Here is a 133100-nt window from a genome sequence, read left to right as displayed (position 1 = left end):
TACGAACATTTGATATACAAACTCGTGATGAAACGAACCCCATTCGTATGTAACTAACTCTTGATGTAACGATCTCCGGATACAGCGAATTCCAAGAATTCCATATGCACATTATGTCCGATATTTTGTACATTACCAATAATAATAATTACCATTCCAGGTCAATGTTAATATATGTGCAATAAATGACTGCAAAACAATTGTGTGATGTTGTATTCCATTATAATGGTTCCGAAATGAAAAAAATCCCGTCTGAACATGTTTGATAGTGTTTTTAAGATGTTTAAAGGTGGCCACAGCGGTGCGATCCACGCCGATCGGCATTAAGGCGATAAAACATGTTCTGATGGTCTCCCAGTTACTATACTGTGGACCACTGTGTCTGGTAGGATTCATGGTGCTCGGCATTAAGGGGTAAAACATGTTCTGATGGTCTCCGAGACACTATACTGTGTCTGGTAGGATTCATGGCGCTCTGCATTAAGGGGTAAAACAAGTTCTGATGGTCTCCGAGACACTATACTGTGTCTGGTAGGATTCATGGCGCTCTGCATTAAGGGGTAAAACATGTTCTGATGGTCCCGAGACACTATACTGTGTCTGGTAGGATTCATGGCGCTCTGCATTAAGGGGTAAAACATGTTCTGATGGTCTCCGAGACACTATACTGTGTCTGGTACGATCGATGGCGCTCTGCGTTAAAGGGGATAAAATATGTTCTGATGGTCTCCGAGACACTATACTGTGTCTGGTAGGATTCATGGCGCTCTGCATTAAGGGGTAAAACATGTTCTGATGGTCTCCGAGACACTATACTGTGTCTGGTAGGATTCATGGCGCTCTGCATTAAGGGGTAAAACATGTTCTGATGGTCTCCGAGACACTATACTGTGTCTGGTACGATCGATGGCGCTCTGCATTAAGGGGATAAAATATGTTCTGATGGTCTCTGAGACACTATACTGTGTCTGGTAGGATTCATGGCGCTCTGCATTAAGGGGTAAAACATGTTCTGATGGTCTCCGAGACACTATACTGTGTCTGGTAGGATTCATAGTGCTCGGCATTAAGGGGTAAAACATGTTCTGATGGTCTCCGAGACACTATACTGTGTTTGGTAGGATTCATGGCGCTCTGCATTAAGGGTAAAACATGTTCTGATGGTCTCCGAGACACTATACTGTGTCTGGTAGGATTCATGGCGCTCGGCATTAAGGGTAAAACATGTTCTGATGGTCTCCCGAGACACTATACTGTGTCTGGTAGGATTCATGGCGCTCTGTATCAAGGGGTAAAACATGTTCTGATGGTCTCCGAGACACTATACTGTGTCTGGTAGGATTCATGGCGCTCGGCATTAAGGGTAAAACATGTTCTGATGGTCTCGAGACACTATACTGTGTCTTGTAGGATTCATGGCGCTCTGCATTAAGGGGTAAAACATGTTCTGATGGTCTCCGAGACACTATACTGTGTCTGGTAGGATTCATGGCGCTCTGCATTAAGGGGTAAAACATGTTCTGATGGTCTCCGAGACACTATACTGTGTCTGGTAGGATTCATGGTGTTCGGCATTAAGGGGTAAAACATGTTCTGATGGTCTCCGAGACACTATACTGTGTCTGGTAGGATTCATGGCGCTCTGCATTAAGGGGTAAAACATGTTCTGATGGTCTCCGAGACACTATACTGTGTCTGGTACGATCGATGGCGCTCTGCGTTAAAGGGGATAAAATATGTTCTGATGGTCTCTGAGACACTATACTGTGTCTGGTAGGATTCATGGCGCTCTGCATTAAGGGGTAAAACATGTTCTGATGGTCTCCGAGACACTATACTGTGTCTGGTAGGATTCATAGTGCTCGGCATTAAGGGGTAAAACATGTTCTGATGGTCTCCGAGACACTATACTGTGTTTGGTAGGATTCATGGCGCTCTGCATTAAGGGGTAAAACATGTTCTGATGGTCTCCGAGACACTATACTGTGTCTGGTAGGATTCATGGCGCTCGGCATTAAGGGGGTAAAACATGTTCTGATGGTCTCCCCGAGACACTATACTGTGTCTGGTAGGATTCATGGCGCTCTGTATCAAGGGGTAAAACATGTTCTGATGGTCTCCGAGACACTATACTGTGTCTGGTAGGATTCATGGCGCTCGGCATTAAGGGGTAAAACATGTTCTGATGGTCTCCGAGACACTATACTGTGTCTTGTAGGATTCATGGCGCTCTGCATTAAGGGGTAAAACATGTTCTGATGGTCTCCCGAGACACTATACTGTGTCTGGTAGGATTCATGGCGCTCTGCATTAAGGGGTAAAACATGTTCTGATGGTCTCGGAGACACTATACTGTGTCTGGTAGGATTCATGGTGTTCGGCATTAAGGGGGTAAAACATGTTCTGATGGTCTCCGAGACACTATACTGTGTCTGGTAGGATTCATGGCGCTCTGCATTAAGGGGTAAAACATGTTCTGATGGTCTCCGAGACACTATACTGTGTCTGGTACGATCGATGGCGCTCTGCGTTAAAGGGGATAAAATATGTTCTGATCGTCTCCGAGACACTATACTGTGTCTGGTAGGATTCATGGCGCTCTGCATTAAGGGGTAAAACATGTCCTGATGGTCTCCGAGACACTATACTGTGTCTGGTAGGATTGATGGTGCTCGGCATTAAGGGGATAAAATATGTTCTGATGGTCTCCGAGACACTATACTGTGTCTGGTAGGATTCATGGCGCTCTGCATTAAGGGGTAAAACATGTTCTGATGGTCTTCCAGTTACTATACTGTGGACCACTGTGTCTGGTAGGATTCATGGCGCTCTGCATTAAGGGGTAAAACATGTTCTGATGGTCTTCCAGTTACTATACTGTGGACCACTGTGTCTGGTAGGATTCATGGCGCTCTGCATCAAGGGGTAAAACAAGTTCTGATGGTCTCCGAGACACTATACTGTGTCTGGTAGGATTCATGGCGCTCTGCATTAAGGGGTAAAACATGTTCTGATGGTCTTCCAGTTACTATACTGTGGACCACTGTGTCTGGTAGGATTCATGGCGCTCTGCATCAAGGGGTAAAACAAGTTCTGATGGTCTCCGAGACACTATACTGTGTCTGGTAGGATTCATGGCGCTCTGCATTAAGGGGTAAAACAAGTTCTGATGGTCTCCGAGACACTATACTGTGTCTGGTAGGATTCATGGCGCTCTGCATTAAGGGGTAAAACATGTTCTGATGGTCTCCGAGACACTATACTGTGTCTGGTAGGATTCATGGCGCTCTGCATTAAGGGGTAAAACAAGTTCTGATGGTCTCCGAGACACTATACTGTGTCTGGTAGGATTCATGGTGCTCGGCATTAAGGGGTAAAACATGTTCTGATGATCTCCGAGACACTATACTGTGTCTGGTAGGATTCATGGCGCTCTGCATTAAGGGGTAAAACATGTTCTGATGGTCTCCGAGACACTATACTGTGTCTGGTAGGATTCATGGCGCTCTGCATTAAGGGGTAAAACATGTTCTGATGGTCTCTGAGACACTATACTGTGTCTGGTAGGATTCATGGCGCTCTGCATTAAGGGGTAAAACATGTTCTGATGGTCTCCGAGGCACTATACTGTGTCTGGTAGGATTCATGGCGCTCTGCATTAAGGGGTAAAACATGTTCTGATGGTCTCCGAGACACTATACTGTGTCTGGTAGGATTCATGGTGCTCTGCGTTAAAGGGGTAAAACATGTTCTGATGGTCTCCGAGACACTATACTGTGTCTGGTAGGATTCATGGCGCTCTGCATTAAGGGGTAAAACATGTTCTGATGGTCTCCGAGACACTATACTGTGTCTGGTACGATCGATGGCGCTCTGCGTTAAAGGGGATAAAATATGTTCTGATGGTCTCCCAGTTACTATACTGTGTCTGGTAGGATTCATGGCGCTCTGCATTAAGGGGTAAAACATGTTCTGATGGTCTCCGAGACACTATACTGTGTCTGGTAGGATTCATGGCGCTCTACATTAAGGGGTAAAACATGTTCTGATGGTCTCCGAGACACTATACTGTGTCTGGTAGGATTCATGGCGCTCTGCATTAAGGGGTAAAACATGTTCTGATGGTCTTCCAGTTACTATACTGTGGACCACTGTGTCTGGTAGGATTCATGGCGCTCTGCATTAAGGGGTAAAACAAGTTCTGATGGTCTCCGAGACACTATACTGTGTCTGGTAGGATTCATGGTGCTCGGCATTAAGGGGTAAAACATGTTCTGATGGTCTCCGAGACACTATACTGTGTCTGGTAGGATTCATGGCGCTCTGCATTAAGGGTTAAGACATGTTCGGATGGTCTCCGAGACACTATACTGTGTCTGGTAGGATTCATGGCGCTCTGCATTAAGGGGTAAAACATGTTCTGATGGTCTCCGAGACACTATACTGTGTCTTGTAGGATTCATGGCGCTCTGCATTAAGGGGTAAAACATGTTCTGATGGTCTCCGAGACACTATACTGTGTCTGGTAGGATTCATGGCGCTCTGCATTAAGGGGTAAAACAAGTTCTGATGGTCTCCGAGACACTATACTGTGTCTGGTAGGATTCATGGTGCTCGGCATTAAGGGGTAAAACATGTTCTGATGGTCTCCGAGACACTATACTGTGTCTGGTAGGATTCATGGCGCTCTGCATTAAGGAGTAAAACATGTTCTGATGGTCTCCGAGACACTATACTGTGTCTGGTGCGATCGATGGCGCTCTGCGTTAAAGGGATAAAATATGTTCTGATGGTCTCCGGACACTATACTGTGTCTGGTAGGATTCATGGCGCTCTGCATTAAGGGGTAAAACATGTTCTGATGGTCTCCGAGACACTATACTGTGTCTGGTAGGATTCATGGCGCTCTGCATTAAGGGGTAAAACATGTTCTGATGGTCTCCCGAGACACTATACTGTGTCTGGTTGGATTCATGGCGCTCTGCATTAAGGGTAAAACATGTTCTGATGGTCTCCGAGACACTATACTGTGTCTGGTAGGATTCATGGCGCTCTGCATTAAGGGTAAAAACATGTTCTGATGGTCTCCGAGACACTATACTGTGTCTGGTACGATCGATGGCGCTCTGCGTTAAAGGGGATAAAATATGTTCTGATGGTCTCCGAGACATTATACTGTGTCTTGTAGGATTCATGGCGCTCTGCATTAAGGGTAAAACATGTTCTGATGGTCTCCCGAGACACTATACTGTGTCTGGTAGGATTCATGGCGCTCTGCATTAAGGGGTAAAACAAGTTCTGATGGTCTCCGAGACACTATACTGTGTCTGGTAGGATTCATGGCGCTCTGCATTAAGGGTAAAACATGTTCTGATGGTCTCCGAGACACTATACTGTGTCTGGTACGATCGATGGCGCTCTGCGTTAAAGGGGATAAAATATGTTCTGATGGTCTCCGAGACACTATACTGTGTCTGGTAGGATTCATGGTGCTCGGCATTAAGGGGTAAAACGTGTTCTGATGATCTCCGAGACACTATACTGTGTCTGGTAGGATTCATGGCGCTCTGCATCAAGGGGTAAAACATGTTCTGATGGTCTCCGAGACACTATACTGTGTCTGGTAGGATTCATGGCGCTCTGCATTAAGGGGTAAAACATGTTCTGATGGTCTCCGAGACACTATACTGTGTCTGGTAGGATTCATGGCGCTCTGCATTAAGGGGTAAAACAAGTTCTGATGGTCTCCGAGACACTATACTGTGTCTGGTAGGATTCATGGCGCTCTGCATTAAGGGTAAAACATGTTCTGATGGTCTCCGAGACACTATACTGTGTCTGGTAGGATTCATGGCGCTCTGCATTAAGGGGTAAAACATGTTCTGATGGTCTCCGAGACACTATACTGTGTCTGGTACGATCGATGGCGCTCTGCGTTAAAGGGGATAAAATATGTTCTGATGGTCTCCCAGTTACTATACTGTGTCTGGTAGGATTCATGGCGCTCTGCATTAAGGGTAAAACATGTTCTGATGGTCTCGAGACACTATACTGTGTCTGGTAGGATTCATGGCGCTCTGCATTAAGGGGTAAAACATGTTCTGATGGTCTCCGAGACACTATACTGTGTCTGGTAGGATTCATGGCGCTCTGCATTAAGGGGGTAAAACATGTTCTGATGGTCTTCCAGTTACTATACTGTGGACCACTGTGTCTGGTAGGATTCATGGCGCTCTGCATTAAGGGGTAAAACAAGTTCTGATGGTCTCCGAGACACTATACTGTGTCTGGTAGGATTCATGGTGCTCGGCATTAAGGGGAAAAACATGTTCTGATGGTCTCCGAGACACTATACTGTGTCTGGTAGGATTCATGGCGCTCTGCGTTAAAGGGGATAAAATATGTTCTGATGGTCTCCGAGACACTATACTGTGTCTGGTAGGATTCATGGTGCTCGGCATTAAGGGGTAAAACATGTTCTGATGATCTCCGAGACACTATACTGTGTCTGGTACGATCGATGGCGCTCTGCGTTAAAGGGGATAAAACATGTTCTGATGGTCTCCGAGACACTATACCGTGTCTGGTAGGATTCATGGCGCTCGGCATTAAGGGTAAAACATGTTCTGATGGTCTCGAGACACTATACTGTGTCTGGTTGGATTCATGGCGCTCTGCATTAAGGGGTAAAACATGTTCTGATGGTCTCCGAGACACTATACTGTGTCTGGTAGGATTCATGGCGCTCTGCATTAAGGGGTAAAACATGTTCTGATGGTCTCCGAGACACTATACTGTGTCTGGTACGATCGATGGCGCTCTGCGTTGAAGGGGATAAAATATGTTCTGATGGTCTCCGAGACACTATACTGTGTCTGGTAGGATTCATGGCGCTCTGCATTAAGGGGTAAAACATGTTCTGATGGTCTCCGAGACACTATACTGTGTCTGGTAGGATTCATGGCGCTCTGCATTAAGGGGTAAAACATGTTCTGATGGTCTCCCGAGACACTATACTGTGTCTGGTAGGATTCATGGCGCTCTGCATTAAGGGTAAAACATGTTCTGATGGTCTCCGAGACACTATACTGTGTCTGGTTGGATTCATGGCGCTCTGCATTAAGGGTAAAACATGTTCTGATGGTCTCCGAGACACTATACTGTGTCTGGTAGGATTCATGGCGCTCTGCATTAAGGGGTAAAACATGTTCTGATGGTCTCCGAGACACTATACTGTGTCTGGTAAGATTCATGGCGCTCTGCATTAAGGGGTAAAACATGTTCTGATGGTCTCCGAGACACTATACTGTGTCTGGTAGGATTTATGGCGCTCTGCATTAAGGGTAAAACAAGTTCTGATGGTCTCCGAGACACTATACCGTGTCTGGTAGGATTCATGGCGCTCTGCATTAAGGGGTAAAACATGTTCTGATGGTCTCCGAGACACTATACCGTGTCTGGTAGGATTTATGGCGCTCTGCATTAAGGGGTAAAACAAGTTCTGATGGTCTCCGAGACACTATACTGTGTCTGGTAGGATTCATGGCGCTCTGCATTAAGGGGGTAAAACATGTTCTGATGGTCTCCCGAGACACTATACTGTGTCTGGTACGATCGATGGCGCTCTGCGTTAAAGGGGATAAAATATGTTCTGATGGTCTCCGAGACACTATACTGTGTCTGGTAGGATTCATGGCGCTCTGCATTAAGGGGTAAAACATGTTCTGATGGTCTCCGAGACACTATACTGTGTCTGGTACGATCGATGGCGCTCTGCGTTAAAGGGGATAAAACATGTTCTGATGGTCTCCGAGACACTATACTGTGTCTGGTAGGATTCATGGCGCTCTGCATTAAGGGGTAAAACATGTTCTGATGGTCTCCGAGACACTATACTGTGTCTGGTAGGATTCATGGCGCTCTGCATTAAGGGTAAAACATGTTCTGATGGTCTCCGGAGACACTATACTGTGTCTGGTAGGATTCATGGCGCTCTGCATTAAGGGGTAAAACAAGTTCTGATGGTCTCCGAGACACTATACTGTGTCTGGTAGGATTCATGGCGCTCTGCATTAAGGGGTAAAACATGTTCTGATGGTCTCCGAGACACTATACTGTGTCTGGTAGGATTCATAGTGCTCGGCATTAAGGGGTAAACATGTTCTGATGGTCTCCGAGACACTATACCGTGTCTGGTAGGATTCATGGCGCTCTGCATTAAGGGTAAAACATGTTCTGATGGTCTCCGAGACACTATACTGTGTCTGGTACGATCGATGGCGCTCTGCGTTAAAGGGGATAAAATATGTTCTGATGGTCTCCGAGACACTATACTGTGTCTGGTAGGATTCATGGCGCTCTGCATTAAGGGGTAAAACATGTTCTGATGGTCTCCGAGACACTATACTGTGTCTGGTAGGATTCATGGCGCTCTGCATTAAGGGTAAAACATGTTCTGATGGTCTCCCCGAGACACTATACTGTGTCTGGTAGGATTCATGGCGCTCTGCATTAAGGGGTAAAACATGTTCTGATGGTCTCCGAGACACTATACTGTGTCTGGTAGGATTCATGGCGCTCTGCATTAAGGGTAAAACAAGTTCTGATGGTCTCCGAGACACTATACTGTGTCTGGTACGATCGATGGCGCTCTGCGTTAAAGGGGATAAAATATGTTCTGATGGTCTCCGAGACACTATACTGTGTCTGGTAGGATTCATGGCGCTCTGCATTAAGGGTAAAACATGTTCTGATGGTCTCCGAGACACTATACTGTGTCTGGTAGGATTCATGGCGCTCTGCATTAAGGGGTAAAACATGTTCTGATGGTCTCCGAGACACTATACTGTGTCTGGTACGATCGATGGCTTCTGCGTTAAAGGGGATAAAACATGTTCTGATGGTCTCCGAGACACTATACTGTGTCTGGTTGGATTCATGGCTCTGCATTAAGGGGTAAAACATGTTCTGATGGTCTCCGAGACACTATACCGTGTCTGGTACGATCGATGGCGCTCTGCGTTAAAGGGGATAAAACATGTTCTGATGGTCTCCGAGACACTATACTGTGTCTGGTAGGATTCATGGCGCTCTGCATTAAGGGGTAAAACATGTTCTGATGGTCTCCCGAGACACTATACTGTGTCTGGTAGGATTCATGGCGCTCTGCATTAAGGGTAAAACATGTTCTGATGGTCTCCGAGACACTATACTGTGTCTGGTAGGATTCATAGTGCTCGGCATTAAGGGGTAAAACATGTTCTGATGGTCTCCGAGACACTATACTGTGTCTGGTAGGATTCATGGCGCTCTGCATTAAGGGGTAAAACATGTTCTGATGGTCTCCGAGACACTATACTGTGTCTGGTACGATCGATGGCGCTCTGCGTTAAAGGGGATAAAATATGTTCTGATGGTCTCCGGAGACACTATACTGTGTCTGGTAGGATTCATGGCGCTCTGCATTAAGGGGTAAAACATGTTCTGATGGTCTCCCGAGACACTATACTGTGTCTGGTACGATCGATGGCGCTCTGCGTTAAAGGGGATAAAACATGTTCTGATGGTCTCCGAGACACTATACTGTGTCTGGTAGGATTCATGGCGCTCTGCATTAAGGGGTAAAACATGTTCTGATGGTCTCCGAGACACTATACTGTGTCTGGTAGGATTCATGGCGCTCTGCATTAAGGGTAAAACATGTTCTGATGGTCTCCGAGACACTATACTGTGTCTGGTAGGATTCATGGCGCTCTGCATTAAGGGGTAAAACAAGTTCTGATGGTCTCCGAGACACTATACTGTGTCTGGTACGATCGATGGCGCTCTGCGTTAAAGGGGATAAAATATGTTCTGATGGTCTCCGAGACACTATACTGTGTCTGGTAGGATTCATGGCGCTCTGCATTAAGGGGTAAAACATGTTCTGATGGTCTCCGAGACACTATACTGTGTCTGGTAGGATTCATGGCGCTCTGCATTAAGGGGTAAAACATGTTCTGATGGTCTCCGAGACACTATACTGTGTCTGGTAGGATTCATGGCGCTCTGCATTAAGGGGTAAAACATGTTCTGATGGTCTCCGAGACACTATACTGTGTCTGGTAGGATTCATGGCGCTCTGCATTAAGGGGTAAAACAAGTTCTGATGGTCTCCGAGACACTATACTGTGTCTGGTACGATCGATGGCGCTCTGCGTTAAAGGGGATAAAATATGTTCTGATGGTCTCCGAGACACTATACTGTGTCTGGTAGGATTCATGGCGCTCTGCATTAAGGGGTAAAACATGTTCTGATGGTCTCCGAGACACTATACTGTGTCTGGTAGGATTCATGGCGCTCTGCATTAAGGGGTAAAACATGTTCTGATGGTCTCCGAGACACTATACTGTGTCTGGTACGATCGATGGCGCTCTGCGTTAAAGGGGATAAAATATGTTCTGATGGTCTCCGAGACACTATACTGTGTCTGGTACGATCGATGGCGCTCTGCATTAAGGGGTAAAACATGTTCTGATGGTCTCCGAGTCACTGTTCTGTGTCTGTATGATCGATAGCGCTCTGCATTAAGTGGATAAAATATGTATAAGGGGATAAAAGCACAAAAGTGGGTCATCATTTTTAGGATCATTTCTGAAATAAGTTCAGATATCGAGGCACATATTTTTATGTCCGTGGGCGCATGTGCAGTACTGTTTTCAATGTTCCTCCTACATAGCCAGCATAGGCAATAACTACAAACCATTAATTTCACAATTAGTTGTTTAAAGGTACAGGAAAAGAAGAGATATAGTTCATTTCCGTTAAATATAAAAATCCCCAAACTATAAATGCTCCTTCCATCCAAAATGGCAAGTAGCAGACAACTTTTCGAATATGGAGCTCCATGACAAAAGATAAGTATGGTATGGTTTCATCTGATCAATACTGCCTGAAAATGTCCGTACTATGTGGCAAAAGAACTCCAGGACAATAATTACTAAGTTAAAGTTTTTTGGCTATTTTAACAATAAAATCTTTAAGCTTTTAGACTCAAAGGCAAGTGTGGCAAGTGTGCCGCTGTTACAGGTCATTGGCTCCCTCCCTCTGCAATCAGTCTGCGTTCTGCTGTTTATTTTGTTGACAGTTACATAGACAGATTCTTTAATACAAATGCATAAAATCGGTGATTTACAATGTGATTAGGTTGTCTGACAAAACATCCACTTGCACAGTTTGAGATCGATTGGGTCAGTGGATGAAGAGATATTTACAAAAAAAACGGGTCCACATGCATTTCATGCCAAACTATAAGTTTATGTTCATAAAATATTTTATTAGAATTTGAAAACTCATGGTGACACATTAACCGTCCTTGCTTCCAGGCCCTGTGTCAGTTATACTACAAACGACAAGTTACGATATTGAATTTGGACTTCATGCTCAAGGCCATTATGAAACATATCCAGGAGCATTAATGTTTGCAATGACCCACTTTTTTAAGATGAGCTGGAGACACATATTTGTGCATGTGTTTTGAAACCCAAAATTACACGGTTGAAATGGTAACTGTAGCACATTTCAACAAAAACAAAACTGATATTGAAACATGGCAACACATGACTGCAATCTCAGAAGAATACAAAAACGTGAACATCAACAGTGCTGGAAAGTATGGTCACCATGACTACCCCAGAAATCGTAGTTTCTAGACAATGGTGGTTCTGATTGTATGAATCACCACAGGCGACCACGCCAGTATCCTGTGTAGTCATACGGACTTATAACATCTGCCAGTCTCCTCCTCATACTGCCAATCATGCATTGTATTATTAGCATCTGATCCCTCTGCCATTCCCGATACAGTGTATGCCCCAATTCGTTCATTTGAAAAGGATAAGGTCCAGCTCGAACATGGCATCTAAAAGATGTTCAATGAGGTTTATATCGGGGCTCTTTGCGGGCCACGGTAATGTTTCTATGGAATTGCTCTCTAACAAGGGCTATGACGGCACGAGGCGGCCTAGCGTTGTCATCCATAAATATCTGACGATTGGTACAGTTAACAAAATGTGGCCCCATGGCCGTATCCAGTACTTCCTGTCGAAAACGTTGACCCTTGTGCTTCCCGGGTACTATAATGAGATCCAACTGGCCACACGAAACACAATCCCACACCATCACTGATAGGTTCAGCTGCATAGATCATCTCCTGATGATACGAAGTGTGTAAAATGACAACGACCGTGGGCAACGTGTAGAAGAAAACGACGTTCATGAGATCAATGAACCCTACGCCATTTTCTAAAGTTGCAGTTCTTGGAGTTTGCACCACACCAGACGTTTCGTCTGTTCCTATCTGTGAGGAAGGGACGTGTGATTGGACGACGTACCCTCAGACGTCACAGCCTCCTTTTGATGGTAATGGTGGATCGTGTGAGAGACACCCACTCCTCATGCAGTTCTTCGGCAAGGTTTACCATACTGATGTCTTGACAGAAGAATTTACACCCGTTCATAATGGTCATTGGTGGTCATCAGTCTGCCAGGATGTGGACGACCCTTTACTTCACCAGTGCCCACGCAGCTCCTCGTAGGCGGACTAACAGCCTTGTGGTTAAAGCACCAATGTTACGACAGGTAACCTCTGCATCATGCACGTCAATAGCTTGCCATCATGTATTTTCAGAACGTCTGCGTCTTGCCTTGTCAAGTACTGCCGTCTTTTAAATCATTTCAGGAAATTGTAGCGCACATACTGCAATTTTTAAATGTATACACCACTTTGCTTGGGACCATCGCATCATGGGAAAATGGGACCCAGAGGAAAAGAGCAGTTTGAGACCTTTACAAAGGAAAGTTTGAGGACAGAACAAAGCCGGGTAACAGTATGTGTCTTGTACCTATTTTCTTAACTTTGATTGATTAAAAATGCCATGAAAGGGATAAAGAAGAGCTGGAAACAATGAAGAGTGACGTAGAACTCTTATCAGAGTGTACTTTAGGCGACAGTCACGTGGGGAAATCTAGATGGTTTCGATCAGCATGAAAAGCAGACACCATCCCTATCAGAAAATGGATGTTGCACTGGTACAAAACGTGACCTGTGGGCCCATATAGACGCATATGTTACAGCAATATCAGAAGAGCCAACTGTCACTGTTCAAAAGTTGAAAGCTGGAACTGTCAAAACATTTGATGAATATGTCTTCACTTCTCCTTTGCAGTCATCAAGAAACCGCTTTTCACATCATACTTCATGTTAATCATGCTGCAAAACAGGGCCATGAAAAGATTATGTTACGAACAGTAGCTGCAGATGTTGTAGTCCTTGCAGTAACGCTCAAAACATGCAATCTCACCAACGTATGCAGCTCTTGTACAGCATGCAAAAAGCAGCTTACCAGGCAGGATATAAGTCACTTCTTCAACATCCTTAACTCAGGATACAGCAGGAAAGTGGTAAATATGTTCCCCAATGGACGTGTCCACGTCACCGCGCATTAACGTCTTGTCAGGGTCTCTTGTGGCAGAAAGGGATGTAAGAACACCCTGTTTTACACCACATCCTGTTTTACACCTACACCCTGTTTTACACCCACATCCTGTTTTACACCTACACCTTGTTTTACACCTACACCTTGTTTTACACCAACGCCCTGTTTTACACCAACGCCCTGTTTTACACCAACGCCCTGTTTTACACCCACATCCTGTTTTACACCTACACCTTGTTTTACACCTACATCCTGTTTTACACCAACGCCCTGTTTTACACCCACATCCTGTTTTACACCTACACCTTGTTTTACACCCACATCCTGTTTTACACCTACACCTTGTTTTACACCCACATCCTGTTTTACACCTACACCTTGTTTTACACCTACACCCTGTTTTACACCTACACCTTGTTTTACACCTACACCTTGTTTTACACCTACACCTTGTTTTACACCCACACCTTGTTTTACACCTACACCTTGTTTTACACCAACGCCCTGTTTTACACCTACACCCTGTTTTACACCCACATCCTGTTTTACACCTACACCTTGTTTTACACCCACATCCTGTTTTACACCTACACCTTGTTTTACACCTACACCCTGTTTTACACATACAGTAGTTCTGATTCTTTAACTTCCGTGAAGTGATCTGAACACAAGTAAGATATCGTTTCAGGCTTCCACAACGCTCGCTTCGCACTCATTTTGCACGAACTGCGGGGTCCTGTGGAAATCTGTGCATGGCGACACCATCGCCCAACCTCTAGGAGCAATTGACGACAACGCAACGATTTGGCATGTCTTCGTTGATGTCGAGAAATCATCAAAATGAAGAGCTTGCTACACACGTTCTATACAACTTACTGAAAATCCTTCCTCATATGACGTCACTGCAGTGCTCTTGCGACAGAGTTACGTAACCTGTCTGTGGTTTCGTTGGTGGGCGACAGTGAAGCAGGCGACCTTTTGGCAACTTTTAATCGCTCGGTACTAATTAACCACAAGTTTTTAAAGAATGAATTTGGTGTTCCCCATAAGACTGACCTCAAATCTTTCATATGTAATACTTAAAAGAGTAAAAAAAAACAAAGTTTATTTGTTCTTTAAAATTTAAGGTCTCTTTTTTGGTAAATCAAAATTTACTGGCTTCCCTTTCCAAGACATTTTGTATGTGTATCTTAAAGCATTGACCAAAGAATTGTACTCTCTCTCCTAATTCTAAATGCTTTTGTTTCTAAATTTTTATGAGACTGCTGATTATGTAACTAAAAATAATAGGACAGAATGTAATTTAAATACTTGAAGATGTTCAATTATTGACTTAATTTCAAAGTATGTATCAATATATGCAATTAGTAAAGCTTAATGAGTCCTAAATCAAACGAAACAAGGCAGAATAGTATATAAATCATTGAATTAATTTCAAAGTATGTATCATTATATCCATATCTTAATACTAAATAAGTAATAAATCAAATTAAAGAGATTATATTATTTAACAATTTAAGCCCAAGCTTAGCTCATTAATTTTGACAAGAATCTAAACATGACATGATAAGTCACGTCTGGGCGCTTGCTCGTCACACCCAAGACCTGTGTTCGATTCCCCACATGTACAATGTGTGAAGCCCATTTCTGGTGTTCCGCCACGGTGATATTGTTGGAATATTGCTAAAAGCGGCGTAAAACTCATTATCACTCACTATTAGCGATGGCAACGATGTCATATTATTGCTTCACGTGCTTAGATTTATATTATGTCTTAAGATAGTACTAGCCCGAGACATCCACGAAAATTAATCGAAGTCGAAATGTCGAAGCAACGAGAAATCATTCTGAATTTCTGCATTTCAAGTTGTTAAAAGTAACTTCAAGTAACGAGAAAATACTTGACCAATTAATTAAAGCCCTGTTTTAAACCAACGTCCTGTTTTACACCCACATCCTGTTTTACACCTACACCTTGTTTTACACCCACATCCTGTTTTACACCAACGCCCTGTTCTACACCAACGCCCTGTTTTACAACCACATCTTGTTTTTACACCGCCCTGTTTTACACACCTTGTTTTACACCCACATCCTGTTTTTACACCTACACCATGTTTTACACATACACCTACACCTTGTTTTACACCTACATCCTGTTTTACATCAACGCCCTGTTTTACACCCACATCCTGTTTTACACCTACACCTTGATTTACACCTACACCCTGTTTTACACCTACACCTTGTTTTACACCTACACCTTGTTTTACACCTACACCCTGTTTTACACATACACCTTGTTTTACACCTACACCCTGTTTTACACCCACATCCTGTTTTACACCTACACCTTGTTTTACACCCACATCCTGTTTTACACCTACACGTTGTTTAGCACCAACGCCCTGTTTTACACCTACACCCTGTTTTACACCCACATCCTGTTTTACACCCACATCCTGTTTTACACCTACACCTTGTTTTACACCTACACCCTGTTTTACACATACAGTAGTTCTGATTCTTTAACTTCCGTGAAGTGATCTGAACACAAGTAAGATATCGTTTCAGGCTTCCACAACGCTCGCTTCGCACTCATTTTGCACGAACTGCGGGGTCCTGTGGAAATCTGTGCATGGCGACACCATCGCCCAACCTCTAGGAGCAATTGACGACAACGCAACGATTTGGCATGTCTTCGTTGATGTCGAGAAATCATCAAAATGAAGAGCTTGCTACACACGTTCTATACAACTTACTGAAAATCCTTCCTCATATGACGTCACTGCAGTGCTCTTGCGACAGAGTTACGTAACCTGTCTGTGGTTTCGTTGGTGGGCGACAGTGAAGCAGGCGACCTTTTGGCAACTTTTAATCGCTCGGTACTAATTAACCACAAGTTTTTAAAGAATGAATTTGGTGTTCCCCATAAGACTGACCTCAAATCTTTCATATGTAATACTTAAAAGAGTAAAAAAAAACAAAGTTTATTTGTTCTTTAAAATTTAAGGTCTCTTTTTTGGTAAATCAAAATTTACTGGCTTCCCTTTCCAAGACATTTTGTATGTGTATCTTAAAGCATTGACCAAAGAATTGTACTCTCTCTCCTAATTCTAAATGCTTTTGTTTCTAAATTTTTATGAGACTGCTGATTATGTAACTAAAAATAATAGGACAGAATGTAATTTAAATACTTGAAGATGTTCAATTATTGACTTAATTTCAAAGTATGTATCAATATATGCAATTAGTAAAGCTTAATGAGTCCTAAATCAAACGAAACAAGGCAGAATAGTATATAAATCATTGAATTAATTTCAAAGTATGTATCATTATATCCATATCTTAATACTAAATAAGTAATAAATCAAATTAAAGAGATTATATTATTTAACAATTTAAGCCCAAGCTTAGCTCATTAATTTTGACAAGAATCTAAACATGACATGATAAGTCACGTCTGGGCGCTTGCTCGTCACACCTAAGACCCGTGTTCGATTCCCCACATGTACAATGTGTGAAGCCCATTTCTGGTGTTCCGCCGCCACGGTGATATTGCTGGAATATTGCTAAAAGCGGCGTAAAACTCATTATCACTCACTATTAGCGATGGCAACGATGTCATATTATTGCTTCACGTGCTTAGATTTATATTATGTCTTAAGATAGTACTAGCCCGAGACATCCACGAAAATTAATCGAAGTCGAAATGTCGAAGCAACGAGAAATCATTCTGAATTTCTGCATTTCAAGTTGTTAAAAGTAACTTCAAGTAACGAGAAAATACTTGACCAATTAATTAAAGCCCTGTTTTAAACCAACGTCCTGTTTTACACCCACATCCTGTTTTACACCTACACCTTGTTTTACACCCACATCCTGTTTTACACCAACGCCCTGTTCTACACCAACGCCCTGTTTTACAACCACATCTTGTTTTACACCCACACCTTGTTTTACACCCACATCCTGTTTTACACCTACACCATGTTTTACACCTACACCTTGTTTTACACCTACATCCTGTTTTACATCAACGCCCTGTTTTACACCCACATCCTGTTTTACACCTACACCTTGATTTACACCTACACCCTGTTTTACACCTACACCTTGTTTTACACCTACACCTTGTTTTACACCTACACCCTGTTTTACACATACACCTTGTTTTACACCTACACCCTGTTTTACACCCACATCCTGTTTTACACCTACACCTTGTTTTACACCCACATCCTGTTTTACACCTACACGCTGTTTAGCACCAACGCCCTGTTTTACACCTACACCCTGTTTTACACCCACATCCTGTTTTACACCCACATCCTGTTTTACACCTACACCTTGTTTTACACCTACACCCTGTTTTACACATACAGTAGTTCTGATTCTTTAACTTCCGTGAAGTGATCTGAACACAAGTAAGATATCGCTTTCAGGCTTCCACAACGCTCTCGCCAAGACTCATTTTGCACGAACTGCGGGGTCCTGTGGAAATCTGTGCATGGCGCACACCATCGCCTAACCCTCTAGGAGCAATTGACGACAACGCAACGATTTGGCATGTCTTCGCTTTGATGTCGAGAAATCATCAAAATGAAGAGCTTGCTACACACGTTCTATACAACTTACTGAAAATCCTTCCTCATATGACGTCACTGCAGTGCTCTGGCGACAGAGTTACGTAACCTGTCTGTGGTTTCGTTGGTGGGCGACAGTGAAGCAGGCGACCTTTTTGGCAACTTTTAATCGCTCGGTACTAATTAACCACAAGTTTTTAAAGAATGAATTTGGTGTTCCCCATAAGACTGACCTCAAATCTTTCATATGTAATACTTAAAAGAGTAAAAAAAAAAATAAAGTTTATTTGTTCTTTAAAATTTAAGGTCTCTTTTTGGTAAATCAAAATTTACTGGCTTCCCTTTCCAAGACATTTTGTATGTGTATCTTAAAGCATTGACCAAAGAATTGTACTCTCTCCTAATTCTAAATGCTTTGTTTCTAAATTTTATGAGACTGCTGATTATGTAACTAAAAATAATAGGACAGAATGTAATTTAAATACTTGAAGATGTTCAATTATTGACTTAATTTCAAAGTATGTATCAATATATGCAATTAGTAAAGCTTAATGAGTCCTAAATCAAACGAAACAAGGCAGAATAGTATATAAATCATTGAATTAATTTCAAAGTATGTATCATTATATCCATATCTTAATACTAAATAAGTAATAAATCAAATTAAAGAGATTATATTATTTAACAATTTAAGCCCAAGCTTAGCTCATTAATTTTGACAAGAATCTAAACATGACATGATAAGTCACGTCTGGGCGTTTGCTCGTCACACCCAAGACCCGTGTTCGATTCCCCACATGTACAATGTGTGAAGCCCATTTCTGGTGTTCCGCCACGGTGATATTGCTGGAATATTGCTAAAAGCGGCGTAAAACTCATTATCACTCACTATTAGCGATGGCAACGATGTCATATTATTGCTTCACGTGCTTAGATTTATATTATGTCTTAAGATAGTACTAGCCCGAGACATCCACGAAAATTAATCGAAGTCGAAATGTCGAAGCAACGAGAAATCATTCTGAATTTCTGCATTTCAAGTTGTTAAAAGTAACTTCAAGTAACGAGAAAATACTTGACCAATTAATTAAAGCCCTGTTTTAAACCAACGTCCTGTTTTACACCCACATCCTGTTTTACACCTACACCTTGTTTTACACCCACATCCTGTTTTACACCAACGCCCTGTTCTACACCAACGCCCTGTTTTACAACCACATCCTGTTTTACACCCACATCTTGTTTTACACCCACACCTTGTTTTACACCCACATCCTGTTTTACACCTACACCATGTTTTACACCTACACCTTGTTTTACACCTACATCCTGTTTTACATCAACGCCCTGTTTTACACCCACATCCTGTTTTACACCTACACCTTGATTTACACCTACACCCTGTTTTACACCTACACCTTGTTTTACACCTACACCTTGTTTTACACCTACACCCTGTTTTACACATACACCTTGTTTTACACCTACACCCTGTTTTACACCCACATCCTGTTTTACACCTACACCTTGTTTTACATCCACATCCTGTTTTACACCTACACGTTGTTTAGCACCAACGCCCTGTTTTACACCTACACCCTGTTTTACACCCACATCCTGTTTTACATCTACACTCTGTTACACCTAAACCTTGTTTTACACCTACACCCTGTTTTACACCCACACTCTGTTTTACACCCACACTCTGTATTCCAGCGAATACTCTCACCATGACTCTAGTGATTACTCCCACCATGACTCTAGAGATTACTCCCACCATGACTCCAGCGATTACTCCCACCATGACTCTAGAGATTACTCCCACCATGACTCTAGAGATTACTCCCACCAAGACTCCAGTGAATACTCCCACCAAGACTCCAGTGAATACTCCCACCATGCCTCTAGAGATTACTCTCACCATGACTCTAGTGATTACTCCCACCATGACTCTAGAGATTACTCCCACCAAGACTCCAGCGAATACTCCCACCATGACTCCAGCGAATACTCCCACCATGACTCCAGCGAATACTCCCACCATGACTCCAGCGAATACTCCCACCATGACTCCCTGTTTGACACCAACGCCCTGTTTTACACCCACATCCTGTTTTACACCTACACCATGTTTTACACCTACACCTTGTTTTACACCTACATCCTGTTTTACATCAACGCCCTGTTTTACACCCACATCCTGTTTTACACCTACACCTTGATTTACACCTACACCTTGATTTACACCTACACCCTGTTTTACACCTACACCTTGTTTTACACCTACACCTTGATTTACACCTACACCCTGTTTCTACACCTACACCTTGTTTTACACCTACACCTTGTTTTACACCTACACCCTGTTTTACACATACACCTTGTTTTACACCTACACCCTGTTTTACACCCACATCCTGTTTTACACCTACACCTTGTTTTACACCCACATCCTGTTTTACACCTACACGTTGTTTAGCACCAACGCCCTGTTTTACACAAACACCCTGTTTTACACCTACACCCTGTTTTACACCTACACCCTGTTACACCTACACCTTGTTTTACACCCACACTCTGTTTTACACCTACACCTTGTTTTACACCCACACCCTGTTTTACACCTACACCTTGTTTTACACCTACACCTTGTTTTACACCTACACCCTGTTTTACACATACACCTTGTTTTACACCTACACCCTGTTTTACACCCACATCCTGTTTTACACCTACACCTTGTTTTACACCCACATCCTGTTTTACACCTACACGTTGTTTAGCACCAACGCCCTGTTTTACACAAACACCCTGTTTTACACCTACACCCTGTTTTACACCTACACCCTGTTACACCTACACCTTGTTTTACACCCACACTCTGTTTTACACCTACACCTTGTTTTACACCCACACTCTGTTACACCTACACCCTGTTTGACACCCACACTCTGTTTTACACCTACACCTTGTTTTACACCCACGCTCTGTTTTACACTTACGCCTTGTTTTACACCCACACTCTGTTTTACACCTAAATCCTGTTTTACACCTACACTCTGTTACACCTACACCTTGTTTTACACCTACACCCTGTTTTACACCCACACTCTGTTTTACACCTACACCTTGTTTTACACCCACACTCTGTATTCCAGCGAATACTCTCACCATGACTCCAGCGATTACTCCCACCATGCCTCTAGAGATTACTCCCACCATGCCTCTAGAGATTACTCCCACCATGCCTCTAGAGATTACTCCCACCATGACTCCAGCGAATACTCCCACCATGACTCTAGAGATTACTCCCACCATGCCTCTAGAGATTACTCCCACCATGCCTCTAGAGATTACTCCCACCATGACTCTAGAGATTACTCCCACCATGACTCTAGAGATTACTCCCACCAAGACTCCAGCGAATACTCCCACCATGACTCTAGTGATAACTCCCACCATGACTCCAGCGAATACTCTCACCATGCCTCTAGTGATTACTCCCACCAAGACTCCAGCGAATACTCCCACCATGCCTCTAGAGATTACTCCCACCATGCCTCTAGTGATTACTCCCACCATGCCTCTAGAGATTACTCCCACCATGCCTCTAGAGATTACTCCCACCATGACTCCAGAGATTACTCCCACCATGACTCTAGAGATTACTCCCAACATGACTCTAGAGATTACTCCCACCATGACTCCAGCGAATACTCCCACCACGACTCTAGTGATTACTCCCACCATGACTCCAGCGAATACTCCCACCATGACTCCAGCGAATACTCCCACCAATACTCCCACCATGACTCTAGTGATTACTCCCACCATGACTCTAGTGATAACTCCGACCATGACTCTAGAGATTACTCCCACCATGACTCTAGTGATTACTCCCACCATGACTCCAGCGAATACTCCCACTATGACTCTAGTGATTACTCCCACCATGACTCCAGCTAATACTCTCACCATGACTCCAGCGAATACTCCCACCATGACTCTAGTGATTACTCCCACCATGACTCTAGTGATTACTCCCACCGTGACTCCAGCGATTACTCCGATTACGCACCCCCGCTCACAGAGCAGTTTTGGAATGGAGGGTGTTGGTTCAAAGCATGATCCTGGAAAAACAAACCGCTGCATGCTTCCTAACCCTAACCCTGACTGCAAAAAAGATTATGATTCTGTCAACCCATCTGAATAAGAGAGTTTTCATTTGCGATAATCTCAGCACAGATCCCTACCACCTCTTATTCACATCGTCACGCCGAAGACCCGGGTTCGATTCCCCACATGGGTACAATGTGTGAAGCCCATTTCTGGTGTCCCCCGCCGTGATGTTGCTGGAATATTGCTATAAGCGGCGTAAAACTAAACCCATTCACTCTTACTCACATCCTTGAACTTATTGCCAAGATAAAATCTATACGGGAAAAACAGACACGGATGACCTTGAACTTATTGCCAAGATAAAATCTATACGGGAAAAACAGACATGGATGAACTTGAACTTATTGCCAAGATAAAATCTATACGGGAAAAACAGACATGGATGACCTTGAACTTATTGCCAAGATAAAATGTATACGGGAAGAACAGACACGGATGACCTTGAACTTATTGCCAAGATAAAATCTATACGGGAAAAACAGACACTCCTTGTCCTTTACAATAATATCGGAATGTCATTTGAAATCGAAAAATGCAACATTCTTCATCTGACGTGGCAAGATACAAGGAGGAGGATCATTCAGTTAACTTAGGGGAGGTTATTGTCCATATCGTGGAAGGTTAGGCCTATACGTACTGAAGGATGCAGGGTAGACACAAAGTCCGGGAAAGACATATGAAGGACCAACGTCGGGGAGAATACAAAAGCAGACTTGAAATCTGGAGTCAGGGGTAACAAAGTCAATGCTGGTGCTGTTCTCGTCCAGTCTTATTGGTTTGATGTTGCTGATTGGAGACGAAACAAGAAATAAAGAGTATTGAAACCCTCACAAGAAGAACCATGTCAGACACTAGAGCCCACCGCCCTCGCCCTTCCCTCAATCGTCTACAGTTGTAATGGGAGGCCGTGGAGTTTCATCATGACAGAATATTATTGTTCACTACTGCATACATATTTGTCTGACCATTCACTTGTAGAGCTTGTCAAAACTCATAATGACAACAAGGCATTCCACAGTTATCTATAAAGAGTCAAGGATGTTGGACACAATCTCGGTGTCAATATTGATTTTGTTGTAGAGTCTGTACTGCTGGACGGTACTGAAATGGGTGTCAACCAGGCGAGGTGCCACATCAGATCAGCACAGGCTCAGTTCTTCCAGGGAAAGCTATTTGAACGACCGCTGCACCGAGTTCACGTACAGTGTCTTGAGGAAAACGCTTGGATGGAGTCGGCTGGTCTGAAAGGTGAAAAAATGGCTTTCAGTTTGCTGCTCAGGACCCGTTACTTCCAAATCGTACGTCAAAAAACTTAACGTCAAAATGTTAATATGAAATAAGATTATGTAATGAATTTAATTTTGTTCCTCGCGTTTTCAGTGGATGCCAAGCGTTGGTACAGACACAGTATCTTAAACGACATGATTTCGGGGCTCGTTCATTTTATTACCCTCTTCGCCTTACTAGCGGTTCTGACTCCGAGGTCTATCCATGGTACGATCCAGAATATGTGGAAGTGGTCATGGAACAAGACAATTACAGATTTGGAAGGTAACTAACATAATCGCTTTTGGAAAAAACATAATGAATGACAGCATGTATGTGTTTGAATTTTCTGTCCTTTTTGACAATAATGTGATTGACAAGATTCAAGAAAAACATGGCAAATATTTTGAACTCGCTTTCATCCCAAGTACCAAGTTGTCCGGTTCCCAGTTATTGTTCTCGGTACCCATGGTTTGATATCTCCCGATCTCTTGAAACATAGCTCTTCTGACGCTCTGGGTAATGAAGAAGTCTGCAGTGTCGGGGGATCTCCACATTTTCCGGAAAGTGCTTGGTGGTCCGACAAGGCAGAACTTCGCTGTCTAGGCTGCGTGTAGAGGGGGCAAGGGCCCTGAGCTGATGATGATCCTGACTGTGCCAAGATCATCCGAACCCTCTCTGCTGCATTTTTGTCGTAATCTGTAAATCATAATAACATACAGAAGTATCAATTCGTAAGTTTTACTAAAATTTACGTACTCAATAAAGAACTTTGATAATGGATCAGTATAGGTTATATACACAAAGTACATAGTTAAGCACCCCTTGACATATCTGAGGATTGAATGAGCCCCGACCTTAACACTTTGGAGCATATCTGGGACATGACTGGTCGTCGTGTGCAACAAAGGGGTTCTCCTGTATAGAAACTTGCCCAGTTGGAAGCTGCTTTACACGAGAAGTGGCGTAGACTGCCCCTTCAGAGGAACAGGAGGCTGACAGGGGGTATAAGGAGGAGAATGCTGCCTGTCACATAGTCACATGGAGGCTACACACGGTATTGACCTTAAATCGTGTATACTGACATTGGTATGCCATAGCGACAGATGTTTAAACATCTTTACCTTGATATTGATTTCTCGCCACAGAGACAAAGGTGGAAAATCTCTTTCAGGGCTGGGAGCCTCAGCAACACAGATTTCCAATGTGTCGCATTTCGATTTTAATGAGCAGTGTTTGCCAGTGTCAAACGAAACGATTTAATGACATCTATTGCAGTCTGGCGACGCTGTTTAACAAAAAAGTAATATACATTACTAAAATTATTAAAAATAAGTCACGCAAAACGACATTTTCAATGTTCAAATTCACCAATAAATTCAACATTAAACATTCCAGGGCCATAGTTGTACAGACAACAATTTTTGTATGAAAATGAGTGTTTTCTTGAAAATAAGCAAATATCATCACAAAATCAACATTGAATCCAATCATTTTATGAGTCAAAGGATCATACGGGTTGGAAAACTCGTGGCCTCCATCGTGGTCTTCTATGTACGTGTTGGAAAACTATCATTGCAAGAATACAGGGGGTGCTTAATTCGTCTCTCTCTCTCTCTCTCTCTCTCTCTCTCTCTCTCTCTCTCTCTCTCTCTCTCTCTCTCTCTCTCTCTCTCTCTCTCTCTCTCTCTCTCTCTCTCTCTCTCTCTCTCTCTCTCTCTCTCTCTCTCTCTCTCTCTCTCTCTCCCTCTCCTGAAAATCTTTTCTTTTTATTCAGTTAAAATTCTTTCACTGCAATGGTTTCTCGCCACAGAGACAAAGGTGGAAAATCAAACGGGCATATCAAACGGATATAGATGTATCTTTTTTTTTTATTCAGTTAAAATTCTTTCACTGCAATTCCACACATTCTCCTCATGTCCAGCAGCAATAACTCGAGATGCACATAAAACAACCGGTTATTTCATCCAGTTTGCTGCTAACAAAACACACGACTTCTACAACAATTTCCGATAGCCATCAGGGTCAACTGAATCCGCCACTAATGTTCGGACCATCAAATAGCCAAATACCCTGAAGATTTAGAATTGGTCTTCAGCAACCCGTGCTTGTTGTAAGAGACGACTTAAAGGGACGGATGGTCAGACTCGCTGACTCGATTGACACGTGTCATCGTATCCCAATTGTGTAGATCGATGCTCAAGCTCTTGATCACTGGGTTGTCTGGTCCAGAAAGTTCTTGAAAGACCGTCGTTGTGCAGCTGGAACATATATTGATGAGCGCTGCGTTAAACAACAATTGAGCAAACAAATAAACAAATGTTCGGGAAAAGGTGGGAGCATATGTTCATTCCATCTCATTCCATACACTGTTTCCAGTTCATCTACCGTATCGATACTACGGCCTGGTTTGCGAATACAGTGCACTCTGTCAAACTCGGACTCTGTCTTTCTCGGATTGCTGTATAAACAGGACTGAACTCACGGTCCCGACGTAATCCTTCTTTGTTGTCATAATAAAACAGTTCTGTATCTCGAACTCTCATGATTTCGGATTTCGGACCAAAATGTCGGCCCGATAAGGTAGTTACACGTAAAAACATTGCTATATAATTCGGACTGAGCAGGAAGTCCGGTTGGCCAATAAACCTTTAATAAACAATCCGTTGATTGGTTTGTGTATTTTGTATGTCAAGGCGTTTCGTTCCTTACGATTTGTTTGATCAGGTTACAACAGTTAAGGCGCTCTTAATGCGTTCGCAAGATGTACTGGTAGATATGTGGAGGATATTTCTAAGTGTGATGCACGAGTGTCTGAAATGTCTGATGCTATTCTTTGTGAGTGAGTGAGTGAGTGAGTGAGTGAGTGAGTGAGTGAGTGAGTGAGAGTGTGTACTTTGAGTGAGTGAGTGACGCCTGTATTAGCCGCATACCGTATTACGACAGAGAATACCACAAGGCGGCTTTATATATTGTTACCATGTCGGGAATTCGACAGGGTTTCTCGTTACCTGGTTACCTGTTGAGAAAGCAGAGTTGGGAACTGTGTTAATTCATCTGAGCGGACTTTGCACAAATTGTGCGACATATTATTAAGTCCCATTGATGTCGCAAGAACACCCTCAATTTCAGACTTTGACGTTATCAGGCCTACCAAAGAAAACTTTCCCACTGTGCAGAAAAACGCAGAAAAGCCCACATTAATCGTGGCAATAGTAACATAAACATAATACCTCGCTACTGAAACAGTGAAAACGGCAACTTTAAATCGCTAACACTGCATCATAAAACGAGGAGCCCGCAACTTCGATTTTGCGCATGCGCACATGGAAAAGGAAGTCTCGACTGCATGTTGACATTTTCCAGCTTGGACAAAAGTTACATTCCTTTTTAAGTGTTTCTGTTGTGTAATTTGGCATATATCATCATGATACTTGTGTGCACACTTGTTTAGTTTACTTTCCATTTGTATGAAACAATTGACAGCAATTATTTCGACATATTTAATATTTTTTTTACGCGAGGCGATTCACGGTTGCTCGGAAATTGGAAAGAAGCCCGGATCGTAATGCGCATGCGCAGTAGAGGTCAAAGTTCGCTGATAACTATGAAACTATGAAAATGTTGTAGTTTCATAGTTTTTCGTTGCAGTTTTTACTGTTTCAGTAGCGAGGTAATGTGTTTATGTTGCTATTTCCACGATTAATGTGGGCTTTTCTGCGTTTTTCTGCACAGTGGGAAAGTTTTCTTTGGTAGGCCTGGTTATGGCATTTTAAATGCACAAGGATAAGGGACCGGGAAGGGGAAGGGGGGAGTTCACCAATTTTGTTCTGGGGAGGTAGGATGGTAGGTGGGTCAGCAATTTTGTTCACATGTACTTAGGGGGGGCAGCATTTTAGTACATATTAATATACTTACTTTGTACATACATTTTAGGGGGGTGTCATTCACATTTTACATGCTTCTCCATATAAATCACCATCAAACACCCCACACACACACCTGGACATAAACTATGAACGGTCCCTAATAACACGATTTGTGGTGTTTTTCTTAATCACTGATGCCAGGATATTATCGAAATCTGTATGATTTGACACAAGGCATCGTGACACGCCCTTGCAGAGATGTGGTGTCAAAAGTCAATTCACAAATTCAGTATCGTGTGTGTCCACCATTGGTGCTGATGCCGACTTGACAACGACGACACATAGACGACACTAAGCGATTGAAGAAAGCATGGGGAGTATTGTTCCATGTCTGAACCAACCCTTATCGCAATTCAGCTAACGTAAACGTCGTTCATTTCATCCCAAGCGTGCTCGATAGGGGACAGGTCCGGAGAAACAGCTGGCCAGTTGAGTACCGGAATGTTTTGCTGTCTCAGGAAATCTGTCACAACACGATCGACATGTGGACGAACATTAATCTTGCTGAAGCGTGAAGTTACGTCTCTGTCCTTGAATGAACTGCTGCACACGAGGCCCAATGATCTCATCCCTGTGTCGCAGACCTGTCAGATTGCAACTGACAATGACAAGTTATGTCAGACCATGTGATGTGATGTTTACCCATACCATAACGCTTTCGCCACCAAACTGTCGACATTGAACAACGCACGTGTCAGCATACCCTTCACCTCCCCGTATGTACACCCTTGCGCTGACATCTTGACTCGTCAGTGAACAAAACACCATCCCAGTCCAGTATCCTGTACTGTAGATGCTGTCTGCACCAGGCAAGACGTGCTTGTCTGTGACGTTGGAGCAAAATTGGACGTATTGCAGGCCGCCGCGGGCCGGAGCCGAATGTTGTGCTCCCTCAGTCGGTTCCTTGTTCTTGCATATAAATGCTGTACCAACAGTGCTCCTTCATACTTGACAGAACTCCTACCAGCTTACTGACCACAGAGGACCTCAAATCTGCCTCCAGTCTCTCTTCCTTTACGTCTCAACTAAAGACCCACTTGTTCAGACACTACCTTTAAAATTATCCCCCGTTTTCTTTTAGCGCAAAGAGGTGAGGTGAAATTGGGTTTTACGTCGTGCTTGAGAATATTTCGCTCATATGACGACGTGCATGCGTGTGTATGTGTATGTGCGGCTGCTTGTACTAGCCCAGACTTAAGCTGGTTTTATAGTGCTAGCCCACTGAGATACCATGCCGCAGTGAAGCATGAATACCCCACTCAGACACATTATACTGACTCCGAGCCGACCAGTCCTTGCTGTACCCATTAATGCCGAGCGCCAGGCAGGGACCAACAAGTACCATATTTTAACGTCTTTTGGTATGACGCGGTCGGGGATTGAACCCGCGACCTTCCGCTCTCCGGGCGGACGCTCTAACCACTACACCACGGAGGCGGTTTTAGCGCAAAGAGCACATGTATAAATGAATGAATGTATTATAATTATTATTATTCCGTACAGTGCTGGAACTGATTGGACGTAAGCCAGGAATGGTCCGAGCAGTCAACCTGGCAGTCTGGAATCGATTTTTTAGATGGGTCAACCGAATCTGGTTGTCTTCTTGCTGACGTGACTTCACGCGTGGACGGGGCATATCTCTCGTGTTCCCATTTTGTTGAAAGCGTCTCCATAGAGATGAGATCTTGTTTCAGTTGATAACCAAGTGTCTGACGACTTCATTTTGGGCCATTCCAGTCTCCAGCATACCCACGGCGCGGAGACGCTGATTTTCTGCAAGCCGTGGCATGACGTACGCCCAGTTTAGGTTGAAATATAAAGTGTTTTCCACAACATTCAGAGGCTGAAGAATAATCAACCGTTCTTCAATTTTCAATATCAGGTGTGTGGACTTCAGGTGTCAAAAGTGTGCGTGAGTTCATTGTACACAATAATCATTACTTGTCAAAATGAGTATTGTACAAGCAATGGTATTTTTTGAGGAAATGTTTGACGTGCATTAAAATATCTCCGCTTTGTGCGTAGTGAGTGATTGAGGGTTACGGGAATAATACTGACATTGTTATGCCATAGCGACAGATGTTTTAAAATCTTTATCTTGATATTGACTTCTCGCCACAGAGACATCCACTAACACATGTTACCTCCAACCTTTTACAGTTTCTTAACATCTAGTTAATATTCCCACACTTTATTGATTCTGGTTTAACAAGGAGGAAATCGCTTTCAGGGCTGGTAGCTTTAGCAATATAGATTTCCTATGTGTCATATTTCCATTTTAATGAGGAATGTTTGCCAATGTCAAACAAAACGATTTCATGACATCTATTGCAGTCTGGCGACGCTGTTTTAAAAAAAAAAGTAATATACATTACTAAAATTATTAAAATTAAGGGCAATGAACCCTACATACGGTTGCATACAATGCAAACATGTTTTTGAATTCGTTCAGAGTTCGGGAATACGTATTTCAATTTCTTAATTTCAGTCATGTCATTTTAAGAATGGTTGTCAGGGCAACTCAACTTACCGGTACATTATATTTCTTTATATTTTCATATGAAATTGATTAAACGTTTAACATCAATTCGAGAAATTTCTTTTCAATTTGTTTCAGGTTATATCTTTTCACGTTTTCTGACTTTCTGACCGCTTTCACGGTGATTCTACTTTCTCAAGTCGTGTTTTGCAATTGATTCAATAACTTCCAAAGGACATGTTTTGTCAATTCGAGTGTAAGTTTATTACTAGTATTCCCAAATTATTCAAATTCCTTGTGTGGCATTTTTTCTCTGTAAACAGTCGAGTTTCTTTAGCTTTTCAAGTTTTGAAATGACCTTACTTGTGTTGTGTCTTAAAATTCCGACACCTGTGCAGATACTTGTAGATCGATCATCTGCCACAGAAAACTGTCGAGTTTTATGCACATACTCTGTGGTTGCCGCCAAGTTGTGGCAAAATCAACTACCAAGATCCTCAACAAATTTCAGATGGGGTATCTTTGATTTAAATATCCACCTGTTAAGAAATACAGTGAGTGAGTGTGGTCTTACGCCGCTTTTTGCAATATTCCAGCAATATCACGGCGGGAGACCCCAGCAGTGGGCTTTACACATTGTACCCATGTGGGGAATTGAACCCAGGTCACCAGCGTGACGAGCTAACGCTTTAACCACTAGGCTACCCCACCGACCCATTAAGAAAAACAAACCTTGGTGGTATTAGTATGGTTATACGCGAGAATTGTTTAAACTTTTAGGAAGACAGATTTCGAAATTCTTTCAATGTCCTTTGCCGGTGCGTAGCAAGCCAATTATTTCGTGTAAGCCCAATAGGTTGCCAGGCTTCATATGTAGATAGCATTGATGGCTTGCCAAACCTTTTTAGCAATTATCATCGGGCTCTTTTCCCAATGGTAGCTACGCCCCTGCTTTGTAGACAGAAAAAGAAGAAGTATATTCCCAATTTCTGTACTAGTTACCCAAGCAAACAAGCTGTATATCTTTTAATAACCCAAAATACAGTCTTACGACTTCAAAAGATACACATAAATTGATTCCTATTGTATAGACTAGCATATCTCAGCTGATCTTACCAGGCTCTTTGTACACAATATCCGTAAAATTGTTTCTGTACTGTTGACACTGCCTCGGGGCCAAAACGTACAAATATAATGTCTTTCATAATCTTTAGATATAACCAAGGTTTAGAAAGTACGTTTCACACGTCTGTTGATAACACAAATGGTTTGGTTTCATTCACATTGTACATGCTTCTCCATAGAAATCATCACCACCACCCCAGCCATAACTTATGAGCGGTCCCTAAAGTGGCTGATAAATGGCAACAGAGTTATGAATAAACACTGGCAGGAGTTGTCCCGTTGAATTCAAATTTGGGTCATGCGCCAAAACTCGCCGGCTTCCCATAACCTGTCACAAAATTAATTTGGGTGTGGACTGGTGCGAAAGGCCATCCCGAAAGGGTGTGCCAGGCTTCCGCTTGATTGGTCCAGGCGGGAAGATGTTTATGAGGAGCTAGATCAATGAATGATGGAAGACGCGTGGAGGAGGCTGTGCAAAGTTGAAAGGGGGGTGAAGACGAAATGGGCTGTGCTTATCTCGATCGTGATTCATCTTCCGTCAGTCTACACATCTGAAATACTAACTGCACAAATAGCTTGCCGATAAATCAGAAACGTTTAGGTGAGGTGAAAGGTGACTTCCGGGTATAAGTGTGTGTATATATATGTGCTTGCACTAAAAGAGGTGAGGTGAAATGGGGTTTAACGGTTTAATATTTCGCTCATATGACCATGTGTATACGTGTGTATGTGTGGCTGCTTGTACTAGCCCAGACTAAAGCTGGTTTTATAGTGCTAGCTCACTGAGATACCATGCCGCAGTTAAGCATGAATACCTCACTCAGATACTGAATCAGACCCAGACAGTCCACGTTTTACCCATTAATGCCGAGCGCCAGGCAGGGAACAACAAGTACCATAATTTAACGTCTTTTGGTAATGACGAGGCCGGTGATCGAACCTACGACCTTCTGCTCTCCGACCTAACCACTACACCACGGAGTCGGTTGCTTGTACCAGTCAGAACTATTTGTTTTCTAGCCCACGGATATACCAGGATGCGGTTTAATAAGTGTGATGCCCCACACAGACACAGTGCAGGCTCCCAAGAACCTGTCATTATTTCATACAAATGAAGTTAAGCAAAAGCGAAGGTAACAGTAATACCATCTGTAAACGTCCTTTGAGGCCGAAGATCGAACCAATGGACATTGCCTCTCATGGCAGACCCTCTATCCACCAGACCAAAAAGAGTGAGTGAGTGAGTATGGTTTACTCCGCAATATTCCAGCAATATCATGGCGGGAGACACCAGAAATTGGGCTTCACACATTGTACCTATATATGTGGGGAATCGAACCCGGGTCTTCGGCGTGACAAGCGAACGCTTTAACCACTAGGCTACCCCACCGCCCCAGACCAAGAAGATGGTCATGGTGGGAAGAAAGACACTAGTTAAAAAAAACCCAGAAAATCCATTCTTGGACACTTACACTTTATTACACAATTTATTGCACAATTTAGTGTACTAGTATCAGTTACTAATAAGGAGCAAGCATATGTCAGCATGGTCCTAGGGTGCTCATTTGCTCGTCGTCTAATGTGCCCGATTTTTCTGCGGAGTTGTGTCCCTTGAACTTGCAAGAAACCGACAATAGTGGGTTCTAAAACCATAATTTGCCCTAATTTGGTTTCTAATCCAACTCACTCATGATCAATGTCCGTTTTAACATAGCTAAAGACTGGTTCAGACAATCCTGCCACCATCACAGCAAGTATATGTGGACACTGCCAGAATTAAGGCTGCCAGCTGATTCTATCCAGTGAGTGAGTGAGTGAGTTAGTTTAGTTTTACCCTGCACTCAGCAATATTCCAGCTATATGCAGCGGTATACCTATAATCGAGTCTGGACCAGAAAATCCAGTGATCAACAGCATGAGCCTCAATCTGTGCAATTGGGAACTGATGACATGTGTCAACCCAGTCAGCGAGCCTGACCAACCGATCCCGTTAGTAGCCTCTTACGACAAGCATGGGTTGCTGAGGATCAATATTCTAACCCGGACCTTCACAGGTTGATTCTATCCATGGATTATAGCTTAAAGAAACTACCAGTGAGAGAGTTTAAGTGTAGTGTTACCCGTTTTAGCAATATTCCAGCAGCATCATGGCAGGGGACATCAGAAATGGGCTTCACACATTGTACCCATGTGGGGAATTGAACCCAGGTCTTCAGCGTGAGGAGTGAATGCTTTAACCACTAGGCTACCCCTCTGCCCCTAAAAAGCTAGCAGTCCTTACAAGATAGCTTTACAGTTACAGACCTGTGGTGATATGGATGTACAGCTAGTCTACAAAGACTGATGGATCACATTCCCAGCAAATTATGAGAGGATAGTGATTTATATGATAGAGAAAAAAAACACCATTGTGAACGATCAAAGCCATAGAAAAGATCCTATTCTTAATCAGTGAAAAAACTGAAAAGCATGCCCATTTGGAAAAGCAACTTACATATTGTATTCATTCACTTATTTTGTAAATTATGGGCGGTTAAAGCATTCACTGACCCCCGAAGACCCAGGTTCTATTCCCCACATGGGTACAATGTGTGAAGCCTATTTCTGGTGTCCCCCGCTGTGATATTGCTGGAATATTGCTAAAAGCAGCGTAAAACTAAACTCACTCGGTCAAACCGTCAAATTTTTATTGGCGACCGCAACAAACCAAATGTGTGCACACTCAGTTTCTTGTGGTCTTTATAATTAACTGTTTGATTCAATTGCATGCATAGCTAGTTTTGATCAATACAATGCAAACCCTGTATGAGGACTTCCTCTTGTTTGGAATTTGTGTGGCTGTTTCTATTATCAATGTTTAGATGTTCAGTTTGGTTTTCACTTTCAGTTTCATAAAATTTCCTTTCCTGTCCAGAATCATCGAACGTGAGCAGGATTTGAATCCTAATGAGCCGGAAATAATTGGGCATGAACCGTGAATAAATGATAACTTGTGGCCCTGAGCGTCACCAAACAATCAGGACAATTATCACCAACATCTTCCAGAAGCCACAAATACTGTTACCGGGTATGCCTAGGGTGATAATAAAGGATATTTGTTGACTAGTTCGACCAGGGAGAAACATTAGTTCCAGTCCAAATCAAGGGTTGCATTTTGTTCTAAATCAACAGAAACAACTTGACCACTTCAGCGTGTTTTTTGAAGCAACATCATATCAACTTCTGACCAAATACTAACACCATACAGAATATTTACATCACCAGTATGATGAACACGGTCACACAGGCTGTGTGAGGAATAAATTAGGAAAAAACTTCAGTCCCTCTACAGTTTCGTCTCGACATATTCCTCCAACCTTTTCAGTAAGTAATAATCTGAAAAAATAAGGTATGAGTGAAAACACATGTTCAGTTCAATTGTTGAAAGTCTTAGAATATTGTTTAATGCAGCAAACCGCAATATTTCAGAGTAATTCAATGATTGAAAGTTGTAAAATATTTTGTTAGTTTTTCACTGCTCTGCACAGTTTAAAAAAAGGTGGGCAGAAGGAAAGTGAAAAAAAACCCAGCAGTACAGGAGCTCACTTTTATTTTGTGACATAATACTGGACTTCATAAATTGTAAAGCTATCTTCTAGTTGGTTATAAACCTGTGAAGATCCGGGTTAGAATTGGCCTTCAGTAACCCATGCTTGTCGTAAGAGGCTACTAACGTCATCATATCCCAATTGCGTAGATCGCAATGCTCATGCTGTTATCACTGGATTGTCTGGACCAGACTCAATTATTTACAGACTGCCATCATATAGCTGGAATATTGCTGAGTGCGGCGTTAAACAACAACCCAACCAATCTACTGGCAAACAAGGATAAGTTGGACCGGCACAGAGAATGTGTTTATGAGAAGTAGGCGGTGCACAGCAATGAGCAAACCCATTTGGTTTGTGAAAGGTAGAGCAGATGTAGGCTAGTGCACATGCATTGCATGACGATGAAACTGATTACACGCATAGCTGCCACTGTCGTCCTCGGTGTTTGCTGAGACAGGCCACTTTCTTCACCCATCGCACTACACTTGATCACGGACAACCTGGGGCCCCTTCGCTAACAATGGCAAGCACCAGTGGGCGGCACTCATACATGCTAATACGGGTCAAATGTCAGGCTGGTGCTCAACTTATCCTTGTTTGCCAGTAGTCTGTTATAAAGTTTGAACATTTCAAATCTCCCTACACTCCTGCAATCAAACTCTAGCATCATAATTGAACTACCTGAAGTTACCTACCTTCTTTGGTTATCATTACAATAATATGAACTCAAATATATTCAAGCTTCAAGCTATTCAAGCTTACCCTTCTTTGGTCCTTAAATGCAACACAGATTTTTTTCAAAGTAAACAGGGATACTTTTCAGGCTAAGGGAATATATATTCAATATGGTTCAAGCAGGCTAATGGATGGATATAAACAGCTTCATTTGACTTTTGGTCAGATGGGCTGGATGCAGATGAAGGTGGGATCATCTTTCCAAAACAAACTATCAGCATCAGGTGCACACCATTTAAACTTCCCACTCATGCACAATCGTCAGCAATCATTGTGTTACAATACAGTATATGTCCAGTGCTGCTTGTTAATGTAATACAGGTAACCCTGAAAGAGCACCTGCCTCGTGAACTGGTGATATATTCTACTTGCTGAAGGCCTGCCATCATGGTGATAGAAAAGGGCAGTTAAATTATTAATCATAGGTAAAATAGTTATTGTTGTTTTTAAACACGTAATTTGAGTAGGTAAATTTATTTTTCTTTCAAATTATCACGAAGTTACAGACACAATATTTATTTTTATAAGACATTTACCTGAGTACATTCATTAATATATCTTTTAAAGGTTAGCGAATGGGCCCCAGGTTGTCCGTGATCAAGTGTAGTGCGATGGGTGAAGCAAGTGGCCTGTCTCAACAAACCTCCACAAGATTCATTTACATAACTAATCCTTAATTAGCTAGGGTTAATCAATTCTATCAGATAGGCTACTCCACTGTCTTACAACTGGCAGTTCTCACAATTGGGAGTTCTCACGAATGGGAGTAGACCTGTCCACCTCAGTATTAGTGTATTAAATGACAAACACACAGTGCTTGGCATTGCCTACTCCCTGACAGCAGGCCAAAGGTTTGTTGCCGACAATTCAGATCCTGAAGTCTTATTGGAACCAACATATTGAGGGATACATTTTTGAAAATTGAGTCCACATCTCTTATTGATTCTCCAGTTTCTAAATCAATATGCAAAGATACAGTACACATCACCAAGATACAAAACATCCTTATGTCAAAACAAAAAACTAACTGGGTATTCTTGAGTCTCACCTTTCTTTAGCTAGTATCACGGAGACGCCCACCACTTTAGCCAGATCCTCAGCTGTCAGGGAGCCCTTTTCTTCAACCTGTACATCATAAACATACTATTACAGAACTGATGTAATGGAGGTAGAAGTGTTATAAGAATTATGACAGTCACATGCTGTAGTCAAGACAATTGTGAAGGAAAACCCAGTTCTATTGATAGTCAACTTCTTTATTGCAATGAGTGCGACGTTTTGGCGTAGATACTAACACTGTTATTATGGTAGTGATCATCTTGTGCATGTACATTATTTGGTCAAATTGTGTTTGTATACTATTTGAATACTAGGGGTGGGTATTGCAGAGAATTTTCATATTGCGATATATTGCGATGCGGAAGCATATATTGCGATATGTATTGCAATATATTGCAAGGATTATTTTTTTAACAAAAACTAATAATAATCGAGTTAATGCTTGATTATAAAGCAAAAACACAACAAAATCACTATGATTGATTAACCTTTTATAAAAAAATTTAATCATGACAAAACAAAAATGTAAGTAACATTTGGCACTAATGAAACAGGGAAAAGAACAATTAAAAAAATGGAAATATCCGAAGATTTCCGAGTGTTACAAAGTTTTCTGAATGCATGTCAAAATACCGTTTTTTGATCAGCGTATCGCAATACGTATCCTTTTCATGTCTGAACGGGTAAATACCGGTAAACTGGTTATATTGCGCAGCCCTATTGAATACATAGGTATGGCATCAACTGGCAAATGCTTGGCTTCAACTGGCAATATCGAACCTGTTTCCTTATATACTGTCACTAGTCATCTCTAACACATTGCTGCAAAGTATACTGTATATGTTCACTTCACATTTTGAACCTTTGAACAGGGGGAATATTACCTTATAAATGTGCAAAAAGAATTTAGATGTCAGTGTTTGTGGTTTAATGCCACAGTCAGCAACATTTCAACTATATGATGGCAGTCAGAAAATAATGCAATGGACCATGACCAACAATCAATGCCATTGTTTGTTGTTTATCACACTCAGCAATATTCCAGCTATATGGCAGCAGTCGGTTAATAATCTAGTCTGGACCAGAAAATTCAGTGATCAACAGCATGAGCATCAATCTACACAATTGGGATACGATGATGTGTCAACCAAGTCAGCGAACCTGACCACCTTATCCCATTTGTCACCTCTTACGACAAGCATGGGTTGCTGAAGATCAGTTCTAACCCAGATCTCCATGGTTTTCCATGCTATTGGAATCAATGACACACAATAAGTTACTGAGTACTGAGTATGTCTACCCATCCAAAGCCTTCTTAAACAAGCACAGATACTTGACTGAGACGAGTTCAAGTTGATCATTTAGTTGATAGACCATCTTATTGATTACATAGTACTGAGAGAATTTGTATTTCAGTCACAAAAACACAAGTATGGGAGGAAAACCTAAAGCGATGCAGATTAGCTTTCCTCTAGTGATGGTACAGTAGAACATGGATATAGCGAACACGGATATAGCGTACAAACGGATATAGCGAACAAATTTAAAAGTCCCGTCAATAGTCCTTTATAATATCATTAAAATTATACGTGAATAACGAACTCGTGAGTAGCGAATTAACGGCTATAGCGAACTGATTTACTACCCCCAAGACCCAATTAACGACGTGATTAGCGAACTCACTCAGTGTCAGCTCAGCCACTTAGCGGTATACATCAACCTTGTTGGCGGCGAATCAACATTGTTTGATGGTCATTAATTAATTAACAAAACAAACATATCGTGTTTAAAAGCTTGACTGGTATACAGGTCTTCAGTTCACTCTCGTCTCTGTGGCAGACAAACGTAAAGCTATCACCTTTGACACCAAGCTTCAGATAATTCAGGCTGTAGATTCAGGTGTAAAATCTAAGACAAACATCACTTTCGACTTTGGCATTCCAAAATCCACTCCCAGTTCCATTATTAAGAATCGCGAATCTATTCTTGCAAATAGATGCAGTTGACAAAATGAAGTCGGCAAGACGTGGTGTGCAGAGCAAAATTGTGGACTTTGTTAAACACAGTTAAGTTATACATTGTTGAGATTGTTGTGATTGTTAAACATGTTCTAGCTAATGTCTGTCAATGATAAATTCAGAATTTTAATGTTATGTCAATGTACAAGAATAAAGATTTGTAGCCTCAGCATATACATGTCTCTACATCTCTACAATCCAAGATGGCGGTCAAATGTGAATATCGAACAACGGATATAGTGAACTAAATTTCTTGGTCCCTTGGAGTTTGTTACATCCATGTTCTACTGTACTTCTAAATCATACCCACCAGAGAGCTTGTCTTTGTGATAACCTCCTCTTCATTCTGACTTTTAGACTGCAACACCATCACACCACTGTCAAATGTCCGCAGTCTGGAAGGAACACAAACACCACATTTCTATAAACACTTGTCACAACACATGCATAGTACCCTCATACAACTGGTTCTCTTCCACGATAAGGCCAATTTATCTTTCAAATCTTCACTAAAAATTTGGGCATAAGGTGAGGTGAGGTGAAATTGGGTTTAACGTCGCGCTGAAGAATATTTCGCTCATATGACGACGTGCATGCGCGCGCGTGTATCTGAGGCTGCTTGTACTAGCCCAGAATGAAGCTGGTTTTATAGTGCTAGCCCACTGAGATACCAAGCCGCAGTGAAGCATGAATACCCCACTCAGACACATTATACTGACTCCGAGCCGACCAGTCCTTGTTGTACCCATTAATGCCGAGCACCAGGCAGGGACCAACAAGTACCATATTTTAACGTCTTTTGGTATGACGTGGTCGGGGATCGAACCCGCAACCTTCTGCTCTCCAGGCGGACGCTCTAACCACTACACCACGGAGGCGGCCTGTGATGAAGGAGTAAGAATGTACTCTGAAATGTTGTATTCCTCAAAATAAAGAAGTTGACATCCATAAATTCTTGCCTTCATGTGTATCAATTCTAAATACTGTGGGGTGGTGGGTTAGCCTAATGGTTTAAGCGTTGTCTCGTCACGCAGAAGACCGGGTTCAAATCCCCACATGGGCACAATGTGTGAAGCCCATTTCTGGTGTCCCCGCCATGATATTGCTGGAATATTGCTAAAAGCGGCGTAAAACCAAACTCAGTCAGTCAGTCAGTCTAAATGCTGTTCTGGACATTGTCAAGCATGATCATTGACTGAGTAGTGACTGATGAATTGACTGATTAGTTGATTGAAATACTATATTGTAAAGAGGGAACTTTGACATGTATGCATTAGTCCATCCATATATCCATCTATCCATCATTCTACAAGCAAAGGCCAGGTGTGAAAAAAATATCCACAGGAAATTCATGTAAGTGAAGATTAAAGGCACTATTTCAAACCAAACTTCTCAAAAAATAAACAACGCTTTTCTCCAATAATACTAACTATCGGCCCTCAGGGAAACTAAAATATGATTTGTTTTAAAATAAATTACAAATTCAGATTACGATATTTTTAAATAAATTAATGCAACCTTGCATTAAATCAACTCTCGCGCCCTCTACTGACCGAACATTATTTCAAGCAAACCTGATAGAATTATGTCCCTTGGAGCACTCTCCACAAATATCCTAAAACACAACATGTGATTGAAACCAGTTTGGCAAACACTGACAACACCGCGTGCGACAATTTTCGATGTATGGATCAATCGTTTACATTCCATATATGGCAAGTGTTCTCAGTTTGCAAGCTGTTCGCCTGGAAGTTTCAATTATCGATTTCCGGCAAGTCATGAGGGATAAGAAGTCTTTTATTGCATCCATAGGAAGCTAAAGTGAGTGCATATGCCAGTGTATGAAATAAGGCCCGTCCGACCGCCCAAGACGGGCTAAATTTCTGCTGGACGGTCTAACTTTACAGCTAGCCAGCCCGATGGACGGGTGAAAAAAAATATTCCAATAACATGCCCACTGGAACTGACTGGTTAAATCTCTTCTGGGCTGATAAGTTTTTGAAGTTACCAGCCCAGATGTCTAGCTGGGTTTTTGGCTTATTTCATACACTGCATATGCCCCAATATATATAATATAGCCCAAATATTGTCAAAAATGTGTAACATTGTGCCTTTAAGAACTTTTAAGCTGTAAATTTATAAACTTCATTGATTAAATGCACAGATGCTCCCTGATATGAAACACTAGCAGGCCCTGTTTGTTCTTTTTAGTGGAATACAGTGTATACTTTAACACATTTGGTAACTAAAATATGCTGTCTGGATCTGAAACTGTATTTCCCAACTTATGAAGCGTTTTATGAAGCCTATATTTCATGCCACATACACGACGTCCGGTACATGAAGTTTCTGGATATCTGAGATGAAGATAAAGGGGGGGGGCTACTATATTTAAGCAATTATGGCGATCACAAACTCACTATCGTTCAACCATGTCATTTTACGCAACAACTCATACTACACTCTCTTATCATACTCTCTGGCAACTGGCACATAAACACCCTAATTATATATCTTCCTTGCAATTTTGTGTCAAAATATTATCAAGAGGTAAAATCTCAAAAGAGTGTGCTCTTTGTAATAAACAAACATTTGACTATGATTTCCATATGCTTCTCCACTGTGAAAACTTAATACAACAACAAAATGATTTCTTTGCATACTTAATTGATAAACTTGATGTTGAAACTTACGTAATATTTGAAATGCACGGTGAACAAGATATGTTGTCATTTCTCTTTGGAGCAGAAAACGACTTTTATAACTCTATAGATTCAACACTGGGAAACCATACTGTTACGCTTTTAAATGTATGTATATGACCTGAAACCTCACCTTGTGAACTGTTATACAGAATGATTCTCTTGTCATAAATTTCTGTACATAAGTCTCTAAACATCCAATTGTAAATATTTATGTACGTGATGTAATAATATGATGTTTTGTTTGTAATCATCAGTAATTACTGGAGGAAATAAAGTCTCTCTCTGTGCAGGGGTCCACTGATAGTGGTTATGTACAGCGAGCGCACCAGTGATAGTGATCACATTTTCGGGAATATTTGCGGCAAGTGTGTAAAAATTTGAGATCTGAAGTAACATATGGGTGATACACAGTAATTGTTTAGGAGTGATGTCAAGCTGAATATTTGGGCCTTTCATATTTGTCTTTACTTTAACATATTGACGCCATGTCACGTGATACCCTCTCTGCTTATTAACTATCGGGTGTTTCCGTTATAGGCGGAAGTATCAGCACATTTTTTTTTATTTATTGTGATTTACAAACTTTTTGTTCAATTTTAATCAGGGAAATGACTTTTAGAATGCCTTTACCCAAAGAAAAGTTTTGGTTTCGTTAGTATTCTTCTTAATATACAAACTCAGCTTGCCCAATCTATGGGATTAAGCAGATAAGTTAATGGCTCAATCTACGGTAATGAGCACTACTAATTGCGTAATGTGACAGGGTTTGGGCAGAGCTTCGCCCATTCTCAGGGACTATGCAAATATCTTGCGTAATTCACAGATGGAGCAATTCCGTAAATAACGCATTACATATACAAGCTATCCAACTATCCAATGTCCTAGCTATCCATGACCACCAGACACTGTAACAAGTAGACGAGATGTTGGTCTAGGATAGGAATAGAAACGGGTGTCTGACTGAACAGTCTGTCCAGGACTGTCAGTCTGACCAAGCCTAGCTCCCATTTCTTCAGTCCAGCTTTATGAGATTACCTGACAGGCAGCCTGAGGAGTTCCATCAGTTCACAGGCATGCAGCAGGTCCTCCGGGGACAGCAGCTGCAACACACACAACACTATCACAACACCATCACTGCAACACACACAACACCATCACTGCAACATACACAACACCATCACTGAAACATACACAACACCATCACTGCAACATACACACAACACCACTGCAACACACACAACACCATCACTGCAACACACACAACACCATCACTGAAACACACACACCATCACTGCAACACACACAACACCATCACTGCAACATACACAACACCATCACTGCAACATACACAACACCATCACTGCAACATACACATCACCATCACTGCAACATGCACAACACCATCACTGCAACATACACAATACCATCACTGCAACATACACAACACCATCACTGCAACACACACAACACCATCACTGCAACACACAAAACACCATCACTGCAACACACACAACGCCATCACTGAAACACACATACCATCACTGCAACATACACAACACTATCACAAGACCATCACTGCAACATACACAACACCATCACTAAAACACACACACCATCACTGCAACACACACACACCATCATTGCAACACACACACCATCACTACAACATACACAACACCATCACTGCAACATACACAATACCATCACTGCAACATACACAATACCATCACTGCAACATACACAACACCATCACTGCAACACACACAACACCATCACTGCAACACACAACACCATCACTGCAACACACACACCATCACTGCAACACACACAATCACTGCAACAGACATACCATCACCGCAACACACACACACATCACCGCAACACACATACCATCACTGCAACACACACACACACACAATCACCACAACACACACACCATCACTGCAACACACACACCATCACTGCAACATGCACAACACCATCACTGCAACACACACACCATCACTGCAACACACACAATCACTGCAACAGACATACCATCACCGCAACACACACACATCATCACAACACACATACCATCACCGCAACACACACACACACAATCACCACAACACACACACAACACCATCACTGCAACATACACAACACCATCACTGCAACACACACAACACCATCACTGCAACACACACACCATCACTGCAACACACACAACACCATCACTGCAACACACACACCATCACTGAAACATACACAACACCATCACTGCAACATACACACCATCACTGCAACACACACAACACCATCACTGCAACACACACAACACACCATCACTGAAACACACACACCATCACTGCAACACACACAACACCATCACTGCAACATACACAACACCATCACTGCAACATACACAACACCATCACTGCAACACACACATCACCATCACTGCAACATGCACAACACCATCACTGCAACATACACAATACCATCACTGCAACATACACAACACCATCACTGCAACACACACAACACCATCACTGCAACACACACAACACCATCACTGCAACACACACAACACCATCACTGCAACACACATACCATCACTGCAACATACACAACACTATCACAAGACCATCACTGCAACATACACAACACCATCACTAAAACACACACACCATCACTGCAACACACACACACATCATTGCAACACACACACCATCACTACAACATACACAACACCATCACTGCAACATACACAATACCACCATCACTGCAACATACACAACACCATCACTGCAACATACACAACACCATCACTGCAACACACACAACACCATCACTGCAACACACACAACACCATCACTGCAACATACACACACCATCACTGCAACACACACAATCACTGCAACAGACATACCATCACCGCAACATACACAACACCATCACTGCGAACACACATGCACCATCACTGCAACACACACATACACAATCACCACAACACACAACACATCACTGCAACACACAACACCATCACTGCAACATGCACAACACCATCACTGCAACACACATACACCATCACTGCAACACACACAATCACTGCAACAGACATACCATCACCGCGAACACACACACATCATCACTGCAACATACATACACCATCACCGCATCATACACAACAACATCACCACAAACACACAACACCATCACTGCAACATACACAACACCATCACTGCAACACACACACAACACCATCACTGCAACATCACAACACCATCACTGCAACACACACAACACCATCACTGCAACACACACACCATCACTGCAACACACACACAACACCATCACTGCAACACACACACCATCACTGCAACACACATAACACCATCACTGCAACACACACACACCACCATCGCGAACACATACACATCACCAAGAACACACAACAATAATAATAATAATCAATCACAACAACACACCATCATCACTGCAACACACACCATCACTGCAACATACACAACACCATCACTGCAACATACACAACACCATCACTGCAACATACACAAACACCATCACTGCAACATACACAACACCATCACTGCAACATACACAACACCATCACTGCAACACACACAACACCATCACTGCAACATACACAACACCATCACTACAACATACACACACCATCACTGCAACACACACACCATCACTGCAACACACACAACACCATCACTGCAACACACACACCATCACTGCAACACACACAATCACTGCAACAGACATACCATCACCGCGCTCACAATAATAACACATCACCGCAACACACATACCATCACCGCAACACACACACACAATCACCACAACACACACAACACCATCACTGCAACACACACAGCACCATCACTGCAACACACACAGCACCATCACTGCAACACACACACACACACACAATCACCACAACACACACAGCACCATCACTGCAACACACACAGCACCATCACTGCAACACACACACCATCACTGCAACACAAACTCCAGGACATATGAAGATCAAGACATGTGAGGAGATACAGATTATCTCACCAGAAGGAAAAGCATTCACCCTGACCATGAAACAGTTTCAGTGGTCTTGATTTATCTTATGATGGGAGATGAGGACCTACACTGCCTTCAACAGCACACAGCGAAACAGAATGTAAGGTACTGGATGGAGACAAGAGCATAAAGTACTGTTGATCTTTGCTTCCCTCAACAGTGCACAGGGGCACAGAGCATAAGGTACTGCATGAAGACAGAGCATAAGTTACTGGGGACCTATGTTTCCCTTAACATCGCATAGGGACACAGAGCATAAGGTACTGGATGGAGACAGAGCATAAGGTACTGGATACCTATTCTTCCCTCAACCCCATACATGGACACAGAGCATAAGGTACTGGATGGAGACAGAGCATAAGGTACTGGGGACCTATTCTTCCCTCAACCCCACACAGGGACACAGAGCATAAGGTACTGCATGAAGACAGAGCATAAGGTACTGGGGACCTATTCTTCCCTCACTGACTGACTGACTGAGTTTGGTTTTACGCCGCTTTTAGCAATATTCCAGCAACATCACGGCAGGGGACACCAGAAATGGGCTTCACACATTGTACCCATGTGGGGATTCGAACCCGGGTCTTCGGCATGACGAGCCAACGCTTTTAACCATTAGGCTACCCCACTGCCCCACTCTTCCCTCAACCCCACACAGGGACACAGAGCATAAGGTACTGGATGGAGACAGAGTTTAAGGTACTGGAGAACTGTTCTACTTCAAATCATGAACCCACCTCCATTCCTCTGGCTCTGTTCACACGACAGTAGACATCAGTCAAGGTCATCATCCCACCAGCCTCCTGCAAATACACAATAATAATCATCATTCACCAGGAATCTTTCCATAATATTTCATTAGATTCTCAGTTCTATTCTAAAAGAGTGTCAATACACACTTACAACTTATAAATTCAATCAATTTTAAATTCATCTTAAGAATCACGAATAACTGGTACTGTCACCACGTGCAATGTACCCGCTTACATTACAAATATTTTCATTAATGTTCTACAAGAAAAAGACACAGCACTGTTGTCCTGAAGGTAATTTCTTGCAGCAGATGGATTGAGCTTACCAGTTGTCACAACCTGCTTACGGCTTGATGCTGCATATTCAACTTTATCTTCCAAAACTGGCTCCCACAGTAGATACTGCTTGTGTGAGATCAAGTGATATCTACAAGCGATATCTACACCCTTATATCTCACCCTCATGTCTTCTAAAATCAAATATATCAGTTCCCAACTGCACAGATCGATGTTCATGCTGTTGATCACTGGATTATTTACAGACCGCCGCCATATAGCTTGAATATTGCTGAGTGCGGCGTAAAACATAACTCACTCACTCACTCTGATATCAAATATATGTACGAGTGTTGATGAGGGTGAGATTCTCTATTTATCATCCCAAACTGTGTTCCACTGGAGATATTGATTGTGTGAGATCAAACGATATCTCCTAACCTGACGATGTCACAATGCTATGACATTGCTGCACTGCAAGTCTTATGGCACTACCATGTTCAGAGATGTACATGTTTCATTGAAAACTAATGAAAAGAGACGTTAGATGATAAATAGAATCTCATCCTCATGTCTGCTGATATCAATAATATCAACTTTTGTTAATAAAAGTAAAAATATCCTCTTATATTTGTAACTTTATCAACTCATGTTGCTATAATTGATATCAGTAGACACATGGGTGAGATTCTCTCTGTCTTCAACATTTCTGTGACTTAGTGAATATGGTTTTAAGCCACTTTCAGCAATATTTCATCAGTACAACAATGGGCGACACCAAAATGGACTTCACACATTGTACTTTGTGGGAAATCAACCAGAGGTCTTTAACTAATACTTTAACCACTAGCCTACCCCACAGCCCCTCAACATTTCTGTCATCATATCCCAATTGAGTAGATCGATGAGTGAGTGAGTGAGTTTAGTTTTACGCCGCTTTTAGCAATATTCCAGCAATATCGCGGGGGGACACCAGAAATGGGCTTAACACATTGTACCCATGTGGGGAATCGAACCAAGGTCTTCGGCATGATGAGCGAACGCTTTAACCACTAGGCTACCCCACCGCCCCAGTAGATCGATGATCGTGCTGTTGACAGACTACCAGAATATTCTGGGTATGATGTTAAACAACAAATCAACAACCAACCTGACATTTCTGCCTGCAATACAATACAAATAACTTAATGAATTTTTCAACAGAAAAGTAAACAAACATAAACCTCCTGGCATTATACTACCCAGTCACTCTGATGATCCAGATATCCGATGAGGACTGCAAGTTAACATCTGACAGCCCAATAAGGGAGACAACTGCACATAGCGTCTCAGTTTCGTTCAGTAAAATCATAGTTACAAGGACTGAACAACATCCCAACATTGTGTTCAGATATGCGAGTGAGTGAGTTTGGTTTTACACCACTTTTAGCAATATTCCAGCAATATCACAGCGAGGCACAGAAGAAATGGGATTCACACATGTGGGGAATCAAACTGTTTTTCAGTCTGGCGAGTGAACACCTTTTCGGGTTTGGAAAACCTTACCTACTAGCAGAGGCCCAGATAAGCTGCGTAACCGGGTAAAATAAGCACTGAAAATTTCCAATTACACATTGAAAAATAATTGTTGCGTACCAATTACACATTGAAAATGTTTGATACTCAAAAAGTTTAAAACATATGCGTACGGAATAAATTCATAAAAATCGCTTGCGTAATGAAACAGACATCGATTGCTATGAAGTTGTACTGTTAGTATAGGACTAGTGTTGTACTGTCAGTATAGGATGAGTGATTTTTTACGAAATCATTTCCATTATATTTAACTTGGTTTTGATTAGGTACGACATGAGGCAGAACATACCTGCTTAGTAAACATACTCAATGACATATACTTAGGTGAGTAAAATGACTGAAATACGCACATATTTGAAAGCAGTGGGTAACGGAAAATGAAATACCCACTCAACATTTAAAATACCTACTCCAAAAAAATACAGTGGGTACAGTACCCACATGAGCTCAATCTTATCTGGAGCTCTGTACTAGGCTACCCTATCCCTCTGTGTTCAGATGAAGGTATTAGGTTTATTACTGTTTGGATTCACTCGACAAAAATCTGATCCAGTAACACTATTCAAGTCCTATGCCGAAATTAGACAGAATGTAGGTGTGGACTAATATTCAATTTAAGACAGAGGAAAGCAGTGCACTGGTAGGTCGTACCTCTACAGGTTTCTCCAGCACTGAGACAAGTTGTTTTGCCAGCTCTACGTAGTACTTGTCCCCTGTCCCATGTGTCTCTCTCGTCACAGGGTTCGGAATGCCCATACTTAGCAGATACGACTTGAACTTCACCGTCTGAAAATAGAAGTAACGTCAAATTATTTTCTCCTTGACCAGTTTCTTCTTGACTAGTTTCTAATCATCACTAGGTGAATGAGTACTATGCTGGGATCAAAGCTAATTTAGATCAGTATTTCTGGTTGGCGAGAGAGCTGATGTTTCATGTCACATCCGATTTCTTCAGCAACGTAACAGCATATTTCAGCCATCCCATGTTATGTCAAGTTTAGCTGGGTGGCCACAGTGCAGGACATAGATACTTACAGCTTTATTTCCACATCCACCAACACTGTACCAACCAAATATCATAACCTTGTAAATCTGTCAACTGATCTCATGGCAAATCCTAGGATATCAAAGGGAGATGACTGTGATTCAATCACAGTACAGCATGCTTTTTTGTTAAAACTCCTAAACTGTAAAATGTTACATGTCTTTCTTTTTATAAAGGTGGTTGGCATAAATGAACTGTTTACTTCATCTTCAGTTATGTCCCCTTGCTTGTCCTTGATCTTCGTGGCTATTGTTCTTGACAAATGAACCATCTCTTTAGCCTGGAAAAATAAATGTAAAGGATTATAGCACATTCATGTAAAGGATTAGAGCACATATATGTAAACGATTAGAGCACATATATGTAAGGATTAGAGCACATATATGTAAACGATTAGAGCACATATATGTAAACGATTAGATCACATTCATGTAAAGGATTAGAGCACAATATGTAAAGGATTATTTATAAACAATACATACAAATTTGACACTGCCCTTCGACAGTGACAGACTTGTTAATTTTGACTTTTTTCATAAAATAATAGATTTATGGATTATTTTGAACTTTCAAAAGGAATTAAAAATTTAAAGAATTTATAATGTGAGAGTGACTCACAATGCATACATTGACATTAGAGTATGCAATTCAAGCACTAGAAGGGAGGAAAAGACTGGCTGGAGTATGTCCACCAAACCACAATCATATCCATTACCACCCTATCTCACACCACAAGCGACCTCTGTCAGTGACCTCGGTCTCGTCTGTAGTGGTGGTCCGATTAATTGAAATAATCGAAGATTGGTCGCAATGACAAAACGACCAAGCAATCGATCATGTTTTCTCATAATCGAACACAAACAATTTTGGAACACTTGCTTGCAATAACAATATTTTTCAAAAGGTTAATTTTGTCTCTACACTGCATAAGCACTACAAGCTCGTTTAAAGTCATGATTAAATTTATCTTAACAACTCCAGGAAATGTGTGTTCCTAACACACTAGTCATCCTTTAAAGATGTGAAATTTGCAAATGCATTTTGTGCAATTTGCGGGGAAAAACGAGAGAACTACATGTTTTTCTTTATTTTTTTGTGCATTAACAAACATAACCAGGAAAATTTGATAAATGACGCTAACCAATTATTTTCGATGATTGATCGGTTGTAATGAACCAATCGTCAATTATGAGATTTACACCAATTCCTAACACTACTCGTCTGTGATACAACAACAGAACATGGTGAAGACAAACCTTTTCAATGAGTTTACTGAGATCCTCGAATGCCACGGATATGTTTTTGTTTGTTTCATGGTGCTTCTTCTGTATGGATCTCTCGATGCCGACGATGCCGGGGCGGTGACGAGGCAGCTGAAACAACACGACAGTAACAGATTTGTGAGGTCAGACACACTGCATGTCAATCACTGGATTGTCTGGTCAGACACAAGTATTTACAGACCACTGTCATATAGTTGGAATGCCAATGACTGTGGCATTAAACAACAAAGAAAGTTACATAGAGCAGAGCTCCAGATAAGATTTAGCTCATGTGGGTACTGTACCCACTGTATTGTTTTGGAGTGGGTATTTTGAATGTTGAGTGGGTATTTCATTTTCTGTTACCCCCCAGATAGCATTCAGACGTTGGCCCAACGTTGGCAATGGTTTTGCCAACATTGCCAACGTTGGGCCAACGTTCGAATGCTATCTGGGCCACTGCTTTCAAATATGTGGGTATTTTAGTGATTTTACTCAGCTAAGTATATGTCATTGAGTATGTTTACTAAGCAGGTATGTTCTGCCTTATGTCGTACCGATACAAAACCAACTTAAATATAACGGAAATGATTTCATAAAAAATCACTCATCTTATACTGACAGTACAACACTAGTCCTATACTAACAGTACAACTTCATAGCAATCGATGTCTGTTTCATTACACAAACGATTTTTATGAATTTATTCCGTACGCATATGTTTTAAACTTTGAGTATCAAACATTTTCAATGTGTAATTGGTACGCAACAATTATTTTTCAATGTGTAATTGGAAATTTTCAATGCGTATTTTACCCGGTTACGCAGCTTATCTGGGCCTCTGTAGAGTGTGAAATATTTTGTAGTCAACATATTCCAATACAACTATAATTTCACAATGCTCATGATGTCAATCACTGGATTGTCTGGTTCAGACACAAGTATTTTACAGACCACTGTCATACAGCTGGGATACCAAGAGTTTTAAACAACAAAGGTATGTATAGTGTTGGTGTTAAACAACAAAGGTATGTATAGTGTTGGTGTTAAACAACAAAGGTATGTATAGTGTTGGTGTTAAACAACAAAGGTATGTATAGTGTTGGTGTTAAACAACAAAGGTATGTATAGTGTTGGTGTTAAACAACAACATAGTGTGTGTTAAACAACATAGTGTGTGGTGTTAAACAACAACAAAGGTATGTATAAACAACAAATGGTATGTATAGTGTTGGTGTTAAACAACAAAGGTATGTATAGTGTGTGTTAACAACAAAGGTATGTATAGTGTTGGTGTTAAACAACAAAGGTATGTATAGTGTTGTTTAAACAAAAGGTATGTACAAAACAACAAAGGTATGTATAGTGGTATATGTATAGTGTATGGTGTTAAACAACAAAAGGTATGTATAGTGTGCCTTGGTGTTAAACAACAACAAAGGTGTATGGTATGTATAGTGTGTGGGTGTTAAACAACAAAGGTATGTATAGTGTTGGTGTTAAACAACAAAGGTATGTATAGTGTTGGTGTTAAACAACAAAGGTATGTATAGTGTTGGTGTTAAACAACAAAGGTATGTATAGTGTGGGTGTTAAACAACAAAGGTATGTATAGTGTGGGTGTTAAACAACAAAGGTATGTATAGTGTGGGTGTTAAACAACAAAGGTATGTATAGTGTGGGTGTTAAACAACAAAGGTATGTATAGTGTGGGTGTTAAACAACAAAGGTATGTATAGTGTGCAATATTTTGCAAACTATAATCTCACCGATGGATGGGGTGCCGCAGATTGCACTTTCTGTTCCCATCTCTTCTGTTCCAACTCAGTTTGGAAACGCCGGAAGAACTAGAAAAGAAATCCAGATGTACAATTACCTCCAGTCCATACTGGGTTCACAAACTATTAACCTGGCAAATTTTCACAGCCTTTAGAAGAATTACCATGGAAATATATCAAGCAGTTTATGTGACTTGTCCTTCTTTTAAACTTTAAGAAATTTATCAGCAAATGAAAAAACAGAGACTGAAGACATGGAATTGGAAGATACAGTATGGGTTGATTTGTATAATGTCATTTGCAACCTTCACAGACTTTACTTTAATTTCATGCCACATGAAAATTCAGATCTAATTTGGAGGAACATTAATTGTATGATTTACAGTAATGGGGCTAGTTAAGTTTCAGGTAAATTCCACAACAGATAGAGTATTACGGTTAAAATTGATCTTCAGTAACACATGCTTGTCGTAAGAGGCGACAAACTGGTTCGGGAGGACAGGCTCGCTGACTTGAATGATACAAAGTTCATGATGTAGATCACTGGATTGTCTGGTCCAGACTCGATTAATTCTAACCCAGATCTTCATGGGTACCAAAAAGGTGTCTAAGCTGGGTGTGCATTATGCTTGTGTATGCTATACTCAAGTAAATTCCTTTATTCGGAACAGCGCCGCTGGTTGGCACTGACCTCCTTCTGGCCTGCCTCCCTGAAGGACAACCTGATGAAGCTGTGTGGGCTATGGGAGGTGGGGCCAGATGGCTTGTTGGGAGGGGTCTGGCTCAGATGGACGATGATCTTCGCACTGAAACAGTTGGAGACATCATCCATATTTCTGTCAACATCATCAGAACCATTTATATGCAGGGAAATGGAGCCAAGCTTCTCAAAACTTGCTCCAATGATGTTACTACAAGAAGACAAAGTCATCAATATCCCCCGCAATGGCAAAATACTCTTCATGATTATGTCTACGAGTTATGGATGAGTTACGAGAACGGATGGAGACGGCACAGCACAGGTTAATGAATAAATAACTTTGTCTGTGAACGTGCTTCTCGAACACCTGGCTGTCCCTTTCTCTGCACTCCTCCCTCGTAACAAACAGTGAACTGTGTCAATATTTTAATGATAGATTGTTAAACAACCTTTTTATTTTAGGACAAAAATTCTGCAAAAACCTCACAGAGTGGGTATGATGTTTTGATTATGATCAGCGTTTCATTGAGTATGTTATGTTTATTAGTTTTCGAGTTAGATTGCAATTCATCGGTCCGCTTTTGAGCCAAACTGACTGTAGTGGCTGAACACCATATTCTAACCCGGACCTAGACTTATACTAAGACAAGATCGATGACACAGGTTTCACTTATCCCTAATCAGTTACAATCATAAACCAGACCTAACTGTCAACATACCTTTTGGCAAAGCCTGAAGCCTGTTCTTCCAGATAGACCACGAGAGCAAGGGGTAGTGCAACCACACAGTTCTGCAACAGAAACACTCAGTCATGTCAACTTCCTCAGATTCCTTATCCTGAGTGAGTGAATGAGGGAGCGAGCATGGGAACGAATGAATGAGAGAGTGAGAATTGGGTTTTACACCGCTTTAAGAAATATTCCAGTAATCATGTTGAGGATACCAGAAATGGGCTTAACATATTGTACCCATATTGGACATTGAACCACTGTTTTCAATGTGATAAGCAAACACTTTAACCAATACAGGGCTTGATTTAAGAGATGTTAACCTACATGCACCAGGTGCAACCTAAGATAAAAACCTAGTTGCACCAGCCAAATTCCAGTTGCACTGTCTTTATTGCAATATGCAATGTAAGAAATATGGTATTGAATTATTTAGATGTTTTATTGAGAGTTTACCCACTCAAAAATTGAGTTGCACCAGGTGCAAGTTCAGCTAATAGCTAGATTGCACTTTGTAATATTGGGTTGCACAAGTGCAAGTAACAAAGTACTAAATCGAGCCCTGCAATAGGTTACCCCTGCTGCCTCTTTGGAAGCTGATGAGAAAAGAGTACATTAAGAACGATCATGAGGTTTGCCCTCTTATTGCCTACACCTAATTTCGTTACACCCCATTTGGCCTACACTAATTACAAAACTTTACTTCCACACCCCTGTTATGTAGAACGGAAGTGTCCACTAACCCATCAATGATGTGATTCACTGGCCTCACCTGATGTTCTGCCAATGAATTAAAACTCTGAGCTGTTTGGTATATAGAGGCATTTATCTAAACCTGCTAAGATGCCAGAATACTATCTCACGTATGCAGCAAATGTGAAAAACAAAACTGGGACATAAGATATTAATTGATTTTAATTAATACATGCATAACTAACGTGCTTGCTTGGTCGAAGTGTCTTTATTTCTCAGCACCAACAGGAAGTGTTTTAAGTGTTACATTTTACCATAATTAATAAATTGAATACAAGATTAAGTGAATAAATATCAATTCAACTAATTTGCATATTTTCTCCCCAATGGCACTTAGTTTTGAATCATGGATAATTCCCTATGGCATGTTCTCATTTCGCCTACATCCCAATTCGCCTACAGTCTTAAAACAACATTTAATGGTCTGTTGACTGTTGATTACGCAATGGTAAACTAGTGGCACCCCTGTGATCTAAAAGTGGACTAGTCTAGTTGAAGTAGTTGAAGGACAAAAAGACACTTTTAAAAGAATTTATTTCTGTTATTTGTCTGTTATTTATTTACTCTGTTATTTGTCATTTTTCGATCACAATGATATTCACATCATATCACATCATATAACATCATATCACATTAGTGTTAAGGACGTTTACTTGTGCGGATGTCAGATAGACAGACAGACAGACAATACTTTATTACCTTAAAAGGAATTCGTTTTGGTTCACAGAGCTTGACAAAAATACAAATGAATAACAACATAAAAGATGACATTACTAAAAACATAAAAAGAGGTAAATATGTGCTTAAATAAAATTAAATGAATAAGGTGATAATTGGACATACAACATTTGTTTAAAATTGCAATACTTTGAGGTACAAAAGACATTCGAGCGTGTTTAATTTGGGTGATTGGCACTGTATAGCGGCGGCCCGAAGGTAAAAGCTTACACTTTAGATTTAAAAATGTGTTGTGTCATAAATGCTTTCTTCAGACGTTGAAAGTACTTGCCGCTCATAGAGAATATATTTAATATTCATTATCCATTTATGCTTACTTTTTCCAAAATGTCTGTCTTAAAAAGTAATTTAGAGATGAGTAAGGTTAATTTGGAAGATTTACCTGATTAGTATGGCACTGACCAGTGAGTCAGGTTCATTATAAGAGTAGGGGTGCATTTTCTAATCTCAAATAGCCTACATAGTTTTTGTATGCGAAATGGGTTGTAGGCGAATAGAGACCAAACCTTCCCTATACTAGTATGCAGAGTAAGAAATCTAGTCCTTCAGGTGACCTGTCAAATGATATGAAATAGAGGATATTTTGTTAAAGTTGTCAAATAACATATAAACTTTGTCAGACCACAAGATGAAATATACATGTTATTTGACAACATTAACAAAATATTCTATTTATTATATTTTGATCATTGTTTATAAATGATCGAGACATTGAGTAAGTCTGCATTTTAATCAGAAAGTAGTTCCAGGCAAAAGTGATATTCTGCTCAGTGAAAATACCATTTTTATTTTCACCAATATTTTCAGTTTTTCACCCTTATAAATATAATAAAGACGGTTATGCTCACTCTGTTTCGGTGGTCTCTCCATAGAAGTCTGTGGGTTGTCAACGACAGCACACCATATTCAAAGGATGTCTGAAACACAAAAGGACAGCCTGTACTTCACATTTCAATCAACTTCTGCAGCAACATTTGCAAAATTTGAAATATGGTTTGTTTTTTGTATTGTTTGGACCAGAAAATCCAGTGATCAACATCATGAGCATTAATGACATGTGTAAATCAAGTCATCGAGTCTGACCACCCAATCCCATTAGTTGCCTCTTACGACAAGCATGGGTTGCTGAAGACCAGTTAACATGTCATATCCTAATTGCGTAGATTGATGCTCAGACTGTTGATCCCTGGATTGTCTGGTCCAGACTCGAATATTTACATATAGCTGGAATATTGCTGAGTGGTGCGTAAAACTAAACTCATTCACTCACACAGGGGTACAGAACAAGATTCATTTTTTAACCAAACGAAAATTGTCAGATAGTCACTTTTATATTTTTCCTAATTCATGGATTATTTGCACTAATTATCTTGGGTAGGTTGTAGGGCTGTGTATTGGCAAATAAATTGTATTGCAAGCTATTAACAAACCATTGCGATTCTGGTACCCATATTCCGATACGCTTTGTGATATATTGGGAACTTCGGTCTTTGATGGTGAGTGACACTGATTGTACATGCAGAGACTATTTTCTTCATACTAAAGCCCTAAAAGTAAATGTTATGGTTGTGATAACAGAAATCTCGAATTTAGATTTGATCTTGAGGGATTGTATTTTCATTTTTATAAAATTTATTGGAAGTATGCACACATTTAAGTGTGAATAAAAGTCTGTGTAGATTTTAACTTAGACCCCGGGGATAATAACAAAATTTCATACATTTTTATTACCCAATATACCGGTTTTGAGAAAAAAGCATTGCAATACAGATAGTTTGAAAGACGTATTGTGACATACCGGTATAATAATAATAATACAGTAGATTTGTTATGCGCCAAAACTCCAGGCACTTGGTGTCTGCTCATGGCGCTACACAAAATTTAAATACACTGCAGTAGAGGTGCTATATTTTCACTGGTATATCAATCTTTATAGAAATTTTGGAAGAGATGAGTCTTTATGCAGCTTTTAAAGATTGTCAATGATGGGGATTTCTTTATTCCCAAGGGCAGATCGTTGGGGCCATGTAAGCAAATGATCTCTGTCCATACTTTTTGAGGCGGGATTTGGGTACTTTAAGAAGTAACTGATCAGCAGATCTTAGTGTCCGAGAAGGTTCATATTTCTCAATCAATTCTGTCAGATAGGCAGGAGCTGTTTGATTGACACATTTATATGTCAGTGTGAGAATCTTGTATTGGACTCGAGCTTGGACTGGGAGCCAGTGTAGGGAAGTTAGCACTGGTGTTATATGTGCACACTTCCTCGTTCGGGTCACGATCCATGCTGCAGTGTTTTGGACCCGTTGGAGTTTCGCAAACTGTTCCTGGGTTAGATTTCCCAAAAAGCTATTTGCATAATCAAGTCTTGTCAATACAAGTGTTCTTGCTAGCCATATGTGCCATATCAGTAGAGAGAAGATCTCTAATGGAACCAATATTCCTTAGATGAAAATAGCAAGTGTGACAGATTTTAGATATGTGATCATCCATTGATGGACTGTTGTCGAAAACCACACCAAGATTCTTGACACATTCCAAAACTAATGGAAATTAATGATAATACCGTGCAGTCCTAGTAGGTTGAAATACCACTGTTGTGTAGTTGAACATTTTATTGAAATATTTTGTTTGTTTTGGTCATTCAGTTTAGTGGGGAAAAGTGAGGTCTTCCTTAGTGTACATGTCCTGCACCTACGTACTCCTGTGGGTACAACTTCACCTGAGCTTTGTGATTGGTGTTGCATCTCACACGACATAACTAACTTGTGGGGAATCAAACCCAGGTCTTTGGCAAGACATGTGAAGGCTTTAACCACTAGGGCTACCCACCACCCAGAAATGTCACAGTATGTAAGTTGACATTTTGTGTAAGAACTGACTGACTGACTGAGTTTAGTTTTATGCCGCTTTTAGCAATATTCCAGCAACATCACGGCAGGGGGACACCAGAAGTGGGCTTCCAACATTGTGCCCATGTGGGGAAGTCGAACCTGGTCTCTGAAATAGGCTTTAACCACTCTACCCCAATGTAATGAACTAACACTTTTCAAATATATTCTGAGATAGGTAATCATCTTGTTATGAAGTCTGTATCTTGTAATAAAGTATGTATCTTGTAATGATGTATCTTGTAATGAAGTATGTATCTTGTAATTTCAACAGGAAGCATTTTGAAATATCAAGACAGATATTCAAAACAAACGCGCAAAGGTTTCCATGTTTTTCAGTTGAACCTGTAGATCTTTACATATCTTTATCTCATTAACCGCCGCCATGTAGCTGGAATATTGTTGATTGAGGCGTTAAACAACAACCAACAAATCTTATCAAATGAACCTATTCCATGTACCGGTACTTGAACTCACTCACTGTTAAGTAGACATGATTAATCACTGTTGTGAGTTCAAGTGACATTTTATACACTTGAGCCAGCACATGAATAGATACAGATTAAAACTATACTCGAGAAGCTTTACTGTGTTTCCTCTTTCTTTCAATATGTTCCACTTCTTGTTCAACCCTGCACTCAGAAATATTCTAACTACATGAAAAACCACAGGTTAAAGATCCAGGTTAGAATTGGTCTTCAGCAACTAATGCTTGTCATAAGAGGCAACTAATGGGATTGGGTGGCCAGACTCACTGACTTGGTCGACACGTCATATCCCAATTGCGTAGATCGAAGCTTATGCTGTTGATCACTGGATTGTCTTGTCCAGACCTGATTATGTACAGACCGGCACCATATACATCATGATATAGGTGGAAACTTGCTGAGTGTTGTTCATACTGTAGTACTATTTGATATATTTTAATTGCCTTGTGCAATGGATGGATGGATGCATAGATGGATGATGGATGGATGGATGGATGATGGATGATGTATGGTGGATGGATGAGCGAGTTTGGTTTTACGCCCCTTTCAGTTATATTCCAGCAACATCATGGCGGGGGAAACCAGAAATGGGCTTCACACATTGTGCCCATGTGGGGATTCGAACCCGGGTCTTCGGTGTGATGAGCCAATGCTTTAACCATTAGGCTACCCCACCGCCCCGGTGGATGGATGAAGGATGGTTGGATGGATGGATGGATGGATATGCTGGGCGAATCAGTTGACATTAGTGTTGGGAATTGGGTGAAATCTCACAATTGATGATTGGTTTATTGCCAACGGGCAATCATCGAAAACAACTGGTTAGGTTCATTTTTAAGATTTTCCTGTTCAGGTTGTTATTGCAGGTAAGTAGAACATGGTTCTCTGTTGCTTCTTGTCTTACTTAGATATTGCGCAAATTGCATTTGCAACTTTCACATCCAATGTAAAATGATGCAACTTGACTTTCAAGTGATGACAAATATTACGTTAACATAAGACCTCCCAGCGTCTTCAAGAAATATTCAGTTATGACTTTTCAGTAAATGAAATGAGTTTTCTAAGAATTAAACTTTGTTAATGGCCCTGTCAACTTTTAAGATATGATCCACCATCAAGTATGGCCAAAATCGTTTGTGTTCGATTATGAGAAAATGTGATCGATTGCTTGGTTGTTTGGTCACTGTGACCAATCTTCGATTATTTCAATTAATCAGACCACCACTAGTTGACATCACCAGTGCTGCTGGGAGCTAACTGTTGCTCTCAACTCTCTCTGACAGAAGTATCAATATCATGGTAAAATAGTATCTGTGTTACTACATAAAACATTGTGAAATAAGGAAAGTTGATTCTGTCAATGGAAATCGTTCCAATAATCCGTCCCACCCCTACACTTCAGAAATTGAGATATAGCCATCAATAAACTTTTGAACTGGTACCTTAGAACATACAACCAGCACAGACTGCTGTGCTGGTGCTGCCCTATAATTCCCATGGGACTTTCAATTAGTACATACAGACATTTCATCTCTATAAGTATATACATGGTATTTTGATTAAGAAAAAGAGGTGTCCATGTTGGGAGAGTGAAACCCTTGTCAGGTTGACTATACTGATGGCGAGAAACCATCAAAACACTCAAGTTTGCTGGAAAGATCAGGACGATGAACATTCACAAGGGCATCCTCTCTCTGAAGAAGATGCTGACAAGTGTGATCCACTGATATAGATCAACCCCATCTCATTTCCACATGGGTCAAGGGCTGTTTTTAAAACCTGGTGCAAACAGGTGATCGTGCCCTAACATACTGGAATGCACATGTCCGGCACATGCTTCAAACAATCTCAAAAGCCATGGGTCACATGTTCATGTGCTATTATAGCAACAAGTACAATGGGGGAATATATTTCACCATAGAAAAAAATACCAAAAAACATTCAAAAATAACTCTTTTATTGGATACAATATAAAACAATATCCAATGATCATAGAACATTTGTAATTTTATTGATTTTCACAAATTTGAGGCTACCATGGTTACAAGTAAAAAACAATATGGAAAAATAAAATTTAGAAGTGTCATGTTTCGTAATTATACATCACCATCATTCAAGAACTAGTGCTTCCTGATTCTTAATTTTGTGACCATTTTCATTTTTTGATTGGCATTCTTGAAGTTGAGTAGATAAAGAATGAGGACTATTTATACAACTTCTTTATTCTGTATAGGCGACGTTTCGACATAGATTCTAATGTCGCTGTTCACTTGTCCACTTGCTTGACAACATTAGAATGTCAAAATGTCACCTATACAGAATAAAGAAGTTGTATAGCCATAAAAATAGTCCTCATTCACCACATTCATTTCCAAAAAGGAGATGAGATATAATTACAAATTTCTTCTATTATTACAATCATCACTAGGGAAATATATTTATATTAACTTGTCTGTGAAGAACCTGCCATTACTTTATAAGAATTGCAAGAAAATTCACACAGAAAAATATTTACTCCTGTCATGCCAATGCAGCTTCACCATTATCTCCATCAACACATCCTGGTTGATCAACAAACATGGACCCTGTAACACAATAACAAAACCTGACTAGTGAAAGTATAACTGTATTGTCAAAGAACTTAGACATAAACATAATGAAGAAGCATTTTCCTTTCATGTCTTCTATGACCTCAGGGGTGGAAATAACTTTAAAATTGCTAGTGTACTCCGGTACAGTGGCACATGTAAAATCACTTGCCCTGATAATTTTTCCACTATACCGGCCATTTTCTTGTTGATTTTTTAAATAAACAACATAATTATCATTGGAATATCAACTGGACACCGGTAGAGTGTGACATACAAATTTGCTTGCCCAACAGAAAAAAACACTGGACTCGGGCGTCGGGCAATGGGTTATTTCCACCCCTGGACCTATTCACAGTTGTTAGCAGAGCTCTTGGTACCTTGGTACAAATCTGCAACAGTTTCTTCACATTAGTGTGTATGGGTTATCATACCAATCGGGTTCCCGCAAGTATTTCAACATCACATAATTTCGAACCTTCTGAGGCAGTTCCAGCAAGCTGTTCTCACCCTTTATGAGACGTCCACTGCTAGCTTGAAGAATGACTTTTCGACAAAGAACCCTCAGTTTACGTGGATTCTGGACAAGAGACTGTAAGGAGTCTTTGTTCAATGGAAGGAAAGACAGGTCTGACAAACAAAAGGCTTTCACCTGAGTATCATCAGTTGCTACATAGTGAGAAAGGTTGACTGAAACTTCTAGAAACATGAGGGCAATTCTGCTCAGTTTCTCAGGGATGCAGTATGTGAGTGGATAAACCTCACGACCTGATCCAGTATCTGGATTAGCCCCAGCCTGGATTAATGACACAAACAACGATTCCTCAGGACCCAAAGCTTCAAAGGAAGTTGGAATAATTGGAAAGTTATCTTCCCCAAGGAGATCTCGTGTGAAGTATAACAGTGGTGTCTCTCCAGTTAATGTCTGTGAGTTTACATCAGCACCGTGTTCACACAACGTCTCCACCACAGGCTGTGCGGACATAAACACACTCAGAGATCCCATCAGCATGAAATGTAATGGGGTCATTTTTGACACCTTTGTGATGAAGCCATCTTGGTCTTCAAAGAAAGCATCAACACACTTGTTCACTCTTGCTATCCAAGCACACAGCATCTTCGAGTCAACATACACAGTAGGTTTGGCCCCGTTTTCCAACAACCACTTAACAATTTTCATATTCTGCCCCCAACATGCTATGAAAAGGGGTGAAAATGGAGTCTCTGGGGTAAAAGTATTTACATCAAATCCAAGCTTCTGAATCACCTCTAACCTTTCCACAGAATCATCAAAACAGGCATAATGATAGGGATTGGACAAACGTAGCTGACATCCCTTGTCAACAAGTCTTCTCATGAACTTTGCATCACACAAACTGACCACAGCCTCATCAACAACAGAATGTCCATAACTATTGACTACTGATAAATCAACATCAAGGTTTAAAAATATCTCAAACATATTATCATAGATAAAATATTCTGAGACTTTTTCGGTAAACACTCTCAATCCAAGTTTCCGCAGCAGAATATGAACCAAACTGTCTCCAGTCGTTGCCTTTGTCTGAACGTCGTTATCAGACGGTTGTGGATTATCCTGATTAACACTTTCTCTTTCAATCTTCTTATTCACATCTGCCCCTGCAGCTATCAACTGTTTTAAACAGCCAACCTGTTTTTGCTTGATTGCCATGTACAATGGAAACACACCGTAACTGTTGGATATATTGACATTTTGTACACCTGCCTCCAGAAGTATTTTCAATATTTCTGGTTTCTTGTAGCGAATAGCTAGTATAACATCACTATCACCATGACCGGTCAAGTCTGTCCTATCAATACCAGCATCTAATAAGATCTTCACTACTTCACCATGCCCATTAATAATTGCTGCTCCAAGCAAATAGCTTCTATTGTTTTTCAAATGTTCAATCTGATTCACTCCAAGTTCCTTCAGAATAAACAGGAGAATGTTTGCTGCACCTTTCGTACAAGCTTCTAATAATACCAGGTGCAACTGTTCTGGTATATCTTCATCTGTACTGTCAATACAAATGTCCAACAACTTGGGATTATCACTGTCAAGAGCAGCTTGAATGGATCTAGACAGAGTGTCCTCACAAATGGCTTCTTCATATATGTCATACTGGAAAATATCATCTGCCATGTTTGTCTGAAAGTATAGTCAGATCCAACTTTTAAAAATAATCTGTTATATCACCGTGTCAGCCACCATCAGAGAGGGCAACATTTCCTTGTTCCACCATCATTGATCTTGAAAGTAGGGCATGTCAAGGGAAGTAACTCTAAATACTGCCAAAAAAGAGGCCCTGTTCAGGAGGGAAATGTTTTGTTAGGATATTTTCACTGGCATATGTACATGTTGACAGAGGTTGCAAAAATCATCCAAGTATGTATACAATGAACAGTAACAATTTCAGTAGATATAATGACACTTGAAAACAATAGTTTCACTAAACTCAATGCTTGAAATAAGCAACCCATTTGTGTGATAACTTTATACTAATATTTCATATTTCTATCAAAAGGTCTGATCATTGTTAAAGATTATGGCTGGGTCTGTGGGATTAATCATAGATGTTATAATTCCTATTTTTCTGATCTTCACTCTTTCCACCAATACAGCTTTTTTTTATACTATTCACACTTTGCTAAGGATCAAATCAATGGATTCAACAGAAAACTATGATGTGGGGTCAAAATTTGGTTTAAATATCTAAGCTTATTGTAAGCATGGATGCTAGGTTTCAGTTTGTCATTTTGTTTAGTGGATCCCATATGTGCTATTGACAGGGGTTGTATACTTGTCAATGACTTGTTCCATGATTTGCAAAATGGTTGAGTGATGCCATGAAAACCATTTTTAAGGTTACTCATGTATAAAGTGCATAAGGTTAGATTAAAGTGGGTGTCAAAACTATATCGTATCGTCGGAAGTGAAGAAACAAACTTTGAAAATGAAAATAGATATGTGTCTAGGAAACCTGCAATCAAACTGATAATTCAGTTTTTCTTCCCGTTATGCTACCTGTTATTTAACTCAGCCGGAAATAGCAATCAGCTGTGTACAAATGTTTTCCTCCAATCTACCGGTGATTCAGTTAAAAACGAACTGAAAATATAGCATCAAAGAATTTATTCCATTACCAGAATAATTCATATCTCAAACAGTTATTTCAATAGAGATAATATATATTGCTATCGTATTAGTATTAAGCATGTTTTCTACGCACATATTTGAAATAATAATTAACAAATAGGCTCAGCACTTACGTATGAGACAGTTTGACAAGTCACCGTTGACTTCCCACGGAGCATGCCACTTTGATTGTAAAAACAAAATGTGAAACATGACTTCAGTGAGTCAATAATGCGGGTCTAGGGGTATATGGATGATGAAGCGGTGATCAGTTCGAAACTGTTAAAAATAATGTGACATTGGTGATATCGCAGTAGGCGCGAAAAACAGACCCTCGTGAACATGGTAAGCGGAAGTGGTACGCGTATAGAATGAGGTGATGCCATTTCACACACGTTTTCTCCGATGTTACTGTAAACAGTGTTTTTATGAATGAAAATGGGATTAAATGTAATCAAATAAAATGAGATCGAGGAAGTTTTATTATGAGTTTTTACATCATACGTTTTCGGATGGCATGTTTACTCGCTATATTACGCTGTGTGTTGCATCAGAGCAAACGTGGTGAGTACTCGGCTGATAGTATGTCTTTATGATAAAGTTATTACGATGTTCCGATGTTCGTCTGATTTGAAATAACTGGAAAAAAAACAGAACCCAGCTACTGATCTGGTATCTGCATTTGCTGTCTTGCTGACCTTGTAAGTTGACGACTTGAGGCGATCTCGAACTTACTTCCAGAGTGCCGTTGTACAAAGCGATCTTAGCGCTAAGGTTACCGTAACTCACATTCATTAACGTAGACTTAAGGTAGCCTTAGCGTTAAGGTTGCTTTGTACAACGGCACCCAGGAAAATAGCGGCCGTCCATCGAAGAAATGCACAGATTTTGATGAAATGATTCGATTTCAAGACGCATTACGGTATAGCGAACCGAAGGCAAAATACCATGGTTCAACTCATACCACAGTATACCGTTTCACCCCTAGTATTTACCACAAACTTTGTATTCTATTTACCATACACCTTGTACAGTATTTATCACACACTTTGTACAGAGCTGACTAGACACAATGTTCAATATTTATAACACACCTTGTATAGTATTTATCACACACCATGTACAGTATTTATCACACACTGTGTACAGTATTTATCACACAGATTGTACAGTATTTACCAACACCTTTACAGTACTTACCAAACACCTTGTACAGTATCTATCACACACCTTGTACAGTATCTATCAGACACCTTGAACAGTATAGTACACCATGTCCATTTTTATGATTCAGACTCCAAATAGACTTAAATATCTATTAATCAACTTCCTGTGCAATGTAACTCCATTAAATCTTTCAAGAATACATAGTTTTGAAGCTTCACTGGCAACATGTGAAGACATTTTCCCACATCAGCTAAATGTCGACCTTGACATTTCTCAAGTATAACCTTACGACTAAGCACCATAAGACTACGAGGGCGGGCCAACAGGGAAGGTGTACACTGGAAAGAGGGACCACCAAAGTTTTTGGGAACCTCATCAACGCTTGCTGACAATGTTGCCATTTCCATCAGCATCATTGTAATTCCATTCAAGGAATCAAGAGGAGTGTAAAAACAACACTGTCATTCCACAGTCTGTCTACATGTACACAATCATCAACCCTTGCTCCGGCTTGAAGCAACAGCAGCACCATACGCTGTAAGTTGGGAAACATCTTTTCAGAGGTCTTACCATAACCATAGACATGTGATCCTTTTGCTTGGATAAGTTGCAAGAGAAAGGACAATGGTGGTGTACAATCCATACTTAGTGTGTTCACATGAGCTCCTGATTTCACCAGAAGCTCAAGGATAGATAAAACATTTTCACACTGAGAGTAATACCTTGAAATACCACATACTGCAGCATCTATAATGGATATGTTGTCTATCTTACCTTCTGTAAGTTCATATCTGAAGTAGAATCGATGTGCACTTCTAACCCATTTAGTCAAGACCTTCAATGAAGCTGTCACTCTCACATTTGCACCATGTTGCAGCAACCACTGAGTAAGGTCAAATCTGCCCAAGGTGCAAGTCAACATTAAAGCAGTAAAAGGGGTTTCTTCACATGTCATGTCAACATCAAAGTTGCAGTTGTACAGAAAATCAAAAACCCTCATTTCCTGTGATTTCATGAGACAGGCATAATGGTAAGGATTAGCCAAGTTGACCGAAAAGTCACCATTTAAATACTTGTCCAAAACAGTAATGTCTGTCACATGATTTAAGATCAGTTCATCCAACAAGGAGTGGCCAAGGCCATTGCAAGCAGATTTACAAAACTTGTCATTAACAATTGTTTCAATCATATCAGAGGAAGTCTGACAAGCAGACTGGAGAGTCCAATTGGTGCTCCTCAAAAGTAAGTGGGCAACAGTATCTCCTTCTATAGAAAATTTCCGATAATAATTGTAGAACTTATGGACCAATTTCACACGATTCAACACTTGATTTACATCAGCTCCTTTCTCAACCAACATCTGCACAGCTTCAGGAATATCCATCGCTGCTGCTAAAAACAACGGAAAATGACCAACTTTGTTTGGAATATTCACAAAGTTTCCATCTTCAAGCAGCATTTTCAAGAGGTCAATCCTTTTAAACTTAATGGCCAAATTAACATCAGAATCCCCTTCAACATTTAAATTACCTCGCTGAGCTCCTGCACACATTAAGTGTCTTAGGATTTTCTTTGTGTCGTACATTATAGCAATGGCCACCACTGAAGCACTTTCTTCAAGGAAATAGTCCTTGTCTAATTCAAGGATCATCTCCAAGAGGAACAGGAAAACAGATTCTGCTTTTGCACGTATAGATGTTTTCAACCATTCCAGCATTTTCTCCTTACTTGGCATGTAGTTCTGTACAACACTTTTGGCATCACGGACACAGTCGTCCTCAGCAGCAGACAGAATCATGTGATCATTATCTGGTAAAAAACTTGCCTTCATCAAAGAAACTTTCCTGCCAGTTGTCTTCTTCCTCAGAGTCCTCTCTCAAAGTGTCGGTCATCTTCAGTTCTTGTTGTCACAAAGAGATATTTCTTGGTAATAATGAGCGAACTTCTTGATGCCTTTTTCCCTTCACCAAGTGAAAGAGCTTCCAAACCCTACTCAGGGGACCCAACAATTACAAAAGTGGGTGTACATTTACTTGTGTCCCACTGTTGCACAATCTGACCAAGGGAAGTAACTCTACAGTCATTACACTTGTAAACACTCTGCCAGTACAGAGGCCCTGTTTGGGTGATTAACACATCAGAGATATAAAAATTGATGACTGATCTCACCTCATGATTTCATGTTATTCTCCAGTGGGGTCACATGTGTATCTTTGCAGAGTTATGTCCCTTGGGCATATCAGAAGCCTATGCTTTGGGCACTGAATGCCAGTTTAGCCTGATTATGTGATTACCAGTGTTTGCGGGTCAAACCAACTTCTGAAACCTGCATCACTGTGGGCTTTCCTCCCAAGTAAGGCTGTCATGCTGGGATACAACTGGAATTAAAACTCTTCGTTGTGGCATTACACCCAGACTACCCACCCCATTCTATAGGTAGGTCACACGTGTTCTGGGGGTCAAAATGTTTTCAGGGATTCAATAGGCCATGTTTAAATGTTTATATGTGCACTTTGAACTGAAACACTGCAACAAGAACACTTTGGATACAAAATGGATATTTGACAGCAATGGATCAAAGAATTAGATGATCAGGGACATTTGGTCCTTGTGTTGACATACATGGGACATTTATCAAACACAACAGATCTTAGAAAATGGACAGTGTTTTCAATGTTGAAATGTCAAACCATTTATCTGAAACAACATTCATATCAAACAAAATACAAACAACAATTATGAAAACAGTTTCTATTTATTTCAAATTTCAGTGTAAACAAAAAATCATGCTTATTTAACAGGATTATCACACTACATGCAGGGGTGGTGTAATCAAAATCCACTTAATGTGTATGTCATCATCAGAATGTATAAATACACAGAATGACTGAACGTCTTCTATGTTCCACTCAGCAATATTCCATCTTCATCACACCCAGCTCAACATTTCATATATATATACTTGGGGTTTTTTTCATAAAGAAAACAAATTAATTCTCCAGCTTCTTACCACTGATGCTCCACTTTTACCACACACCTTGTACAGTATTTATCACACAACTTAAAACTGTATTTACCCCACACTTTGTATTGTAATTTATATTGACCACGCACATTACACAATATTTATCACACACCTTGTACAGTTTTTATCACACACCTTATACAATATTTATCACATACCTTGAACAGTATTTATCACAAACCATGTTCAGTATTTATCACACATCTTGTACAGAATTGTACACCATGTCCATTTTTATGATTCAGACTCTGCACTTAAATAACTGTTAATCAATTTCCAGAGCAATGTAACTCCATTAAATATTTCAAGCATACATAGTTTTGAAGCTTCACTGGCAACATGTGAAGACATTTTCCCACATCAGCTAAATGTCCACCATGACATTTCTCAAGTATAACCTTACGACTAAGCACCATAAGACTACGAGGGCGGGCCAACAGGGAAGGTGTACACTGGAAAGAGGGACCACCAAAGTTTTGGGGAACCTCATCAACGCTTGCTGACGATGTTGCCATTTCCATCAGCATCATTGTAATTGTATTCAAGGAATGAATAGGAGTGTAAAAAGAACTGTCATTCCACAGTCTGTCCACATGTACACAGTCATCAACCCTTGCTCCGGCTTGAAGCAACAGCAGCACCATACGCTGTAGTTCAGGAAACATTTTTAAAAATGAATCATCGTAGTAATAGACATGTGATCCTTTTCCTTGGATAAGTTGCACAAGAAAGGACAATGGTGGTGGACCATCCACAGTTGGTGCATTCACATAAGCTCCTGATTTCACCAGCAGTTCAAGGATAGATAAAACGTTCTCACACTGAGAATAATGGTTAAAACTACCACATACTACTGCATGCATAATGGATATGTTGTCAAGCTTAGATTCTGTAAGTTCATATCTGAAGTAGAATCGATGTGCACTTCCAGTCCATTTAGTCAAGACCTTCAGTGAACCTGTCACTCTCACATTTGCACCATGTTGCAGCAACCATTGAGTAAGGTCAAATCTACCCATGGTGCAAGTCAACATTAAAGCAGTAAAAGGGGTTTCTTCACATGTCATGTCAACATCAAAGTTGCCATTGTACAGAAAATCAAAAACCCTCATTTCCTGTGATTTCATGAAACAGGCATAATGGTAAGGATTAGTCAAGTTGACCGAAAAGTCACCATTTAAATACTTGTCCAATACAGTCATGTCTGTCACATGATTTAAGATAAGTTCGTCCAACAAGGAGTGGCCAAGGCCATTGCAAGCAGTTTTACAAAACTTGTCATTGACAATTGTTTTAAGCATATCAAAGGAAGTCTGACAAGGAGACAGGAAAGTCCAATTTGTGCTTCGTAAAAGCAAGTGGGCAACAGTATCTCCTTCGTTAGAAAATTTCTGATGATGATGTTCAAACTTATGGAACAATTTCACACGATTCAACACTTGATTTACATCAGCTCCTGCCACAACCAATATCTGCACAGCTTCAGGAATATCCATCGCTGCTGCTAAAAACAACGGAAAACTACCAACTTTGTTTGGAACATTCAAAAACTCTCCATCTTCAAGCAGCATTTTCAAGAGGTCAATCCTTTTAAACTTAATGGCCAAATTAACATCAGAATCCCCTTCAACATTTAAATTACCTCGCTGAGCTCCTGCACACATTAAGTGTCTTAGGATTTTCTTTGTGTCGTACATTATAGCAATGGCCACCACTGAAGCACTTTCTTCAAGGAAATATTCCTTGTCTACTTCAAGGATCATCTCCAAGAGGAACAGGAAAACAGATTCTGCTTTTGCACGTATAGATGTTTTTAACCATTCAAGCATTTTCTCCTTCCTAGGCATGTAGTTCTGTACAACACTTTTGGCATCACTGACACTGTCATCCTCAGCAGCAGACAGAATCATGTGATCATCATCTGGTAAAAACTTGCCTTCATCAAAGAAATTTTCCTGCCAGTTGTCTTCTTCCTCAGAGCCCTCTCTCAAAGTGTCTGTCATCTTCAGTTCTTGTTGTCACAAAGAGATATTTCTTGGTAATAATGAGCGAACTTCTTGATGCCTTTTTCCCTTCACCAAGTGAAAGAGCTTCCAAACCCTACTCAGGGGACCCAACAATTACAAAAGTGGGTGTACATTTACTTGTGTCCCACTGTTGCACAATCTGACCAAGGGAAGTAACTCTACAGTCATTACACTTGTAAACACTCTGCCAGTACAGAGGCCCTGTTTGGGTGATTAGCACATCAGCGATATAAAAATTGATGACTGATCTCACCTCATGATTTCATGTTATTCTCCAGTGGGGTCACATGTGTATCTTTGCAGAGTTATGTCCCTTGGGCATATCAGAAGCCTATGCTTTGGGCACTGAATGCCAGTTTAGCCTGATTATGTGATTACCAGTGTTTGCGGGTCAAACCAACTTCTGAAACCTGCATCACTGTGGGCTTTCCTCCCAAGTAAGGCTGTCATGCTGGGATACAACTGGAATTAAAACTCTTCGTTGTGGCATTACACCCAGACTACCCACCCCATTCTATAGGAAAGTCACACGTGTTCTGGGGTCAAAATGTTTTCAGGCACTCAATAGGCCATGTTTAAATGTTTATATGTGCACTTTGAACTGAAACACTGCAATAAGAACACTTTGGATACAAAATGGATATTTGACAGCAATGGATCAAAGAATTAGATGATCAGGGCCATTTGGTCCTTGTGTTGACATACATGGGACATTTATCAAACACAACAGATCTTAGAAAATGAACAGTGTTTTCAATGTTGAAATGTCAAACCATTTATCTGAAACAACATTCATATCAAACAAAATACAAACAACAATTATGAAAACAGTTTCTATTTATTTCAAATTTCAGTGTAAACAAAAAATCATGCTTATTTAACAGGATTATCACACTACATTCAGGGGTGGTGTAATCAAAATCTACTTAATGTGTATGAATCTTTATGTCATCATCAGAATGTATAAATACACAGAATGACTGAACGTCTTCTATGTTCAACTCAGCCATATTCCATCTTCATCACACCCAGCTCAACATTTCATATATATACTTGGGGGTTTTTTTCATAAAGAAAACAAATTAATTCTCCAGCTTCTTTCCACTGATGCTCCACTTTTACTACACACCTTGTACAGTATTTATCACACAATTTGAACTGTATTTACCCCACATTTTGTATTGTAATTTATATTGACCACACACATTACACAATATGTATCACACATCTTGTACAGTTTTTATCACACACCTCATACAATATTTATCACATACCTTGAACAGTATTTATCACAAACCATGTTCAGTATTTATCACACATCTTGTACAGAATTGTACACCATGTCCATTTTTATGATTCAGACTCTGCACTTAAATAACCGTTAATCAATTTCCAGAGCAATGTAACTCCATTAAATATTTCAAGCATACATAGTTTTGAAGCTTCACTGGCATCATGTGAAGACATTTTCCCACATCAGCTAAATGTCGACCTTGACATTTCTCAAGTATAACCTTACGACTAAGCACCATAAGACTACGAGGGCGGGCCAACAGGGAAGGTGTACACTGGAAAGAGTGACCGCCAAAGGTTTTGGGAACCTCATCAACGCTTGCTGACGATGTTGCCATTTCCATTAGCATCACTGTAATTGTATTCAAGGAATCAAGAGGAGTGTAAAAACAACTGTCATTCCACAGTCTGTCCACATGTACACAGTCATCAACCCTTGCTCCGGCTTGAAGCAACAGCAGCACCATACGCTGTACCTCAGGTAACATCTTTCCAAATGTATCATCGTAGTAATAGGCATATGATCCTTTTGCCTGGATAAGTTGCAAGAGAAAGGACAATGGTGGTGAACCATCCACAGTTTGCGCATTCACATTAGCTCCTGATTTCACCAACAGCCAAAGGATAGATAAAACATTCTCACACTGAGAGTAACGGTAAAATGCATAATGGATACGTTGTCAATCTCAGATTCTAGAAGTTCATTTCCGAAGTAGAACCGATGTGCACTTCTAACCTATTTAGTCAAGACCTTCAATGAAGTTGTCACTCTCACATTTGCACCATGTTGCAGCAACCATTGAGTAAGGTCAAATCTGCCCAAGGTGCAAGTCAACATTAAAGCAGTAAAAGGGGTCTTTTCACATGTCATGTCAACATCAAAGTTGCAGTTGTACGGAAAATCAAAAACCCTCATTTCCTGTGATTTCATGAAACAGGCATAATGGTACGGATTAGCCAAGTTAACAGAAAAGTCATAATTCAAAAACTTGTCGAATACATTTGTGTCTGTCACATGATTTAAAATCAGTTCGTCCAACAAGGAGTGACCAAAGCCATTGCAAGCAGTTTATGCCAGTTGTCTTCCTGCCCAGAATCCTCTCTCAAAGTGTCTGTCATCTCAGTTCTTGCTGATATCATGAGCTATGTCTTGGTAATAATGAGCTAACTGTTTGATGCCTTTTTCAAAAGCTTCCAAAACCTACTGAGGGAATCCAACAATCATAAAAGTGGGTGAACATTCACTTGTGTCCCACTATTGCACAATCTGACCAAGGGAAGTAACTCTAGAGTCACTACTCTTGTAAACACTATGCCTGTACAGAAGCCCTGTTAAAGGTGAATAGCACATCAGAGTTGATGACCTCACCTCTTGATTTCATTTTATTCCACAGTGCGGTCACGTGTCGTTTTGTAGAGTTGTGTCCCTTGGGCATGCCAGAAACCATATTTGGGTTTGAATGCTAGTTTGGCCTGATTAAGTTTCTTCGTGTGTCAACACCATACCAGTGATTGTGGGTGACCCCAAACTTCTGAAACCTGCATCAATTTGGAGTTTCCAACCAAATTGAGCTATCATACAACTGTTGAAAATGGCAATACACTAAACTTACTCACTCCATTGTCCACTAAAGTCAAGACATAATCAGTGTTTTCAGGTATTCAATAGACCACTTTTAGATTTTTACAGTACAACCAGAAATTATTGGGAATTTAAAGCAGGTAATTTTTATTTTTTTTTCACTCATTACTCATGTATTAAATGTGAATATTAGCAGAACATAACTCCAGATCCAAAGACAAGTGAACAGTTAGTATTTTGTCAAGTCACCATGGGCAGCAATGCAGGCTTCAATGCAGCGGGGCATACTACTGATCAAAGAAGTTAGAAAGTCATGGTCCATGCTGTCCCAATATCGGACCACCTCTTCTTTCATTTCAGCAATATTTGTCAGATTTTTCTTATCGACACTTTTACTTCATAAGTCCCCAAACATTTTCTATTGGATTTAGGTCAGGGCTATAGCTTGGCCAATCTAATAATGTCATAGTTTGGGTCCGAAACCTGAGGCCTGTGAATGCTTTGAACGATGTTTTGGGTTGTTGTCCTGCTGGAAAATCCAAAAAATTCCATAGAACACGTGAGCAGATGGAAGTAAATGTCCCTCGAGAATATCTGTGTACCGCTCACTGTTCATATTCCCTTCAAATACACAGAGGGGCGTTGCCCCTAACACAGATATGCCACCCCACACGTTAAATTTCGGACTGTACTTTGGGTGCTGATACAAAGGTTTTTCAGTTTGTTTGGTCCAGAATTTCAGTGTATTAGGAAACAGCCACACAGAACTTTCATCTGAGAAAACACATTGTCCCAGTTACAATTTCTATGCTGTAAGCACCAGTTCAACCTTCGCTCCTTTTGTTCAGGTTTCATGATCGGTGATGGAATTCCTCGACTTTTCTGGCAACCCATTGCATGCAGCTCAGTTCTAATTGTCTCCTTACAGACAGACACAGTTCCTCTATCAATCATATCCAGCCTTAAATTTTCTAAACTCCTTCGTTTGTTTTTAGAAACAAGAATACCAAGCCGCCTCCTGTCACCGACAGTCAATTTTCTGGGCCTACCTGCGCCTCCCTGGTGCTCAATGCCATATCCATTTGCAATATTTTTCAAACACGATTAACACTGGACACGATTGCCTGTTCTACTTAAAATCACTCTAGCTGATCTGATGTCCTTGTTATAATACTCTAAAATCAGACCGCCTCCGTGGTGTAGTGGTTAGAGAGTCATATTCCCTTCGCTGGTTCGATCCCCGACCGCGCCATACCAAAAAGACATTAAAATATGGTACATGTTGGTCCCTGTCTGGCGTTCGGCATTAATGGGTACAACAAGGACTGGTCGGCTCGGAGTCAGTATAATTTGTCTGAGTGGGGCATTCATGCTTCACTGCGGCATGGTATCTCAGTGGCCTAGCACTATAAAACGAGCTTCAGTCTGGGCTAGTACAAGCAGCCGCACATACACATACACTGACTGACTGACTGAGTTTGGTTTTACGCCGCTTTTAGCAATATTCCAGCACTATCACGAAGGGGGACACCAGAAATGGGCTTCACTCATTGTACCCATGTGGGGATTCGAACCCGGGTCTTCGGCGTGACGAGACAACGCTTTAACCACTAGACTACCCCACCGGCCCCCATACACATACACACGCATGCACGTCGTCATATGAGCAAAATATTCTCAAGCACGATGTTAAACCCAATTTCACCTCACCTCACCTCACCTCTAAAATCAACTTCCACTTCTCTAAATCATCCATACTGAGGATCACTGAAAATGTCAACTGCTAGCAAGTAAACAAAGGGGGATAACTGTTCACAAACTAATGAAAAAGGATTAACGGAGTTATCTCTCTTGAATGAAACCAAGCATTTAATAGCTGGTCAAGGTTGTTTATACTAGAAATCCAATTAAACATATTCCTAAAATTCTCAATAATTTCTGGTCATGCTATACCGGTAACTGTGCACTTTGCAACTGAAACACTGCAACAACAATAATTTTAATAACAAAATGGTTATTTGACAGTGAAGGATCAAGGAACTAGATGATCCGGGACATCTGGCCCTTCTGTTCACACATCATGGGGCATCAAATTCATTAGGCTTTCAAAAAGGGGCAGTTCTTTTAACGCTGTAATGTCACATGATTCACCAGGTATAAGTGAAGACCTTTGTCAGCAACCCATGCTTGCCTTAACATACAACTAATGGTATCGGGTGATCAGGCTCACTGATATGGATAATGCATGTCATATCTCAACAGTGTAGATCTATGGTCATAATGTCAATCACTGGATTACCTGGTCCAGATTAGATTATTTGCAGACTGCTATAATATTGCTGGAGAACTGCCGGGCGTGGAGCTTAATAACACGGACAAGTTATTTACATCTGCAAACATGGTGTTTCACTATAAATTGGAACTGGTTTTATATTATTTCCTTAATTCCAGACTAGGGCTGGGACGATACACTGTGTCACGATATGATACATATCGCGATATTTTACCTGCGATACGATACACATCATGATACATACACCTTGTAAGAATGGCACAGTATTAATGATATAAAATGATTTAATTTGTGTATAATAATAACACTATTGTAATGATATAATTTGTCTGGGTTTTTTTAAAAAAGGTTGTGTATCTTATACACCAGTCGACGATATGATAGCTGTTTCAAACTTAAATGTATTGCGATATATATATGCATCGGTGAATCGTCCCATCCCTAATCCAGACAGGGTAACAACAGGTACCATATAGGGCTGCAACGAATACACTATGTGGCGAATATTATACGCATAATGAATATTAGGTAACGAATACGAATAATTATTCACAAATACAATATTGTGATATTGTGAAGTTAAGTGATTGATGTATAATATGGAACGCCCATGTTGACAGTTTTGATTTGTCACAGCAATACAGGTAACCAGTTATCTGATGACACTCAAATTTGGTATGTAATAGTTGTAACTGACAGTGCCATGTGTGGCCTTGGCAAACTAACATGACTTGGGCTACTGCAAGGCTAGTACATATCCCATTACTGCATATCTCACTTTCAAAAAGTACACAAGGGTTAAAGTAAAACATGCTCCCTTAAAAAAACGTAAATATTCGTTAATATTCAGTTCTGGTGACCACGAATAACGAATTGAATTCATGAAGGGCCACGGTTCGATTCACCGAATATGCAAGTGAATCGTTACAGCCTTAGTACCATATCAAAACTTCTTTTCCTTTGCAGTGGTTGGGGACTTTCGAGCAGTAAGACACATAAGAGTTTATTCAAAAAACAAACTCAGACACTTCAAATATGTTTACAAATGATTTAATAAAAATCACAATGAACCAAAAAAGATAAGCATGAAACAAATACAGATCTAAATTCTTCACTCAATACAGATTTGAATTTCCCACTCAGCATACTTTATCAACCTGCTTCAAATACAATGTAACAGGTGTGGAAATAAACAACATAATTAACATTGGAAAGTCAACTGGACACCGGTACAGTGTGATATACAAAGTTGCTTGCCCGACAGAAAAAAAGCACTGGACTGGGGTGTCGGGCAATGGATTATTTCCACCCCTGTGTAAAGATACTTGGTTACACTGGTAACAAACTAGAGATGCCACAAAACATACCATGCCTCATACAAGACACTTGATATGGATGTGCAACATCTTTATTATTTACACACAACGTTTCTGGGCTAATACTTGCCCATTCATTTGGTGACTGACAGTCAATAGTTACAGAGGTATATATGGTATGTACAGGGTGCCACACAGTTGTTTTTACAAAGGTATGTGTAGTATGTACATGAATCATGCCTCACAATTTAACTTGGTCACCCACTGCTTCATGCTGTGTGTGTAAGTATGGTCACAAAAAGACTAATAAATATGTCAAAATAACTTATAGTATAAATAGGTTGTCAGTGTATTCCTACTGGAATATTCAGTAGAATCTCAGTTAGTGTTTTATGAGATGCAGAAATGTGCAACCTAAAGAATAGATGCAGAAAAATATATACTGCATCACAAGAGAGCCCAAAACTATTCATTGTACAATTTTCTGAATAAGCAATATATGGTTAATGTGACTAAATAATAACCAGGCATAGAAATACTTTTTTTTCTAAGTGTTCCTTAGGGCACCAGGTAAATATTTTAGGTGTGCCTTTCAGAAATCAAGTCTGCCCACATGTTTTTAGAATCAATGACTGTAGCAAGGATGATGATCTTTTGAAATTTATTGTCAGAAAACAACAAATGTAACCTGTTTTCTGTTATCACTGATATGTCTTCTGTTTAAGATGGCTTTCTTATGTTTCATTTGTTCTGCTTTCCCAACACCTTTAATAGCTAAGAATTGTGTGAGAGGTTCACATTTTTCTAGATATCTAGCATACACAACTTTCTCTTCAATAACAGAACTATCAGTACTCCCAACACTCTAAATGAAGAAACAACCAGACTTCTTTACATGAACCATCATAATTCCAGTGATATCCTGGGCGATAAAGTCAATAAATGTTTTTGCCTGGTTGTCATTTCGCATAAGTGTTTTGTTTAGTTATTAAGAGTCCAAAGGTGTGTTATGTATCTAAAAAGTTAGATGTGCCATAATGGCACCAAGAACATTTTTTATCCGTGCCATTTCAATATTTACCGTGCCATGGCACACTAATATATGGGGTACTTCGAACCCTGAATAGCTAACTCATAAGGTTCAGCACAGTACACAATTCATCACTTCTCTGGACCCTTAGTTTTGTTGGTCAATGTAATTTTGATCGGTCTTGTCAGTTCTGGTTGTCCAGCCCAGATTGAGTATATGCAGAACTTCACTTTATATCATATACCGTATATGACCGTCTATAAGCCGATCCCATGGATAAGCCGACCCCCAAACTTGACCCTCAAAATCAGTGTCAAAATCATATCTCTCATGGATAGGCCGACCCCCCGCGATGGGTCGCGGCTAACAGAGACCAGAGTACCCGGTAAGTATGTTCCATCAACGACGAGACACCATTACGAGAATATTACATAATAAAGATTACCGGTGTTTGTTTACCTTTTTTTAACGATCACTGCTTGCATCAACAACGAGACGCCATTTGGAAAGTGGATATACAGCGTAAGTGTTGGTGAGAATATTACATAATAAAGATTACCCGATTGTATTGTGGCAACATGTGTTTGTGTTCCTTTTATATCCCGACGATCACTGCTTGCATCAACAACGAGACGCCATTTTGTGAAATCGGTGAGTATGGAGAGAAAAAGTACCATCGGTAAATAAAAACTGAAGTCAACTTTTGTTTCAAAATATATTATTTAAGTGTCCATATTTCATCTATATATATATGACAATAAGAAAAATAGTCCACTAACAATAAACACTGACATTTCTGCAAGAGAGTTCTGAGATTTTCACAAGTCATCGGCCGTAAACCCATCAAATTCCGTGTCACTGTCCTCCTCATACTGTAAGTCGATCCACATTATTCAAAGAATTCACTGTCATATATATTGTGTCTACTCACAGATCGAAACGAAGTGTAGTTGACAGAAAATGCATAATATATTTTGCTTCTCTAAATATCATATTTATTGTAGCAACAAACTGGCTTGCTTATTTTACCCCATTCAACAATCACAAACTGATTTGCCGCCTCGTTCCATGTCGCGTGCTTACCGTTCATGATGGTCCGTATAACCTTAGTGTTGATTATATATTTTTACATAAAACTATTACACAATGCTAGGATATATTTCTTTGGGTTAAATAATAGTATTCAATCAATAGAATTCATCCCGTTATATTATTGTGCATGTTTGAACTTGTTTGAAGCGATGTGCACAGCTGATTGCTATTTCGGCTTTGTGTGCAGAGACAAATCGCATACGGTAATCTTAATTAATTTATAGAGCAAAAACTGTAACTAAAATTACACAATGCTAGGATATATTTCTTTGGGTTAAATAACGGTATTCTGTATTATATTTTACTGATGACTGCGTCAGAATTCGTCCCGTTATATTATTGTGCATGTTTGAACTTGTTAAGCGGAAAGCGTGTGCACAGCTGATTGCTATTTCCGGCTTTGTGTATGAGACAAATACGCACGGTAATCTTAATCCCTGCAAATAAAACAATGCCCAGCAAAAACAACTTATAACTTAAATGGTAATTAATCTTGTCTAGTGATGTTTAATTGCAAATTTGACGTCTCTACTGACAAAGTCGTCTTCTGTTGTTTGTTCAAGCGAAGTGATACGATGTTGTTTTTTTACCCCTGGAAAAAAGTTTGACGAAAGTGTAACTCATGGATAAGACGACCCCCTTCTACAGACGGCTTTTTTTGGTCCTCAAAATTCGGCTTATAGACGGTCATATACGGTACTAGTATAGCAGTGGTCCTTCCAGGCAATGTGAGGGTCCTGTGAAGTAACCCAATACTTTCTCTGTGTAGAGAGCTGTATGTTTTGATTATTCTTTAGAGCCTGGAATGAATCATTGATTATGTGGACTGATGGATGAAATGATACACGTAACCATGGTATTGGTAATTGCTCTGAAACAACCAAACACTTCACAAAGGTCATAGATGTGTTGTCAGTACAATGAATAATATTGTGCGACTCTCTGGATGCAAGAATTTTTTCTGTGCAGGGGTGGAAATAACTTTAAAATTGCTAGCGTACTCCGGTACAGTGGCACATGTAAAATCACTTGCCCTGATAATTTTTCCACTATACTGGCCGTTATCTAGTTGATTTTTTAAATAAACAACATAATTAACATTGGAATATCAACTGGGCAATGGGTTATTTCCACCCCTGCTTTGTCTACATTTGTGTGTAGAGGATGCACATTTGCGCATTGCTTAAAACCCTGAAGTAGTCCCCTGAATCTAGGTTCCATCATGGAAATGCAGCATTAATGGCCTCTAACTTTACTCACAAATTCTACTTGGTCTGGTAGGCTCAGTATACAACAGTCTCGGTATTTGAAACCCGATACATTGCCAGGCTGCCATCAAAAAACCACAGATGGTTGAAGTGCAGACAGAAATGGTAATCCATTTCATTTTGTGAAATCCAGTAAATCTTTCAAAGACAAATAGTCCTGTACTACGACAGGTAACATAGTAAAGTGCTTTTCAACCTCCATCAAATGACAGGCTTTACATCTGTCCAGTATCACCTTACGACACTGAGACAGCAACGTCCGTGGCTGACAGAAACAGCGGTCAATCGTCTCATCTGAAATCATGTCTCCAAGACGACGAAAATGACGCACGATTTCAGAGATTGGCAATGCTGTTTCCCGCCCAAGAGAGAAGGACATCTCAAACATCATGAGAATAATGTGTTTACATGCCTGGCCTGTACAGGTCTCCATAGTTAATGTAACTTTCCTTGGATTTGGATAAGTGTGATTTACAAAAGAGGAATCTGGATTGGCCCCAGCTTGTAAAAGCAGATATATCACTGAAACAGCTTCTTCTGACATAACAACTCGTAAACTGAAAGGAATTCTTGTAGTCATAGCCTTCACAGCACTGTTCAAAACTGTATAACCCTTAGAAGATCTTGCATTCACATCAGCACCATATTTTATCAACAACTTTATAATCTTGCATTGCTTATATGCGATGTCCTCCGAATACCCTGACAGTGTCAGACATACTGCAATGTGCATTGGGGTTAATGATGTGCCATACTGACTTTCACCCATAAATGCAAACTCAAAGGTATGGATGAATTTAAATCTGTGAGTTGGTTTTGATGTTCGAGAGTTTGGATCGGCACCATTTAGCAACAGCCATTCAACTGCATCAACATTCAACTGTTCACAGGCAACAGCCAGAGCAGTAAATGAACCCTCACACAGAATGTCAACATTTGGTTGTTGTTTTTTCAAGTGGTCAAGTAGAATGACACAGGTTTTTGAGTCCAGGGTACACAGGAAATGGTAAGGACGAGCTACATTGATTTGGCAATCATCTCGTAGTAATCTTTTGTAAATATCTTCATCATCTACCCTCTTCAGAATCATTTCATCCAGTATTGAGTTACAATACTTTACAAAGTCAAAGCTTCTTTCATCAAGAATGGCAAATAACATTTCACGATATGTCTCATATAACTCAGTGTCACAGAATTCTTTTGACTTTTCATACACAATTTTGCGAACAATTATGTGAGCAACTGAGTCCCCTGGTGCTGAAACTCTGTTTTCTCGCATATAGTCTTCACTAATCATCTTCACCCTTCCCATTTTCATGTTGACATTTGCCCCAGCTTTAATTAATAACTTCACAACATCTGCACGATTCATTTCTGCTGCCAAAAACAAGGGGAAATGGCCAAGCTTGTTCTTCGAATTGATGTCTTGCTTTAGCTCTATTAAAGACTTCAAAACAGACATCTTGTTGTGTCGAATTGCCATCAGGATGGGGGTATCTCCATAAGAATTCAAGTTAGATCTCTGAGCACCTGCTTTGGTTAAATGTCGAACTGCATTCTCGGAGTCACACATAACAGATGTAGCCATCAAAGAACGACTTTCTTGCTTGAAATACTTCTTATTGGTCTTACACATAGAGATTTGCTGTAGCAGACAGTGAAATCTCACCTCACCCTTTTTTTTAATTGCTGCCGTTATTTGCTCTATCAGGTCATATCCATCTAGTTCCACCATATCCACACTGCCACTCTCAGCTTCGGAAGCCATCGTTTGTTCACACAACAATTCTGTTGGATATTCTTTGTCAATATTTCCAGTTGTCACAGTATTCCCACTTATTGACAACACACTGCTAACCCCCTCATCACACCTTGTATGCATTTTATACAAGTAGAATGGCACAACTGTTCATACCAATGTTTTGAGATAAATGACAAATAGACCCATATGGAACTACCAAGTTACCACACTGACACAAGCTTGAGCAATAAAATAACAAAGAAATCGGACATTGCACAACACAAGCCAAGTGTCAGGCAAGTTCTTGTTAAGACGGATAACTCTTGGGTCTTGTTTACATCTCACCATGGAGTCATCTTCAGAGTCACCCAATGTACATCGTTCAATTAGCCCAGGAAAGGTCACAACAACCGGTCACCACATAAGCTGTTCAACGTAGGTTTTGTAAGTTTACTTGTCTCCTCGACATACTTGGCCTTAATCATGTTAATAGCAATTCACATTCCACAAGATTGAAGCAACATAAAATCTCCATGTATAAATCGAAAGCCTTACCTTGTCATGTCCGTCGTAAAGACAAACGCCTGTCTGTTGCTCTACTAACGTCTCTCCGCCAATTAGAGATCCGTCACTCCATTCCAAGCGATCCATCTTCTTATCATTTAAGTCTCGGTACTCTTGCTGTATTTAGTTATTTTGCTATTTTTATGGAACCTAGGGGGCGCTTTTATACAACACAATCCCGCAGTAACTGGCTGGGTCCTGTCTTTTCATATATCGGCTGGGGACGCAAAGGTTTTAATGTGGGTAAACTAGTCTAAATGCAGTAAAAATCTCTTCAAACCTTCAAGTAAATAAAGTACGAGAAACAAATCAGTATATTGTTTTACACTCCCTCACTGTTTTGTGATTGTTACGTTTTTACTGTTTTAAAATTTAATCCTCTGTTGTAATTCTTTTGTGCGGTTCTGCCATCAGCCATTGACAGAAGGACGGACTGTTGGAGGTCACGCACGTACCATAACCAAAATGTTGTCCAGAATTTTGCCAGCAGCCAGAGCTGCCACATCCTCTGTTGCGCGTATGTTTATGATATTAAGAATGTTATCTTTTGAATTCCTATGTGCTTTCTGTTGGTTTGCTTCCGTAACAGTTTATGTGGACAGCTGCTTTTCAAAGTATACCGGCATGTAATGGATCTGAACGATAAGTTTCATGACATCATTGAACATGATTATTAGAGAAAAATTCCAATGACAACAAGGCTCGAATGTACTTTACCGGGCACAGCCCTCGCTGTCATTTTACGATCCTCAGAGTTAGGGTATGCCACCCTTTACGATCCTTAGGGTTAGGGACCCTTTACGATCCTTAGGGTTAGGGTTAGGGAACCCCAGCAGCGCTAATTAATCTAAAAAAAGTGTGCCCGGTAAAGTGCAGTACTCCCGACAACAACTGTTCAGTGGATATACTTGGCCTGATCATCGAAACATTTTAGAACGTAAATCGATGGTTCAATCACAGGTACTTCTTGCGCAAAAAAATGGCATCAACGTTTAGGGATACGGTGATTTCGTAGACAGAACCAGTTCGTAGACGCGGTGAATTCGTAACCCAGACTGTTTCATAGACGGTGATTTCGTAGACGTGTATAAATAATTGAATAATAGTATATATTAAGTTTGATTTTTACTTAGAATGTGTATAACGAAGTTGTTATCTAACTGAAATGAAATAATAATGAATAATGAAATGAATAAAATTCACTCCTCGAATACATCATCTGTTGCGATGATGGTGGCGGCAGTGAGGTCGAATGATGAGTCCACGGGCGATGTAGGTGATGTAGGGTTCGGTGACGATGGTGGAGAGAGAGGCAGGGTCGGGGACAGAGGAAGAGTCGGAGAAGGTGGAGACGGCGGGGGTAGTGAACATCTCTTACAGATGAAGTCCATCTGCAGGTGCCCTTTCGTCATCTGTCGGTAGGTTGCGATGTCTATCCCTGTGTCGCAAAGGCGATGCTGCCACTGATCGCAGCTGTCGCACTGGATGGCATGTTGTCTCGGACACACTTCTTTCACACATACAACGCCATAGAGCCATGGTTGATGCAGAATGATTTCTTCTTACCTTCTTGAGGTTTATATACCAGAAGTGTGTGTACAGGTAAACTTTGTCGGCGGATTAGACAAAATTAGTCTACTCATCATAATTGCAGACTGGTTTCATTGTTGTGGGAGGATTAACAGGTTTCACTGAGTTGTTGGGAATGTTAATTAGGAAGTGGTGAGTTGTTTTGATTGCGAAATACTCTGTGTGGGAGATGTAAGTGTTTTCTTAATAAGTGTTTTCTGCTACTTCTCTGCTGGTCTGCGTAGTTTAACGTTGAATGACGATACTTACCTAATACATATCTTTTAATTTTACACAACTGAATTTAATATATTAGCGGCCTATGATTTGTCGGAATTTGTCGGACATGGACCACTGTGAAGCATATTTTGTTATTTTATTATTTAAGGATATTTTCACTGCCGATCATACTTACCTGATATATTTTATTTATTTCACAAAATGCAAACACTTTTCGTCGATTTTCTTCATCATTGAGGATGAACTTTTCCCATTTTAATAACGTCTAGCAATCCACCGCTCAATCCGTCTACGAATCCACCGGATTTCCACGTCTACTAACCGGTTTTGGTTAAGAATTCACCTACAGCCAACGTTTATACCGTCACTGATGCCGAGTTCTTAGGACAATATAAAAGGAAGGTAGGACTTACGCCCGTATCCCCACTAGATTTTAACGATACGGAAAAAAGTTTCTTTGAGTGGCATTTTTAGGAGTTGGATATGTCTTTCAGTATGTTCAGATACAATTAAAGAAACATGTTAAAACTCATCCTTATCAGATGAGGAATATTTATTCAGGTGTTATGATTTGACCAGAATGAAATGTAATGGGGGGATACAGGTGGAGGTCTTTCCAATGCACGCATTTCATTCCAGTAAATTTACCAACAAAATGAAGCATACATCACAAAGATTAAAGCAGTACTTTGGGAGCTGCGTCATCAGAAACTTAAAAAACATCATGATTTCTCAATTCCGAGCCAAAATCCCTGCTCAGGATTTGTACTGCTAACTTACCAAGACTCTTGTTTATTTTATTGCATTCACAAACTCTATGCACCAAATCCTGCAGAACTGATGGCACCTGTCAGCGTGCTAGACACCATTCCTTCAGAGTCACTTGCACCTAACTGTCATAATTATCGTGGCGTATTGGGTTTTCGATTGGATAACGGTAAAATATTTTGTGAAAAAAATATAAATACAATTTGTTGATATCGTTCAGGGACCTGATGAAATAAAATTTATCTTGAGCGCACGAGTTAGTTATCTTGAGCGCACAAGTTAGTGCCTTGTGTTTAGCATCTAATGGCATTAATGGAACTCACGTTTGCTTGATTGCTGGCAATATCTACAAACTTATATCCTTTTTGGAAGATTTCAAATGATGCAAAGCCAGAGTTAACTAGGTGCTTATGTCCTTATGATGAGACTATGTAAAAGTATGCAAATGTATCATGAACATTGATAATGTTTATGTAAACATTTATCGTCTTCATGCTCGTCAATGCTATTCTTTGTAACTGATTTTACCACTTTTTTGCTTTATTACATAAAGCAGGCCCAGGTATGTGTACTGTCATAATAAGAATTAAAACATAAACATGAGTAGGAGTTTATTGCAGCGATGAATAGTGTTTTTACTGACTTCTAATATTGGTACAAAGTATTATGAACACTAGTGTAAAGCTTGGATAACTTGTTTTGTGCTAAGTCTTTATTATGTATGCTGTAAACATACTTTTTTTCGCTTGGTGCAAATTTCGCGGAATTGACAGTTTAGACTACATCGCACGGTCCATTATTCGTGCAATCAGTAATTGCCAGAACTGCCAGCTGTCTCTTAGGCCGCCACTAATAGCAATGAAAAGAACCAGAGTGGCTTAACCTGTCAGGCAGCATGCATTGCTTACTCACAGTCACAGGAAATCCCTGATTTGAGTACAGAATGTCATCGACCAGAGTGCCATCCCCGATAACCTAGTCGTCAACTGGGACCAGACTGGCCTCTCTCTCCTTCCTGGTGGTGACTGGACAATGGAAGAACGTGGGACGAAACAAGTGACCATCTCAGGCATGGATGATAAGCGACAGATCACTGGTCTACTTTCAGTTTCAGTGACCAAGTCCGGTGATTTTCTGCCCAATCCTGTTTCACGATTAAACTGCATTGGATACATTTTTTTTATTTAAATGCATCCAACGATAACCATGTCTTTGTCCAGATCGTCAAAGTTGTCCGCAATACAGGCTACAACATCAGCTGGGTGGTGGGGTAGCCTCATGGTTAAACTGTACTCACTCACTCACGCACTCACTCACTGTAACATCAGCAAATCTGGTATCTGGTGCAAAAGAGGGACATACACCTCAGAATACGCTTCAAGTGGCGTACTATACCATACCATGATTTTTTTACAAGAGGATGTGCTATATCTTTGTATTGGAACCCAAGACTGAAATAAGCATTAATCAGCTTGCGTTTCCGCTCCTCAGTTGCTTCGACATGAACTGCTTATGGAGAAGTGTATCTCAAGATACTTGAGCGCTCAACATACTAACCTGTGCGCTCAATACATTAACTTGTGCACTCAAGATCACTAACTTGTGTGCTTAAGATATTAACTTGTGCGCTCAACATACTAACTTGTGCGCTCAACATACTACCTTGTGCGCTCAAGATAAATTGTATTTCATCAGGTCCCTTCAGCGCTTCTGTAGTTCAGCCTACCTTTAGACAAGATAATTTATTTCATAAGCTGTTTTATTCTCAAGCATATCATTCGTTTTCTATCAGTAACCCGCCATAGCAGTCGATGCAATCTCAAGGTCTTGTCTGATGTGACGTCAAATGTTTTCGATCTTTTCGTTGTCTGTATATATTTAGCGATGTTGAGTAGGGCCTCCCCATTGTATCAAAACACTCGCACTATACAGTGGAATGCGTCACATTGTAGAGATAATAAACAATTTCCCCTCCTATATCTCTCCAAAATAGTTTTAACTGTAGCTGAAAACAAAATCCCAACGGAAGTAGGTTTCATTTTAATTTATCCTGTAGAATAGCATATGGTACAGAAGGTCTGAGCAGTACGCCCATGTTGGCATTCATTGTCCAACTACAGCCTTACGAGCATTATCTAGAGCCTCGTGATTGCATTGCCTGTAATTGGCCTTTCTTGCATTGATAACCTTCTGCAAATAACAATTTTGTTTAAACAAAACTTTTGCAATTTATTGCCGATTGACTGTCATAAATTTTGTGATTTTGGCGTGCCATAAACATATATCTATCAGCATGGTCACATGATTAGTAACGTGATCTTGTGAGGTATGGCACTAACTACTGGCAAACAAGGATAAGTTGAGCACTGACCTGACAACTGACCCGTATTAGCATGTATGAGTGCTTCCCACTGGCGAGGCCCCAGGTTGTTCGCGATCAAGTGTAGTAATAATAATAATAATGTGTCCATTTATATAGCGCCAAACTCCACACTAGGTATGCTCATAGAGCTAACAATCAAGGCCATTATTACCCCGGATAACCCAAGCTGCCTGTTAGGCGCTAGAAGGTTATAGTCATATGACTTTTTTCCACCGGGTACCCATTTTCCTGCTGGGTAAACAGAGACAATTTTGAACAAACTCACTTGCCTACACCGACCACACGAGTCTTATGAGCAAGCTATCAATTTCAGCGTCATGCACTGCACGTGCACTAGCCTACATCTGCTCTACCTTTCACAAACCAAATGGGTTTGCTCAGTCGTGCACTGCCTACTTCTTGTAAACTCGTTCTCTGCGCCTGTCCAACTTATCCTTGTTTGCCAGTAAGCAGAGAAAATGTTAATTGCATAATGGAGTAAAGATTTTATGCATTTGATCATGAGATAGATATTGCATTAATGATCCCTGGGTTAAAATTAATCTTTTCTGGGTTTTTAACTGTTGCCTACACATGGAAACTTTATTCATAGCATATTCATGTCAGAACGATAGCAGGTATCGCCTTGTTGTCATTCGGGCTGCTTCTCATGGATTTTCTTGCATTTTTGCGCTAGAAGCGGGAATCGTAATGGCAGATCAAAAACATATGACAATCGGAAAATAAGGCGATAGGATAGTTTACAGACATCTTATTCATCACAAGCAGGTTTGTGTTGTGTCCGTTCACCATTGACAACATTGGCCTTGACCTGCAAGAGTCAGCAATCAGATTGGCTATAAATAAACTCTGTCCAATCAGATTCCTGGCTCTTTTCAGTGCGGAAATGATCAAGGCCAAGGTTGTCAATGGTAAACAAGCATGACACATTCCTGTTTGTGATGAATAAATGTATGGAAACTAATTATGACTGGGATGCGATGACGTGTCAACCAAGAAGTCAGCGAGTCTGACCAACCAATCACATTAGTCGCCTCTTATAACAAGCATGGGTTGCTGAGGACCAATTCTAACCCGGATCTTCACGGGTTTAGTGTAACAGGAACATACAAACAATGCAAGATTAAGAGGCATTATAATTTTTCAGATAGTAAGATTAATACCTATGTTCAAGCTTTCCACAGTTGAAAAGGTTTTTGATGACTGATATCTTTGTTAAGTTAATTTTTACCCCAAATTCACATTGTATGATCCCAATAATCTCTCCCATGTTCAATTCAGGATTGCAAGCAGTTCGCTGCATGGGGGGCCAGGCTCCTGCTCACTGGAAGAGTGACCTTGAAATTGTCACTGAGAACCGTGTTACAATGAATGACCACCCTATTCCTGAAGGTTCCTGGCAAGAGAATTACAACAAGAGAAACAGCAAGTACAACATGTATATTGCAGCTTCCTCGCTGTTCCTGGTTGCAACAGCTTTCATAGTAAGTAGAAGTCTAACAATATGTAAAAATATCCAGACCTTGCCATTATGTGTCATATGATTGTACTGTATCAGTAGGAATTTAAAAAAGCCAGTAATACGGATATTAAGCATAACAATTAATAATTTTGATCGTACAGTTTAGATAAATAAATCAAAAGAAATGCATCTCAACCTTTACTGTTGTATTTAGAACCATCAGGTTGTTGATTATGACATCAGAGAAGAAATACTTCCTTTGGTTTGAGTCATGGCATGGAGGAAAGTGGCTGACTTTGACATCATTGGCTGTACAATACTCGTTTATGTTACAGTGATTAATATATTTATGAAGAGGTAAAGTTGGTTTAACCCTTGCAAAGGTTGACAATAATAACAATGCTGTTGCAGTAGTGTGGGGTTCTGTGGTAATAAAGTCACAGTGATGAAAATAGGCAACTGGTATACTGTTCAGATGCCTAAGTCTGGTACTCCTTATTATGATCTGATACCCGTGCTTCAAACAGTTTAAAACTAACATTGAGTGTTCGGTAAGGGAAATATGCTGTTCACTGGTCTCTCGGGGCCCATGGGTTGATGTACCCGCTAATGAAAGTGTTAGTTATGACAATTTCTGTTTCTTTTGCAGCTCTACCAGTCTGGAGCGGTGTACCTCCATTCCACTCCTCCACTCAAGAAGAGTTAACTCAGTCGATGTTAGAGCAGTTATTTGACTTGTCAAGCACACATCAGGGACTACATTAGCCTTGCAGATGAAGAGTGATAATCCTTGAAACTGAATGGGCACCACATATCGCCTTTGAGGACATATTTCATCAGGAATCTTTTTAATATCATACGCTGCAAGTTGTTAGCTTGAATTGTCAGATAAAATGTAAGTTAAGATTGTGTGACTGAGTCATTTTTGTTTTGTTGTTGAAATACTAAAGCTTACCATAGTATGACTGAAGCTGCAGAGAATAAACTTTGAACTTGAGTGATTTTGTTTTGTTACATACTTCAGAAAAGACAAGTTGTGTTCAATCCACTAGCTCAAATTCGGTTGAAAAAATAATTTTCCATAGTGTTTTTTATGTGCTTTTAATGTTATTTTGATGAAAGCGTCCTCTTTCTTTAACTATAATAGTTCAGGGGAAAACTGTACTTTATTACACCAGAGCTACAGATAACTTTATTGGTCATTGAGTTATGTACTCGCTTGTGTTCATCTCAATTGGGTATCCTACTTTTCCTTTGAGGAACCAAATAAATTGTACTCGCCTCACTCAAACTCAATTGGGTATTTTGCCATTTTCCATTATTTTTTTAAATATAATAAAGTTTAAATGTTAGTCAAACTAAGATTTGACATTTTTGTGTGTTCACATGTAAGATCACATTTATTGAGTATTTACCAAAAATTCAAGCGTACTTGTACGCAATAAACTTAGTAGGAATTGAGTTTTCACATAAATATTTGCGTAATTTATGCAGATACGCAGCTTATCTGTACATCTGTTACACTATAGACGGCGGTAGATCGAACTGTATTTCTTTTCAAAGATACCAAATTTAATACTTACCGACAATTTTTCTAAAGCAAAAAACAAACAAAAGTGACAATGTCAATCTAAATTAGCTGTTCTAGTGATGTATCTGCCCCCTACGTTAACACTAGTGTTTCCAGGAGAACAAATGATGAACAGTTTGAAGACCGTTTACATTCAGGTTAAATATCTTCTCTATATTCTAATTACATCTGTGATTATCGTAATCCATATGGGGCAATATTACAGTCACATTTCTGCTACCAACGTAAGTTTAGAACAGTAAATCCAGATGAAGCTGACTAGTCAAGTGACATTCTACGAATGCATTGTGGGCCTGTGAACATAGATATTGTTAGCAAATGTATACCTTGTCGCTGTTTAAGTCGAGCTGAGACATTTTTTCTGTTGAAAATGTTAAACTTAACATTTCCACCAGTGATGTCAGCCAAGTGAAGCAACTGCAAACCAAGAAATTGCTATGGAGTTGGTTGTACTGTAAGAGACTGACATGCATCATGTCGGTTACCATGGGTAGGTACGTTTGAGAATGGCATACTGGCATCAATACAGCTTGATGTAATGATAAATGAAAATTTTATCGTCTGATAAAGTACAGTCAGTGTGTTTGATCTTTCAGCGAAGCATGTTAGAAATCTAGACAATTACTGGCTTAAAGGGCCAAATAAACATATACCAGATTCTTCCTTCAGAAATGTCACAGATGTAAGTTCCTTGCCTTTCTTTCTTCTATCTTCTGCTAAGCTTACTGACACAGCTGTATATTGAAACAAGTTCAGTGTTAAATCACAGAGAATATTTTATGTTTGGAGTTAGTGACCAACAGTAATACAACCAGCAAACCTGGGATGGACTTCACACAGATTTCATCAATTTGGCAAGTATTTAGCTGAAGAGCTACTGCCAATGGAATATGACAAGGATGTGAAGCTATTGCACATGGCAGATTGAAGAAATGTTCTAAAATGCCACAAACCATCTTGAGAAATCTGTATTGGACTTGGAAACTGGAAGAAAATGCTGTTTTAATATACATGTACCAGGGTTTTACATGACGTGTGATTCCTGCGTATTCGACGCAACAATTTTGTAAACAACTCTCAAAATATTATCATACGAGTCAAGCTTACGCAAGTTTTATGGGTGACCCTCACAACTCAGTTCAATAAAATCGATTTGATAAGCAAAAAATGATATTGTCAGATTGTTCCAGAGAACTCCGAGGAGACAGTAATCCTGGCAGTTTGAACTGAACAATGCTGTAGTTTCATTTGGTGGTGTGACATACACAGTTACATACTGAGAATGATTAACACAAAGAAATATTAAACTTTTCATCACTCCCAAATATTGAAAATGACTCCCAAAAATAAATATTGTGAGTCACCATGACTCCCATTTTTAAAAGTCTGTGTAAAACCATGATGTACTCACGTGATGATGACATGAGGATTGGTGAAGTCGGGAATAAATTTAGAGCTTTGACCCCTATGTTGATAAGCAACAAGATTATCGAAAATTGTATCAGATCCTTTGACAGTCTGATTAAATTCACATATTTGGAGTGAGTGAGTGAGTTTAGTTTTACACTGCACTCGGCAATATTCCAGCTATATTGCAGCAGTCAGTAAATAATCGAGTCTGGACCAGGCAATCGATCTACGCATTGGGGTACGAAGACGTGTCATCCAAGCCGGGAAGCCTGACCACCCTTTCGTGTTAGTTGCCTCTTGCGACAAGCATGGGTTACTCAAGATCAAGATCAAGATTATCCCGGAACAACACATTTGGAGCCAGAATCTGTCGTCCTCTTTAGGATAGTGAAAAAGCATTGTCATTCTCAGGTTATTCTCAATTGATATCCATACATTTACAGGGGAAAAACACTGTCCTACATAACATGGGTAAGAAAATTCTTTGTAACATAATTTTTGAACTTCACATAGCAGTTCCAAAACACTCTACCTTTCATGAATTAGTTCATGAATACACATAGCCTAATCTGTGACATGACCAGTTTCTAAGAGGCATTCTCAGTAAAAGGCAGATTCCAGTACCTCCTGGGGTCTAGTCCCATACAGGATTCGAACCCACAATATCAGAGTGTGAAAATGTAACATTACGTCTGAACACTTTTTAAATGGCATTGTGTATGCATAGCTTTGGCCATGGGAACATACCAGTTCACAGCTGTCAGAGGGGTACGCAAGTACGTATTTAGACCAAGTTGTCTCATTTCCATTGTAGTGGAAGCCACAATGGGTTAGGTTGCTGATTTTGTGTGCTGGTGATGAGGTGACTCACTCAGGGGCGGATTCAAAACCTGGATGTGACTCAATCCCCAAAGAGTGCTAGAATTGGTACTTTACTGAGAAAATGTAATCCACATTATAACTGAAGGTAAACATTTTATGAGGGATTCTATTGGCAACATGTGATATCTCCATTGCTGGACTTAACACCCATGTTGCTGGATCCTCAATTTTCTGTTAATTCAGTGCATGAGTGAGTTTAGCTTTGCACCGCACTCAGCAATATTCCAGCTGTAAAACAATGGTCTGTAAATAATCGAGTCTGGACCAGGCAATCCAGTGATCAACAGCATGAGCATAGATTCTGGTAATTCAAAATCTGGAGTAAAGACAACAATGATGTTTTGAAAAATAATTTATTCGAGTTATCTGCATGCATCATGTAAGTGCATGATTCTAGCACTATACAAATCTTTCATTGAACCAGTGTCTCATGTAAGAACTACATGATATATGTGTACAAGTTCACCTGATCAAAGTCTGCTCAAGAGCAAACAATCGGAAAGACTAAATCTAGGTTATCATAACAGCCTGGTTCACAGATAACACATCTGTGACAATGTTACAGAATTACCTGAGTTAAACTTCTGGAGATCTCTGTCAGACAACTGTCAGAGATATGGTTAAAAAAGATCCCTGTCCACTACTTCCTAATGTCTCAGATAAAGCCTGTTAACAGGCACTTAAAACAGAGTTGCAGTAAGACAAGGTGGCAGTGTGTTGAAGACTTAACTACAGTCATGTTGAAATGAGTTTGGCTGGCTGGTATATAAATAGAGTATACTAAACAACCTTCCATGTAATACTATTTTTATTAAACGAGTTAATGATCTGGTATTAAATGAGTGAAAGCAAGTTTGATACTAAATCTTTCACGAGTTTTATAAAAATGTTATTTCACGGAAGCAAGTTTAGTATTCTGTTTATTACTCTCCAAGGTAAATCAATAGGAACTGCCTACATAACGTGATTACTCTCAGCTTTCCGTGAGTCAAGCATGGTCAAATACTATTGTGACAGAGGTATTAGCATTGTGATGCCATAACTGTAAACCATTATGATGTCATATGTGCAGCATCATGTGATGTTATTATACAATGTGTAATAACATTGTAGATTTGTTAAGCTGTGATATCTTCAACGGGTGAGTAATAATATATCCTCGAGTATTTGATATTGTATTTAAATCAACTGCCCTGAGTACTAGAACGTGAGAATCTCCAACAAGGCCTGCTTTCTCAGTAGTACAGTTTAAATTGTCATTTCTGACTGAAAACTAATACAGGATGTCTAGCACCTGAAGACATACAAGAGTGAGTGAGTGAGTGAGTTTAGTTTTACGCCGCTTTTAGCAGTATTCCAGCAATATCACGGCGGGGACACCAGAAATGGGCTTCACACATTGTACCCATGTGGGAATCGAACCCGGGTTTTCGTCGTGACGAGCGAACGCTTTAACCACTAGGCTACCCCACCGCCCCAGACATACAAGAGCATTTTGTTGACTAGTGTTCTAAATACAGTGAAACATATAGACCATTATTGACTGTAGTTGATGTAGTTGAATATGCTGAAATGTATGTTCATACAGAAAAATCTAATATTTCCCATTGCATTGGTATGTTGTGGAATACCTTACTCAGCTCTTTTTCAGCTATATAGATCACATAACCCATTCCAAAGTGTTGCCTCTTACAACCCAGTCTGGGCAGACGTTCAGTCAACAAGACAGTTTCAGTAGACTCTTTGTCCAGTAGGTGGGCTGCCTCTAGAGGAGGGCAGATACTTTATCCATGGGATCACATACTTCTACACTCCACATGCCTATAGGTCTCAATTTTGCAAACATAAACAAGGTAACAGTGTAATTATTAATCAACAAAATCAACACAGAAGTAATATGCAAACTTGTAAGCTGGTTCATCTGGGGTAATCTGAGCAGCATGAAGGATCAGAAATGTTGTTTTATTTAAATTGGTTTTCATGACAGAAAAAACAGAAATTTAAAACAAATGACTGAACAAATATATTTGGGCACACTATTAAAATTATCGAAATAGTTATTCTAGTAAAACAAATATATTTTAGTATTTTTCACAATCATGCTAATTGGTGTGGAAGGAATAAACTCTTTGTCACACATGGACCATAGCTGCAGAAACACAGCACCGTACATCATAGCAATGCCAACCTGCAAGTTGCAACTTTGTTTTCAGTTGTTGTTTTTACTGCCACCATTAGAATTTAGCCCCCAAAATTGGAAAACCAACTAAATAAATATATGGTCTTTTTTATTTCAAACTTAGCATGACCTGTCTGTTTGAAGAAAGATTTTACTTTTTACCATGCATTTTGAATAAGATCCAACTGAAGTGCAAATTTTAAATCTTATTTGTTAAAGATGGCAATAGAATAATTAGAGGCTGTATAACAAGTGGGTTGGTAAAATAATCTTAACTATAATGTTTGTTTACAAGAAGACATTAAGCTAGATACAGCTAAACTTGTAGGCACAATTGAAACATATCCTCCATTAACATTTATGTATCCATGATGAGACAATGTGTAGCAAACTGTAACTGAGAAAAGAGGAAAACAAAAATTTCATACATCAGAAAAATCTCATCTCTGAAAGCACACTTTCAGATTAATCACGCATCTGAAGAAAACAATCATTTTCAATCAGTCATACTGAATAGATTCATTATCATGAAGATGTTTCATGAATGTTGAACAATTTGGCCACTTCATAAAGGTCTTCATTTTCAGCTCCATCTCGGAGGACCTAAAATAAAGAGGAAAAATTCATTGTTTTTGTCTTCATTATAATTCCTGCATTCTGATTAGGGACCTTCATAATGTATGGCTAGGGGGGGTGATGATGATTTTTATGGAGAAGCATATACAATATAGAATGACTCCCCCTAAAATTTATGTACAAAATAAGTTACACCCCCCCATCCCTGCTTGTCATGTACAAAATCAATGCCCCCCCACACACACACACCTTCCCATAATTTCTAAGCATAATTTTAAACATATTGTTATGACCCCATAGTACATGTGTACAGAATTGATGGAACCTCCCACACACACACACACTAGCTCCCCAGAACAAAATGGGTGACCCCCACCCCACCCTTAAAATCATCCTCACTGTTGATGAGACGGAATCCTCAGAATTCCATAGATCAGTGACAAATTCTCATGTTGTTCAACCATCCAAAAATCATTAAATTGGCTCTAAAATATATTTCTTTACCTATTCTGCCTCAAAGCTTGAGAAAAAGATAACTCACCTTTCTGGCAATAGGCATCTTGTTAAAAACGTTCCACAGCACAATGCCAACAATGATTTTATCCTTGAGGTAGAACACGATGCCTTTGCCAAAGTCCTCGCCTTCTTCCGGGGCCTTTGGTTGTGGAGAAGGAACTGAAGATGGCTTGGCCGCCTGAAAGAAGAAATGTCACAGTTAATACAGAAAGACAAACAAAAGTCTCAGAGCATTTCAGATCAGTTGTGGGAGATAACATGAGAATACCTAAATGTAATTTCAGGACACCCATTAAGTTACTAAAACATGAGTCATCCATAACTGAACAGAACTTGAGACACCTATCAGTTGAGAGAACTCGCGTATTTAAACATGACTTCAGAACACCCATAACTTAACCAGAAGTAAACTTAGGCCCATTTATTATTCGTTACACTGCTATTCTGAGCCTAACAAATCCTAGTAGAAGGTTGCATCAGCTAATCTTTGCCGTGGTATTGCTTGAATATTCCTAAAAGCGCCGTAAAACCATACTCACTCACTCATTCCCTGATTAGTGGAACTCATTTTGAAAATTTGACGTCAGCCTCTGAAACCTTCCTCTACTAACCTCAAAGCTGTAGGGATTTCAGGCTAAAACTGACGGCCAGCAAGTGTTACCTGTGCTGGTTGTGAAAGGTGGCCCAAAGTATAGGACGATCAGATGCAGCTACTTAGTGATGTTAATGCATGGATCATAGCTCACAATATTAATCATTGGATTGTCCGATAGAGACTTTGATTATTTACAGACAACAATTTTCATATAACCTGAATATTGTTCAGTTGGTTATAAAAAAAGACTGACTCACTGAGTTTAATTCACGCCGCTTTTAGCATTATTCCAGCAATATCACAGCAGAAAATGGTCCTCACACATTTTACCAATGTGGGGAATCGAACCCAGATCTTTGGTGTGACAAGCAAAAGCTTGAACCACTGGGCTACCCACGCACCGCAAGAAACAAACACATAAGCAACAAACAAACAAACCTGTTCTGCCTCTGAGCGAACCCCTTCCCCACTCTCCTCTACGGCAGCTTTAGGCGTGTCCAGCGCCGTGGCCTTGGCAAACACTCCCACTGTCGGCAGGCTGGAGTCCACAATTCCGATAGCTTCATACCCGACCTCCGGACCAAGGTCAGACCTGAATACAAGGTAAGGTTCATACATGACACTGTCAGATAAAGGATACAGAATGCTCCAGATTATTTTAGCCTTTGAGTATTTACACATTATTTACACATTGTCATTCTTATTGGGCATTGATATTTCTGTATTTAGTATATGCTCACTGTTTGTGCAAATAAAGTGTTATGAAGTATATAACGAATGTTTGAGTGAGTGAGTGAGTTTAGTTTTATGCCGCACTAGGAATATTCGAGCTATAATAATCGAGTCTGGACCAGACAATCCAGTGATCAACAACATGAGCATCGATCTGCACAACTGGGAACTGATGACATGTGTCAACCAAGCCAGCGAGCCTGACCACCCGATCCCGTTAATCGCCTCTTACGACAAGCATGGGTTGCTGAAGGCTCATTCTAACCCGGATCTTCACGGGTCACGAATGTTTGAACATAAACAGTGTAATCATGGCTAAAAGGTTATCACATAACTTCTATAATTTAGATCAACATAAAACACTCCACTCCCACACCATCACTGCTCCTCTCATGATCTTCACTTTCACATTGGTTCTACATCTAATTTGCAGCATATAAATCATTAGATTCCCTGTTTTCACATTGAAAATATGGTCAGCTGATGTCCTAATATTCAATTCAATTTTAATCATTGGAATAAATTTGGAAAAACAGGCCAAGACACAAAGGATAGTACACATATCCACCTTAAATATATCACTGGCTCTTGCTGGCTTAAGGAAGAAGCCTGTTGGAAATACAAGTGATGATGATAGGACAGTCACAATTTCATTCCTTATATTTTGACATTATTGGGATTTTTCAAAATATCTTATCAAAAATTCATATATTTACATAACATGGGCTGACATCTACAAATTACAAAGATAAGGAAAGAGGTTTAGGGAGGAGCTACAGCTTTGAAAACCCATTGATTCTTTTAAAAAGAGTCTGGGGTTCTAGTTACAGAGTTGTTATTCTGGGCAATATGTTATTCTGACAAAGGCAATACAAAAAACATGTTCAATGTTTCCATTCTTTATTAAAAAAAATCTCGGAACTTGAAACCTATTCAAACATGCCAGTTCCATGTCAGGTGTTAAGGGAGGCAACTCAGACACCCCTCTCAACAGCTCACAGCCCAATAAGTTGTGTTTTCAGATTAATCGGTATCACTGGAAATGACAACAGCTAGAGTTTGCAAGAAGTCACTTTTCCGCAATATAAATAAGGGAGTTGGGTTTTATGCTGCTTTTATTAATATTCCAGCAATCATACCAATGTTAGACGGTGAACTAACAAAAACAGAAATTGATGAAGCTTTGTTTGTTGTGTAAAGCCACACTCGGCAATATTCCAGCCATATGGTGGCGTTCTGTAAATAATCGAGTCTGGACCAGACAATCCAGTGATCAACATCATGAGCCGGACCACCGGATCCCGTTAGTCGCCTCTTACATGGGTTACTGAAGATCAATTCTAACCCTGATCTTCACGGGTCATGAAATGTGTCATTGACACTCATATGAAATAGTGTGCACAGGTATCTGCGAGCCTGACCAGATGAAGCTCTGTCTTCTCATTTTAATCCCAGTGAGGATTTCTGGTAAGGACATTTCCCCAGCAACCTCTGCTGGCCTGAAGAAATGACTTCACAGACCTGGAGTCAGTCTGTGTGCCTTGATTGATTGCTTGTCAACTTACCTTCGTGGGTCATTGATCAAGATATAAATCATATAATATTGTCTGGACCTGCGGTCACAGAGCTTGAATATTGCAGCACTGCTCATAATATCAATCACTGGATTGTCTGGTCAATCATTATGTACATCAATGTCATTTAGCTGGAATACTGACGAGTGTAACATGAAGCAACCAACAATCACTGACCAGAACATGGACTGATGCCAGTAAGGTTTGGCTGCCCCCGTCATATTCTCCCCAGCCAGTCTCCCGCTGACAACTGCATGGTCGTGATGCTCAACGCGGCGCCGTCCCAGCCGAATGTCATAGAAACAGGAAGCATCACCAGCCTACAAAAGACACATGGGAGATGGTTTATAGTACCATGGACATATAAACCACCGGTCATTGAAGCAACACATTGGACAAGATGGCCGAAAGCAACAATTAGCCTCAGCAAAAGAAAATAAAGTAAAGTTTACTCACCACCCACACATTTGATCGAGCCTCAAGTTCAGCGTTGACGCGGAAGCCACCATGAGATTCATCCAGCTCCAGGCCGGACGTCTTGGCAAGTTCCACATTAGGTTCCAGACCTACAGCCACAACAACCTGCTCTGCACTTACCTGAAACAGTGAGCTTGAACAATATTTCTGTCTATCAAACACCAAATTGTGTGTTCGTTTGCTTGTTGTTTAACACCACTCAGCAATATTCCAGCTATATGACAGTGGTCTGTAAATAATCAAGTCTGGACCAGACAGTCCAGTGATCAACAGCATGAGCATCGATCACCAATTGGGATACGACGACATGTGTCAACCCGGTCAGTGAGCCTGACCACCCAATCCTGCCTCTTACGGGTTACTGAAGACCAATTCTAACCTGGATCACTGGTACTGGAACCATGTACTGTAATACCTTAGACTGTAGGGCCAGCCAAGACATGGCATTGAGTGTCTGAGGCATATTTTGCTTCTGCCTTTCATTGTGTGTCAAGCTCTCTGCTAGGAGTAAGTGAGTGAGTTTAGTTATACGCCGCCTTTAGCAATATTCCAGCTACATGCCGGCATGGGACACCAGAAATGTACCCATGTGGGGAATGGAACCCATGTCTTTGGCGTGACGAGCAAACGCTTTAACCGCTAGGCTACCCCAATGCCCTCTCTGCTAGGAATGTATAATAACTTTATGAATTAATGTAAATAATTTTATAGAAATTTGAACTTTTTCGACACATTAAATAAATGTGACTATTTCTTGTACTCACTGTGCTTCCATCATTCAGACCCAGGACCACCTCGTTTTTGACAAACTCAGCAGAATTTACAATCTTGTTTGAGATAACATTCACACCCTCTGCAGCACAAAATATAAATTTCAGCATGGGGAATGTTACTTTCACAAAATCAATTCTTACCTAATAATCATGTGTTGAAAAAGACATATATACAATGAAGAAATATGGCTATGCTTTTATTATGACTGATATATACTTTCCATATAGTGTACCCAACCCCCAACTCCAGCGCCCAATATTTTACCCCATCTGTCCTGAGATCCAGAAAGAACATCAGCCTAGGATAGAGTTGTAGATGTTTAAATGAGAATTATTTTTTTCTTTTTTTCTTTAATGCTTTGACTCCTGAGTAACTCGAATACATGGCACTTTATAATGAGACAGTGCAACCTTAGATAAAAAGTAAAAAGCAGCAGTGGGTAGGATCTTTCGTGAGACAATGGTCAAATGTTTCCTGTAATGAAAACATGGATTAACACTGGTATAATGTACTAAGCTTTTGGTTCAAAGTCTACATATGCAGATACTGCTTAGAACTTGATCAAATTACATTATTGTAGTGTACCTAAGCATAACTATATTGTAAAATATGGACTCCCATAAATCTATATGGCCTCACATAGCTCCAGACAAAATCGCTCGCTGTATGATCCCCAGGGAGTTGAAAAAGTCTCGGAAAGTACGATAGTGTCCTATGACCAGGGATAGTAATGTACGTAGCGCCGTGAGCAGGATATGAGTGAGTGAGTTTGGTTTTACGCCGCTTTTAGCAATATTCCAGCAATATCACGGCGGGGGACACCAGAAATGAGCTTCACACATTGTACCCATGTGGGGAATCGAACCAGGTCTTGAGTGTGACGAGCAAACGCTTTAACCATCAGGCTACCCCACCACGCCTAGTAGGATATGAGAGCCATATAAGCGGACTATTACTATTACTGTTGAGAATTTGGATCAAAATGAAGACACGAAGCTGTCACGGAGAACAACTCCTCCATTGTTTGTAAAGATATTTTCATGGCTAAATCCTGAGCCCTAGAAGCATCATTACAAGCAGCAAAGTTTCCTCAATCATAAAGATTGAATCATTATTACAAGCAAATAAGATTTCTTAACCACAAACATTTCCTGTCTTCATAAAACATGAAACCACTCCCTTCCAGGGGTGGATTTAGGATTCTGAGACGAGGATGCCACAACACCCAAGTCCTGAAGTTGACTACAAGGAGACACGGTCAAGGGTGAATTTAATATATAAGGTGTCTAAAAAACAAGCTGTGCGCAACCCACATCCACCTTCTGTAAATATGCCCTCGTACCTGCTTGTACCTTCTCGGTGGTCCAGTTGCTAAGATACTCTGGCAGGACACGGCCCATGTTACCTGTATCAGACAGGACAAGATATCAGCAACAGCAACACTAGATTTAAACAACGAGTGAGTTGACCACAGACAGCTCTGATCTAACAATTTCATGTAAATCATTGACTCTGGGCCACACAAACCAGTGACTAAAAGCATGAGCAACCAGCATCACCATCAGTGCAAGCTGACGCGATCAGTGACATCATAGAGCCTGACCACCCAATCCACATTGTGGACTACCTTTTTATTAATTTGTATAAATTTGTAAACTTAATTTTAGAATACAATTGTTGAGTGTATTATATTGCTTTATTCTTTGTTGGTTTCACAACAAGTTGCTTCACAGACTTATCTCCTCTTAGCTACTGCATCAGTTTCAGCTTTGAATCAACATGTAACCTTGTTCTGTCAACATTTGATGGCAAACTAAGTTGTTTAGCAACTGACTGCTATTTTACTTCATAGTGTTCCCCCTAGGCACATTTAGGAGGGCGCTGCGCCCTGCGCTTTGATTTTTGAGCCCTGCCCTTTTTGTTTTGCGCCCTGCCCTTTTCGCCTCAATTTACAACAACCCGTGTGTATTTTCCGGATTTCATTAAGGACGGAGTTCTCTCCCTTTCTAGGGGGAACGCAAATTGCTTTGATAATGATTAGGAAATTGGCATTTAAACCATGGCGAAGTCAAAGGTGTTTAATTCGCTTTACAGATCACAATGCCTACCAAGGAAAGAATCAAAAGGAAAAGAGAAGAAGCGGTGAAGGTTGAAGCAAGGAAGTGTCGCCGACTAATAGATTTCTTCGCTCCTAACAGGTATGTGCCTCTAAGTTCGTGATTTTTAGGCCGTTGATTTCCATTTCCATTTCACATGCCTTTCAAATAAAACCTTCAGTTATTAAAGACATCGATGTGTGAACTACATGGGATGTATTTTGGTACCATTGGGGGACCGATATTCATGTGACTGTGCTGTTTAGGTGAAAATCTGAAACTCGAAAATGTTCGCCATTTTTAATCCATCGGCAATTTGAAATTGATCTTGAATTATTTTGTTGCTTGTCCTGGGAAATGAAATAGTTAATTCAGCTTGCGTAACAGCTTCACTTGGTAGCCTTGTTTTTAGTGTTTAGTGTCGATTTCATAAAAATGTAAGTCTTGAAGGAGTAAAACTATTTTACGATTTCAAACAATGGGAAGCCACACCCTTGTCGAGGCTCTCCACAGTAGATACTTACATTCAGGTGTATTATTGTGTGATATGTTTGTTTTAATAATTATGATTGCAAATTTAATATCTAAGAATATTTTGAATATGGTATATTAACTTTGTATATATTTTTTTTCAGACCGGACTTAGACGAGTCAGAGGTAGTTTCCTATGAAAACTCAAGGGCACACGAGACAGAGTCAGTTAATCCAACACAGAACAAAGATGGTGGTCACAAGACTGCATTTGACACAAAGTGGCAACAAAACCGTCCCTGGTCGAGGTACTCAGAAGATTACAAAAAGAAGGGAATGATGTTTTGTTCATTATGTTCTAAGTGGAACACCAAGGGCAGAAATGGACTTAATGTCGACCAAACACAGATTGAGTGGAGTCAAGTAAAGGAGCTTGACACCAGTTCACCCTCCACCATTTTGAAGACTCAAGCCTCAACTTGGAAACTTGAATCCAAACATTGTTCAATTACTGTCCATTCATGCAACTGTGATTGTCAACTTCTGAAGTTGAGAGAGTGTTCTCAAGAGTGAAACTGATTGTGACAGATCATAGAAACAGACTCAGTGTTAAAAATTGCAACAGACTTCTCATGATTAGCCTGAATGCATCGTCAGTTTCAGACATTGACTTGAAGAAAGTTGTGAACAGATGCTTGGCAAGAAAGAAAAGAAGATTGTAAATTGTTGTTTGCGTGTTTTGTGAAATTGTAAACAAATGTGATAACAGATTAATGCCTTGAAATGCTCTTTTTTCCAAGTTTTGATCTTAAAATGCAAAATGACAAGAGTAATAAATGAACTTTAGAAATAAAATTATAAGAGCATTTGACTTCATATACATTTTGTTATTGTTATTTTTTCAATAATCCTCACCAAAATGCCCTTTTAGATTATGAATTGCCCTTTTTGCTTAAGTTACCCTGCCCTTTCTGAATCCTAGGGGGAACACTACTTCATCAATGAATATAGAAGTTTTCACTCACCTGCTTCAGGAAACACTTGATACACTTTCATACCATTTTTCTTGCCTGAAAACAAAAATATTTTCATTGATCAACTTTTACACTAAGACATGTCCAGAACTGTTTACTCACAACTTATTATTTACATTGGGTATTGATAGCGATCTGTGGGTGTCAGTAACTTTTCACTCCCTTGATTCCATTCGTTTGATTATCAATACACTACAGTGTACACAGAGTCACAGAGTCTTGGTCTGAAGATCCAGGTTGGTAGGTTGGAAAAAACATTATTTAAAAATTTCAGTTTTAAATCCTGTCTTAACATAGAGCATTTTAAATAATATAATTATAGTAAAATAACATAATTATAGTAAAATCAACAGGAAAAAAATATAAAAAATTATCATTTTAAATTTTTTTAAAAGTTAAATATATTTTTTAATTTGTAAGTTTTAAAAAGATGAGCCAAAGATGGTTAAAATACTGGATATACAGTCTGTTCGTGTAAATAGACAAGTGTCCATAGTTATTTACTGGAACAAAGAAAATTACACATATTTGATCGAACTGAACACGTCTGGTGACTGACACAGTGAGTGAGTTTAGTTTTACACCACTTTTAGCAATATTCCAGCAATGTCACGGCAGGGGACACCACAAATGTGTTTCACACATTATACCCATGTGGGGAATCAAACCCAGGTCTTCAATATGACGAGCGAACACTATAACCAGTTGACTACTCCACCCTCCCTCTGGTGACCGACTATACGATGGTCCACTCACTTCGTTTACCCAGAGCACAAGCCAGCTCACTGCCGAGGAACCCCCCTCCGATTACAGCCACAGACTTGGCATATTTTGTGGCTTCATCCAGATGCTGGAAGTCACTGATCTGTAAATAGAAACCTCTGGTAGAGTGGACATCAGATTTCCAGGACACTGGCTTAAACTCTTGGGACCTCCGCCATATGTTCTTTGTTTCCATCGCATCATGCAGTGGTCCATATTAATTCATTTCCAGAATTACGCATTATGAAAATTTGTCAGAGGTGCCATTCCTTTTTCAGCTCCAAATAGTAACTTTGCTTGGAAAAAATCGTATTTTTTAGAAACTGATAGTAACACGTTTTAAACAGTTATATCATGCCTTTTAGCTATTATATAGGTATATCAGTAAAAGTTGTGGTAAATAATGAATTGATCAATTAGCAGGTGTAATGAATATGTTTTGGCTATAGTTACACTATATCTGCATAAGTAGTGTATAAAATAGTTTTGAAATATGGCCTGTCCATGGACTGGCTGTCCAAAAAAGTGACCAGTCCTGAACAAACACAGCCAGTCCCAAAAACTAAAGCAATAAAATATCAACAAATGTTTATGTTTTTCAAATATTTCCCCCAACCAAAGGACGGCCTTACTTATTTAATAGACTGTCCTTCACAAAAATATACACTGGCATAAGACGCATTATCTTTTTCTGATTGGACACCGAAAGGGGGGGGTTCTCAGGGAATCCTTCCTACTGACCAATTAATACTTGTGTACCACAATGTATTTACCTGTAACTGCTTACAGTTATGTCATAGGTTTACTGTAAGTTTACATACCGGTACCGGAAATAAGGACCAGAGATCTTGAGTATCTTGATGGACGAAAGCATTATTAATGACAATTACTCAATAGAATCACAGACATTGAGGTCTTAGTAATAGCATGTCATGCACAAAATTTCAGAAATTCGGACTTTCACCATGATGATCAAAATGTCGTAATTTCAGGTGTAAAATTGTGACAAATATTGAATATGTTGTATTGATTGGCACCTCTGGTTTGTGTGTGTGTTGTGTTGTGTTGTGTTGTGTGAGTTGTGTGAGTTGTGTGTTTGTGTGAGACAGAGAGAAATGTCAACACTATACAGACACTTCTCTCAAGATTGCCAACTGCTCAGATGACACAATGTAATTAATTTGTGATGTCAGAACAATGTCAGAACAATGAAGCACTTTGATATTGGATGACTTCAACTGACACACCAGCATTGAAAACTGCTCAGATGCAAATGTACAATCATATAATCATTACACATGGTCACTGTACCCTGAGGGTAACACACAGTCATGTCATATCTTCTATCCAACTTACTGAACGGAACAGGTTTATCCTCTGTTTCACTTTTTCACCAGCTCTCTCCAACACCGGCAAGTTGCGTGGCTTGCCACCTGAAATGGAGAATACAGGTGAGTGACTTTTATTATCCCCCCGGCATGTAATGCGGGCATGTAATGTGGGGATATAGTCAAACACGCTCATCCGTGGTGATCTGTCCAGGTCTGCATAATCATTTTGTTTCCAGAGCTATGGAAAACGTTTTGGAATTATAAAAAGCGTTCAATATTTTTCAAAAAAATTGGTAGATATATCAAACAGAACCTAAAGTGGTGCCTTTTGCTATTTACAGACTTTTGTGATTTATTGTTTTCTCAGTTTCCATGGAAACGATTCAGACTTAGTCTCAAAAGGGAAGGGTGGGCTTCATTCCCGGAGCACAACTCGAAAACCTTTCAATATCTTTCAACAGAACTAGGCAGATATATGAGACAGATCTTGAAGTGGTGCCTTTTGCTATTTACAGATTTTTGGCATTTATATTTTTCATGATTTCCATGGAAACTATTTTGACATAGTCTAATAAACAATCATGCTGGACTTTAAGTAACTGTCAGATGATTTGTTCTTTCAAATATGTGGGGGCCAGGGAGATATGTCATCTTCTGATGACTCTTGTTCTATACTAATCTTTGACTACTGCACTTATCTCTGCTATATTGAGGTCTAGAATTGTTCCGGATCAGATGATATGTTTTTCAGCTCTCATTCTCAACTGCCCGGGGGTAAGCAGTGACTTTACCTGTTGCAATAAGGCACTTATCAAAGGTGATTTCTGATCCATTGTCCAACCATACTTTCTTCTGTGAAGCATCAAGCTTTGTCACCTGAAATCATAATTAAAGAAGAATACAGTGAAGAGTTCTGGGCCTAGATTTTCGAAGCTATCTTAGCGCAAAGATAGTCGCAAGTTAATGTTAATTTATGGCACTTACGACTATCTTAGCGCTAAGAGTGCTTTGAAAATCTAGATCCTGGTTGGTAAATGTGAAAACAGTCAGTAGCATGCACAGTTTGTTATGGGCATACACACACTTTCCTATCAGCTAGGAATAAAATACTGTTTCTTCTTTTTCCATTTACTGAGAGCAAAACAAAGTAAATGAAGAGTATATCTTTATACCAAACAAGGTTGTATTTATTTTTTGGCTGGTTAACATCATGCTCAGCAATATTGTGGCAGTCTGTGAGTAATAGAACCTGGGCAGGCAGCCCGGTGATTGACATTGTGGCAGTCTGTGAGTAATAGAACCTGGGCAGGCAGCCCGGTGATTGACATTGTGGCAGTCTGTGAGTTATAGAACCTGGGCAGGCAGCCCGGTGATTGACATTGTGGCAGTCTGTGAGTAATAGAACCTGGGCAGGCAGCCCGGTGATTGACATTGTGACAGTCTGTGAGTAATAGAACCTGGGCAGGCAGCCTGGTGATTGACATTGTGGCAGTCTCTGAGTAATGTAACCTGGGCAGGCAGCCCGGTGATTGACATTGTGGCAGTCTGTGAGTAATACAACCTGGGAAGGCAGCCCGGTGATTGACATTGTGGCAGTCTGTGAGTAATACAACCTGGGCAGGCAGCCCGGTGATTGACATTGTGGCAGTCTGTGAGTAATACAACCTGGGCAGGCAGCCCGGTGATTGACATTGTGGCAGTCTGTGAGTAATAGAACCTGGGCAGGCAGCCCGGTGATTGACATTGTGGCAGTCTGTGAGTAATAGAACCTGGGCAGGCAGCCCGGTGATTGACATTGTGGCAGTCTGTGAGTAATAGAACCTGGGCAGGCAGCCCGGTGATTGACATTGTGGCAGTCTGTGAGTAATAGAACCTGGGTAGGCAGCCCGGTGATTGACATTGTGACAGTCTGTGAGTAATAGAACCTGGGCAGGCAGCCCGGTGATTGACATTGTGGCAGTCTGTGAGTAATAGAACCTGGGCAGGCAGCCCGGTGATTGACATTGTGGCAGTCTGTGAGTAATACAACCTGGGCAGAACAGCCCGGTGATTGACATTGTGGCAGTCTGTGAGTAATAGAACCTGGGCAGGCAGCCCGGTGATTGACATTGTGGCAGTCTGTGAGTAATAGAACCTGGGCAGGCAGCCCGGTGATTGACATTGTGGCAGTCTGTGAGTGACATTGTGTGATTGACATGGTGGTCTCAGAGTAATAGAACCTGGGCAGGCAGCCCGGTGATTGACATTGTGGCAGTCTGTGAGTAATACAACCTGGGCAGGCAGCCCGGTGATTGACATTGTGGCAGTCTGTGAGTAATAGAACCTGGGCAGGCAGCCCGGTGATTGACATTGTGACAGTCTGTGAGTAATACAACCTGGGCAGGCAGCCCGGTGATTGACATTGTGGCAGTCTGTGAGTAATAGAACCTGGGCAGGCAGCCCGGTGATTGACATTGTGGCAGTCTGTGAGTAATAGAACCTGGGCAGGCAGCCCGGTGATTGACATTGTGGCAGTCTGTGAGTAATACAACCTGGGCAGACAGCCCGGTGATTGACATTGTGGCAGTCTGTGAGTAATAGAACCTGGGCAGGCAGCCCGGTGATTGACATTGTGGCAGTCTGTGAGTAATGACATGGTGGCAGTCTGTGAGTAATAGAACCTGGGCAGGCAGCCCGGTGATTGACATTGTGACAGTCTGTGAGTAATAGAACCTGGGTAGGCAGCCCGGTGATTGACATTGTGGCAGTCTGTGAGTAATACAACCTGGGCAGGCAGCCCGGTGATTGACATTGTGGCAGTCTGTGAGTAATACAACCTGGGTAGGCAGCCCGGTGATTGACATTGTGGCAGTCTGTGAGTAATGACATGGTGGCAGTCTGTTAGTAATAGAACCTGGGCAGGCAGCCCGGTGATTGACATTGTGGCAGTCTGTGAGTAATAGAACCTGGGCAGGCAGCCCGGTGATTGACATTGTGGCAGTCTGTGAGTAATAGAACCTGGGCAGGCAGCCCGGTGATTGACATTGTGGCAGTCTGTGAGTAATAGAACCTGGGCAGGCAGCCCGGTGATTGACATGGTGGCAGTCTGTGAGTAATAGAACTTGGGCAGACAGCCTGGTGATTGACATGGTGGCAGTCTGTGAGTAATAGAACCTGGGCAGGCAGCCCGGTGATTGACATGGTGGCAGTCTGTGAGTAATAGAACCTGGGAAGGCAGCCCGGTGATTGACATTGTGGCAGTCTGTGAGTAATAGAACCTGGGCAGGCAGCCAGGTGATTGACATTGTGGCAGTCTGTGAGTAATAGAACCTGGGCAGGCAGCCCGGTGATTGACATGGTGGCAGTCTGTGAGTAATAGAACTTGGGCAGGCAGCCCGGTGATTGACATTGTGGCAGTCTGTGAGTAATAGAACCTGGGAAGGCAGCCCGGTGATTGACATGGTGACTAATGATCTGTACAACTGGGACACAATGGCATTCGCAATTGAAGTCATCAAGCTTGACCACTGCATGTTTCGTACAACAAGCATAGATTGCTTTAAATACAATGTCAGTGCAGCACCACTAATACTAATATCATGTATACTGACCTACCGTATTTCCTCTAATCAGTGCTGGGGATAAAGCAGCTCACTAACGATCACGGTAATCACACCCAGTAAGCGCAAAAGCGCTGGGCCTCTAATAAGTGCCAGGTCTGGAAGTCTGTTGAAAAAATAAGCACCCCGAAATAATGTCCCTGGCACTTATCAGGAGGAAATACGGTATATGTCCACTGAAACAATATCACTACCATTCCAGTTTCCACCAAAACTGAAACCATGTGACGCCACACCACTGAAACCATGTGACCTTGGCAACCAACAGCAGAGTGACGCCACACCACTGAAGCCATATGACCTTGGCAACCAACAGCAGAGTGACACCACACCACAGAAACCATGTGGTCATGGCAACCAACAGCATTGTCATCCTTTCATTGATAGTGATCTGTACTCCTGCCTACATTCATTCCTTTTCTCCAATACATATTCATAATTCATCTATACATCAAGATACATAGGTACAAATAAGCTCGTATCTGTATAAGTTACACAAATATTTATGTGAAAACTCAATTCCTATTAAGTCTATTGCGAACAAGTACGCTTGAATTTTTGTAAATACCCAGTAAATGTGATCTTACATGCGTACACACAAAAATGTCAAATCTTAGCTTGCGTACCGGTGGATAGATAAAATAACCGAGGTATATTGAGAGGTTCTATTTCAGGACATGAACTTGGCAACTTGTAGTCTTTCTTATTGTTTCTCATAATACAGATCAAATATAAATAACAAACATTAACATATAAACTTTATTATATTTTACAATTATGGAAAATGGAAAAATTACCCAATTGAGTTTGAGTGAGGTGAGTACAATTTGTTTGGTTACTCAAGGGAAAATTAATTGAGTTGAACACAAGTACATAAGTCAATGACCCAAAATGTTATCTGTAGCTCTGAGATAAACCTCAAAGGTATTACACAGACACTAAGGTTCTAGTGGCAAATACTAACAACAGACATTTGTCTAAGACTTGTAAAATCCAATGTTACCTTTCTCCCTTGCAGAATTGCGACACCACCATTTTCTTGGTGGGACAGTTTCTTTGGTTCCACATAGAAGCTCTCCCGGTTCGAAGAACAGGCTGGAGCAGAAAACATGGGGTTATAATATTGTTGCTCCAAACACAAAACAAGAAGGTATCACTTGGGTACTGCCAATGACAATAAAGGAAACTTGTGATGGGGAATTCTAGATATTAGATGCCTGAACATATGGTGTTTTGATGGTGAGCCTCAGGATGGATGTCCTTACTGACTATAACATTTGACGGACACAATTCTCAACCAGTTCTCAGGGCTTAAATATTACTACAAACTGGAGTGAGTGAGTGAGAGAGTTTAGTTTTACGCCGCACTCAGCAATATCCCAGCTATATGGCGGCGGTCTGTAAATAATCGAGTCTGGACCAGACAATCCAGTGATCAACAGCATGAGCATCGATCTGCGAAATTGGGAACCGATGACATGTGTCAACCAAGTGACCACCCGATCCCGTTAGTCGCCCGTTAGTCGCCTCTTACGACAAGCATAGTCGCCTTTTATGGCAAGCACATGGGTTGCTGAAGACCTATTCTATCCCGGATCTTCATGGGTCACTACAAACTGGAACTGAATAAAATCAACAGTAAAAAAAAGAGTCTGAGAAGGATTAGCTTCAAATTTGGTGGATTAATAGATCAGGGTTAATACTACCAACAGTCATAAATTTCTAAGGCTGGACGAGTGCAGGGTGATGGAGCATTGTGAAGGGAGACAGATTGATATTACAAGGGCATCCCCTACATGGGTACTACCTTCTCTCCTTCCCATTCCACTGCTTGAACTTTAGCTTCTTCACCCCCTCCTTGTCCTCACTGAACCACATCTCCTTGGACAGTGGAGGGCGCGCATGTACGGGATGCGCTTCTCCTCACCGATCAGGAGCACCTGCAGCACAACATTGCCGTGGTACCAGAGGAATCTGAGATGGTGTTAGCATGTTACAGCAAGATTGAGATACTGTTGCTATGGTTACTGTGAGAATGAGATGGAGTTGACATGTCACAGTCAGACTGAGATGGGTTTTCTTAGAAGGCAGTTTGTGTAGTACACTCCCCAGGGAGTTGATAATGATAAGCAAGTGCAAACTGAGACACTGACCATATAATGATAATTTTATGCTTTGAGGAACTAGTAGGGTTACAATGATGCATAAAACTTTCGATTGCAATTGTTGAGTCTCCAATAGCAATTGGAAGCAAATGGTAGAAACGAAAAACTATTGATAGTATGTTGCTATCGATAGCCTAGTAATAGACTTCTGGTGATGAAAACACAGTGCAAAATACAGCAAGTACCAGATGCATTCTCTTTGATTAAGAGTTGTCTGCCCCTGTTGCCTCTTAAACAAACTTGATCTGGGTTTCAAGTTTCTTGTCTGTGTTTAAAAGAGACTGAAACTACTTCAGCTTGTTTTTATTTCATATAAACTATACATTCATTTGGGAAATGACTTCAAATGAGACAATTCAAGGAGAAAAAACTAGACTATTGCTATAGTTGTTTCCCCTTCAATAGACACCCCTAGTAAGAAGCTAAGTAGAGATACAGCTCAGTATAGTAGTGGTAATGTGTTTGTTTGTTGTTTATGACTGCACTCAGAAATATTCCAGCTACATGGAGGTAGTCTGTAAAGAATCCAGTCTTCAATCTACGCAGTTGGGATACAATGACATGGGTCAAGCAAGTCAGCGAGCCTGACCACCCCCTTACAACAAGCATGGGTTGTTGCAGAGCAGTTCCAGCATGGACTCTATGCACAATGATACATAACATTTGAAATGACAACAGTAAGACACTGAACCTGGGCCTTGGGGTCCCTGGACTTGATAGCCCTGAAGGCACCGAAAGATGCAGTCCCTGCCCCTATAAGGAGGTACTGGGCGTGGCTGGGGATGTCAGGGACCTTGCTCCAGTCAATTCCAGGTGCCGCTCCTGGAGGTCATCAAATAACATTCAGTGAGTATTTCAGCGAGTCAGTGAATCATTGGGCCACATCCAAAATTGTTTGTCATCAATTGCAGATTTGAAAATTGGAAAAGAAACCAGGATTTTTTCGTTTTTTATTTTTAACAAATATTTCATAGTACATGGTCTTGAATTTAATCAAAAGTATAATGAACATATTGTTTTAAGTCAGGTGTACACCTGACAGCTTTACATCAAGGGAGGTAAATCTGTCATTAGCATTAAGTGGAGCCCTTTCAAAAGCTAATCTGATGTCATGCCTCTAAATATTTCCGAAGATAATTCCATTATATCAACAAGAACAAATGGTTCAATTAAACATTTTTAGATAGTTAGCTAACCTCTCAACAAAATGACAAATATGTCCACATGTTTTCAATACATAAAAAGCTACACGATCATTGTACTGCCATGAAATATATGCGATACTGCACTCACGCAGTAAAGATAACTCTAATTGAAGATTTAAACCGAAAATGTAGAAAATTTAGGAACAGCTGTATAAATATAAGGGAAAAAGAAAGAACTAACCACCAAGGTTGAAACGATGAGACACATTTCTTTCTTTTTTGGAACAGTGAAGGAGTGAGTTTGCTTTTACACCGCTTTTTAGCAATATTCCAGCAATATCACAGTGGGGGACACCAGAAATGGGCTTCACACATTGTACCCATGTGGGAAATCGAACCCAGGTCTTCAGCATGACAAGCGAACACTTTGACCACTAGGCTACCCTACAACCCCTTTTGGAACAGTAGTTCGTGCTCACAAGTACAGGGTAATGGATAGAAGGGTTAGTGTAGACTTCACGAACTTCTAGAGAATGGGTTTTGAAACATGTCACAAATGTTTTGAAACATTGTAAACCAAAAGTCACTGTGTTCTTTAATCTGATTGGTTGAAAACATGATCAAATGGTATTCGATTCCCGGAAATCCGCTGCGTATTAAAACATACAAACATCGCTCACACCATTGTATTGTTACATCGTCAGCTGTGATGATGTCATTCAAATCATAATGTGACGTAAAGTCCGAATGACGTCACAAATGAGCAGTTCAGATGCCACCATGGGAGACAGCCGAAACGGCCGGCTGATGACATTTCACTGCTGTACCCGTACTCGATGTCAATGAGTGCAGACACAAAAACGTGTGTGGACCTTTTGGTTTACTTTTGTGTTTACAATGTCGATAAACATCATGTGATTGCCAATTTCGGGTGTTATTGAGTATTTGAAGCACAGATGTCCCAGGGAATATTTCATTTGAAAACTCCGATGCTGGCCAGATACCTTGTCAGTTCCAAATGAATTCCCATTAGTGGTGGTACGATTAATTGAAATAATCGAGGATTGGTCGCAATGACTAAACGACCAAGCAATCGATCATGTTTTCTCATAATCGAACACAAACAATTCTGGAACACTTGTTTTCATTAACAATATTTTTCACAAGGTTGGTTTTGTCTGTTACATTTCATAAGCACTACAAGCTCGTTTCAACTCATGATTGAATTTATCTTAAAGATTCCAAGAAATTTATGTTCCTAACATACTAGTTATCCTTTAAAGACGTGAAATTTTGCCAACAAAAACAAAAAGAACTACATGTTTTTTCCTTATTTTTATGTGCATTAACAAATTTCATTAATGACGCTAACCAATTTCTTTCGATGATTGATCGGTTGTAATGAACCAATCATCAATTATAAGATTTTAACCAATTCCCAACACTAATTCCCATGCTTCAAATACTCAATAACACCCGGAAATTAGCCAACACATGTTTATCTCCTAAATGTACCTGTGTCAGGTGATTTTTCTGTCTGGGTCCCTGATGCGTCCCCTGCTGCATCAGCAGAATCCTTCCCCTTGCATAACGGAGGCGTGCTGTGAAGATACACAGCGCCTGACTTCCACAGCTGCAAACAAGACAACATTCAAGTTATCATACAACAATTGTCAGTTGCTTGTTGCATGCTGTGACTGGCGCGGACTGGTAGGGTAATGGTTAAAGTGTCTGCTTGTCATGCTGAAGACCCAGGTTCGGTTCCCCGCATGGGTACGATGATCATCTATGTAATCAGGACACAGTGACATGCTTTACGAAGTCAGTGACTGCGAGTACCCATGTCCCATTTGGTTCTTCTTACATCAAGAATGATCTTTACGGTGTTATCTTATGCTGCATTTAAAATATTCAAACAAGCTCACTGCAAAAAAGATTTGCATACGCTGTGCTTACGTGGATAATAAAACCCAGGCCTTCAGTGTGGGGGTGAGTGTGTTCGTGTCTTTTATTTAGGGGGAGGGGGTAAGGAGTGTGTGTGCTGAGAAGGGTAGGTATTTACCTGGTTGATTGTTCATCTAATTGCCCGCACACTGTCCAACCATCCATCTATCCATCCACCCAATCATTATCCATACATTTATCCATCAAATTATGTAAAAATCGAAAATCTACTCCACAGAGTCATACAGTTTTTAATTCATGCCTCACAGAATGGGAAAATATACACTGTCAATCCCTAAATGATTTTTGGTCCAATGAGTGAGCGAGTTTAGTTTTATGCCGCACTCAGCAATATTCCAGCAATATGGCGGCGGTCTGTAAATAATCGAGTCTGACCCAGACAATACAGTGATCAACAGCATGAGCATCGATCTGCGTAATTGGGAACCGATGACATGTGCCAACCAAGTCAACGAGCCTGACCACCTGATCCTGTTAGTCGCCTCTTACGACAAGCATGGGTTACTGCAGGTACATTCTAACCCGGACCTTCAAGGGTTTTTTGGTCCAAAATGAAACTTACCACAAAATATGTAATGCCTAGAACTGCAGCACTGGCCCCCAGCATGATGTTCCACCTGGCATTCCGGCGACCGTACCCCTCCTTCCAAGACCCTTCAGGCACCGGGTGAAAGTCCATGGTCACTTTGTTTTCTTCCACTATTTGTTTGTCGGTCTTCCAGTGAGATGGGACCTGGCCTCCCATACATCGCACATGTTGTGTCTGAGGCACTGCAAAATGGAAGTCTACTATAGACATCGTACAAGGTTGTTCAACATGTTCAATCAACAATTGAGGTATTTTTTTCCCTCGATCATTGGATGTCAATCTCAACGGCACATCTTATTATCAATCTCAACTCCCTGTGGAGTATACAACTCTTGCAGCCACTAGGCGCACCGAGTTATTGTGGCTTTCTCATCCTAACGAGTAGTGATGTTCCGATGATCGAAAATAATCGAAAATCGATCGAAAGAAGGATTTAAAATGATTATCGTAATGATTGTAAAAATATATTTTCGATTTTCGGTTTTTGTATAGCACCCTTGAATAAAGTAAACTAACCATCAAATTTGACGAATGTTCACGAACAAACATGCGCTCAACAGCGTAAAGCTATGCACATTGTAAAATTTTAACCACTTTTATTGTTTAATTACAATTCCAGTGTCTTTCTTGCATGCGTGCATTTCATTGCATGACAGCATTAGTTATTAAAAACACATTAATTAGAAAAAAATGTGGAAAACCCCTTAACATTGGTGATTACAATAAAAATGTATATATATTTCGATTATAATCGATAATCGTTCACCACAATCCTCCGATAGTCGATAGTGGATTTGGTTTCCGATTCCCAACACTACTAACGAGGTACCCACTCACAGCTGGGTGGACTGGGACACATAGTCACAGTACTTTGTCCAAGTTCACTGCACGTTGCTGTACCCGCAACTAGGTGTTTGCACGTATTCATGTGGCCAACATCTGGTAATATACCAACGGATTCGTGGGTTCTTTTAAGTGCACAGGGTTGTGTACTGTACACTAGGGGTTGTGACAACACTGAAAGAGTCTGCACACAATGTTGACTCCAAGGTTTTTACACCCGGTCACAGGTGGGCTCGATCCCAACACCTCAACCTCGCTGGATCACTAGCCTGGCGCTTTAGCCAGTTCGCCCACCGAGCCCCATACTGGCAACACTGCAAGCACAATTGGTGATGCAGGCGACACAGTAAGTAACAAGTAATGACAGAATTTAAACCATGAGGTTCGGCATGGTAATATCAGCGCCAGTGAAGTTGAATCTTTAGTATACATAACCATAGACTGTAAAAGATAAACAGTATACCAGTTCAGTACTTTCAAGGGACACTTTCAATATTCCGATCATATGTTTCACATGAACCTTTCACTGATGTTATTGATACCCATGCAGGTCTATAAATGTTTAAATAATACTGATAAGTATAATACATGTATTATATCTAGTTGGAAAAAGGGGGAAAATATCATTGACAAAGTTATCATCCTAACCAGACATCATATATTGTTCCTCCAAACATAAATCACTGGAGTTTTGGTCCATTTTCAATAATTGACAATATATAATTGGAAAAATACATAATTGCCTTTTTCTGTAGGTATATGATAAAATTGACCCACAAAGGGCAGCAGTTAATTGCTAAATATAATCTAGGCTGATCCAATAAAGACTAAAACTAGAGTTTTATCCCTTCTCAGTGGGATCTCAGACAAGTTTTAACTTTTAATCATGTATTGATATTCCTAAATTTGTAATGGCACCTTTAGAATACAGTACCACAACTTCTCGTGAGGACGATCTCTGCCGTAGGTCACGTGTCATTAAGACAAGCAACCAGTTTGTGAGAACCCGTCGGACGCGAACCCGCGACCTTCGGATTGTTAGCTCGACAGCTAACCGACTGAGCTACGTCCACACTGTTGCACAATGTGCAAATTTATCGAAGTCATTCCTGTGACGCCACGAAATGAACGGAAAGAGTCGAATAGGTCACGGACAATTCACAGAATGCTACGGGTAGACTTGGTGTCTCGTGATTTTATTCTCCGGACAATTGCGAATGGATCCGATGCCATTTGGCACACTCGTCCCATTCCGTAATCTACAAATTAACGTGTGGCGTGGAATGAGCGATATGCCTCAAACTGAAAAGGGTTGTTGGCGTCAGGCGTAGATTTCCACGGTGCATGCATGAATGGCGGCGGCTTTATATAAATCGGTGATTTTGTGACAGAAAAGTGATGTAGGGAACACTGTAAGGATAATGTGGATCGCACTAAGGAACGAGGGAGACATGAGCATGTAGTGTGGCGGTACGGTGGAGTTAGCCTTGAATCATTACTTTACAAAATTTATGTTGCGTGTGAAAGAGGCTTGAGTGCAAATTCCAGACCAATTTCCATTAGCCCAAAATGTCTACATTAACCCATTTCATAATGTACTTTTCGGCGTTTTTGGTTTCCACCGGCTTTGAAATAAAAGTATTAAAATGCAAAAGGAAAAACAACAAATGGTACTCACGTATTACACCGGTCATGTACCTGCTATATTGGATTAGGTCCCTAACCCTAACCCTAACCCTAAACCCTAAACCCTCAGCCCTAACCCTAACCCTAACCACTTGAAATAATCCTAATAAATAGAATGCATTGACCGAACCACCGGACATGTACCTACTATATATTGCATTAGGTCCCCAACCCCAACCCTAACCTAAACCCTAACCCTAACCCTAGTCCTAGTCCTAGTCCTAGCCCTACAGCCCTAACCCCCAATCCCTTGAATTAATCCTAATAAATAGAATGCATTGACCGAACCGGCATAAAACGACTGGCGTGTCTAGTGTAATGCATTATTACCTTCGAAAAATAAAATACTAATAAAACACTTTTCTATGTAATGGTGCAAATTACTGAATGACAAATATATATATGTAAATTTAAAAAATTAAAAAATACAAAATACACAAAACATAACACCTCAGCAGCCCGTAATACAAATAAATATGAGTATATTAGTGAAAAAGAAAAATATTTCAAACTGGTGCTTGCAAAATATTAGCATCCGCCTTGATATACAACTACTGGAAACTCTCAACATCGTTGGGCTTATGCAATGACATAGCTCGTAGAGATGAAACACCAGTGAGCGGAGCTTATACGCACTCGCTGAGCCAGACAACCGTGTTGCCATGCAGGCGTCATAAGGCATTGTTTCGAGAACGTGCTTTCGAACAAAATCACATCACATTACGTAAAAGGGTATTATGACGTATTTTTAAAGTTTGTGGTGCTGTATTCTAAAGGTAGGCCGTACATGATATGGGGGGGTCACTTATTTTGTACATAAATGTTACGGGGGTCATTCATATTGTACATGCTTCTAACAAAAAATCATCATCACCCCACCCATAAATTATGAACGGTCCCTTAGCACTATTCCAAGGTGGCTGGAATACGAGTTTGTTTATCTACCCTTCCCACACCATATCACTCAATATTGTAAAACACAATTTCTTCATTTTCAGTCCCATTAGAAAATGTTTTGTATGATATTAGTAAATAAAGTGGCGAAATATACATAAACATGATGGCATATTATAATATATCAATAAAAAGCCAGTACTCTGGTTTTGAAAGCATAGTTTGTGTTTAAAAAGGGAGGTAACTCTAAGTCAATCCTCCAACATTCAGTGGTACCGGTGAGCTCGTGACAAGACATTTGCTCCCATTCACATGAACAAACAAGGCGAATGTTTTACATATTGTCTTCATTTTAGATACAACAATACTGACTCTCCTAAAATTGTTTCCTTCCTTTCGGATTATGACCTTCAGACATTCCTATCACAACATGTTCAGTTGGATACCGGTAAATATTTCACGTGCATAGGGAACGTCTCAAGTTCGAGGAGTGGTTTGCATGTCGACAAAAACGTAAGAAACTCTTACAATCCTCAGCAATAACTCGTCGCGATAGAACTGCAAACCCCCTTGAAAAGGGTACAGCTCTTCCCGGACCACGCACCTAAACAGCGCCGCCATATTTGTTGACTTTTCAACCTCCCACGTTAGAGAGTAAAGCTCCACACAGCGTAACAGGTGTGGCAAGCTCCGAAGTCGGGATTCATTCATTCTACTCAAGAACAGCCTCAACCAATCAGAGAGACGAGTATGCGAACCCCGACCTGCGATACATTACTTGGCTTCCGTTGTCTGTTGTGGGCATGAGAATATTAGGTCTGTGAAAACTTTCACAGCTCTCAGAGTGTTCGTTCTCTTTGTGTGACTCGCAAGATCAAGATCACCACGTGTCACAAGGAAACACTATACCGATACCTACCACAAGTCGTTCGGTTTCCAACACTTTTGGACAAGTACTGTGATTCGAAAGCATCGGAAAATGGCTGCAAACATTGCTACAGCTGGTTCCTACAAGAATCCCAAACTCCTCGCCGTCAGAGATGTGGAAATTGATAAGAGTGGAAAATTCAAATACATTCTAATGAAGGTCCACGACCCTGAAAAGGATCGTGAATTCAAGCACATTGTCCGTGGATTCTCCAAAGCATGTTTCCACGCTGACATTTACGACAAATTCTCCCCAAACATCGAAGCAAGGGGACTGGATTGCGAGTGTGTTGGAGGGGGACGCATCAATCACGAACCCTCCAAGAAGAGCATTCACATATATGGCTATTCACAAGGATACGGAAGAGCTGATCACTCGATCACGCATGCGATTATTCAGCGAAAATTCGGATCAGAGTACGAAATAACTTGGTCAAATGATGGCTACTAGGACGGAGGCCGTGTACACAGCCTTCCGACTACCACGATGCCGAAAGACAAGTCGACGGATGCGACATGGACTGTGACAATAACACAAGGCTAGGATGACTGTTAAACAACTGTCTGTTGTGAAATACTACGCCAGTGTGAAAAGGACCACTCTGACATTATCTATTATCCGAACTTATAAGTATACACGTTTGTTTGTTTTATAAGCCATCATATTCATCCCAGTTTATATCATAACCAGTTCAGGTTAGGGTCCTTCGTTATTTGGATCTCTGTAAAATAAAAACAAAATACGTTACAGCTTTAACCTTCGTTTTATAACCATTTTATAACTTTCATTAGCTTGGGAATGTTTCTTCTGGGATTTACAGATTGTTTATGATAATATATAACTGACTGGGGCACCTGGATGTTTTAATGTATCCGTCGAAAACTTTCGTCGCAGATTCACATCACCAAGTTGGGATGTTTAACCTGGCCATGCATTAGAATACAACCTGAAAATGAACGTGATTCGACGCATGTGTCAGATTTTGGTCAACACGTTGAGAATAATCTAGAATTGATTAACCACAGACGTTTCAGCTCATCTACGAACTCCCAAATATCGTATTACAAAGCTGGGCATTTACCGAGCTTATTAAGAAAATAACAAAGTTAGTCATAAGCGCGTTTGATATGAAATATCTTCATTAGCCTGGTTTAATGCATCAATGTTAAACATCAGCGTTGTTTATGCAGATCCTTAGAAACATCTTTCATATATTGGAAGTAAGTCTGGATTTATCAAGAAGATCTAAAGGCATAAGGTGTACATGACTGAAAGGTGAGTAGAACCACTCTTACTCCCCTCCCATACACCCTCCCTCAGTACTATCAGTGTGAGAGATACATCCCGCGTCACTGAGTACCAAGAGGTAGTGATGCACCTCACGGATTCTGATGCTGCGTGTTGTTCAACCTCCCACAGAGAGACGATAAACCCAGCTGATGTGATGAGGATGCTCGTTCACCACGTTGCAAGAAACACTGTTTACGATATACCTCATATTTCAAATTACACACAATTTATGAATAATAACATGTATATTATACAATAACAGCGATGTATCCGTATAGACCTTTATACGTTTCTGCCACAACGGCATAGGTGTGAATAAGAAGGATCGAGGCGGTATCGATCAGTACCTAAACGCTGCTATAACAGTTTCCTAAGTAAAAGATATCTCCTAAATTGTCTACTTTGTACTCAACTTCTAAAAAATGCCTGTCAAACTGTTAAAGCATCAAAATGTAATTAATGTTTCCAGGTAGATCGTTTATTGACTTTTCTTCCTGTGTTTTTCTTTTCTTTAGAAATACCTTTTGACGTGAAAATAGATTTACAATGAACCTTGAGAACTTGAAATACTATCGACGTTTGAATGTTTGTCGGGTTCGGTTTGTACTAGTCATGCCGCGACTTATCGACACATGGCAAGTATCACTGTAGCCCCATGGAAACATGACATCGAAACAATGATTTCACCCTATACATATACTAGTAACACGGGTACAATGATTTCACTATATAAATGTTACACGGTAACAAATATACAAATCACGATGTACATATAACAGCAACTGTGATTTCACAGGTTACATATCAACGTAACAATGATCTGACTACACACACAGCCGTTACATTGATTTTACTACGTACACCACTGTAACAATGATTTTACTACTTCATATAAAACCGTAGCAATGGTTTCATAGGGAACAGTGCTGTCCCTGTGGAGAGAGCTTCACTTTCGCTGGGATTCCCGATCTGGATAAGTCGGCATCAACCAACATGCTTTTATCGTCACTCTTCATATCAATCACTGGATTGTCTGGGGTAGACCTAGTTATTTACAGGCCGTCGCTTTATAACTGTTCGTGCGGCGTTAAACAACAAACCTCCTATCAGAAGTCCCAGATATATCGTCTTAAGAGATGTCGAACCAACAGAATTACGGAACCGACACTTTTATCACATATAGGGATCTTTGTCAGAAATATATTTTGGGAGAAGCTGCTTCGTACCCATAAAAACATCAAAGTGAAGTTCTGCGTGTTGGGAATCAACTGGATAATGGTTTTCTTCAGAAGCGAGCGAAATGTGTTTCAAACTGTCGCATCTAGTCTTCCCGTTAGTCTGTGTCACAGTCCCTGAACCACATTATTTTCCCTACTGTCTAGCCCTCCGTGCAATGCTTTTGCTCTAAATGAAGCAAGTCTAGGTTTCCTCGGGTTTTGTATTACCCATCACGCTGGGGTTCCTTTTTAATTTAAATGCGTTTGTTTGTTACTATCAAAATTATATATATTCAAAGACTAAGCGTTAGTCTAGCCTTCCTGTATGTACAACCTGTAATACAGCGTGTTTGAATAATGAGAGTTAGACTCGCCTTAACGTTGAGACCGTTTTGAGGAACCCGGCCTAGGCGAGTGTTCCATTACTGTTAATACTGATTAGTGAGGGCGGTATTAGTAAACAAGTTGCTGGGTTCGTTTATGATGTTTATGTTTACCTCTTTGAAACTTGCACCTTAACAAGGATGATGGTGTAGCGTTAAGGCATTCGCCCGATACACGAAACCGCGAGGTTCGTTGTCCTGTACATTCTCTATGGGTTAATAAATTGATGGCACTCCGATTTCATCTGAACCCGTCTCACCCAGGACATAACTGTATGTACATGATCTACATACATAAAATCTACGTTAGACAAGAGTACTCCCTGGAAGTTGGCGGATTTCAACCGACTGAAGTACCTTCTTTGAGAGGCATTACAGATGTTGTAAATATGAAGGAAAACCAAGTTCTATGGACAGTCACTTGCTTAATAACGGTGTCAGTATCTACACCGAAACAGTAATTATTTATTGCAATAAAGAAGTTGACTATCCATAGAACTTGGTTTTCCTTAATTAAAATACCACTTTGGTGCGCGGTGCTGGCTATTTTATCTCGTATAAAACTTTATTACGCCTTCTCAGTCTGAACACTGGCTCTGAGTTTTGTTTTGGTGAGGTGAGGTGAAACTGGGTTTTACGTCGTGCTTGAGAATATTTCGCTCATATGACGACGTGCATGCGTGTGTATGTGTATGTGCGGCTGCTTGTACTAGCCCAGACTGAAGCTGGTTTTATAGTGCTAGCCCACTGAGATACCATGCCGCAGTGAAGCATGAATACCCCACTCAGACACATTATACTGACTCTGAGCCGACCAGTCCTTGTTGTACCCATTAATGCCGAGCGCCAGGCAGGGACCAACAAGTACCATATTTTAACGTCTTTTGGTATGACGCGGTCGGGGATCGAACCCGCGACCTTCCGCTCTCCGGGCGGACGCTCTAACCACTACACTACGGAGGCGGTCTGTTTTGGTGAGGAGAGGTGTTAGTGAGTTTAATGCCGTGTTTAAGATTCTTGCACTTACCATACCTACATGTATCCATGTATGTTTGTCTGCTTGTACTTTAGGCCAAACTGAAGCTGATTTAGTATCTAGTGATTTTATAGCCCTCGCTCTCTGCGACACCAAGCTACAGGCTAACACTTATACCCTATTGAAAAAACATTATACTGTTATTTGTTTGTTGTTTAACGCCGCACTCAGCAATACTCCAGCTATATGGCGGCGGTCTGCAAATAATCGAGTCTGACCAGACAATCCTGTGATCAACAGCATGAGCATCGATCTAAGCCATTGGGATACGATGACGTGTGTCAACCAAGTCAGCGAGCCTGACCACCCGATCCCGTTAGTCGCCTTTTACTACAAGCGTGAGTTCCTGAATACAAATTCAAACCTTGATCTACATTATTCCGACTCCACGCCAACCAATCCTCCTTTTCCCCCACAATGCTGATCGGCAGGCAGAGTAACAACAAGTATACATGCACCATCTTTTAACGTCTGTTGCTATGACGCCAACTACAGCCCTCCTTTCTCCAGGCAGGCATTTTATCCAGGGAAACACACTTTGTTTCGGTAAGTCATCCTGTTTGCTGCATGTATTCACCATAAGTAAGGATCTGACTTGTCAAAACGCATCCCTGGTTATCTAGGGTATATCTTTTTCTCATACGATTTATTCCCTGAACCGATCCACCATCTCGCCTCGTATCAGACACGACGTAACCATCCAAGTCTCTCTCATAACTCATTCGGTCACATGTACTTTCTCTCATAACTTCTATAGCTCATGAGCGTCGTTCGATTGGAGGGTTGTTTTATCATGTACTTTGATCCAGGCGGAAAGGACGCTCAGGGGCGGATACAGCTTTTTGAGAAAGGGGGAGTGCACACTATTGAGAAAAGGGAGGGTGCACACTTCATTTCTCACCCCGAGTTTTAATGGTCATTTAATAAACTTTCAGGACAAAAGAGGGGGTGCGCACCCCTGCACCCAACATCTGGATCCGCCTATGACGCTATTGCAAAGTGAGTATTGTTTTAGGCCACTCTTAGGGGATGCAAAACTCAGCTTCCCACATTTTGGGAATCGAACCCGGGTCGAAATACGAACGTCTTTCACCACAAAGCTACCCCACGGACCCATATTGCAACGAATAGGTACATAATATTTATCATGATATTGTTTATTGCATCTTGTTCTGAGGATCGATAATCGGCGATTGTCAAACCCAAAATCAGACAACTCTCGTTACCAGCTTGCACTGTACGGAACTGACTACGGATATGAAGCTTGACGTTTCTGACTTTTATGAAATCAGTACTACAAACGTATTTCATTAACGTACTTCTATGATGTAAAACAGTTCCTCGAGATTTGAAGCACCTTTGTATCAATCACAACATATAACATAACACTGAACTGAACAAAGTATTTGAAATAACCACATTTGGTTTACAAACGACATAGGGACATTAATAATGGCTTGATACACTGTGACCAATGTGAGGAATACAAGTCCTTGCTTTCAGTTGTGAAAAGTAAACTATTTTACCACCAGGTTGCTTTCCCCCCCAACATAGCGACGGTAAAATTTCACAAAATTTTCCGTAAACAATCAAATAAAAGTAGTTTATCCTGTGAAGGTTTACAGCTTTCATTATGGCTTAAAGAGAGTATGTTTGTTAAGTTGTGGTATATTTGGAGGAAGCGTCTAAATCTTCACACTAGGTCCTCTTTGTTTGTCTGGGGCGGTGGGGTAGTCTGGTGGTTAAAGCGTTGGCTCGTCACGCCGAAGACCCGGGTTCGAATCCCCACATGGGCACAATGAGTGAGACCCATTTCTGGTGTCCCTCTCCGTGATATTGCTAAAAGCGGCGTAAAACCAAACTCAGTCAGTCAGTCAGTCTTTGTTTGTTTGTCTGTTTCTAATGCCGCCCTCAGCAATATTCCAGCTATATGCGATCTGTATATAATAGAATCTAGGCAAAGCAATAGTCAATGACAAGAGCGTCGACCTATATGATAGGAATCAATGACGTGCATCAAGTCAGCAAGCCTGACCCCCAGATCCCGTTGGTCGCCCCCTCCTCTGATCTAACCCGAAGGTCACAGTAGGTGCACTCACAGTGTAATGGATTTTGCTTGGTCATGCTGTTTTGAATCCAGTCTTGAATAGGACAACTTACGGTGATGGTCAGAAAGGTCGAATGGACACGGTGCTTAGGCTTGATGACAAGGTCATCGTACCTGCCGCCATAATTATGGCTGGAACATTGCTGAGTGCGGCGTAAAAGTAAACTCACTCACTCATCGTACCTTACGGCATGGGTCGTTGTTCCCTTTCATATTATCAACCATCTGAATTGTCGTGTCCAGAATATTTACATGGCTGATATAGTACTCAGTGGAGTTAAACGAAAGCACAAACTATTCAAATACAAAAAGAAACAAAACACGAATAAATTCTACAAGTAACGACAGGTAATATGTCTCTTGTAATATCCATTACAGGACGCTGTTAATACCATACAGAATAATTACCAGAATGTTCATTTTCCCATCTCCGTTCTTCCTCCATGGCGCGGAGACCACGTACATCACTGTCAGTTTAACAGTGACAGATTGTTTCAGTCACGAGCAACAGAAACGAGTCTTCATGATCTACACCTGGCGTGGATGTTTTGGGGCTTCCTTGAAAACAGGAACAACGTCGCAGACTATCTGACAACTCGATGCATCTTGTTTTATTGTGAGCGAGATAACATGTGGAAACAGGTTCTGAACGTACTAGGAGTCAGAGCAAGAAGAAACGTCTTTACATTAACGCACGATAAATAGATTGTATACACGTATGATTAACTTCACATGCTCTCTCCGAAATGTACATGCTTTCAATCAATGTATGTAACCTTTAAGTGTTCCGGCAACACTCTGGGCGGTGGGGTAGCCTAGTGGTGAAAGCGTTCGCTCGTCACACCGAAGGCCCGGGTTCGAATCCCCACATGGGCACAATGTGTGAAGCCAATTTCTGGTGTCTCCAGCCGTAATATTGCTGGAATGTTGCGAAAGCGGCGTAAAACTAAACTCACTCACTCGCCTCTCCTGAATCACCAAGAGTTTAGTTGTTTGTAATAAATGGACGCCCATCCTGCTGTGATAATGATAAATACATGTAGTAAGGCCCCATATGTGTATAGCACACGGGCATGGTCAAAGCGCTACTTGGGTAAGCGTGTGTTCAATTTGATCAACTCTCTAGGAGTATACCACCCAAGCTGTCCACGAGGCGTAGTGCAGTCACATTCCCATCTCATTTTACCGGGTACCCATTAACTGCTGGGTGAAAGGAGGCATGTTTTGAACAAAGTCGTAAGTGTTACATGTGTTTCAGCATCCAGTCCTTACGCAATCTCCGGGTCACTCTACCGAACATGATCACCCATCCAACTCCTCTCCGCCACCAACATTACATTGGTAGCCTAGAGGTAAAAGCGTTCGTTCGCCATGCCGAAGTGAGTGAGTGACTTTGGTTTTACGCCGCTTTGAGCAATATTCCAACAATATCACGGCGGAGGACACTAGAATGGGCTTCATGCACGCATTGTACCCATGTGAGAAATCGAACCCGGGTCTTCGGCATGACGAGCGAACGCTTTAACCACTAGGCTATCCCATCGCCGGTAGTTCGCTATGTAGACACATTGCTTGTCTTGTTGCGAGTCAATCTCAAAAGTCATGATATACACGAATCACGTTACACCCCTTAGAAAACTAATCCATAATAAGGAATGTTCCACGATACCAGCCGCAGAGTAAGGCTCATTTAACAACAAGGCTCATATCCATAGCAATAATAATCGTGTATGATTTTTTGCGAAATCACATTTCGGATAGCTCGGGGTTTGCAGTGTCTGCGTCAACGTTGCCGACAGCAACAGCAGCGTGGTGGTGATGTCTTACTGAGGTCGGTTGTCATGAACGCCATTTTAATACATTATGATATATCCACGACCTAACATGAACCATCCATTGCTTCCAGACATACACTGTTACTATCTCACAGTTGGTCTTTGAGTCTTGGGGATGCACGCTGTGTATCGTATAGTAATGGTATTATGATGCCTTACGTTGCGTTGTAAATGGTAAGGGATGCTACGTTACTTTAACTGTTATATAGTATGGGGTGCTATTATATACGTTACGTTGTGTTCTATACGATTACGGGGAGTTACAGTGTCTTACGTTCAGTTTGTGTGATATTTAACGCCGCACTCAGCAATAATCCAGCTATATGGCGGCCGTATGTTAATAATCGTGTCTGGACCAGACAACCCAGCAAAAAAAAACAAGATCCCATGTCTACACAATTTGGATACGATGACATGTGTTAACCAAGTCAGCAAGCCTGACAACCCGATCCCGGTCAAATCTGGAATCAAGTCTGGGACAGGTAATTCAGTGAGTGATCTATAGTGATATGATGCCATTACCAACGGATGGCGGGGTAGCCTAAAAGCAACGAGCGGTACACGCACGGAATAGTTTCATGACGCATTTATGTTTGCAGGCGAATAACAAACAAACAACGAATATGACGCATATATAGCTACGATACATTTCGGATGTTGTGTCCATTACGATTCAGCAAGGGTGTGAAGTTATTTTACATTTGAAGATACAGTGTGCTTGTTGTTTAACGCCGCACTCAGCAATATACCAGCTATACAATCGTTCTAACCAGTGATTGGTATCATGAGCATCGACCTATACATTTGGGATTAGATGACATGCATCACCAAAACAAACTGAGCCTGGCCACCCGATAGGCGCCTCTTACGACAGCCATGGGTAACTGAGGACCAATTCCTATCCGGATCTTCACGGGTGTTTGGAGATAATTTACGATACTAATATGTAGTGAGGTATCTTGCAATACTTTACATCATGATTTCCTACGATATATAGCGGCAGATGGTTCGATACTTTACCTCTGACAATATAGGGTGAGCAATATTGCGATACTTTATGACAAACGATATATAGAGAAAGATTTCGCGTTACTTTACGTGTTAATGTATATGTTAAGGAATATTTCAATACTTACGGTATGTAGTAAGATGTCACTATGCATTATGTCGCACCATATATTGTGTGATATGTTACAATACTTTACGTCTTACGATATGTGGTAAAATGTTACGATACTTTATGTCTTACCATATAATATAGTGTGTCATATGTTGCGATACTTTACGTTTGAGGATATACAGTAAAAGGTTATCCGTAACTTTAGGTTTTACGATATATGTTAAAGGATATTACGATACTTTACTTATTACAAAATGTTACAAAATGTTACGTAAAGTGTATCTTTGATAAACTATCGCAGTGCGTTAATATTTGTATCATTCCTGGGGCCCGTTTCACAAAGCTCTCGTAAGCCTAAGATCTCGTAACTTTTCTCGTAGCATTCGTACCTCCTATGTTACAGTATAGGAGGTACGAATGCTACGAGAAAAGTAACGAGATCTTAGGCTTACGATCTCGTAACTTTTCTCGTAGCATTCGTACCTCCTATGTTACAGTATAGCAGGTACGAATGCTACGAGACAAGTAACGAGATCTTAGGCTTACGAGAGCTTTGTGAAACGGGCCCCTGAACCTCACAAACTATTTCAGGCTATACACGATAAAAAGTTCTGTGGTTCAGAGTAAAAGACAGAAGCATGGTTACTAATCATTTTAGCCGCTAATGATATAACGTAAAAAGGGTGTTACGCTAAAAGGTTGTGTTAAATGTATCATAAGAAACTCTCGCCCCTCACTTAACGTGGCTGCAGATAAACACAGACGCAGGTACACTTCGAAGGTCACCCGCTCAGAGACTAAACAATCTATTCACGTTATCTCAAACCCGAGCATCTGCGTAGGTTAATCTCGAAGTTAACCGATTGTACACCGATACTCGAATTATAACAAAATGCGTCTGTTCTTCATGAAATTTCAACTCCGCTTGTACTTTATTCTTGATTTTTTTCATATTTGTGTTTATTGACAACAGAAAGCTATTCAGTGGAGCCATACGTTGAATATTAGTTCATTCGGATCGTTCTCTTCCTTGCCGAAAATTATTAATGTTTTTTGTTTGTTTGTTTTGTAATGAATTCTATATCAATTTACTTCACCATACCGACTCTTACATGGTGCTTGAAATCACAATTTTTGAATTACAACGTTAAGCCTCGGAAAGAAAATAAAACCCACGTGAAATGAGTAACACGTGCACATGTATATTAACTATCATTTGCATTCCTCAATAATCCAAACACCGTCACATAAACATATTTTTCAGATCCATCTCTTCAATTTGGAATTTATATTTGGTGCGTCACACTAGAAGCAGTGTACATGGAGAGATACAACAATAGGACAGATACATTACAGTTCACAGACCACAATTTGGCACAACCTTTGTATCGCCCATACGGTGTCTGGTCGAGACTACCCACAACGCGTTGAGCTCCCTGCATGTGCTGTCCGTGCATTCTTGTATATATGTACTTCCTGTTCTGGCTTGGCCGAACACGTGGCACGTCCAATCACATGGCGAGCGCCTGTCTTCAATTACACGCCTTAACAGATGCTTGTAACCCTATACGTATTTAGTGTAAGAGAATGCGTGTTTAGGCGCGTGGGTGGGGAGGATTACGTAATGTCTAAGACCATCTTATCATCCCTGACCAGACCGTCTTTCCACAGGGGCTTGTAACTGTAAGATGTGGCTTCAAGGTATATACTGTCACTAACGGGATCTTAGCACTATATACAAGATAGATATGGGATGTAGTGTTAGGGACCATTCACTAGGTGGGGTGGGGGTGGGGGTGGGGGTGTTTCAGCAATTTTGTACATAGAAATATTCAAATATTATGCTTAAAACTTATGGGAAGGAGGGGGGTTCATTGATTTTGTACATGACATGCAGGGCGGGGTCACTTTCTTTGTACATAAATTTTAGGGGGGTCATTCACATTGTACATGCTTCTTCATGAAAATCATCATCACTGGTGTCTCCCGCAGTGATAAATTGCTGGAATATTACTAAAAGCGGCGTAAAACTAAACTCACTCACTCCTGCAGTCTGTCTCCTAAGTTTAGAGATTTTTTATTTTGTTGAGATCAGCTTTCAAATAAGATAACTATTTTTCTGGTTCTTCATTTTAATTAACATACAATCCTGATTTCTACGTTGAAAGATTGGATTGAAAGTCTTTTGTACTATCGTTTTCGAAGACATCAGTTGTGGTCGTTTGGTACGAATTGATTCCCGACGTAAATTTACGACTTTCAGTAAATACCTGTTTACGGTTGTCGTATGATGATAAGTATAACGAGTCAAACAGCACTTACTATGCGTTATCTTTATGAGATGCTTGCAAAGTTATCTCCCCATTACAGTGTCTCGTGCTGGTAAAAATAGCCCCACTTTTAAATAGCAGTGATGTGATTGTCGTAAATAAATTACACTGTGTAAGGTCCTTTAAAACAGCTGCCGTATATCATTGTGAAGGCTTGACCGAATTACTTGGTATAAACAAAGTACTAAACTACCTAGTGTTTTTAAATATAGAACGTCTCGGGAGAATATGAGATTGAAAGGCTAGGGTTCGTTTACAGGACTTGAACATAGCCTAGTGGTTAAAGCGTTCGCTCGTCACGCCGAAGACCCGGGTTCGATTCCCCACGTGGGTACAATGTGTGAAGCCCATTTCTGGTGTTCTCCGCCGTGATATTGCTGGAATATTGCTACAAGCGGCGTAAAACCACACTCACTCACTTAACGTTCATGTCTTGGTTGTTTTTTATATCTGTCCGTTTCTAACAGAAGACTGTGAAGGAAGTTTACTGTATATTTTGTTTCCAAATCTTCGAACATCAATACGTCTCATGCAATTATAATATAAGTTGTCGCTCTCTGAACAAATGCCATTCAAGCTTTGAGCCAGATTGGATCATTTCATTACAAACTTGATTTTCAATGTCAGTACATGTTCGAGTGAATTGGCGTAAGAAGGTATAAACACTTCCAACACCCAGTTCGGGGTTTGTATGATAGACTAGTAGGCCCCAACAACCTATTGTGAGAGGTCGTGAGAGGCCTCTGTATTGATCGAGTAATTTGGTTGATTGCACATTATCGTATTCCAACTTCGAGATCGATGCCCATGATTTGAATCAATGAATTGTCTGGTCAAGACTCAGTTATTCACAGACCGCCGTCACATAGCTGGGATATTGCTGACTGTGACGTTCGACCCAAAACAACAGAACTACGACATTACAAGAGCATTGACTTATGGGACTCACACATGAGGTACGACAGATATGTGGCCATCAATCGCAGGGAAATGAGACACACAAACGCACACAGATGCGCACATAGACTTACAAACTTACAGGCACACTCCCTCTCTCTCCCAAACGGACGCACGCACACATACATGTATATGTACATAGACTCACACACAAAGTATCTCTCTCTCCAACACGCACGCATGCACACACATATGCAGTTAGTCTCTCTCTCTCTCTCACACACACACACACACCTTCTATCCTCACCGTTTTTATACAATGCAACATCAATCAGCCGCTCTCTCTCTCTCTCTCTCTCTCTCTCTCTCTCTCTCTCTCTCTCTCTCTCTCTCACACACCTTCTATCCTCACCGTTTTTATACAATGCAACATCAATCAGCCGCTCTCTCTCTCTCTCTCTCTCTCTCTCTCTCTCTCTCTCTCTCTCTCTCTCTCTCTCTCTCTCTCTCTCACACACACACACACACACACACACACACACCTTCTATCGTCACCCTCTGTTTTTATACAATGCAACATCAATCAGCCGACATTAGACACATCATTCTCTACACACAGGCTGCAGTACAGACGCCATTTTGCAAGTCCTTTGAGTGTTCACCGGCTCTACCGTGTTGGTCTTTATTTCCTCGTACAACACAACCGCGCACATGCCGTTCCTCGCCAATACCAATATACTAACTCGACTTGCGAGGAGCCAAATGTCTTCTTGATACAACTCGCAGATGTCTTACCGCCACCGCTAATGTGGGTCAGGGTCAAGGTCACATTCGCGGAGAAGCCGTACCAAATTTTACGTTGCGAAGGAAATCAAGTCAAGAAGGACTGCAGTTATTACGTTAATTACAGAAACAGTTATTAACGAAGGATTTCGCGGAAGCAGCAGAAATGGTAGTGTGATCTTTATGAAGCATTACGTCAAATATTACACCGATCGAGCAAGGAAACGTTGAAATCTGAGTTCCACCATATGTGTTACGGGGTTGGGAGTAGGTATGTCCTATGTTAGTGTCCCAGCGAACAACTTTATTTCACAAGTTTTGATGATGCGCCAATGATTTGTGCGCATCCTAACCAGCCGCAGATCACGTTTAAGGCGTGATGTAACGAGAGATGACATATGCACGTGAAACCTAACCGAGCAGATGTCGAAAACAGTAGGGGGTCATCTCAGTACATATTGTTGAATTACCAACATGACTTCACCATAAGGGACAATC

At 40.6% G+C, this 133100-nt stretch overlaps 6 protein-coding genes across 6 annotated transcripts; 3 read left to right on the top strand and 3 right to left on the bottom strand.

Annotated features, from left to right (window-relative positions):
- Positions 1 to 12264: 12264 nt before the first annotated feature.
- Positions 12265 to 22028, top strand: LOC124272251 (histidine-rich glycoprotein-like). Its single transcript, XM_046707413.1, has 3 exons — positions 12265 to 12572; positions 19779 to 20174; positions 21221 to 22028. Exons 1-3 carry the CDS (start codon positions 12265 to 12267, stop codon positions 22026 to 22028), a joined length of 1512 nt encoding a protein of 503 aa, XP_046563369.1.
- Positions 22029 to 33713: 11685 nt separating this feature from the next.
- LOC124272278 (vacuolar protein-sorting-associated protein 36-like) lies at positions 33714 to 82553 on the bottom strand. Its single transcript, XM_046707444.1, has 13 exons — positions 82360 to 82553; positions 55692 to 55760; positions 53344 to 53414; positions 52616 to 52730; positions 51916 to 51993; positions 50141 to 50257; positions 49087 to 49164; positions 48491 to 48625; positions 45974 to 46039; positions 42183 to 42247; positions 38753 to 38837; positions 36414 to 36490; positions 33714 to 34415 (listed from the first exon to the last, which is right to left on the bottom strand). The coding sequence occupies exons 1-13, from the start codon at positions 82453 to 82455 to the stop codon at positions 34319 to 34321; spliced, it is 1149 nt and encodes a 382-aa protein (XP_046563400.1). The 5' UTR covers positions 82456 to 82553; the 3' UTR covers positions 33714 to 34318.
- Positions 60163 to 63503, bottom strand: LOC124272277 (ankyrin-1-like). The gene is made up of 2 exons (XM_046707443.1): positions 61159 to 63503; positions 60163 to 60913 (listed from the first exon to the last, which is right to left on the bottom strand). The coding sequence occupies exon 1, from the start codon at positions 62975 to 62977 to the stop codon at positions 61217 to 61219; it is 1761 nt and encodes a 586-aa protein (XP_046563399.1). The 5' UTR covers positions 62978 to 63503; the 3' UTR covers positions 60163 to 60913; positions 61159 to 61216.
- A 184-nt stretch (positions 82554 to 82737) lies between the features above and the next one.
- LOC124272281 lies at positions 82738 to 89787 on the top strand. The gene is made up of 3 exons (XM_046707446.1): positions 82738 to 82885; positions 88610 to 88812; positions 89440 to 89787. The coding sequence occupies exons 1-3, from the start codon at positions 82834 to 82836 to the stop codon at positions 89494 to 89496; spliced, it is 312 nt and encodes a 103-aa protein (XP_046563402.1). The 5' UTR covers positions 82738 to 82833; the 3' UTR covers positions 89497 to 89787.
- A 4733-nt stretch (positions 89788 to 94520) lies between these two features.
- Positions 94521 to 120195, bottom strand: LOC124272275 (apoptosis-inducing factor 1, mitochondrial-like). Its single transcript, XM_046707442.1, is given in 19 exon segments — positions 94521 to 95455; positions 95970 to 96122; positions 96978 to 97131; positions 99023 to 99165; positions 99302 to 99442; positions 100087 to 100175; positions 101439 to 101501; positions 103689 to 103733; positions 104454 to 104562; positions 105816 to 105892; positions 106582 to 106666; positions 110393 to 110467; positions 110469 to 110484; positions 111197 to 111288; positions 111291 to 111329; positions 112246 to 112376; positions 114215 to 114332; positions 115227 to 115435; positions 119205 to 120195. Coding segments are annotated over 18 exon segments (1791 nt in total). The 5' UTR covers positions 115410 to 115435; positions 119205 to 120195; the 3' UTR covers positions 94521 to 95377.
- Positions 102073 to 103369, top strand: LOC124272279. The gene is made up of 2 exons (XM_046707445.1): positions 102073 to 102294; positions 102828 to 103369. Exons 1-2 carry the CDS (start codon positions 102197 to 102199, stop codon positions 103234 to 103236), a joined length of 507 nt encoding a protein of 168 aa, XP_046563401.1. The 5' UTR covers positions 102073 to 102196; the 3' UTR covers positions 103237 to 103369.
- Positions 120196 to 133100: the final 12905 nt, after the last annotated feature.

The sequence above is a fragment of the Haliotis rubra genome, unplaced genomic scaffold, assembly GCF_003918875.1.
Source record: "Haliotis rubra isolate DU_JTF1 unplaced genomic scaffold, ASM391887v1 Scf168, whole genome shotgun sequence".
Taxonomy (NCBI): Eukaryota; Metazoa; Mollusca; class Gastropoda; order Lepetellida; family Haliotidae; genus Haliotis; species Haliotis rubra.
This window is presented reverse-complemented; position numbering and strand designations above follow the sequence as displayed.

Excerpts from the sequence above, each read along its gene's own strand:
- LOC124272251 (XM_046707413.1), top strand. The coding sequence starts at position 12,265 with ATGAACCCTACGCCATTTTCTAAAGTTGCAGTTCTTGGAGTTTGCACC. Across the intron at positions 12,573-19,778 it reads CAGTGCCCACGCAGCTCCTC|CGAATACTCTCACCATGACT; the intron begins GTAGGCGGACTA and ends TCTGTATTCCAG. Across the intron at positions 20,175-21,220 it reads CTGTTTTACACCCACATCCT|CGAATACTCTCACCATGACT; the intron begins GTTTTACACCTA and ends TCTGTATTCCAG.
- LOC124272277 (XM_046707443.1), bottom strand. The coding sequence starts at position 62,977 with ATGGCAGATGATATTTTCCAGTATGACATATATGAAGAAGCCATTTGT.
- LOC124272278 (XM_046707444.1), bottom strand. The coding sequence starts at position 82,455 with ATGGATCGCTTGGAATGGAGTGACGGATCTCTAATTGGCGGAGAGACG. Across the intron at positions 53,415-55,691 it reads GGAGAGACCACCGAAACAGA|AACTGTGTGGTTGCACTACC; the intron begins GTGAGCATAACC and ends TTTCTGTTGCAG. Across the intron at positions 38,838-42,182 it reads CTCCTCAGGCTGCCTGTCAG|ACTGCGGACATTTGACAGTG; the intron begins GTAATCTCATAA and ends TGTTCCTTCCAG.
- LOC124272281 (XM_046707446.1), top strand. The coding sequence starts at position 82,834 with ATGTTGTCCAGAATTTTGCCAGCAGCCAGAGCTGCCACATCCTCTGTT. Across the intron at positions 82,886-88,609 it reads TGCCACATCCTCTGTTGCGC|GATTGCAAGCAGTTCGCTGC; the intron begins GTATGTTTATGA and ends TGTTCAATTCAG. Across the intron at positions 88,813-89,439 it reads TGGTTGCAACAGCTTTCATA|CTCTACCAGTCTGGAGCGGT; the intron begins GTAAGTAGAAGT and ends TTTCTTTTGCAG.
- LOC124272279 (XM_046707445.1), top strand. The coding sequence starts at position 102,197 with ATGCCTACCAAGGAAAGAATCAAAAGGAAAAGAGAAGAAGCGGTGAAG. Across the intron at positions 102,295-102,827 it reads GATTTCTTCGCTCCTAACAG|ACCGGACTTAGACGAGTCAG; the intron begins GTATGTGCCTCT and ends ATTTTTTTTCAG.